The sequence below is a fragment of the Colius striatus genome, chromosome 9 (genome assembly GCF_028858725.1).
Source record: "Colius striatus isolate bColStr4 chromosome 9, bColStr4.1.hap1, whole genome shotgun sequence".
In the NCBI taxonomy this organism is placed as follows: Eukaryota; Metazoa; Chordata; class Aves; order Coliiformes; family Coliidae; genus Colius; species Colius striatus.
In genome coordinates, this window is record NC_084767.1 from 23478230 (window position 1) to 23593426 (window position 115197).

The following is a 115197-nucleotide window of genomic DNA, read 5'->3' on the forward strand; positions in this document are numbered from 1 at the left end:
CCCCCTAGAATCTCTTAGAATAAATAATGCTTGAGCAAGTCAGTGGTCGTTAACTCTTTATCCTCTGAGAGTTAACTAATGCATCCATGTCTAACTTTTTTAAAAAGTCATTCAGAAAGATATTATCTTTCCTGGAATACCTATAACTTGGGGTACATTATTCTGATGTCTGCTTTCCTAACATCTTCCCTTTTCAGTAGAGCTGTGACTGGTATTGTCAGAGGCAAAAGTCTTCAGGAAGTTTATTTTTTCCCTCCTCCTTTATTTGGTTTTCCTTTTTCTGCTTTCTCACTGTCTGCCAGTGCTCTGATTCGTGCTTTACCCAGTGGTGTCTTGGCATACCAAGCCTGGAGAATCAAAAAATGTGTATGTTTTAATAAAACTTTAAAAAAGAAACAAAACCACAAACCAAAACACTCAAACTTTTTACTAGTACCATGGAACATTCTTCAAAAAAAACCCCCAAACTCTTAAAACCCTGGCTGGCTTGTGGAGAAGCAGAAATTAAATCCTCAGATCTCTAGAGAACATTATTATAACAAGAATTGTAGCAATTGCTTGCTTGAACTGTGTCTCATTAACAGGAATACTTAGCTGAGCCATTTGTGTTGCTATAGTTATAAGAATGTTAGAACTTCTATGATCAACCCAATTTCTGAGGTATATATAGCTCTTGTCAAAACTCCTTCTCGTCTGAAGCTTGGCAATAGACAAAGTGTATACTTCTCCTGTTCTGCAAATTAATCCAGACAGGTTTTTTTTATTTCAATGAGAGAGCTTAAGAAGGAAAACAAACCCTGAACATTAAAATCCTGTTCATTGCTTTCAGCTGCCTGCTCACAATCCTGTGACTTGTAAATTATTTTGGTATAGTTGCTCTGCAAACTTGCCAAGCTTCTGGACCATAATGTCAAGAAGCCAGCTCTAGACCATGTGCAAATAATGTAAAGTGAAGGAGAAAGCAATACTTTAAAGTTTGTAATCTGTAGGAATTGGTCTTTCCTCTTATATACATACAGGAACATTTATCAGTGAAGTCCTGCCTACACCAGAGATTAAAATGCAACTAGGTGTTGACATGATAGATAAAATGCCTTCCCTCTGACTGTATTAATCCATGTGCTGCTCCTGGAACGAATGTCTTTCCTCTGACCGCAGATCACTATTTAATGCCACAACCGTGACTCTTCTGCCCTTTGCTTGCGTTCCTGCTATCTTCAATATTCCTACCAAATGCAGCATCCTGTAAAGTCTGCCTTTTCCTTAGGATCCATCCAAAATGCTGCCTCCAGCTTGAGCCTGGTAAGGCTACCCCTAGAGATTTGCCTTGCCTAGTTCCCCAGTATGTGTTATAGACAGGCATCATCAAGAGATGTAGCTGGGAGAAGAGGTATTGGAAGTGTATGAGGAAGAAACCCTTTGATGTTTCTCTCGCAGCCCAGACAGTCCTTCTTTGTGGGACACTGCTTAAAGGCTTCCTCTGAGAAAGGGGCTGATGATAGATCCTGTTTGGATCTCTTGTCTTGTAACTTAAATACTGTAAGCTGGTAAATGAAGTCTGACAGTGTCAGATGCCCAGCTGGCTGCTGAGCAGCCTTTGCACTGAGTTCTCTGTTCTAGCTGCCTGAATTAGTTGAGCACCTTTCCCCCAGGAACCCCTGCTCCCCTGATTAAGATGCCACGTGACCTCTCATGCATCCACGTTTACATGGTGTCATGGGAGGTGTTTGGGTGGGGTCACTGAGCTATCAGGGCAGTGGCACAGGCAGTTGAATTTTGCTGTCCTAAAAATAGTCTCAGGCCAAACTATTCCTGTGTGTGGGAGAACAGACACAACTGGAACAGGATGGGGCAAGAAGAGGTCTGGAAATTACTGTTTCTGGTCTTTCATGAGTGGGATAAGACAGACAAAGCGGCGGTTGTGACTCTTGGCTCAGGGAGGTATTGAGTTCCCCAGCAGCAGTTAGTAATTGAGCAGTGTCTCTGGCTTTGTGTGTGTGATATGCCATGAGGCCATAGAAATTTTATTTTCCTCTTGGGTTTGTTGTCCTGGGTATAAGGTTCTCCAGACTTTAAATGGGAGATAGAAAGAACACCACAACCCTGTTAACAGTTTGCTGGGAGCTTGGTAGGGTGGCAAGCTCTGTTTAGTGGGTGCACCCTGGGGAGGTCATCTCATTTTCCACACTGAGTTGCTGATAAAGGGCTCTGCTGTGTATGGCAGGAGGAGCCAAGCGACTGTGAGGCCTTCTCTTGTTCTATTCCCATTTCTTAAGAAAATTAACCTGCCTATTGGCATGTTATAATGGCTACCTTTGACTCTTAAGCTAGTGGAACTGCTATATGGGATTAATGATTAATCAGGTCCTCAGATGTGGTTAAAATAAAAGTAGATTTATTACTAATGCACGAGCATCTGAACTGGGGATGTAAGTTACAGTGATGGACCGATCAGAGTTAATGTTTGCTTGTTGGAGGAATGATGTCTGTAGTCTCTGGTGTGGGCTTTCTTACGTATAAGTATTTTGCCCTAGTCGCTGCCAGGCAGAACTGGCATGCCAGTCAACCTGCCCTTTGCTCCCTGGGGACTACTGTTATTTCTCTGTAAAGATTTGTATCCATCACACTGGTGCAACAATTTTTAATTTCAAAAATGTGGATGTATAATTGAGGCGGAAATTTGAGTAAATTGAGTGAAGAAATCACATTATCGCAAATTTTGCATTATTTATATTCATTTTGGAATACTGGCAGAATATAAATGTCAAACAGGGAGATTCATGTTTCCAATGAATAGAAATCAAAGATTCATCACAGCGCTAATCTCCACTTTGAATACTGCATTTTAGCAGCCCCCCTTCAAAAAGAGAAGCAGCAGAAAAGGTCCAGCGATGGCAGTGATTAGAGGCTCAGGAAGAAGGGCTTCTGTGCAAGACGAGACTGTGATATCAGAGTTAATTAATGCATGAGGCCATTTTGACAATCTGCTTCCCTTGTGCCATATTACAGGTGCCGGTGCAAGGTTGTATGACATTTAAGGGAAACAAATTTAAAACAGATAAAAGGAAACGCTTTCTTAAGGGCTGTAATCAAATGTAAAGAAATGATAGCCATGGGATGCTGAGGACAGTATCATTTGAGCTGTGTTCAGAATGAAGTGTTGCCTGCACACTTTGTGCTGTACAAAACAGGCACATTATGGTAAGTGGAATAAGATTCTGAGGTTAAACTTGCAGTAAGTACCAGCTCTCATGTTTTGGGGTACAAATGGATTACTACTTGGAAATGACAGAGGCTTTTTTTCTTTCCTGCAACACTGAATCATTAGTCTTTCCCTGAGGAAAGATAGTGGTTTAGATAGGAAGCATGAGGAGAAAAAAAGAGTAATTTGCCAAATATCACAAATGCTGCCTATGCTGAATGAGCCAACTGGCTCTAAATGGAGAATAATTGGAGAATATTCAACAAGACTGGGAAATATATATATTTATCATTAGATTAGCAGTGGAAGAAGACTTGGACAAAGTTGTTGGAAGCTGCATCCTGTTTTCTGTGGGAGCCAGTGTGGAGGTTCAAAACCAGAAGGGATTCAAAGAGCAGAGTGAAAAGGAAACCTTTCAGTCAGGAGAATGCTATGGGTAGAAGTTGAAGGAGATATGGCACTGAGCTCTTTTGGGGTCTCTTGGCTTTGGTACAGAGGCCCTATCCCATTTGGTGGCCCTGGCATGGGCTGCCTGCAGTTCCTTGGCACACAGCAGGATTTTCCTGTTCAGTATCTGAGGATTTTACCAGTCTTTAGTGGGCTGGAAGTGCCTTAGTCAAGTGGTTTGCCATTTTTTCTGGGATGTCAGTGCTGCTAAGCAGCTATTGCATTCTGTTAATTAGTTCAAGTCCAGTTCATCTGTCTCTAAGCTACACCAAAGCCACTTCAGCATATAAATAGTAGACCTGTACTTAAGCCTGATAAACTTCCTATCAATAGGAAAACCAAAAGCAATACAGTGAAGGCAGAATTAACTGCCACATAAAGGTAACCCTAGCCTAGGGAAATAAAGAGTAATTATTACCAAGACATGATGATGATGATTTCAAACATGAATTCTCTTATAAAATCAAGCTAGGTTTGCTGAACACCTCAGCCCTGAAAGAAAAAGGACCAATGTATTGTACTAATGGCATCTGCATAATTTATCCATGTGTGTGAAAGCCCCTGTGTTCAACATGAGCTGGGTGCAGGCAGTAGGTTCAGCATGACATTGTGCTTGGAGTGCTGCCTGTGCAGAGCTGCTGCCTGTAATAATGCCCAGCAGTCTGGGCTGCCAAACATCCCAAAATAGGGAAGATGGGTGTTTGATGCCGTTGAGCCATATATCATCATTCAAATAGTGATGTGCCAACCCATCAGCAGAATTAGCAGGACTTGGTCAAATGTTCCTGAGCAAGGACATGGCAGGGGACAACAGACAGTTAACACAGTTCTTAATGTCACCTTAAATGTTTCTTCCTCCTCTTTGTACACTGGTTCCTGTCTGGCCAGTGAGGTCATGAACTCAGCAGTCCTCAGTGGTTTCCTGGTCATCTGCAGGAGGCGTAGCTCACTCAGGACAGTTTGCACTACTTGGATGATGTGTCCCTGGGTGAAACCATCAGACATCTTTGCTAGGCAGCTTATGCTTAGCAAGTTAGTGATTGCTCCACCATTCTGCTGGATGATGTGTTTCCATAACACTGTTCATCAGGACCCAGAAAGAGAGTGATGAAGACATGCATTAAGGAGAGCAGGAGAAATGTTTTTGCATTTAGAAACTGAAACAGGAAAATAAGGGATATCGGTCAGGAAAGCCAAGATTCAAATTTTTCTTCTTTGCTGTTCTTCACCTACAGATTTGTAGCAGAGGGGCCTTCAGGCACATCTGTTCTTAAACTGTTAGTGATTATTTGTTGGCTACCAGTCAGTACTTTTCAGAAAGACATTGAGGGCACATAATGTGTGTAAAAATATACAGGACTACTTAAACATGACTATGTGTATACACAGAAAGAGAACCTGTTCAGAATGTTCCCATTTGGGTATGTAGAGTTAAGTACCTACCAGAGCAGTCTGTTGTGATTTCTGTGATCCTGTTTGCCGGTTATCCCTGCTAAACTGAGGGCTTCTATGGAGACTCAATGTCTGGTATGGAAGCTAAGGGCTTCCAGCTATTCTAAAGGTTATTCCAGGTTCTAAAGGTCAGATGTAAATTTCCACACGTGGCATTTTGCTTGTTATTTAATTGGTGAACCTGGTTGTATCTTTTAGCTAGGCACCTCTGTGTCATGAAGGTTTGTGAAATGCCTGAGATTTTGCTTCCAAAAATAAACATCCTTTGTTTTATCCTATGTAAAGTAACAGTCTGTCTCAGAGAAACTTGGTAAAACTTTCATGCCACCTCATCATGCTTTCCTTTAAAGCCTTACATGAATGCATTTGGAAAAAAATAAATATTATGCATAGAGACTTTAAAAGTTCTTGAATGAAACAGCTCGTGATTTGACTATCATGTGCCTTGAATGTTTATATGTAATATGAAATTGTTGGGTGGGAAATTAATGGCATTGGATTATGGGGCAGTCATGCAATGAAGAAAACCTGCCTTATTTTTTCTTCAGTTGCAATGTCTATCCTATGGACTTGTGCCCATAGCTATTGACAACTCTGTACTACATTTTTCACTCGGCAAATTGTGGTCTTCCACTTGAATTATATCTATGCTCAATAATTATTGGCTGAATCACTAATTCATAAAAGAGGAATTGATGCACACAACAGTAAGCACTACTTCTGTGCAACCATATATTGTGTGCTGTAGCTTCTGTTGCAGGTAGGTTTGTGCATAATAGGAGGTACTGACTTGGTGGATGATTAATGGGAAGAAAACCAGTATAGGATCATGAATCTTCCAGTTTAATGATTTCCATTGTGTGCTTACTGTTTTCAACATGTATAGATTGGAATATTCTGGTTTGTAACAAGAGGAAGGTAAAGAAATTCCTCCTAACATCCAGCCTGAAGCTCCCCTAGCACAACTTGAGGCCATTTCCTCTTGTTTTATTGCTTGTCACTAGGGAGAACAGAGACTGTCTGTCACTTCTTTACTGAAGGAATTTCTCTTCTGAAAGGACTGTCAGGCACTGGGATGATCTGCCCAGGAAGGTGGTGGAGTCACCATCCCTGGAGGTGTTGCATATTGCATATAGGGGCTGGGACAAAGGCTGGACTTGCTCTTAAAGGTCTCTTATAGCTGAAACTATTGTATGGTTCTATGTCCCAGAATATTATAGTAAAGGAAGACACATTCAATTCAGGGACCTCACTACACATAGTCACCTTATAAGGTCTGCCCTGAGCCACCTTTTCTCCAGGCTAAACAGTCCCAGGTACCTCAGTCATTCCTCACATGAGACGTGCTCCAAATCCTTTACTAGCTTGGTAGCCCACTTTTGTATCCTCTCCAGCACCTCAATGTCCTTCTTTTAGAGAGGGTCCTAGAACTGGGCACAGTATTCGAGGTACAGCCTCACCAAAGCCAAGTACAGGGGAATGATCACCTCCCTCCTCCTGCTGACAACACTGCTCCTGATCCAGGCCAGGATGCCATTGGCTTTCTTGGCCACCTGGGCACACTGCTGGGCATGCTTGCTCATGTTCAGGTGCTCTCAATCAACACTCCTGGGTCCCTCTCTGCCTGGCAGCTTTCCAGTCACTCCTCCTTGAGTCTGTAGCACTGCTGGGGGTTGCTGTGGCCCAAGTGCAGAACCTGGCACTTCGCCTTATTGAAACTCACGGCATTGGCCTTGGCCCAGCCATCCAGCCTATCTAGATCTCTCTGTAAAGCTTCCCTACCCTCAAGCAGCTCTACACTTCCACCCAGCTTGATTTCATTTGCAAACTTACTAAGGGTGCACTCTGTCCCCTCATCCAGATTATTAATAAAGATATTAAACAGGAATGGCCCCAGTACTGAGCCCTGGGGAACACCACTTGTGACCATCCACCAACTGCATTTAACTCCATTGACATCGACTCTTTGGACCTGACCATCTAACCAGTTTTTCACCCAGGAAAGTGTATACCCATCCGAGCCAAAAGCAGTCTTTAAGAGAATGCTGCGGGAAACAGTAAAATAATAGAATCATAGAATGGTGCGGTTGGAAGGGATCTTTAAAATAGTCCAACTCCCCTGCAGAAGCAGGTTCACCTAGATCAAGTTGCATAGGAACATCTCCAGGTGGGTCTTGAAGACCTCCAAGGAAGGAGCCTCCACAACCCCTCTGGGCAGCCTGTTCCGCTGCTCTGTCCACAGCCTTTCCTTCATCCAACAAGTGGGTCACCCTGTCACAGAAGGAGATGAGGTTTGTTAAACAGGACCTGCCCTTTATAAGCGCTGCTGACTGGGCCTGATCACCTGGTTGTCCTGCATGTGCTGCATAATAGAACTTGGGTTGATCTGCTCCATCAGCTTCCCAGGCACTGAAGGCAAACTGACAGGCCTGTAATGTCCCAGATCATCCTTCTGTCCTTTCTTATATGTGGGTGCTATATTGGCTGACTTCCAATCATATGGGACCTCCAAAGTCATTCAGGACTGTTGATAAATGGTGTACAGTGGCTTGGCGAGCACCCCTGCTAGTTCTCTCAGCACTCTAGGATGTACCCCATCTGGCCCCATAGATTTGTACACATCAATGTGGAGCAGCTGGTCATTGACCATCTCTTCCTGAAATGTAGGGGGGACATTTTGCGCCCTTGTCCCTTGGCTTGAGGGGCTGACTTTCCCCAGTGGAAATGCTCCTGTTACTAAAGACTGAGGCAAAGAAGGCATTAAGCACCTCAGCCTTATCCTCGTCTTTTATAACAAATTTCCTTCTGGATCTAATAGGGGATGGAGGATCTCCCTGGTCTGTCTTCTATTGCTAATGTATTTATAGAAACTTTTCTTATTACCCTTTACCTGTAAAGCCAGTTTGACTTCTAGCTGGAGACATGATCTCTCAGAGATCAGTGGCATGAAGGCTGTCTGTTTTTCCTTGATGTGGTTGGTCATCAATAAGGACATTCAGGCCAGGAGCACGTGGTAGCACACCATTGAGAATCCTAACTCAAATGTGTTTGGTGCTGTTCTGAATAGCCCAACCTCTTTTCAATATTATTTTTAAACTGAATCTAACCAGCACTTCTGCTCATAACTCACTGCATCCAGACTCCTCAGTACCCAGAAAAGTATATTAAAGCACATGATATCTGTGATGAAAAAACAACAAGAAAAAATTGTATTTCTGGGAACAGAAGCCATTCTAATCCCACCTACCACTTCTGAAGGATGTGGATATTTTTCTTAATTGATTCACATTATTAAGCTTAATTTAGCACATTTCTTGCTAGTTAATGCCAAGCTACTGCAGACTACAAGGTGATTTAAATCTGAAAAAAAACTTGCAGTCCTGGAAGTTTGTCTTTTTCTGTTTGTGTAAAGTTGTCTGATAAAAGACACTGTTTTTCTCGCAAGCTCTGGCTCTCAGCATATGGGATAGTCAATGACTTTGTCAGACTTTGGGAGCACCTGTCTATCACTGTAAACATTTGATAGACTAGACATGAAAAATATTGGATGCCTCTACAATTTCTCTAAAGATGCAGAAGTACAAAAGCGGACCTTAGTAGTGACAAAACTCAGTCCTTCAAACATGGTTCTGTTTATGGAAAGGCCTTGAAGTATATTGTTTAGAGTATGGAAATTGGACAGGAATGACAGAAATTCAGAATACCTGTGCAAAATTTAAAAAAGCTGAAAATAGAACATGTGCACAAAAATAGAACCTTATCCTTCATACAGGGAAAACAAACAGTTTGGGCTGAACTTGGTGCACACTAAACAGCTTGTGAAAAAATGATAATCACTGCTAAAGAGTATTTTGAACTCTAGCTTCCACTTTTATTAATTGATCTTTGGGATCTTTATATCAGTATTTACCTAAATTGTCAGGAATTCAGATGTTCTTGGAGTTTGAATTAAGTTTAAAGTCAGTTCTGTAGATAGTCAGATATTAAACATGGATTTTAAACAGTAGCCATCATCAGGATGGCTTGAAATACTTGCCAAATCTTGAAGCGTAGTCAGGCCTTGGAATTAGAATGATTTTTTGGTAAACTTTGCAGAGAGGCTTAAGATTAGCATCGAAAGGACGGTTGGTGGTTCCCACTAGCAGCACTCTGTCCTGTGCTTTCAAAGCCTTTAGAACTTTGGGGAGGATCTTTCCAAGTTGTTTTGGATTCTCCTTCAGCATGTACATGTAAATACAAGGAGGAAAGAGTTGTTATCCATGCTGGCAGTTTAGAGTTAATAATATCAAGTTGTAAACATACTATATATGACAGGATCTTGTGCTCTTTTAGTAATCTAGTTGCATTTAGTATAAGCTGACTAGATGCTCAACCTAAGTAGAAGGTGTCTGTCTCCTGAAAGTCAGGTAAACATGAGATTTCTGCTTACCTATTTGTGGATTTGTGCTAGTGCCTTTCCCTACTGAATTTGCTGGTCCTACTGTTGAAAAACAGGACAGAAGCAACTAATTTAAAGAGGGAAATCCTTGTTTCCATTTCAAGGAGAAACATTGCTTGGACCTGCATACCTGATGAACCTTATCAGATAGAAAAATTCCCAGGGTACATAATCTGCTGTGGAATCCTCCCAGCTCTTGGAAGTTATGATCTACCAGCTCCTGTTCGTGGTTTAAATGTGAAAAATAAACTCACTGATTTTTGCAGTAATTTCTAGCTTGCCAACACTTTAACCCAAGAACACAGCTCTTTGAATTCAGGATTAATTTCTTTGCAATAATTTACTATTTGACTTGATATATTATTTAAGTATTTCACTACTATTTACAGAAGAGATGAGTATTGAGCAAAACCTGTTATTGGATAGTTATGTTTGATAATGTTCAAGTTAATATTGGTTGGAGGAGCTTAATCAAATTGCTGTGGTGTCACTATTGTTAATAAGGATGTGTCAACTGGGTTTGGGTAGTGTATCAGAGGTCTAATGACTTGGAAGCCTCTTTGCAGAAATGATTGAAACAGCACTGTTAACACAAGTTGCCAACACTCACTTGAAGGCTTTGCTCTCTAGATATCTTTCTATTTTTTTTTTTTTGTGCTATATAGTTGGCAGCTCCCTGAGAGACTTGAGCTTTAATTTCAGATCAACTTTTGTAAAATGTCAATAAGGAAGAAACAAGGTCCTGCAAACCTTCTCAGGCAATAATAAACACCTGTGAATCTACATTGCATGCACAATCTTTGTGATCCATTTTTTCTTGTCTGCAGTAGCAGACAGCTGACAGAAAGGAGACAAAGCTCTGGTTATTTTTTTGGAGTGAAAGCTGTGGAGGAGGGGAAATTGGGAAATCCCAAGAGTCTTGGGGTAGAGTCACACAGTTAATTGCTAGCTAAACTTATCTTAATTATGTCTATGTTCTCATTCCTTTTTATTCTCATGGTCATACCATGCATCTTCCTAAATTTGCCAATTGCTCAATCATGATGAATTAAACGTGTTATAGCACTGAGGCTTAGATCTTCCTTTGGATGATGGACATGTTGCTTGCCAGGATGATACATCCAGCTCATGTTTTTGCTCTTGGATGAACTATTCCTGTGGCCATCACTCAATGCCATCTGACATCTTTTCCTCTCCTCCTTGTGGTGCCTGTTCACGCAAGACTCTCCGGAGAGTGGAATGCCTGCACTTGCTCCCAAAATGTCTTGTAAGCACAGTAGATCTGCCTTGGAGCAAAGGAGAAGTCTTGGCTGTTCTCTTGCTCAGAAAGAAGGAATGCTGCTCTGTTCACACCCAGACAGTATGTTTTCTGTCCAAGGGCATGGATTCAAACCACAGGCTCTTATCCAAACTTTGCCATTTCCCTGTTGGGAAATTAATTTTTGGTAATGAACTTTGTTCTCTGACGGTTAAAATAACCCACTGTGATATAACTGCCTTGGACGTTTTAGCCAACCTTGCCAGCTTTGGTCTGCCAGAGAGATCTGTTCACAGCAGTGACTGAAATGTGGATTTACTTTGTTTTTAACACATTTTATTCTAGCTAAATTACTCTTGTGATTTAGATGCCTGTTGCTATTTATAGACCTTATGCTTTCCTCTTATTCATGTGTATTGGAAGGAAGTACGAATGTTTACCAAGATTTTTTGAGACATCAACATTGCTAGAAAAGTGAGAATTATAAAATTATTTTAGTTTTGGAGAGGAGTGGGTAGAGGAATTCCGTCTCACTGAAATGACTGATAGAACAGTTCCTTCAAGTGAGAAAAAGTGTCTTCTGGGTTTGCAGTACGCTTTCTGCTGGGAAAAAAAATTATCAGGAGATGAGAAGAATCTTTCAAACAACTGTCTGACTCCCATTTCATCTCCCGTGAAAATAAATCCTAACTTATCCCCACCAAATTATATTAATGGATTCCCACTAATTTAGCATTGTTTACAGGGATTCATTGCTCAGCTTGTAGGAATATTAATTTTAGAACTTTAAATGACGGAACCAGTATCAGAGACAAAGCTTAAACACCCCACTCCTGTTAAGCCTACTAAGATAGACAAGCATTTATGTATTGGCAGCTCCTGTTATGCTTGTGAAACTAATGTGAGTCCATAGCACACACATTTCAAGGATATGTCATGAAAGCTAATAATATCTCCACCACTTTGAAAGAAATGTGTAGGTAGCAAGAAGGGCTGTTGAAGAGGCAAGCTATGATTTCAGTCATGTGCACCTGAGCTGAAGAGAAATGGGATGAATTTTGAAAGTGACCCATCTTTAACCATGAGTGGCTGAACTGCTTGCACACCCTCCTTGGCCAGCTAGGTTACCATGAAATATTTGACTATGTATTCTCTAGGGAGGACTGGAGACACTAGTTTTCTAGTGGGCATTTGAAAAATTTAATGCTTCTTTCAACCAGGTTCTCAGTCACGCCAGAAATGTCACACTGAGAGGAATGAAGTGGCTTCCATTCACTTTGACTTCTTCAGAGGGCTAAACTTAGCTCATGTTCTCTGAAACCCAGCTGTCTTGAAGTGTTCCTAAGGAAGACTCCCCAAACTGCCATTTACCACTGTCTGTCCCTCCTGATTCTTTCTGGCTCCAAATATTGGTGACGCTATGAGCTATATTGGGACATGAATGATTTCAAGCCTGGAGCCATCCACTCCCACCAAGAACACAAGAGACCTTTTGTTAAATGCCTGTAGGGCTCAGGATATGATAGCAGGGGCAGAAGTGATACCCCGGACTCCGAGGTGGGCAGGACAAGACATTTTTCAATACTAGTGGCTATCAAAGCAGGCAAAGATCATGGATATTTTGGCCCTTGGTCTTAATTGTAATTTCCATCTGCACTTGCTGTTAAGGTTTGAGCCCAAGAGAAAGGTTCCCTTTTGCTGTAGGGACCACTAGAGGGCATTGGCCACTGAGTGTCCATCAGCTTATACACCCCTCCCGAAGAAACTGCCTCGTTGGAAGGATGTTTCAGCCTCTAAAATACAGTCTTGTGCTCATCTTGTAGTCGACCTGCATAAGACTCACCTTAAGGGAAGAGGTTTAATTTTTTCACATGAAAAAATAAAATACTTTGCAAGCAGAATGAATCCAGTCAGGATTTCACTCTACTGCAGTGGTTGAGTTGCTGTGCCTATTGGGCAGTGTTTTAATTCTCTTTCTAGTGGGGAAGCTACATGAGAGAGGAAAGAAGGGAAGCAATAGCAATAGGACTCCTGGGAGCCTAAAGAAAATAATCTGTAAGCATAACTATTTAACATAGTCTCTTTGTTTTCACAGTGGAAATTTATCCCTGTTACTTTATTGTTCACTTTGGCTCCATCCAATTTCTCAAATTAATAGAGCTGAACAACTTAAGCTTGTCTTAACTTCTAGTTTCTTGCCTCCTGTTTTGAAATTCTCCATTATTCTCTTCTACTTTTCAGTGTACTGATGAGCAGTGACTGGACAATTTTCAAATAAAGCCGGTGTAGGAGAGAAACGTGACCTCTTAAGGGTTTTTAAGAAGTCACAAGTCTCTTAAAATAAAAATGTTAGTGAGACAGGCTATTATCAAGAAAACTTTGGCAGGTCTGGTCATACTGGTATGTGTTAAGCTAAGAAATACACTTGTTCCTTTGTGTCAATTGTAATGCAACAGGAGAAATTATCTGCACCAAAAAAGAGAGCAACTCACATCTTTTTCAGCCTTCAGCACTGCTTTAGAAAATATTTTTTCTGTATCTCCAATCCACACGACTGAAGGCTGCAATTGCTTAGCCACCTAAGAGAAAATCGGGCAGAGAAGGCAAGAAGTTGATTAAAATGGCTACAATTTCATACTTGGATGCCTATAATTATGTTTGAAACCATATTTCAGCAGTTAAAATTAGCTTGGTTTATTTTTTTACAGGAATGCTCAGCACTCATGGATTTCATGAGCTTTGCTCAGTAGCCCTGGCAAATCAAACCGTTTCTAGTTAAGAATCTAACATTAAAAACCCAACCCAAATTGGGTCATTTTGATTGCTATGCTTATTTTTCATTTCTCAACCCAAATTCAGTTGCAGTTCTTCAAAATGAAGCCTGGGCTCAGGGTTCAATGGCAAGGGATAATTACTGAATGACATGGTTTAGTGATGGGCTTGGCAGTATTAGTAATGAGACTTGATGATCTTAAAGGTCTTTTCCCAGCCCTTATGATTTATGATTCTATGACAGACCACCAGCAGCTTTAGACTGTGTAGGATTCTTCCCTGGTTTTCTGGGGATGATACAGATGGGACAGGCAAGACATGGCTGTTGTGTGAGAAGTAAGGGTACTAATCCTTAAGTAAAACAGACTGATTTGCAATCTTCTGGCTTTAGAAAATAGCATTTATTTTGCAGTTAGCTCAGCAATTAAAACCTGCTCAATTTGAAGGGGAGGGACACGATTCTGTACAAATGGGCTTTCTGGCTCCAACGTCAGAGGCACTATACCTCTGGTTCACAGCAGGATGGCAGCAATGTTACAGGGTTTTTCACATCTTGCACTCTTCCCCCTATTGCTATAGAAACGCCAGTGGTTTAGACATTCTGCTGCCAAATTTTAATCACTTTCCAGTGGCTCTGAGTTGTGCTAGTTTGCTCAGCAACAAAAATGATGGCTCAGGGAGTCAATGGGTAATGAGAGAGAGACAGCATTCTTCTCCCTCTTCTTTCCCCCCGCCCCTTCCCCTGAGTTGAAACTGCTGCTTTCAGGAAGGAAGCTTGAAGCTTACAAAATCAATAGGTTGTATACATCATAAGCTCAGTTTCTGATTGACAGCCAGCACAGGAAGAATTAAGTCATGAACATATTTCTTCAAAGCACCGCAGTTCATTTTTATGGATACATTTCAAAAGCACCAAACGTGTGTCTGTGTGTCCATACAGTAAAAATATATTGAAGACAGGGGAAAAGAATAACAAATGAGAGCTGTTAAACTTGTTTGCTCTGCTGTGCTCATGATGGGGTGAAGTGGAAACAATGCTGTCTTTGGCATGTGACATGTTATTTGTGGTAACTTGTCAGCCATAGAACACGTGAATTGGTACCTCCAAGTTCAGGCCAGTTTAAGTGAGGAAAAGTAAGCTTTTTCCTTTGGAAGGCAGCAACTCGAACATTTAGCATTAATAGAGGGGATTTAAAAAAGAAAAACATTGTATCATAAAAATAGGAAAACCCTGCAGAAACCGATGTGTGGACCTAGGAAATTACGTGAATGTTTATCTCCATGTGCAACTTCAGGGGTAACATTGCAATCCAACAGTGGATTGAGTGTACAAACTGGAATGAAATGACAGGTTAAAATTGTACAGCAATACTATCTGCCATTGAGGTCAGATGCTTTTTTAATCTATCTCTTATCTATTTTTGGAGGTATGTTTGGTGTATTCTTAAGCCTGTACACACACTGCAAGGTACAAGCTTTAAAGGGCAAGCTTGTGGCTTTCACTGAACTGAGTTGTGCAGCAGCCTTAAACTCAGGGGTTTTCTGCTGATTATCCTGCTAGTCAAGGGCTCAGACACCTGCAGGAAATGCAAGTCAGTCCTACTGATTTGCACTTGTAGGTGAATTCAGTTAGCTCCTGGATGTCTGTAAACAGGCTTGGAGACAAGTGGTGAAAGAAGAATAATATGGTAGAGTGGTCATGGAGCAGTGGTGGGACAATGGACATTCTTTTGTATCGTTAAGATTTGGAAAGAAAAACGTAGGGTGTAGTTTAAATCACTAATGGAAACCTGCAGTTTCTTAAAGAACTACATTTCTATTTCCTGTACCCACTATGAAATCTACTGTGAAACTCTGATTCAGAGATTCTTATGGAACTCAGGACTGCTAATGAATGGATTATCAGCTGGGGCTTTCTGAAGTTTCTGGTGGTGACTTTTACCTTCTGATGCATAAGATAACAACCACTTTTCACCGTGGCTATGTGCATGCCTAGAAAGGGTACGACGAGGGAGATGAGACAGTGGGAGCCTGTTCTCCTTGAAGCATGCTTTTCCCTCAACTGAAAACTGAGCAGGTGGCATGCTGTCCACTCAAGTTTATGGGCTGTATGTGCATGCATTACCACCCTGATAGACTGCTACTGTAGTATCTGTTGCTATTGTACTTTGTCCCTACTTCACTTGTGTTTACAACCAAAGAGCTGCTGTGCATTTGCTTTGTAAGGAGAATAGACTACTTCTGGTATTTCTGCTTTGCAAGGGAATGCAGCTGTATAAAGTCTGAGGAGCTGTGTAGTTGTTCTGGAATACGTTCTCCATACCTATGTGTCTGCTGCAGTAGGATGTTACAGGGGGAGTAAGGGTGAGAGAGGTTACAGAGGCTGTAAAAACTGTTGGCTATGGTTGAGCTCTGTTTACGTACTTCAAAGGTAACCATGTTGTCCCAGCCAGGGAGCTGCAGGTCTTCCCCATTTGTTTCAGAGATTACTTCTGTGGTTAGAAGCCCTCTGAAATGGAGCTTTAAGCCTTCAGCCTACACTTTCATTTTAACTCTTAAGAATGCTCACTGTTGTTATACTTGCCATCTTTTTTTTGTCCCCTTTATTTCCCCACCAAGTAAGTGGAAATCCAACGTATAACCTCAATGTTGTTTCTTTCTTAGAGACACTTTCCTGTGCTTTATGTTTGAGGCAATGATCTAAATGTATGAAGTGGTCTGCATATATTTTTCTGGTGTTGATACATATCAATACAACAAAACTCAACACACTGTCTCCTCTTTTTAAAGACAGTTCAGACACCAGAATCTGTCGGCATCTAATTTAAATTGTTGGCAGATATGTAGCAGACTGCATAACTGCTGTGAAAGTGTGCTTCATTTGAATTATCCATGGATAGTTTGAATCCATGGATAATTAAATGCCCTGTACATAATTAATTTGTAATTGAAATGTTATTAGGTTTCCTGCCTTCCTTGATTTGTGGGAGCTGCCAGCAGATGGCTCCTTAACCCTTCTAATGCCTGTGAACTGCACTCTGATGGGTCACCCAGGCTTGAGGTACTCTCCAGGAAAATAATTCTGAAAAAAAAGCCTTCTTGTCCTTCTGCCCCGATCATCAAAGATAAAACAGTATTTCTGAAAGCGTGGGGTAAAACTTTTCCAACTACAGGATAAATTGCTGCACTCAAAAAATTGAGCAACTTGTTTCTTGCAGGGCACACATGCACACACTCCTCCAAACTTGAAGGCTTCAATGGAATTGTTTTTGTAATGTCCCACACTAAGCTTTTCTGGAAGCTCAAGTTGTTGCAGAAAACTGCTCAATACTCTGGAGTTTGTGCTCAGAGAAATGCTTCAGAGTAGCTAAAGGGATGAGGGTTTAGTGCTGGACGTTATAGTGCTGGGTTATGGTTGGACTTGACGATCTTTTCCAACCTAAACGATTCTGTGGTAAAATATATGATTAGACTTCATCTGTGGGAGCCTCACCAGGCAAATATTCTAGGGCTGCAGTGATAATGCCACTGTATTCTGGTTTGTTAGACAGAACCATAAATGCTGTCTTCTAACAGGACATGTTCAATTTTTTACACTAGAGTAACACAGAGTAAAGGTGCTTTGTCTCAAAGGTAACGCTGTATTTGAGCATTGGTGATATTTAACCTTGATGAGGCCAGGCCTCTAGCAGGATGAACCACGAGAAAATAATTGCTCTGGGACATCTGGAAGAAAGGATGACTGTACTGTTTCCAAATTTCAACTGTAATGGAAAAGTGTAGTGTGGAAATGCTAAATAGGCAACATACTAGGGTAAACTGTACCTGGCTCTTCAGACTGCCAGAAAAAATGATCTGTCTGGAAGGACATTACAGTAGTGATTATGAATAAATGAACCTGATTTGGTGGAAAAAAACCCCAATTACTGACAGACTTCAAAATGTTGTTGCCTCTGAATACTGGGACTGTATCATTTAATCATAAAGAGACTCCATCATATTCTCTTTTTTGGTGTAACACTTTTATAGCCACCTCTGATTTGGTAAATACCATGATAACAGAGTCCCCTAACAGTGATTCAAGGCGCTGAAATATTTCTGCAGCTTCCTGTAAAACTCCTTGTTCAGTGAAGACAGCTACACAGCGCACACTTGAGCTGTTGATAAACACAGACGACTTCTCTGCTGGTATTTCCTCCTGGCCACCTCCTTCTCAACCTTTTAGCCTAGACAGTGTTGCACTAATAACATTTTCCCATGTGTGGCTTTTCATACAATGTGCTTTCTGTGTGTGGTTGTGACTGTGGTAAAGGACCTGAGAGGGGCTGTCTGACTCTGGTAGTGATTAACCTGATGGCTGCCTTATGGTTGCTAATAGAAGGCCAGGGCTTGTCATTTTTATTGCCTTGGAGTTAAGCCTTATGAACTACCTGCATTTTTACACTTCCGTGTCACAAGAGTCATGCATTCTACCTTCTCTCCTCAATTCTTTCTGGGGTTTTGTTTCTGTGCATCCTTCACTCTCCTTCTTTGCATCTTTTATGTAAGCTGTTGCACTGCAGCAATGTTTTGTGACTTGAGGGGAACATGGGAGACCCAAGCCATTGGTTGGTACAAGCTGGCAGAGAGCTCCACTGAGTTCAGGCTGCCTCAATTCATGGAAAATGGAATTAATTAAAATACTCCAGCATGTTATGGTTCATGCTTGAAGTTTGGATGACTTTTGTTTGGGGGATTTTTGGGAAGTGCTTCTACTGGGGAGAGACTGTTCACTCTGAAGCAGAGCTGACCTGGCAGACATTGTTTGCTGTGGCTTTATATACAAGTCCTTGGGCTTGGTGTTTGCAGCTTCTTTCAATAGTTTTCCTATTCACTATTAATTTTCCTTACGTTTCCTTTGAATAGGCAGACTGCAATGTTATTTTCCTGTTCTGGTATGAGAAGTCATTTCCTCTGTATGACATTTAAAATGCCTGCTTTGAGTAGCCTTTCTTTTGGATCAAGGCTGGTATGTCTCTTGCAAATCTCCTCCCTGAAATGAGGGAGGGGAAAAAACAGAATTTGGCTCTTGCATCTGAAACAAATTAAAGTTTCATTTTTTTCCAATGCTGTTCACTTGTTTAGGGTGTCTCCCACGAAGCAACTGCCAGCAGCCAACACTCAGTTACTGACAGAAAGTTTCTTAATGGTCATTTTATGCTCTCCAGAGTTTCCTTTCATTACAGAAACTCTGTTTGCAGATGTGATAAGTAATCAGAAGTGCAAGGTTACTTCATCTTTATCACAGAACACCATTAATTCTTATTTGTTAAATCTTGATGTTTAGTGATAGTTACAAGGATTGTAAGATAACAGAACAAGAACTGTCATGTTTCCTGCTATTCGCTTACAATGCTAAGTGGAAGGTCTGTATTCTGTATTCCTTATAAAAAGGAAATTCTGGTGGCATAGAAAGCTTTGCTTGATAATGGTCACAGTTGCTGTTTGCAGAAAACATGACAAGGTTATGAAGACGTGGTGAATCCTTCAGTGATCATCTGCATGCAAGGCACTTTAACAAGGTATGCTATGTTGTGTCAGAGTAGAATGAGAGCTCTGAATATTAAATATCAGCTGCAAGATAGCATTTGCTCTTGTGGCTCGTCTTTACATGTGTTGCTGTATATTGTAGCTGTACAATAATCCAAATACATTTACACCAGGCTTTCTTAAAAAATAAACTTTTTTGGCAAATACCAGTGTTCAGCTTCCTTTTGTCAACGAATTTGTTTTCAGTGTGTGTTGCCCTTGTGCTTGCTTCAGCCTGGGTAACAGTAGCTTGCTGCAAATCAGGATAGAAAATATTTTACTACCCTTTGATTCCCTGTGAAACTTTTTCCCTAACAAACAACTGCCCTTGCTGCAATTTGTGTCCATTGCATCATGTCCTATTGCTGTCCATGTCTGGGTTCTGTTCTCTACATTATCCCATGAAGCTCCTGAAAACAGGAGTTTGGCTTTCTCTTAGGACAAAACAATTGGTTTTGTTCAGCTTCTCTCATGCACTCTAGCCCCCTTATCTTCCTGGCTTTCCACTGGACCTGCTTGCTTGTTGATTGCCTATCTTGTAACAGTGTCCAGTTGCTTCTAGTGCCATGTAGCAGTGAATAATTAATTGCTATTAAGAGTTTGGCTATACTCTTGCTGATATAGGCCAATATTCAGCAGACTTTTTGCTGCATGGACATGCTGTTGACTTGTGTTCAACTTAAGAACCTGCAGTCCTTTCCTGCAAAGCTGCTGTCTAGTTGGTGGGCTACAGCCTGGACCTCTTTGGGCTGTCACATGGAGTTACTCTGTGCCAGGTGCAAGACTTTGATACTGGATGGGAGCATTCAATGTAAAGCAGCAGCAACCTATGGCAGGACAAATGGGGTGGATGGCTGTGGCAGGGATTTTAGTGTTCCTAGAGACACATTTGTCACTGTTGGGACCAAAAAAAGATGGACTATGAGTGCAGAGGTGAAAGTCTTTGTGGATGGAGGATTGCTTCTATCCTGGCTCTGAGCAACTCCAGAATCTGAGGCAAAATAATCACCAGATTGGATAAATCAGTGATTCTGCCATGGGAAAAGAAGGTGGCAGGGAGCAGTGGAATGACCAAAGAAAGCAGAAATGAAAAATAAATATAGTTGACTTGAATGATGCTAAAACAGGCCAGTGCCTTGTCAAGTATGAGTTTGCATAGAAAAGAACATACATGACGTATCCCTTGGAAAGAGGCAGTCTGCTGTGCCCTTATAAAGCAGCAGAGTTTGAAGCAGTACTGCTGTTGCAGTTGGAACAAGTCATCTTTTGATAAGTAAGTGCCTGGACAGCTCTTATTCCATGTGATTGACTACGAAGAACTTCCCTCCCAGTGACTTGCTGAGGTTCACCAAGGTGTCATTGCTTCTTCTGTAAGAGCTACAGTAAAAAAATAAGCTTGGACTACTCTCCATAGTTCTGGGGGAGGTGTTGGATAATATTTCCATTTGTTCTTAAGTAATGTGGGAAAATACAAGTATTTTCATATACCTATATCTAGATTTCTGTGCATATACACAGAATGTGTGTACTTCATGTGTGTATACATAATGAGTGTGCTTACATACGTAATGTGTATAGATATATATGCACATTTTGTATATGTTCCAGTTATATATTTTATATGTATCTGCATGTATAAAAAGCCTTAATATCTTTAGCTGGAACCTTCTATAGGAGTAAAAGGCTGCCCTCTTTTCTCCTGTGTTTAATGGCCTTGTGCTCTAGCAGCAACTAAATAATGGAAAGGCGATGGTGTGTGTGCGCTGTGCCTGCAGCCAGACATGCTTTGCTATTGATGAGGCCAGAGAAACTAAGTGGAAAGGGTGAAATGTGCAGAGTAGAGGGAGGAGAGGGAGTATTAGATCACTCTAATGGCACTAGCTTGTGTCAGCAAGTGCTAGACCCAGTGTTAGTGTTATGGCATCAAAAGTGCAGGATCACAGCACTGTCAATTTTCCTTAGGCACTGCTCTGAGCGGCAAGAAATGGGGTCCTTTGGGATTGTTTTGCTTTTAACTATGAAACCTGTCTTTTCTGGGGATGGAGGCACCTGCCACAAAACCTGCTCTAATAGTGGATTTAATAAAATACATCTGATAAATCCCAGGGAAAACCAATTTGAATTCAGTCCTTGGGCAGATCTCTGGCACTGGAAAAGTATTGTATTCAACTCTGTCTAGGATATGCTGTGCTTTTTCTTTTTAAAAGTATTTTGTCTGGAAATGTTTACCAGCTTCCTTCCTTAGCAGAAACACTGAGCACTTAGAATGTGGAAGAAATCCCACCAGGATAGTGTCCTTTTTCTGAAGAGGATTTGAGATGTGTTCTTCACAGTTCCTATGTCTTCTTTCATTTCCAGACTTCTCATATATTTCTGTTAATGTAATCCTGAACTAGGATTCCCTCTTTTGAAAACCTTGCTGATAGGTAAACAGACAGCACTATAGGGGAGAGCTGTTTTATAGCAACAGTCCCAGAGAGGAAAATTTTTGACCACCCCCAGTCTAGTATTTGATTAAATACTGCATGGCAAGAATTCCTGACTGATGTGCATATAAACAGAGAACAGATTTTTCTCCATCTATGATGCTTTTCATATTTAAGGTAACACAAAGCTTGCCCAAATGTTAATATGAAAAACATGGCTACTACAAATGATTTCTCAGGGGCATTAAATCCTCTACAGAGGTTCACACACTGACTGTCAACAAATAGTTGTGAAAACCTGAGAGGAGGGAGGGAATTTTAAATGGACTTGGCAGTTCTTTTGACCCTGGGCAGATTTACCCTTGTATGACTGGTGTATATGTTCCTCAGTATGGAGGAACTACAATTCAATTCCCTATTGGTTCCACAACAGATGTGATGAACGGAGCCAATTTTGTGGAGAAGGACACAGAATGCTACCTTGAGAACCATGTGAAGCATCATTTGCAGGCCATTCTTGCCTGGGTATTTCCCAGCAATGTTGGAAGGAGATAAGTTGAAGAGGTTGGCTCCTGTTTCTGTGCAGATGGCATGGACCAACATTTTCTTTCCAACGCCAGCAGGTCCAGCTAGTAACAAGGCTTTCACCAAAGGAGCCTTCTCATGAACTGTTTGGGAACCTGTAAAAAGTCATATGGCACTATTATTGCTCTCATTTAAGTCTGCCATAAAGATAATAGAAAAAAAAAGGAAGAATCATTCTTCACCGTCAATAATTTATCACGTGAATTCACTGTTTCCTTAATATGGCACAGGTGCTCTTCAGTTCAATTCTGTATAAGCAGAGCTGTAACTGTGGCACGTTTCTGTTAAGATCTCTGTTTATAGCAAAACTCAACCACTCTTATTTGTACCTTCTATGAGCAAACTTCATCTCTAAATCTATGTGAGCTAAAATAACAGTAATCGGTAAACTTTTGAGGATGGACACAAGGGCATTGAAATGGAACTACTGCCAGTGGCTAGGTGTGCAGACAAGCCTAGTGCTCTGCACAGGGACAACCCCGTCTTCCCTTAGCTGTCAGACAGAGGCAGAATTAGAGATGATCCTGTGGCTTTAAGCTTGCATTTGTTGTCAGAGCAGGTCCTCACTTCCTGCAACTGGACAAGGGCATAGACTCATGTTGCATGTAGGACTTAGAATTCCTTCCACTGTCATCTGAAACTACAATGTCCAGCTTCCCTATCTCTAAAGAAAACAAACTAGTGGGACTATCTGTTGGAGCAGTATTTGTCAATGACTTTGAAAACAGATGTTCCCATGCTTATTTTCTCTACTTCTGCATGTTGTTGCTGTTCAGTGAGAATTAGAGACTCAGACTGTTTGTCATTTTAGGCTAGCTCTGCTCCCACATCCTTTACTGCTGTCGACTCGTCTATGTGTGGCTGTGGAGTGCAGTGTTAACTTATCTGCAGAGGAGCCAGTGTTATCTCCCAGTCTGGAACACAGCAGTTGCGTGTTGCAGAGCAGGTATGACGTATCTGCTAGGAAAGGAGGATCCTTTCCTGTTCCCTTCGTTTAATCCAGCTGAGCAAATGCCAGGATTGCTATGCTTCACTTGCTCTGCTGGCAGCAATGACTGCTCAGCATTTTGAAATCAATCTCTATGGATGCTTCAAGTAAATTCGTTCTGGGCTGTAAGTAATATGTTCCGTCATTTGGGAAAGTCTAGCAGAAATGCCTGTGCTGAGAAAATAGAACCAAAGAGATTTAGGTGGTTGATGTTGACAGAACTTGTTTTCCCTGCAGCTTTGTCACTGTATTGAATTTGGTACAGGTTTATCCATGCCTACTGTTTCGACACCTAAAAATGCCCTGTGTCAATACTGATGGTAGTTACTAACTCAGGTTTGGAAAATCTGTGTTAGCATCCACTACTTCTGAAGGTCTTTGAGCCTGGTGTCTATCAGACCACGGGACTAGTTGGGGAACTGGCCCCAAGGATGAGGAAAATCTCTCTGGGTTATGGGGGAAAGCTAGGAAAGAATAGTATTTAAAACGAAATCCAATCAGGCTGCCTCTGTGTCCTAATGCTTTAACGTTCTAAATAAATGACAGTGGACTGAGTGCTAAGATGAATGTCATTTTTTTCAGCACTATGCAGGATATAGTGAAGATGTCAGCCACCCAGGCTTTATTAATATTCGGTCACTCCATACCAATCTATTACAACTATACATAGATTTATTAGAAGAGGAGCATCAGGCTCCTCTGTGGTTAAAGATGAAGTATATTTTCTACTATTATTCCTCCTTTCAGCTCCTTATCATTTTCTCAATGCCATTTAAGCTGGAGCTTTCCTTGCCATCAGGTGACTATTTAGAGAAAAACTTTCAGCCTACACATACACAATTATACAATGATTAACATTCTGAGAAGACCAATTAAGTAAAATGTCATCTATAACAAATCACCCAAGAGGTGAAGCCATTCCTGTGCCTTTTTTTGGCTCATGTAGTATCTTTTTTTTTTAATTCAAAGGTAGTTTTCAAACTGCTAATTGCATATACTTTTTGTTTGTTTATCTAGTTCAGAGTCTCTTCTCCCTAGGACTTTTGCCAATTGTATAAATGGCAGAAAATTAATGGGTTCTCTTTCCTCCTCCCCCAGGGGATGTCTTGGGGCTTGATTTCACTAGATTAGATAGTGTTAAAACATAACCTTGTAGGAGTTATCTGGTATGTGAAATACTACAGTGTAGTCAGTGCAAGCAGGGATAACTGTTGAGCTCTCTCAGCTGACTGTGGTCAAACTTGTAGCCAACCCTAGCCCCAAACCAGCCAAGAGTGTTTTAGATGGGAAGAGACCCATCTAGGTTGAAGGCTGGGGTGCTGCCAGCATTCTGTTTGTCACCCTGACTTTTCAGATTGAGTTGTAGAGCAGAAACCTAAATGAAGCAGTATTGTAATGGGCTCTCTAAGGCACATCCAGCCTGCTTTGCGACTAGGAGGAGCAGGGAAAAGCCTGAAGAGACCATAGGATGTATGAACAGAATGGCCTGAGCACTGGTCTTTCTGGGAGGTGTGCAAAGGGGAGGGAAAAGCAGATCTGTGTTATCTTTGCCCTCCTAATGGAAGGCAGAGATATGTCAGCTATTTTGCGCTGTGAAGGGGATCAGCAGTGACAGAGACTGGTGGATGATATACCTAGTTAAAATCTTCCCAAAATCCAATCACGAATGGAAAAGGATGCAAGCAAACTATGCCCTTGAGACAGGCACTTCTTGCAATCACTTCAGTTTGGCTTAATGCCATTCCCATGTAAAATATGGGAAAGACTTTACATTAAAAGCAAACAACCTGACCCAGTAAAGCCTTGTTAGGTATTGGCTAAGTCTGGCATCAAAAATGCAAGGACATTTTAAAGGGTTCTCTCTGATGCACAAAATGTATCCAAGCCTAATTTCTTAAATGATTGCATTGTTTAGTACTGAGTAACATTAGCCACCTTGTAAAAGGTAAATTGCAACCTTAGCCCTTCCCTTAACTTGATTAATTTTGATCACTAGAGCTTGTTTTAGCTATTATCTTTCCCAAGTGATTTCCTTTTATATGCTGCCATTCACAAACTGTTAACATGCAAACAGAGATGATATGGAAATGCAATACCTGACAATAGCATGTGCAAGCTCCTTTATGCACTATTAAAATGATATGGTCTTCACTCAGAAGGTTTAATTGAAAAACAATTATACTGCAAAATGCTTTAGATTACGACTAATCAAGCCCTGTCAAAGCCAGTAAAAATGCATGATACTGACAGGAAGCAAAGCCATTGTGTTCTGCCCTCTAGTAATTTTTGCCGTGCTCTTACCTAATGGCAATATTCCATACAGGGCTATTAGCTGTCTGACATCTGCAAGAGAGGGCATTGGCTCTATATCTGCCTGACGAAGTGTGGTCCCCAGATAGTTGTACTCGCCTGTAGGGAGGAAGCATGGGCTTAATAAATGTGACACTGTGTTGTTATAAAATGCATAACTCAAGTAATGAAAAACTACTATAGAATACCAATATAACATGCTCTTGGCAAACCCAGTACTGTCAAGGGACAGGGACTCAAACAGGGCAATATTGTTGTGGAATGTGGCCCTGAGAAATTTGAAAGGTGAACTGCAAAGGAAAATGAAGTTAAACACATTGTGGACATTCCCTTCCAGACTGCGGAAGGCGTTCAGCAGAGCACTCGGTCTTGAGTAACCTTTTAAAGAAACTTTGTGGAGAAGAAACATTAGTAGCATCATAAATCACACTGCTGGCCAAGGATTTCTAGATTTGGGATTTTTCAGGGCTGGAATCCCAGTGAACCACACTCTATCAAAAGGATATCAAAAGTGGGAAAAAGTATTTTTTAACAAGGTTTCCCTTGTTTGCGTCACACCTCAGATTCTCACTGTTAGAGATTTAAACACTTCCCCTAATTTGGTGGGGTTCTTTGCTTTGCAGTTCACCTTTTTTGTTCAAAAAACCCTCCACAAAACAAACCAAGAAAACTAAAAATCGCCAACATGAACTGAAATAATCTAATCTTGCTTCAGCTCTTGTAACAGAGCCATAATTGTACTGCTTGCCATGTCAAAGTCCATATACAAGACATGTTAGAGAAAAAGATCCAGAAGGATGGGCCACAAGCATGAAAACTAGTTGTGAGGATGTAGTCAATGATTATTTTTTAGCATAAATTACATGTTATGGTGAATATTATTGAAAAATAATAGTACATTATGTTTTACTGGAGATAAAAAGGGAGAGCACTAGAGGTCTCTGGAGCAGAGGTAAATTAGCAATGGTTAAGAGAGAAAGTGGAGTTGTATTCTGGGGGCAAAAAGCCAGACAAGCCCTGGTGCAACTGCCTCCTCCCCTCTGAAGAATAAAATTCATTTCAGGTTTTATCTTTTATTTAAGGAGAAATTAAAAAAAAAGGAGATAGGAATTAATCTTCACAGATTTAATTAGAAGGCATCAAAGGGTTTAATTGCAACTGAACATAAATCACAGTGGATATTCTCTAACTAATTTAGATAAGGTCACCAAGAAAATTAGTTCAGTGATGCCAGTTTGGCATAGAGGGGGGACATTGCAGTGCCTTTACTCATTGTAAAGCACAATTCTTTGTCCTTTTTCCAGGAACTGAGGCCTTCCACAGCCTTCAGCAGAGCTGAGCAGCTGAAGAGTTACTGTTCTGCAGGCTTTGCCTCCTTGGACCCTTAAAGGGATGGCTTTTGGATTAAAAAAAAAACCAAAACAGCAGACTAGATTCAGATGTGAGGTGATCTTTAAACACCTTCTGTATCTTGTTCTGGCAGCATAAGAAGCATGACAGAGTTCAGAGTGGGAAAGAGCTGGCTGTGGCAGTCTGGGTCACCTCATTCCTGCCAGGCCTGCATGGGCTACCATCTGTGCTGGAACATGGGTAGAACCCAGCATGGGTGAAGACAGCCAGGTGAATATTGCTGGGGCCTGCACTTCTGTGTCCCATATCTTCTACTGTTGGGAAGTGAATAGTGTTAACTGGGAGCAGCCCTTCTGTTGCTCTAGGCTGCAGAGGAGCCAAGGCTTCAAACTTCATAGTCAAGGGAAGGTGGCCCAAAGCCAACTCAGCCTGTTTCCAAATTTGATGTTATCACCTGTTAATTATGATACATTGGCTAAGATGTATTTTAAAAACATCTGTGGTAGGGAATATTTGGACAAAATTAACCTTGATAGTACTGGTTGAGTGAATGAAAGAATAATGAAAACCTTCTATTCGTTTACGTCACGATCTTTAATGAGCATAAAATGGACAGAATAACTGTTAATTCCACCTTCAACAGTGTGGATAAGGACTCTGAAAGCAATAATTGGTGCTTCTAAGGGTTTATATAAACATGGCATTTAGAGGTGAAGGTAGTGGAATCTAGCTTTTCTGGCTTGGATACATAGTGTACCACCAGCAAGTGGCATTTTGGCCTCTGGTGTCTGTAAATTCAAAAGATTACAATTGAATCTTGGGTGTTGAGCAGCTCAGGTTACTGACATTTTAGTGTATGTTACCAATGCTTTTGAAGATAGTATCAGATCCCTGTTCAGCCTGCAAGTGTTTGGGTTTATTTCTCACACTCTGTATAGAGCACAGGAAAGCATGTCTGACTGTAGCTGCAGGTGAACAGAAAACGGAAAAGAGGACTATGAAACACAGACCTAGGCAGAGACACATCTTACTCAAAGCATTGCTCAAAGTTCATGTGTAGCCAGGAGGTGGACGTAAGGGGAGGTCAATCTTTTCTGCAGAATGAACAAATGCTGGAAGTATCATTTTTGCTGTTCTTTGGGAAGTATTCTTAAAGGATTATGATCCCCAGTCTGACAGACTTGCACTGCCTTGCTAATGCTCCTTAAAGAATGTCCTGGTTCTACCTCATTTGGCTTATGACACCCAAAACTGTTCAGAGCTTCCAGGTGTTAGTGCTTGGAGCTAATCGCCAGCTTTACAAACAGGTCCTGGTTTCAGTAGCAGAAGTGAAAGTTACTAACCATCTTGTAGAAAGAGACTTGATTTGCATACATGACTTTAGATTTTCAAGTTTGAAACCCCTGAAAGTGTAATTACTCTTGAACTTACTCTTGACTGGAAATAGGGGTCAGTGAACACTGAATGGCTGGAGGTTTAGTTAGACAAAATGTTATATTAGGTGTAAAATGTGTACTTTACCAACATAATCGGAGAGATTGACGATCTTGGCTTTTATTAGTAATCCTTCTTCCACTAGTTCTCTGTACAGAGAATCGATGGTCCTATGGACAAGAGATTTCACTCAGAAATTCTAGGGCACTGTAAGTAAAAGCTCAGTCCTTCAATAACTGAACAGCTTAAGAGTTGTTTCCACAGCTTTGTAGCTCAGAGGCAAACGTGATTAGTGTCATCAGTGTGAAATCAATAAGTATCGTTTTCTGGGTTATGGCAAGGAATCTCTTCTATTACATCACACATCACATGGCTTCCTCTCACAACTGATTCCATTACCCACTTTCAGGTGATGCAAGATCAGTTATGACTTGTATAATAGACTCATTCATTAATATCAATTACTGGGAAATTATTTCTAAATTATACAATAATAGCAATCCTAATGCTACTATACCTATTCATTTAGTTCCCCAATTAGTAGTAATTCATTAATTCTTCTTGGAATTCATTCTGTTTGCAGTAGACAGCCTCATCTTGTCAAGAACATACTGGGAATGACTTGATCAGAGCAACCAGTGGTCCACCTATGGCAGTGTTAAGGTCATACTGGCCAACAGAGGGTTGGGGGGGAAATATACAGTGGAAATGGGCTGAACTCCTCCAGAGGAATAGATTCCTATCTTCATTACTACCTAGCTATATCTCCTAGTAACTGACGATGTAATATACTTACATTTGTATCTGCCTTTTTAATCAGTGTGGATGTTCTCCACATTCTCTCTTTTGGAGTTCTGTGTAAGTATTAATTTCAGTGACTTTCTTGGCATGAGGTTCTACAGATTGATACTGCTTCCAGGATTACACAAAATGATTAAGCCTGTTCAAATTTCTTGTTATATTGTTAGTGTAAACAATACTGATTTGAACCTTTTTAGGTATTTCACTGTTTGTGCACTTCTCATAGCCTTTTCCTTCAATATCTGAGCTTTTTTTGTCTTTGTCACGTATCTTAACTGGGATGTTCTAGTATGGCTACAATAAAAATATTTAATAGCAGCTCTCAGCTGGCTAATAAAACTACATGTATAATGTGTGATCTGCAGCCTTTTTCCATTTCAGCTGGGAAGTTTTACGTTTATGCAGTGTTAGCAACACAATTAATACAGAAGTAGTAACAAGCAAATACCAAATTTCATGTCCCTTCAACAATACTGACTTTGCCACTGACTTTTGCTTCATTTTCAGTGATTTTATGTTGAGTATGCATCATAAAACAAGCAGAAAGAGAATGGACCTAACCTGACAGTTAGGGAACATGATTTCTACTATTCCTGTCATTATTTTTACTGTGCAAGCTTAATGATGCGTGCCCTGTGTCTCCTTCAAGTAAATGTGATGTGGTTAAGTCTTTGTTGACTAAAGTCTCCTGTGCCTCCTCTACCAAGGCAAAACAGAGATGAACATGAGTTTCTCTTGGTTGTTCCTGAGATGCTTCCTCCTTCTCTGCTCAGCAGGGAAGAGCAAAACAAGGAGCCAGCATACCACATAAACTGATTGAAATCCAGCTACTAAAAGGCTTACGTTCTTAAATGGCTGTATGTTTTATTAAGCTTATATATACAGAAGCAGGTATGTGTAAGAGTAATTTTAAAAGCACAATATATTTGCATCCTTGTTAGACTTTGGCACTGTTCTTGAAATGTTCTGTTCATGCTCTCTTATTGTTCCATGACACATTTATTTTAAATATTTGCTCATAGAGTTTGTTTTTTTTTAAAGCAGGTAACGAGATCAATGACTGATTGTGTAGTGCTAGCACTCAAATGATCTAGTCCAAGTCTTGCTGTACAAATGGATTTGTGGGGTGAATTCTGCATGCTTCTTTCTCCAGTGACTCAGTAAGGAGTGGCTGAGGGAGCTGGAGCTCTTTAGTCTGGAGAAAAGTATGCTAAGAGGAGACTTGATCACTCTCTACAACTACTTGAAAGGAAGTTGTAGTGAGGTGGGGTCAATCTCTTCTCTCCAGGAATGAATGACAGGACAAGAGGAAATGGGTTCAAGTTGTGCCGGGGAGGTTTATATTGGACATTAGGAAGAACTTTTTCCCAAGAGAGTTATTAAGCACTGGAACAGATTGCCCAGGGAGGTGGTAGAGTCACCATCCCTGGAGATATTTCAAAGACACATAGATGAGGTGCTGAGAGATTTGGTTTAGTTTAGTGATGGATCTGGCAGCGTGAGGTTATTGGTTGGACTTGATGACCTTAAGGTCTTTTCCAACCATAGAAATTCTATGATTCTCAACTCTGTTCTCCAGCCCCGCTCACTTGGGAGCTAGGTCTGCTCCTGGGTTACAGCTCTCAGCGGTGATACCTTTGTGTAGGTGTGTGTGTTGTCTGTATAGGTGAAAAATGGCCAGATTGTCAGTGAAGACATTTTAGAGTAATTTTGGTTGGAAAAGACCTTTAAGATCATGTCTAACCACTAAGCTAACACTGTAAAGCCCATCACTAAACCATGTCCCTCAGCACTTCATCTACACGGCTTTTCAAAATCTCCAGGGATGGCGACTCCAGCATCTCCCTGGGCAGCTTGGGACAGTGTCTAACAACCCTCTCAGGGAAAAAGTTCTAATCTCCAATCTAAACTTCCCCTTGCACAACTTCAGGCCGTTTCCTCTTGTCCTAGAATTTGTGACTTGGGCAAAGAGACCAACCTGCCAAGTAGTTGTAGAGAGTGATCACGTCTCCCCTCAGTCTCCTCTTCTCCAGCATAAGTAACCGCAGCTCCATCAGCTGCTCCTCATCTGACTTGTGCTCCAGATCCTTTACCAGCTTCGTTGCCCATCTCTGGACAGGCTCCAGCACCTCAATGTCTTTCTTGTACTGAGGGGCCCAGAACTGAACACAGTATTCAAGGTGCAGCCTCAGCACTGAGTATAGGGGGACAATCACTTCCCTGGTCCTGCTAGTTACTATTTCTGATACAAGCCAGGATACCATTAGCCTTGGCCACCTGGGCACACTGCTGGCTCATATTCAGCCTTTTGTTGATTAACTCCCCCAGGTCCTTTTTTATCTGACAGCTTTCCAGTCACTCTGCCCCAAGCCTGTTGCATTTCCTGGAGTTCTTGTGGCTCAAGTGCAACACCCAGCACTTAGCCTTGTTGAACCTCATAGAATCAGCCTCAGCCCATTTATCCAGCCTGTCCAGGTCTCTCTGAAGAGCCTTCCTGCCCTCAAGCAGATCTACACACCCACACAGCTTGGTGTCATCAGCAAACTTACTGAGGGTGCACTCAATCCCCTCATCCAGATAACTGATGTTAAACAAAACTGCCCCCAACACTTAGCCCTGGGGAACACCACTAGTGATGAGTTGCCAACTGGATCATGAGCTCACTGGATATGTAATGTAAAAAGAAGAAAACCCTCAGATAAAATAAGGGTGCTTAAAAGAGCAACGGTACACAAGAAATTGCCAGATCAGCCAGAACTCTTATTGATAAATAAGACTGATTTATGACATGTACACTATGCCTCAGATAAGAAAGGTGATTTATAGAGTACAAGGACCTGTCTGCAGCCTCCCTTATCAGGCTTCAGCTGGGATGGAAAAGCTGACAGTTAACAAAACTGCCAGGTGCTTCTGCACCCATGGAGGGCATGGGAAAGAGACAAATGGAGCTAATATCCTGCCTGTATGTTGCATGTGCTTAGCTTTGCATACAAGAATTAACCTGGCTGAAGTTAATGGAGATTGGATCTTATGGTGTGTTGTTGCAGAATAGGGCTCTTCATTTGTATATGTTGAAGATGGGGACAAACAAGGTCTGGGTAGCATTAAAGCAGCAATTTCTTGTCCTGGAATTTGTGGTGCTGTGAAGCCGTCAGGGAGCGGCAGTGGGAAGGTTGTATTGTTCACTGGGAATGCAAAAGCGTTTTGGCTAATGATTATGTCCTTCAAGTTTGTAAAATATTTTTTTTCATCATCTAGGCTTTTTATGGATATTTACGGATGTTAATAAAGAGGTTTTTAATATTGTAAGGTTCCTGATGCTGGTAAGTGTTGCAGTGCTGAGATGCTCCTTGTGTAGTTAAAAACTGAAAGGGTTGATAGCATATCTAATGCAAAGAGGATGCAGTCTCATTGCTTGAATCTCGGGTAAATATGTCCTCTCTTTACCTGTCAGGAGTTAGATCTTCTTCCATCTTGGGTATCTTTTTCTTCATGGTCATCTTTTTTTTCTGAGGACCACAAAAACAGGCAGAAATTAGTGACCTGAGTAGAGATATATGTTTCAATATATTGAAGCAAAGTGAGGGCCAGAACAGCAAAAGTTTCAGTGTTGGAATATGGCTCTTGTTACTGAAAGAATCCAAAGGGAAAAAAATCATGTCCTTGAAGAGTCTGAGGGACAAGAACTCACATCCCCATTTACAAAAGCACACGAGATGTTCTCATTTATAAGTGTCGTACCAAGACATGGGAGAGGCAAAGCAGCCCTGGGCTGAGAAGTTGGGCCCAGCCTACAACTTTAACATGGATCCTGTGGCAAGTGTTCTTGAACTGTACTCTACATGAAGTAATCATGTGACTGCTGCTTCCTTCTAGAATACAGCTGCCCAGGGAGCTTGTATACCTGCCTTTCAGCTGTTACCTTCCCAGTGAGTGTCCGAGACTATCATACTTCAGAATGATCAGTCACAGAATCACAGAATGGTAGCGGTTGGAAGGGACCTCTAGAGAACACCCAGTCCAACTCCCATGCTAAAGCAAGTCCCCCTAGATCAGGTCACACAGGAATGCATCCACGTAGGTTTTGAAAACCTCCAGAAAAGGAGAGTCCTACTCCTCCCAGAAGAGGTTGCATACAAAAGAATCCCACGGTCATTTGGTCCCAGAGACCTCTTGGGGTCCCTCTTATCCAAGAGAGAAGTAGGAAGGAAAAGGGTGTGGGTTCCAAGTAGCTGCTTCAGTGGCCGTTCATGTTTTTTTTCACATTGAAGTAAAACATATAAGCAGCATCCCAGCAGGGTGCTGATAGCTGGCCCAGGATCTGAAAACAACCCTACTGTGTCTCCTGCTATCCTTCTAACCATCAGACATCCTTCTGCCTTCTTGTTCCTAAGCCCCAGTGAAGAAGCCTGAAGAGGTCAGGAAAACATGAGCTTCTCTTCACCTGATATTTTCACCACACTTTCACTATGTGAAGATTTTGACTTGTGGGACTAATTTTTTTTTAAATACTGAAAAAAAGCCCTAGAAAACATAAATAAGAAACTTGTGAAACACTAATATCAAGCACCTCCATTAATTACAGCTCCCAGGCTATAAATACTATTAGGATAATTAGTAGTGGAGGCATCATTAGTCCCTGTTAGTGCCCACCACTGGTGTCTATATGTAAGTTCTGCAAAGCACTTTAGAACTATTTCAATGGAACTATTTACACAGTGACATTTGTGCACCATGGGATTTCTTCAATGGCTTAAATTTAAGCATGTGCTTAAATGCTTAGTTGATCAAGACAGATTATTCTTTCCAAAAGTTTATGTTCGCTTTCCTGAGAATACAGTTCATAGACTCATAGAATGGTAGGGGTTTGAAGGGACCTTTAGAGATCATCTAGTCCAACTCCCCTGCAGAAGCAGGGTCACCTAGATCAGGTCGCATAGGAACATGTCCAGATGGGTCTTGAAGACCTCCAAAGAAGGAGACTCCACAACCCCTCTGGGCAGCCTGTGCCAGGGCTCCCTCACCTCAACAGTGAAATAGTTTTTTCTTATGTTTAAGTGGAACTTTTTGTGTTCCAGCTTCATCCCATTACCCCTTGTCCTGTTACTATCTACTATAGAAAAGAGGGATGCCCCAACCTCCTGACACTCACCCTTTAGATATTTATAAATGTTAATAAGATCCCCCCTCAATCTCCTCTTCTCCAGACTAAACAGCCCCAGTTCCCGCAGCCTTTCCTTGTATGAAACATGTTCCATTCCCCTGATCATTTTGGTGGCCCTGTGCTGGACTCTCTCCAGAAGTTCTCTGTCCCTCTTGAGCTGAGGAGCCCAGAACTGGACACAGGACTCCAGATGAGGCCTCACCAGGGCAGAGTAGAGAGTGAGAAGAACCTCCTTTGACCTGCTGGCCACACTCTTCTTGATGCATCCCAGGATGCCATTGGCCTTCTTGGCCATGAGGGCACATTGCTGGCTTATGGTTAGTTTATTATCAATCAGGACTCCCAGGTCTCTCTCTGCAGAGTTGCTCTTCAGCAGTTCGAGCCCCAGCCTGTACTGGTGCAGGGGGTTGTTTCTTCCCAGATGCAGGAATACTTTATTAGTGAATACTTCTGCAGAGCTCTAGAGGCTATGTTGTTGATTTTAAAAAATCCTATCAAATTATCTGGAAAACATTGTTTTTTTCTAGAATGGATCAGCAATGTTCAGAAATGTATCAACTGTAAGTTTTCAAGGACAGTCTCAATGTAAATAACCCAAGGTTCAATTGCATGTTACTGTTTGCAGTGCAAAAAGGAAAATCTAGATAAAAATGTAGATTAAACACAGAAGTATAAGGATAAGGTAACCGGGAAAAGGTGATGTTTTAAGTTTTGGATTAGAATAATGCAAACTCTGTATCTGCAGAACTATACCTCGAATTTCTTTACAATAAATAAGCCTGGCAGCAAGCGTCCACTAGAAAATGCCAGTTGGGTTTTCTCTTAAAGAAAAGGAATGAGAAGAACAAAGCATATGACATGCTATTTTAACAACTGAGGAAATACTGAGGCTGTCAGCAGTTAATTTCTGGTATTCCTCCAGGTTTGTCTCTTTAATCTTTCTTCCCACAAGCTAGAAATTACATATCACAGAGTCTGACTGGGAAGAAAACCTCTTTTCTACCCATGCAAAGACACTAGGCATATGTTGAATTTATTGGCCAACTGGTATTGTCCTCAAGGCAGCTTCACCGATAAAGTAGCTCTAGAGCAAAACAAAAATGAACTGTGAAGGGGAAAAATGTGGTTTCCTAATTAACATCAACATTTATGGGAAGTCTGGCAAACACTGAGATGTGATAAGGGAAAATATGAACTGTAGACAATGGCTTTCCTCCAGAATGTCTTATTGGGAGCTGCTTTTATTTAGAAAATGATAATGTTTAATGAATGTGAACACACTCATCACCTAAAATGGAAATCTCCTTGTTTCTCTCTCTGAAACGTCAGTCTAGCTTCTGCGTAGCCATCCATTTACTTGGTTATTTTCTGCTTAGATAAGTCACATTAACTATTAGCTGGCAGATGACAGTAGGTATCTTGCTCAGTGTGGTATCTTGTCTTACTCTTTGTGTTCATGAAAGTGTTTTGAGTATCTCAGATGTTGCTATGAGCAAATGTGGACCTGATTTCAACCTAGATTCCAGAACAGAGTGTCCCTGGCACCTGAAGAGAAAGGGTAGCCAAAATGTCTCATTGAGGGAACTGTTGAACTGTTCACCTTTTGCTATGATCACACAAATCTTGCTGCTATCAGCTGTCCACAGCTACTGCCACTGAGCATGGGGAACATAATGAGGGGAAAACACTCCTGTGGCTTAAGGGAAATGTCAGTGTATAAGCAACAGTCTATGAAGTGTTTGGGTGGATTGCTTGGATCATGTGCGATACTTGGATGGAAGGCTGAGGAAGTGCGGATTTGCACTGTGTGAGCATCTGCTCTGAGTTGAGAAGTCTTTTCTGGCAATGCTGAGATATAGAGAGCAGCTTCTGATACTTGTACAAAAATATACTGGACAAAGATGTTCCCACTGATGATTAAGCTCTTCCTAAATGAGAGGCTCTGATCTGTGTAATGACTGGTGGATTTAGCTACAGCTGGCTGAAAGCTCTGGGTGCTAATCTCTATCAGCTACAGAAAATTCAATAGGGATTGTGAATCACTGTGCTCAAATCAAGCCTTTCCTCAATTCTGACCCAGACTGTCTGGCTTTATTCACTATGGCTTTGCTTTTATCAAGTCTTTAGGCTATGTCCATATTCTTCTTATAGCCATTGCTACAGTTAACCTCTTGTGGTTCACTTGCTTCTGCCTGGCTGCATCAAAAAGGGTCATCCAAAGCTGTATTGAGATGCTAGCAAGGCCTATTTCAGAAGCAATTTTTACACACTTTGGTTTCCCATGTCCTCTTTTTCTGTGTGTTTTTTTGTTTGTTTATTTTTCCTTTTTCTGAATTCTGGCCATGCCTCTGTGTATTTGTGGGTGTGTTCACTCACAATGAGTTGCTTTACCTGCAGCTGGAACCAAAACAAATCCTTGAGGGGGGATGGGAGGCCGTGCAGGAAAAGTAGCACAATGGGCTTGTTAAAAAGCACCTTGAAAAGCACTCAAATGTAACTTCCAGGTCAGTAATTCCAGACAGCTCATCTATTTAGCTCTTATGTTGGGTGGAAAGCCAGTTTAAAGAAGTGAGGTGTATGGTGATTTACTTGACTGCAGTTTCCCATGAGATATATCCTTGACTGGAGCCCCTCTGGGAACCATGGTTGGGTACATGGCATCCATCTAGAATACTGGCAGAGCTGCTGGGTTGTATTGAGCCACAGAAATCAGAAGCTTGGGCTGTCAGCAGAAAGACGTGGACTCAGAACCACATTTCACTAAAAGATTTGAGCTGACACAAGGATTCCACTAAATTTTTAAAAATAGAATACTTTGGAAAGTAGACCTTTGTCTCTTTCACTTCAGGTGCTTTAAACAGGCTCCTCTAGGCTAGGTGGGAACTCAGACCTTCTGACATCTCTTTGACAGTCATCCTTGTTTTCTTTTTTTCCCAGATAAAATCCTTAGGAAAGTTGGATTATTTAATTAGTACTCCTTTCATCCCTTCCCCTCCTCATTCTCTCAGGCTACTGGCACAACAAAAGTTAAACAATCTCCCTCTACCCAAAACCATTTCAACACTATATTGAAGGGAACTGTCTTCCCCCATCCAACACCCAATATAAACCTTTATAACATCAGTGTGACATTTTGAAGCAGTTTTGACCATCTGATCTAACTTAATCTGCCACTGACAACTTTGGGAAGATTGTTGCAATATTTTGTTTGTATGTCTTAAGCCTCTCTATTTTTAAAACAAGTTTAGCAATCCAACTGGTATCAGCTTTCAGTCAGTCTGGTCTTGCATTAAATTGCCCCTGCACATTTGTCTGGTGTAAGAACATTTTTAAAAGATAATTTGAGTAGAAGTACAGCAACAGCAAGTATTTGCATGTTAAATGTATTACAGAAATGAAATACAATGTGAGATTAGAGTTGGCTGTTTGCCCTGGGGATTTAAAGTGGATCTGCTGATTAAATGGTAGAGTCTGTAAGATCTTAGTTATTTTTCACCAAACACGATCTATAAATGCAGGGAACTACAAGCTGTGGAATTCTGCGTGTGGTAATGCTGTGAAACAAGATGTGAACACGTGTTTCTGTGGGTAACACACATGAAAAATAAGGTATGTCTTTAACCTATTTGATATGTTTAAATAAACTTGGCGTAATTGTGAGTTTCCAAACTTTTCCATAGTAAATAGTAACACAATTAATGCATATCTGGCTGTGTGTGATCTATGTGCTAATTTTTCTGGTGAACACTTTTTAAACAACTTAGTCGTCATTTAAGAGAACGACAGTCAGCAGCTGGAAAACTTACTCATACCTAGATCCTTGTCTTCCTTGGACAGCTATATTAAACTGAACCTGCTGCCTCAAAGAGAGAGATTGCTTGGATTTTCCTGTTTGACTGGATCAGAGGATTTCAAAAGGGTGTGGAACCCTCTTGAAAATCTGATCCATCTTGTAACGATTTACCTCTGGAATAGTTCAACTTGTCCTAAGCAATATTTATAAAGGTTAAGGAGTAATAATAGCTAAAGGAAAAGCTTCCCCCCATCCCCCACCCCAAATGTTGCTTCTGAGTTGAGATTCAGTGAATGTTTAGGGTGGACATTTTGCTACTGATATCTGTGAGACTAGATTTTTCACTCTATTTTGCCCACAGTATCTAGGCAGAGAATTGCGATTTACCCTGAATTCTCCCAACTTGCTGCTACTACCTTTTCACTTTTTCTTCCTTTTTTCTTTTGGCCACTCTTCTCTCCATCCACAGCTAGTTTGAGATTCTCCAGTTTCTGTTGCATCAATTCATCGACCTATCCAGACAAACACAGTTGAATCTTTCCAAGTCTTCGGCCACAACAGCTCAGAAAAATGTTCAGCTAAACACTCATTAAAGCAAAGAACAGATAGTAGGGACTCTGAAAGGAGGTAAGGTCTATGCCAGGGCAAGTTCTTACAGCTGTAGAGAAACAGACACCGGCAATGCACGTTGTTAGTGTCCTCTTACTATTGTAAGCACACCTGCACTCTGATCTCTTCCTCTACTACTTCTCGTTTCTCTTCTTTTATCAGCTCTGGGTCATGATCCTGGAGAAAATCCCATCCCTCGTCTCTGTTCTGCCAAACAACTGTTATCCAAAAGAAAGAAAAAAGGGGAAAAAAGTTACAGAAGCCATTGGTTTTCCCAACTGCTTCTGCAGGTAAAAAATAGGTAGTTGTAGGCAGCTTTTATTGAATTATTAGTTGTAAGGCTCTAGGGACCCTTTCTAAGTTCAGAGCCCTGTTGTGTTAAGATCTGTAAATCTTGAGGTTAACTTTTTCTGCCTTGGGCTGTAAACTGGTATTGGATTTCAGGAGGATAACGGAATACGGAGCTTGTCATTTTCTGGTTGTAAAGCTGAATGCCTAGAGTGTTGTTTATCTTCAAGAGCAGGTAGTATAGTACTAGCTCAACCATACCACATCTCTGGTAGGCATTCTTTTTCTCTTTGTTTAACAGCATAGTGCTTAAATCTTTACCCTGAAGAAATCACAAAGATGGCTCCTGTCCTGAGGCGTGTGCTCTCTGTGTTTTTTTGGCTGGCATAATGCAGGCTTGGTGACCAAAGGAACATGTTTAAGTTAAATCAGGAAGTTTCCTTGTTCTCTTGGCCTCAGCCATCTAATACTAAGTTGCTGCAACCTTCCAAGTTAGCCTTTGTAGTTATTCCCAGGAGGCTGAAATATGGCCTAGGAGCACTAGAATAGGCATAGCAGCCTGCACTGAGAGCATTGAAATTGGAGTGAGAGGAGACAGTGAGTCTGACAGAGCAATAACCTGTATCTGACCCACAAGTGATGTACGGCCACACAGAGTTTCAACTTTGCCTGGGGAGTTTTAAGCTTGATTCAGTAATTGAGAAGCAAAGTCTTTTCCAAAAACAGACAAGGCCCACCTGATACAGCACCTCTACTTCTTACTGTGCAAAAGATAAATAATAAGAAGACATAACTCCAGGAACAAAGCAAGCTTGTGCAAACTGATGATCAAACTCCCCACTCCCCCAGTTTATGATAAAGTAGCTAATGATCCTGAGGTGCAATTTTAATGTTTGCTGACAAACTGCAATTTGCTCTTTAGAAAGAAAACTAAATGAAGGCTGGCAAGCTCAGTGCATATCTGAATTGTCTGCTATTAGCAAAAGGTACTGTTATAATGGAAAGGCCTCTCTTTCTACATTTTTAAGCTAATTTGAAGGAAGATAATTAATAAATTGCATATCAAGTCCTGATAGTATCCTTATATATGATATCTAATCTCCAGTAGTATGTGCTAATTTAATTTCCAGATGATTTAAAATGACAGCTTTTCCCTTCAAGATATATGCTCCTTTATGAATCTGTTTTGTACATGGTCCTCTTTCCTGTACCATCTGCCACTTCTAAGGCACTATAAATTCAAGAAGGTTTTTACAGTAGCCCTAGGAATTTGTTCAAGTTTTAGTCCAGTTAATAAGCCACTAGGTTAGAGGTCCCTAATTTTAGAAGAGAGATCAATAACTCATAGGTGTTAGTTGCTATTTGGTTCTTTTATAGATCAACACCATGTTTCAAAGTTATTTTTAAAGTAAGGTCAGGAGGCTAAGGATGTTATGTTTTCACTGGCTGGTTAAAAGAGTCTGGAATTTTGTTACAGACAGGGCATCCAGCTAAGGGAACTATTTTCGTGAGAGTGTATGCAGTGTAATTTTTATCACCTCTTCTAAATATTACATGCTTATTTTTGGATTATTTTATATGCATACCTCTCTAGCTCAGGACTCAACAGACAGCCTAGTCCACTAATATGACTGCAAACATCACCATCACAGCAGTGTTTTCACTCTGCAGACTAGTAGATACTCTGCGATATCCCTGAGAACAGCTTGTGACTAATAATTGAAATATATTTATCTGAAGCATAAAGTTTTTCTTAAAATGACTACTTTCAAACTCCTTAAATATTTTGATGCTTGGTTAAAAATACGTAATATCTTCACACCTTAAAGTTAGGGCCATGGAGGATTTGGGTTGAACTCAAATATACTCTGCAACATGAGCAAGTCATAAATATCAACTGGCTGTCAGCACAATGTGGGGAAAGAGCCCATTGCTGCCTCACAGCACAGGGTACTGCGAAAATAAAACATAAGAAGATGGAGGTAATGATTCAGATTGCTTTCATTTGCTCCACATAGACTTCTGCTATTCCAGCCTAAAAGTAGATGTTACACAGAAACTAGCTGTTTCCAACAACAGTATATAAAATAAGTGTTTTAGATAGAGCTTTGCAGATAGAATTTAGCAGCTTGCAAAACTGCCAAATAAAATTCAAGGACATTAAAAGTCTTCATGAATTCCATTGGAGCTTAGGTAACAGTTCTAGCTTGATAGAGGAGAAAAAGAAATAGGGGTGGAAAAGTCTGAAGCTGTAAGAAAGAATTGAAGCAATTTTTTTAAAACTTGCAAGAGAGGCTTTTCCACTCTAAGGATTTTGAGTCGTGCTCTGTGCAGAATATGGTTCAACGTGAGCTGTCAATGTGTGCTTGCAGCCCATAGAGCCGGTATTATCCTGGATCACATCAAAAGCAGTGTGACCAGTATGTCACGAGATGTTTTTCTGCTGCTCTACCCTGTTCTCATGAGACTCCACCCGCAGTGCTGCATCCAGTTCTGGGGCTCCTGGAAGGACATGAGGCTGTTGGAGCAAGTCCAGAGGAGGCCATGAAGATGATTAGAGCTGGAGCTCATCTGCTGCGAAGACAGACTGAGAGAGTTGGGTTGTTCAGTCTGAAGAAGACTCTTGGGAGACCTTAGAGCAGCCTTCTAGTCCCTGAAGGGACTGACAAAAAAAGCAGAGTGGGACTTTAGAAATTGATACCAGGCTGGCTTTTCACAGTGCTCACACAGTGCCATCAGCTGGAGCTGGGCACCTCAAACCCTTAAAATATTCTAATTAATTTAAGTTCATTGTGAAGGACTTCTAGTTCTGCAGTTCTCTATTGCTTGTGATCATGATGATCAGAGGGCTGGAGCACCTCTGCTAAGAAAACAGGCTGAAAGAGTTGGGTTATTCAGCCTGGACAAGGCTTCAGGGAGACCTTAGAGCAGCCTCTCAGTCCCTGAAGGGGCTGACAAGAAAGCCAGTGAGGGACTTTTTACAAGAGTGTGTAGTGGCAGGACAATGGGAAATGGCTTTAAACTGAAAGAGGGGAGATTTAGATGAGATGTTGACAAGTTCTTCCCTGTGAGGGTGGTGAGGCACTGATACAGGTTGGTCAGAGAAGTTGTGGCTGCACCATCTGTGGAAGTGTTCAAGGTGAGGTTGGGTGAGGCTTTGACCTGGTCTATTGGAAGGTCTCCCAGCCCATGGCCAGGACATTGGAACAAGATGATCTTTAAGGGTTCCTTCCAACCCAAATAATTCTGTGGAGCTATAGGAGTAGCTGTCAGGTAGCAGGATGGGGTGGAGGTGAGCAACGATGTTTAATTCTGAATGACAGGCTGGAGTCTAACAGAAAAAGATACTGCCCATGCCTGGCCAACCTGAGCACCTTATTGCAGTGTTCCTGCAAGTGCTATCAGTATAAAATGGGGAGAGGGAGGTACTGACACTGACTGGCTTTAGGTATCCACTTCAGGTGCCTGAGTAGCTACAGAGTCTCCACAGCTAGTTAATAGGCTGCTGAGTTGCCCTTGGGAGGCCTTGTGTGATATGCAGGAACACAACACCTGCAGTCTTTTACATCTTCATGCAAAAAGTTAGCATCAGTAACCCTAAAATGTTACCTGCTTTGAGCTTTCCAAGTATGTATCTTGTTAGGAATGGTAGCACTTTTTTTTAGATAGTCTGGGTGACAAATGTGTCCCCCATCCTCTCATGAACCCCTTGACTTGAGATAGTTGTGAAATTTGAGTTCCTGTTACACTAACATATTGACCTCTGTGGTGTTTTTATTCCTATCAGTGGCACCCACTGTCATGTTGGGAAGCAGAGTTTAGGCCTCTGGGTGAGGTTACACCCAAACATGATTCCTACAACTTTGAGAAGAGTTATTTGCACAAATACAATGAATTTGTGAATTGACAGTTCAGCATTGCACTGAAGACTGGAAAGCCTCAGCAGGTGATCCAGGCAGCACTGTGGGAGGACTGGAATGCATGGCTACTACCTCACTACTCAGTAGGAGAGTTCTGACTAAGCATATTGCCAAGCCTGTGCAGCAATATGAAACCCTCCTGCTTTCTTGTTGCTCTTTTGTAATGCCTCTGCACTACTCCTTTGCTGCTCTTGGGACTTACTGTATGGGAACACTAGTCTTGCTATTACTATCTCAAGTTGCAAGGTGCCACTTTGTCCTGACCGCATGGAAAACAAGTAATGTTCTTGGTCAGTTAAGGAAAGGAGTATAGGTGAATTTGATGCTTACCTAAAACTTCTGCTGACTTCAGTGGGGTTCTGATGAGACACTCAAGAGTACAGTCTAGGACAAAGAGCTCCTCTTTAGCCATGAAACTGCTTTATTATTTATAAAGTCTAAGAAAATTCTAATAGTTAGAAGTCAGAGGTCAGGCAAAACTCTGCTGGTGTATATATAGAAAGTAAGTTGTACACTTCTTTCTTTCCAGCCAAGCCAAATCAATCTGAAAACTTGATGCCTATACTTTGTCAGCAGGAGGGAATAATGGAGATTTTTCATTCAAGGAATTTTAGCAAGCCCCTAACACTGCAGGGGAGAAGAAAAAATATGTTTAATAATGTAGAAAAAAATATGCATGAAACAAAGAAAAAACTCCCCCACAAAACCTCAAAACCTACACTGAAAGCTTTGATCAGGCACACTTGGTAAAGACAGAAGGCTTCAACTTGGCTCGTGTGACCTGTGGAGTCCTATGGTGCTGTTCACTTACACTTTGAGACAGGTGCTCCTTTTCATTTCAAATGAGTGCAGGATTTCTAGGCCTAGCACGGGTGATTGCTAACTCACTGGTATATGTAGGGCGCACACTGAAGAGAAGCAGTTAGGAGACAGACAAAGGCATCAAGTGTAGAGGAGAGAGTAGAAGGGAGATGGAAAAGGGCAAGATTATCATTTTGTGAAAAATATTTTTAAAATCTGAACCCCTTTGTTTTGGGATGGTTTCTAAAAGTGAAAATGCGGCTAGTCTCCTGGCTGTAAGTCTGAGTTATATTTGTCAAGCTGGACATACTTGAATGCAGCAAGTATATTCATAGTCCAGCAACATTCTTGTGCCTTTGCTTGAAGAGATGATCTTTCTATTAAAATATGTAACCAAAAATCCTTTGACTAGCTGTAGATTGCATAGGTGAATGAATGCATGGACGCTTTCCATGAATGAGAGGAAGACAGGATAAAGAGTTATTAGAGCATGAAAACATTGATGCTGAAGTCTGATCTACAGAATAGTGCTTTAAATTATTTGTTAGTCAGCTGTCACCTTGTTGCCCTCCAAAAATCCAAGAAACCTCCTGCATGAAAACTAAAGCACTTTGGTTATAGATTGGTCACTTTCACTCATACAGAGCTGCACCTTTGTGTATGATTAGTTTGATGATTTTGAGAGACTCCTAAGAAGACCGGAGGTACTGAGAGACTCCCTTTCTAAATACCATTTGTATCTAATGTTCTCATTTTTATAATGTTTCATAGTTTGGGCAGCTGCACGGTTTGACCTTATAGGAATGACATTCAGATTAAGCTGAATTAGAAGAACATTCCAGCTGTAATTGTTATCTTTTTCCCCTGACCTTTGTATTGACTGCTTCCTTCCTCCATTATTGAAAGGAAATTACTGGGAGCCATTTTCCAGCCTTCCTCTTCTTCCTAGATTGAGGGAGGTGGGGTGGGAAGAAAAATTGGAATATTAACATATAGGCACTTTAAAAGTCTGAAAAAATGTTGTAACTTTCATTAGATTTGTAAAGATTTGTTTTAATTTTAGGAATAAGATGCTGTTGTGTCGTCAACCTAAGTCTTCCCAGGGGACTATAGTGAAATTTTATCTCATTGAGAGGCGATATCTGGTCATCAGTTGACCTACTGAGGTCAGAAGAATTAAACTTAGGCTTCTTTGAACATGTAATATAGGTAGGAGACTTGGAACGTGTAAGTGACATTATCTTACTATTTTTTCCCTTAATCGTATTGTAGGGCTACTCCCCTACATGACTCACCACCCCCACCCCCCCCCCCAGCAATTTCCAACTTCTAGGTAATTCAAAACTGTTGAAATCTCATTTTAATCTGTAATAAGAAACAAAAATAGGGATCTCTGTGCTTCTTTCAAAACAAATATTTTGTTTCAACTTTATCAAAACATTTTGACATTTTCTTCTCTAAAGTAAACGACGCTGACATATTCCTGAAATAGTTTTATTTAACTGAAACAGTATTTCTGATGGAAAAAGCTGTCAGAAAATGACGAAAGTTTCTTCATGTTGTATGAGTTGTAAGTCCTCAAAATGTTATAAGGTAATAGTTACCAGTGGGAAACTGCATCACTGGAGAGAAGGTGAATGCGAATTTATGCAAGACAAAAGTTGTCTCAGACTTTGCTAACCAATGTGTAATCTGTAACCTGATGATTATCAGTAAGATATAAAGTGTAGTTCTGGGAATATGTAAAAAGAAGCAATGTCCCTATATTCGCCTCTGTAATTAAGTGCCATTTTGTACCGGTTAGCAGCAGCCAGGTCATGTGAATTCTTACATATCTGTTTTTAACTAATGTGTTATTACAGTAACTAAAGTTTGGGCCCAGAAGGACATGCAAAACCTAATGCATGTATTACTTCTACCCTAAGCTCTACAGATTTATTTGAAAGAGATGAAGGAGTTTCTTCACTAAACATCAAAAACCATTCAGGTAAAATATAAGCAAGATTTTGAGGGTGTGACAGCCAGAGCTCAGATTCTCAGTTACCCTAACATATTCTCAATTTTTGCAAGGTATGGCATTTTGAGATTAATCCTTAATCTTTTGCAGTAGGGAAAACTCATTCTTTTAACATTTTTCCATTGTATTTTATGGAAGATTATTAAACTATGATGTTCTAAGAGGAAACGTTGGTAACTATTAAAAAAACCCCTCCCCCCTCAAAACAACTTAAAAATGGGTTATTCATTTTTAGCCTCTTAATAATATAGGACATATTAATGTTTCTTTTATTGTTACAAATAACCCAATAAATCATTTTAATTACTAGCTTCAATGATTTTATACACTGATGTAAAATAATAGTGTTGTGTCAGTTTCATTGATTTTAATCAAAACCACTGTGTGTCTAAAGAATGGCTGCAGAATGCTGTTCTGCATTCTTCCTTCCCTGTATTAACAACTATTTATTAACAATAAAAAACTGTCTCTATATTACAATGACTCTTCCTTTGAAGTCAGTTGATGTACTTGTCTATGTTGACTCATTCCATACTTGTTCTGTGTTAAGAAGCAACATTTCAATCTAAGCTCAGATATGGAAATAACAGTTTGAATACATTTCTGAAGCTTTTGAAAGGCTATCCCACACTAGGCGATTCTCATTCAAGGAAAGATGTTGAACTGACTCCATTACGCACTTTTGCAACAGGGATTTCACTAATGCATTTCACTAAGGACAAAATGTCTCTCACTGCTAAACACTTCAGGATGAAATCTAGGGATGCTCAGCATTGCTCGTGTTTGGCCAGATACAGGTTGTAGTATGTTACTGGGCAAAGCAGCAACAAGCTGACACGTGTTCTGCTAGGGAAAAGAGGGATCGTATTGTGCTGAAGGTGGTTTGTATTTTTAACTTAGATGCTCAAATGGAAATCAAATCAGCACCTTACAGAGAAAAGAAAACAAAGTTATTTTCATATCATATACAACTTTTTAAAGATTGCTATCAAGCTTTTCAGAAATATTTACATTTCCTTCTGGGATCAAACTTTTGTTTTCTTTAAGAATTGAAGTTAGAAGCAGAGCTTTTTTCTGCCTGTATCACTATGACTTACAGCCTATACTTATTTTAATAAGAGTCCTGCTGTTAGAACTTTTCCAAATACTTCTCAACTGGTCTTAGATACTGTTTTTTTTCCCCTGTCAGTGTTATAACCTTGGAGAGAATGTTCCCTTTGTTCTTTCTCAATGAACCATAGAGGATCTGACATAATGGCTCAGAATTTTACTTGACAGGACTTGTAATGGCTGAAAAGATGAGAATGATGTGAACTTATAAAGGCCCAGAACCCTATATTGTTATTTCACCCCACTTCAAAACAACCTTGAAAAGCCTGTGGGGGGATTGAGACTGATTTTTAATATTGTTGGTTCTTATCTAGTGAAATGTGCAAAACCAACAAGGAGTAAAATTTTTGTTGTGAAAGTCAGGTTTTGAAGTAGATGAGTGAGTTACTCATCCAGTTTCAGAAGCCAACTGGGTTTGGCATTTTTAGTGTGGCTGAACATGAACGTCTGACTTAGATTGGAGTGTCTGGAACAGCCTTTTTCCTTGCCTGTGTGAGACCAGAGGAATCAGAGTGCTTTGCTCTGGGACAGCTGAGTAGGGAAGGAGCAAGGACAAGGTCAAAGCCATTAGAGGACAACCTCATGAATTCTCCCAAAAGGAACTGGCCTCTCTGAGATCCTACAGGGTTCTATGATCGTGAATGACAAGGCTCTCTAAAGTCTCTAATTTCAAAAGCTTTTCTAAGCCATTGCGTTCGTACATGTACTTTTATCTGATCTTTCCCACAGAGTTCTTCACTTCATGTGCAGATTTAAGGGACACAGCATGAAGTAGTCCCACAGAGCTGAACTCAGCACTAATAGAAGTCATCAGAAGTCTTATGGACAACAAAAAACTTTGTATTTGGCTGAGGTCTGTAGGCACTACATGCCTTTCTCCTCTGTTGCTCCCTCAGGATGGGTTTGCTCTGCCACTAAGATGCAATAAAGTGTTACCAGTAATCACCTTCCATTGCTTGCAGCGTGATGCCTTCACTAACGCTGACAGTGTACCCTGTGATAGTAAACAACTATCTGAAGACACATGTGACCAGAATTTAAAGCTTCCTGTAAGCACAGGTGCAGATACTACAAAGGTGAAGGAAATGGAAGATTGCAATGTTGGCAATGGAAGATCAGGTTTCAAGAACTTGGAAAACACACTTCCATATGCTGTTCCTTCGGCCTGCTGTGCATCTTCATTTACAAAGGGGGGAGAAAGCCCACCAACTTCAAAATCCCAGACTTTGCTCTGATTGACCCAAATAGTGTTTTCATGCTGCAAAGATGTTATGCAAGTTACAAGTTAACACTTAAGATATCTACCTCCAAATTTGACAGACTGATGCTTTCTAAGTTCATGTAGCTTAGGTTCCTGGCTAGCTGTTACAAGAACTTTGGCCAGATTAATGGATGTTGTCCAAGAAAAGCATCTTTTTATTATATGGTTGGTCCAGGCTTAGGATTTAAAATTAATTTATTTAAAACTTCAATGAGCTTTGTCGCAGAAAAAACAACCTTCTCCTTCACATACTTAGTGAGAGATTAATAACCCTTATTTAAAGAAAAAAAATCACAGAATCACAGAATGGTGGTGGTTGGAAGAGACCTGCTAAAGCTGGTTCAACTCAATCAGGTCATGTGGGAACATGTCCAGGCAGATTTGGAAACCTCCAGAGAGGAGACTCCACACCCTCCCTGGGCAGCCTGTTACCTGAACAGTACAGAAGTTTCTCCTTATGTTTAAGTGGAACTTTTTGTGTTACAGCTTATGTCCATTACCCCTAGTCTTGCTACTTGAGGAAACAGAAAAAAGTGCCACCCATCCTTCTGACATGCACTTTTAAAATACTTGTAAATATTAATGAGATCCCCCCTTAGTCTCCTCTTCTCCAGGCTGAACAGCCCCAGTTCCTGCAGCCTTTCCTCATATGGAAAATGCTCCTGTGCTGGACTCTCTCCAGAAGTTCTCTGTCCCTCTTGAGCTGAGGAGCCCAGAACTGGACACAGGACTCCAGATTAGGCCTCACCAGGGAAGAGTAGATGGGGAGGAGAACTTCCCTTGACCTGTGGGCAACACTTAAAGTGTATTGTTTCAACTTGGTTTATACTATAAATGCAAAATAAAAGTTGCTGCTTCTGCCTACATTTTTTTTTGCATAGTTTGCTTTTGAAGATGCTTTTTGGTCACTGCATCTTTTCACAGGTGTTAGCCTCAGTGAAGTCGCTCCTGAAGCAATTTGGAAACATACCTTCTGTGAAACCATCCCTTAGCGTATAGAATCATAGAATGGTAGGGGTTGGAAGGAGTGTATCATATTAAGTGGTGTCCACTGTGATTTGAAGCAAAAAATATTCATATCCTTAGAATGTGAATTGCTATTTACAGGCTTATAAAATATTGGCTTGCAGTACAAAAGTAAGTTAGTCTGAAATCCATAGAAGCTCTGAAGTGGGTATCTGAGTGACACCAAGGTTCTTGTTTCTTAGTTCTTCTGTGAAGCGATGGCAGCAATTAACTTCTCTGTACCCTACATTAAAGTGGAAATATTGGGCTAGATAGCTGGGCATCATTTTGTTATCTGCACAAAAAAAGTGCATCAGTGCTTTGAAGAGTGTGTGCATGCTGTCTTAGCAATGATATCAAAGCCCTGAAGTGTATTTTTCCTCTCACCTATGTTTCTGGTAGTCTGCACCTATGTCAGCTCTTCCAATGAGCTGAGTCATAGCCATTCAAGTGGCCATTCCTAAAATGAAAGGTAAAATTTAGTACCTCAGAATCTTCAAGGTAATGGAAAAACTAAGAGGGATAGGCCTCACCTAGTTCTTCTGTCTTGTGAACCCAAATCTGTAGCCTTGGTGGCCAGTCTAATGTAAATTAATAGCATCTGCCCACACATGGCTGAATAGGCTAGACTTTGGCTGTTTCCATAAACTAACTGGTTTTACTCAAGGATGCCTTACCTTCGTTCCAGTTTTCTGTGGGTTTTTTCCTTTCATTTTTTCCTTTACGTCTTCTTTTTCTTTTTTCCCCTTTTGGGCCTTCTCCTGTAAAGGCATATCCATTTTGACAGCCAGTTCTGCAGCAATCTGAAAGAGACAGAAAGATATGTGAAGAGCTGGTCAAAAATTTCCACGTGCAAAGTGGATTAGACCTGTGCTGTTAGTGTGTATTTTTCCTCTGTTGCCTTCAGTTTTCCAGCATTGGGGAAACAATATCCAACCTGTTGCTTGGTTGCCCTCCATGACCTTCAGAGTGGCTGACCATTACAGAGAAGTCCTTTAAATTTATGCTGAGGGCACTCTCACCTGCAGACTTAGCAAAGATGCTGACTATCCCACCATGTCACTGGGAAAGAGGCAATTTCTGAGGCCTGTACAACGAGGGCTTTTATGGAGCAAGGATAATTCCTGAAACCACCAGAAGCACAATATTCTAATGATATACAACTTAAATTTCCCTCTTGGTTTTGGACTCAGAATATGAATTTGTCTTAGTGTTTCTAAGGCAGATGGAATTTATAGAGATGGGTTTTGAGAGATTGCCCTGAGGCACGTCTAATTTCAATATGAGTCTAAAGACTGAAATTGTTCTAGTGGGTGAGAGTGACTCAACAGTGATACTGTGACAAACTCTGACAGATATTCACAGACAGCCCAGCATTGTTACCCCTCCAAGCTAGTAGCAGCTGATAACTGGGTACAGACACATCACGTTTCATAACTTTAGTTCCTGGCCATTTCTATTTCATTGCCTGAAAAAGGCAGAGAGTGAAATTTGTTTTTTCTACCATTATATGGTTCCCAGGCACCTTTCATTGTGTTCTCTTGTCCCCAAGAGGAATTCTAAGACCATTTACTGACGAGTATAAATCAGAAAATCTGCAGCAACTGAAGTTTATTGATGGACCAATAATATGGTCAGTATCATGAAAGAGTAAAAAAAATATAAAATATTTCCAATTGTAAGACCTGTTTCCTGTAACTGTAAAAATATTTGTTTTCTGAAAAATGCCTTTTAAGGCATTGAAGATTGGACAGTAGAAAGGGACAATGACAAGGGCTATGCTTTGCAGCCAGTGAAATTTCATTAGTGAATTTCCCCAAGCATTTCAGTATCTTACATTTAATTAAATATGGTAATTGAAACCCCAAGCAGCATTCAGTCATATCTTGCAGTGATAAGCAGTGAAGCATTTCATTCCCTGGGATAGATTAACAGATTGACTAGAGTTCAAAATAGGTTTTCAGTGTCCCAGCAGGCCTGCTGTATCCAAAACCAACAGAGCTACTCAAAGTGTATCTTTTATTGAGCACTAGTACCCTGCCAGAAATTCAACCTTGTCACCTTCACCTCCACTCCCGGCTCTGCCTGCCTACCAAAGGGTAATTGTAACTGTTTCCAGCACCTCAGTGGCAGCTTTATCCAGCAGAATACCTATAAGCACACATGCAATCGACAAAAGGTTTTAATTTTAAGCAGTGTTTTTGGGTTCTAGTGGTGATATTTTAAGTATATCCAGACTTAGGCTGGAATTATTTGCTTTCATGTTTTTATACAGATGAATGATAGTGAAAGGGGTTACACAGAGTTCCTGTTCTCATGGGCCTGAATTGTTGAACTGTCCTTAGCTTTCTGTCTTGTCTTCAACCACTTTGTAAAGTGTCAAGAAAATTCGTTTAGCGTTTTCAGAACTTCAGCATTGCACGAAATATACAGTAACATAAGAAACCACATATAGAAACATGCAGAGTGTCTGTGGGCGGAGGTTATGTGCATCCAAATTACACCCATACAGTCTCCTGGATGCCTGGGCAACACATATGCAGTCTGAGATGCCAAGTAGTTTTGGTGGAATGCTCCAAAGCCATGCAACTGGCGATGCCATCAACATGTATGTGGGGTCTGACTTTTCTGAAGTGGCTCTCTGCTTTCCAAAAGAGAATGACAGAGCAATATAATTTTTCCTTTTCCTTGTCAAATACATTTTCTCTTCCATAGCCCATCAGTGTAGCTTCTCCAAATCTATGTTCACCCCTGCTCTAAGCAGCTCTATAATGATTGGCTTTAGTGGTCGGACTCCATGATCGTAAAGGTCTTTTCCGACCTAAATGATTCTATAATTGCAGAGTACTGCGAGCTGGGGTGAAGCTGGAGGTGCACGTAGCCTCAAATGGTTTGTCTACTCTGTACAGACTAATCTGTCTCTGTACAGACCCTCCAGCTACAAGAAGACACCTGAAAATCTGAGAAAAAGTGGACAAAAGAAAGGGAAGGATAAGCAAAGTTTAGTTTGAGATACTGAGCAATTCACTCACATTATATTACAGTATATTCCCCCTGAAGAAAATTTCATAGTGGAAATAAAAGCAGATGTCTTCCTAAATTATTTCAGACTGCTCTTTTCTTGGCTAGGTTGCCTTTTTTTTTTAAAAATGATGCTGAAATCCCTCCAAAAACTCTTAATATTGAGGAAGAGAATGTGCTTCAGTAAGAGCAGAGGAATTTTAGTAGGCTTCTTTTTTCCCTTAACCTTGATGTAGGATTCCTATCATGCTAGTGATGACATTTCTCCAGTAATGTTTTCTTCCAAGGCTTAAAAGACATTTTCCTCTAAACTGATATCCCCAAAAAGTTAAATTGACTTTTCTATTAATACATCAGTTCAAATGTATATCCAAACTGTTTCAGTACAAATTCCCTTTTTAGGGGGAAGAGAGTGCGAGTGCAGCCTATGAATGGAAATGCCTGGTGTTGGTTTATATGAGTCAGGTATGTGAAAGCCTCTGTCTGCCAGCAGGACTTGCTTATGTTCTACCACCCTCAGTCGCAGAAAGCTTGGTGTTGGTTCAGGCTAGCTGATACTTGAGATAAATGTTCTTCCTCAAGAATATAAGCCCTTTCTTCATACCTTAAAAGAAGACCTTACTTCAACTTGTTGCATTTTAGTATTGTGGGCATAAACAACAAGCAGGGATAAAGTGAGTTTGTGAATTCTAGTTCTCCGGTGTGGTGGGTAAGAGCCTCAAAGCCTTGTTAATTCTATCTCTAACACCATTTTGAACAGAAACAACTTAAATGCACATAACTTCTTGTTCTTGGAGAGAAAATGTATATTCTCTGAGTATTAATTCTACAGGAAGAAGCTATTTTGAAATCTAAGAGAGAAGTTTATTTTAAAAACCAGGGCTTTGAGATGGGAAGAGATGCCATCCCCAGTGCTGAGGCCAATTTTGTTTATCTTTATTAAAGATCTGGGTGAGAGGATCAAGTGCATTCTCAGTAAGCTTGCAGACAGTATGAAACTGGGTGGCAGCAAGGCTCTTCAGTGGGACCTGGATTGATGGGCTGAGGCCAACTGTATGAGGTTCAACAAGACCAAGTGCTGGGTCTTTCACTTGGGCCACAACAACCCCAGGGAATGCTACAGGCTTGGGGCAGAGTGTCTGGAAAGCTGCCTGAGGGGAAAAGACCTGAGTGTGTTAGCCAACAACTGGCTGAATATGAGCCATCTGTGTGCCCAGGTGGCCAAGAAGGCCAATGGCCTCCTGTCTTGTATCAGAAATAGTGTGACCAGAAGGATTAGGGATTGTCCCCCTGTATTTGGCACTCGTAAGGCCACACCTCGAATATTGTGTTCAGTTTTGAACCTTTCACTGAAAGAAAGACACTGAGGTGCTGGAGTGTGTCCAGAAACAGGCAACAAAGCTGGTGAAATGTATGAAGCACAAGTCTGATGAAGAGTGGCTGAGGGAGCTGGGGTTATTTAGCCTGGAGAAAAAGAAGCTGAGGGGAGACACGATTGGTCTCTACAAGTCCCTCACAGGACATTTTAGTGAGGTGGGAGTTGGTTTCTTCTTCCAAGTAACAAGTGATATGACAAGAAGAAATGGCCTCAAGTTGCGCCAGGGGGAGGTTTAGATTGGAGATTAGGAAGAACTTTTTCACTGAGAGGGTTGTTAGACACTGGCACAGGCTGCCCAGGGAGGTGGTGGAGTCACAGTTCCTTGAGATTCTGCAAAGGCATGTGGATAAGGTGCTGAGGGACATGTTTTAGTGGTGGGCTTGGCAGTGTTAGGTTAGTGGTTGGCCTTGATGATCTTAAAAGTCTTTTCCAACCAAAATAATTCTAAGATTCATGTCCCAGAGTAGCATGCCAACCATCAGACTGTCGATTTGCACTGCTTATATGTAATATGTAGTATTCTGTACATGTGCTTTACCGCAACCTGCCCCCCTGGCTTGATGACAGTTGATTACAATTCTTTCTATACGCTGATTATTATTGTAAGGCAATGGTCCTTCTGTCAGAGATGTTATTTTCATCATGGTAGGCCTGGGACTCAGTCTCATCTAGCTAGCTGAGGGCCAGTGTTCTGCATCCATTCCCTCTTACAGACAAATCTATTTGCATAGTTTTTAACAATGAAGTGTTCTCCTGGCAAGGCATTTATTTCTCAGCTTTGTTTACTTTTGGGTGTGCACCTGCAAGCAAAATTTAAGCTGTTAAAAACAACCCCAGTGATCTGTTTCTTGCAGGAATGAATTAAAAATGCTGGGTGGGATTTCATAGATTTATAGGATCTTGCAAAATGTTACGGTTGGCTTTAATAGGCTGTCATGCATTTCAGTGCATGATTGATACATACGTATTTTTTTCCCATCTGCTAGACACTGCCCATATGCAGCTTAACTTACCAGTTAAACTCACTCTTGTGTTCATTTTCTGGCAAACACTTAAAAATTTAAGTCACCACTGAATATGTTTATGAAAAGTTTGTAGAATGCTTGGTGTAGGTGGATTTGTTTGTTTATTTATTTATAGGGAAGAACACTGAGAGGTGAAAAGGCTACCTGGCTTCAGGCACAGAACCTAGGCTACTGACTTCAGGCAACAGAGATCATAGAGCCATAGAATGTTTTGGGTTGGAAAGGACCTGCAAAATGATCACGTTCCAACCTCCTGGCCATGGGCTGGGATATCTTCCAATAGACCAGGTTGATCAAAGCCCCATCCAACCTCGCCTTGAACATTTCCACAGATGGTGCAGCCACAGCTTCTCTGACCAACCTGTATCAGTGCCTTGCCACCCTCACAGGGAAGAACTTGTTGTCAACATCTCATCTAAATCTCCCCTCTTTCAGTTTAAAGCCATTTCCCGTTGTCCTGCCACTACACACTCTTGTAAAAAGTCCCTCACTGGCTTTCTTGTCAGCCCCTTCAGGGACTGAGAGGCTGCTCTAAGGTCTCCCTGAAGCCTTGTCCAGGCTGAATAACCCAACTCTTTCAGCCTGTTTTCTTAGCAGAGGTGCTCCAGCCCTCTGATCATCATGATCACAGGCAGTAGAGAACTGCAGAACTAGGAGTCTACTCGCTGAGTGGCTTCATTGCAGTGAGTAATTTTCTGGAGGTGAACATTTCTGCCCACTGTGTAGCATAACAGACTGAGTACTGTTTCTATCCTCCTTCACAGTGAACTTAAATTAATCAGAATATTTTAAGGGTTTGAGGTGCCCAGCTCCAGCTGATGGCACTGTGTGAGCACTGTGAAAAGCCAGCCTGGTATCAATTTCTAAAGGGCGAATCCGGAATAGTGTGAAACAGAGGAAATAAAGCAAAACTGTAGGCATCTACTTCTATTACTGAAAACTGTGTATGGTGTATTTGCTGTCAGGATAAAAGCATACTTGCAAAATGCTAGTTACAAAAAAGTATAACTCTTCTTGAGTCATTCTCTGACATTTTAAAGCTACTTGTGATACATTCATTTGGTAAAAATGAGTAAAACATATTTGGGGGTGAGTGTGTGAATATTGCAGTACTTGATACATAATAGCATTTTAATGACCCTATCTGAGAAGTAGGGTTGCTAATTAAATCTTAACTAACTACTGGGGATCACTTGCACTGCCAATTACAATCAAACTGATTACTGGGATTCAGGGGATCTTTAGCTGTTAGTAATAATGAATTCTAATTACCAGCACAGAATGCCTAGGGAGGATCAGGAGTATATGTTTGCACAGCAGCTGACACTTTTTCTCACCCCTTTTCTAGATGCTGCTGGATCAGATACTGTGATTAGAGTAATGTGTAAATGACTTTGTCCTCCATGCAGTAACTGAATGTACAACTAAAGTCTTGGTAAGTAAGCATCTTTTTTTCCAGTAAGTTATTGGAAACAAAAGGGAGTTGGGGTTGTGCCTGCTAAATGATAACTCTCTTAGTTTATTTTTGTGGTGATGAGACTTAACAAACTACAGGAAGAGATCATAATTTTGTTGGCAACAGTATAAGGACAAAGCTAAAAACTGTCACATCTGATAATTATCTTTGGAGCAAAACATAGAAAAAACCCATTAGGGATAGACATCTGGAGCAGAAGCAGGGAAATTACACTTATATCTCAGAATCTTATGTTTCTCTTGAAGACTATGTAAAGTTGAGAAAAGCTTCTTTCGAGTCAAGGGACAACACATGCATTTCTGACTAAATCACCAAGTATTCTTTATCAGGATTTCTTTGGCATATCTTTTTGAAAAGTATTTGTAAAATGTCATGAAAGCAGTTTGTACAGAAGGTGAGCTACATTACAAAGTCAAGTAAGGTCAGAGTTGTCAAAGGATCAAGAAATATAGAATGTATAATAATGCAGCAATGGTTCGTGAAGTGATGAATTTGTATTTTATTTTCCCCAAAGTGTCTTTACCTTAGTCTGATAAAATGCTTACTTTTAAAATACAGTTCAGTCTGGATTTTTCATGGAGTTTAACTTAGGAGTAACCAACCCATTCACAGAAGGTAATATATACAAGAGATGAAATCTTGTCTTCCCTGAAGTCAAGGACATAACTCCTATTAACTTCAATAAGGCCACGATTTCATTTGCTATGTTGCCCAGTAGACCAGTGTGGAACAAACCCAGTTGCCTTGGGGAATTTTAGTATGCTGGCTGACTCAGATGAACAAAAAATATTTTAATTGTTTGACATTCAGGTAAAATCATGAATGTCCTAAATATCTGCCAAGTTTATGTGAAATATGTTCTGCTCTTGGTTGTACTGGCTAAAAAATGGGCCCCAACATTTTTGATAATCAAATAATTGCTAGTAAAACTTGCTGAGAAAACACTTTTGTTTTCTAGGTATTCTTATTTCATGCAAGGAAAAACAGACAGTAAAAAAAAATCTCTAGAGTTTTGGTTTCCCCTCTTTTCTTTTTTTTTATGCAAAGAGAAAGTAGATGCTCAGAAAAGGCAGCAGAACAGCTGACGGAGAGGATTCAAAGCTAGAGTAAGACAGGAAGAATATATTACTCCAGAATCTACTACCATCTCCAGTTTTGCTCAGTATAAAGTCTTGTAATATTCTCTTTCTGAATTGTGTTTATGCTTGTTGGTAGCTGGTCTAATTAGAATACTTCCTTGGAGACTTCTCCAGCAATAAGCTGTACTTGCTGGGTGGCTCCCCTGCTGCAACAGAGCAGCCAACAAAGCCTGCTTGACTCTGGCAGGTGTTTCTACTTTAGAAGCTGAAAACTTAATCAAGGGGTTAAGTTCACTTTGTCTGGGACTGAACAACAGAGTGGCTTAGATACAGAGGCTGGTGGGGTTGACCTTAGTGTCCTCTGAACTTGGCTAAAACCAAGAGTATGCCCTCAGCTCAGTTTTAGTGATGCATGAAGAGCTGCTTGTATCAGCTTTCTTGCATGTTTTTTGTAACTAAAGGTACTGTGTTTTACGCTGGGCTAGTCTGCATTTACATGCTCTCACACCACATAGAGACTGCTAGCATGTCTCAGGCTTTTCCCTGTGACTCCAGGAAGGACTGAATCCAAAATACTGTTTTACTGTGTTAGATGATCTGTTGCAGGCAGCTGATGAGCTGTTGAGTCTGTCTCAACAGGAGAGCTTTAAGGACCACAGAGGTCAGTTTTTGACCATTTAGTTTTCTTAGCCCACTAGTAGCAACCACATGTGGTCTGTTGAAGGGCCAAATCCTGCTCCTGTGTGCAGGGCTTCCTGTTTATAAGTTCTTTCAACAGACTCATCATCCTGCTAAGATCATTGTGGTGGGTGGAAATGGCTCTATCTCAACTGGCCTTAATCACTTTCTCTGGTGTGACACCCAATTGGCCAGAGGAAGAGTTATCAACCACTTCTACTAGCCAGAGAAGCTGGAAGAGAGATTTTACCAGGAAAAACAACTGAATTCACTACAAGAATACATAAGATAAACTAAGATGCTTCCTTCATTTTAATGTTCAAGCTCACTTAATGATCCTTGGCAGTAAATCAAGGCTTGGGCCTGCCTGCATAAGGAACAATTCTCTATTTAAACTAAGCTAATTATTGCTGAGCTGTGCTGATGCTGAATGCAAACACACTAGAACCAATCTCAGCCTCCAGTATAGCTTTGAAGGCCTATTTTAAACCAAGGCTTTTTAAGCTGTCCAATAGGTATTTCTACTAGAAGCTAGCACCTCTACATCCAGTCTAACTACATGGATTTTGCAACAGGAGAGCAACTCATAGCTGAGCTCTTTCCTCTTCGCTTCTTCAGACATTTATGTGTCTGTAACTTGCATATCTGAGCACCTTCCACCATGACTAAGCGGCTGTACAAGCTGAAAGGGAACAAATTTTAGTACGTGGCTTTTGTGTTCTACTCTTCAAGAAAACAATCCTTGCAGCAAAAAACTTTCGGACTATAAAGATCCTGGAGTACTACAGGCCATTGTTACAAAACATTTTTACTTACTAAACAAACGTGTTTTGTGGCAATTCTTTCCCCAGTTCCATTAATCTTTTTCATTAGAGATGCAACAGTACCTGCTCTGGAGTTTTCAGAGAAAGAATAGCCATTGAACCTCCAGTCTCTTCAGTAGGATAGTCAGGAAACTTGCCTATGATATGGCTGCATCAGAAACAAAAGCGGAAAAGCAATTACAACCCCTCATTTTTCAACCGGTTGACAAAGATGTTAGATAGCAGGGAAGCATCTCCTCACTTCCTTTAAAAAACAGATGGTTTGCTGCTTCTGCCAGTGGCATTTTGTCCAGTAAATTCACTAAAACAGTTACCAGCCCATGTCCCATAGTGCATCAAACACTGAAAGTTCCTAGGGAATTTATCTGGATGGCACATCACTTTATAGCTGACACACTTAGCTTAAACTGTTGACGTTTATAGCTCTGCTCTCTGTTTTCAACAGCCAGATGTAAAAAAAAAAAATTAAAAATAGTTATTTGAATCAGGTTTTGATCTACAAATTCCATATTGTATTTCTGTGTGAAATCCTCAGAAATTTCCACTCAGAAATTTCCAAAGTACTTACACAGTTAAGTGGTGATGGAAGCTGGTAAGAGGGCAATGAGTGACTTTGTGGAAAGGTTTCAAGGATGGCATGGATAACATAGGGTGCTTCCAGACTTTTCAGAGAGGTATTAAAAGAAAGAAGTAATAACTACAGTCTCAATTCCATTTATATTGTTAGGATTCTTGAAATTCTTTCACTTTTTTAGCTTTTTGGATTGTATCAGTAAGATGTTGTGTTTGTTTGGTAATATCAGGGAGACTTTCTGTTCCAAAGAAAATTCTGACACTTTGGAACAATCCTTGTGCTACTTTCAAATAGAATGGTAATGTTTCTTCTAAATGAAATTTTGCTTGACAAGAAAATAGCTTACAAAGGTCAATGCGATTCATAAAAATCGCTTTCATTTATAAAAAAAGAACTGGTACCTTAAGGGACTTTCCTACTGTCTACTGTTAAGCAGTAGATTCAATTTTAAACCTTTTAAACCTTTTAATCCTTTGCACAGTGCATTGGGTATATTTCTATAGTACTGTGTGTAGAGTTCAGATCTATAGCTAGTACTAATGAAATACCAATTATGAAGGAATAAACAAACATTCATCTGTGACTGTAATCTCTGACTTGTGTGTTCAACAATTACTAGTTCTATATGCAGACTAGTTCTGTTTTGCAGATGCAAAACTTTGGTCACTGCATTGCCAGAAACCAGCCTGCATGAATAAAGGGATGTCATTGTTAGTGTGCTTTTTTTAAAATTAACTAAGACAGGGATTTTGGCCTTAAAAACTTACGTCATTTCATTTATTTAATGTTAGATCATGTTTTGTTTCTTTACAAACAGCCAGAAAACAGCTACATTTTGTGTAAATGAAGTCTTGTTTTAAATGCTGCTACAAATCTGGCTTCTAGCAAGAAATTTCTCAAAATCTAATATTAAGGCTGTTGTCGTTTTACTAATGCCCCCTGGGAGTAAGGAAAGACAATATGCACTGGAGGTGAAAAACCAGTTTAGAGTCCTCTGCTCACTGAATGTGGTATCAGTGTCAGCTTTCAATATTTATTAGCACTGCATTTGGTATTTGTATTGACTTTTCCACTCTTAATCATTTACACCTCTTGGTAACCAAAATATTTCCCCTTTGGGTATGTATGAAGAGAGTAAATCTGAGTGCTCTAGAAATTATATTAAATTCTAAAATTTGAAAGTGGGTTACAGTTTGTTTATAATCTGTCTTTTCTGTGTGATTCTTCTGTTTACAGCTGGTGCAGCTGTTTGTGGCTCATCTCATGTTTTTGTAGCAGCTACAATAAGTGCTTATGTTGAAAAACGAGGTGAGGAGAAGGTAATGCTAAACTTTTTACACAAGTGGAAGAAAAGTGTCAGCCATTTACTAACCAGTCAGCTGCCCAAGAACTGCATCTTTGAAGACAATGCAGAATGTAAGTTCCTGTGGCCATAAGTGACCCTGAGAGCAGACAGCTACCACATGTTTCAGTCATGCTAATCCTTCAGGGACCTCTGTTTCTTCTTTCTGGATTTTATCCTTTCCCATGGACTGTTTAGCACATCAACTGCTGTCTGATGGTCAGGCAGCAGTATTTTTAAGTCTCATTTCCCTATTTGACCTCTTGTGGGTTTCTCACTTTCTTTTAAAAGACTACAACTTCAATCTCTTAATGCCTGGAAAGCATGTGCATGCATGACCCTTATAGAGCAATTCCTCACTTTAAGAAACCCTCTAAGTTCAGAGGTTAAACCAGGGGTTCATTTGGCCTGTAAATTTGCAAAGAAAAATGCAGTAATTTATCTTCCTGGTCAAAAGTCCATTTAAAATGTAATGAATCTCAATTTTCATTCTCCATTCACATTTTGACAGCATTCTACTTAGAATCATCACAAAGGGTTGTCTCATGCATTTGTCATAAGATACTAACTTGGATTCAACTGGGCCTAAAATATTTTGTATAAGCTTGCTTTACAGTTGTTGATAATGACAAAACACCAGGATGAAATGAGCAGCAAGCATGCAGGAACACTCCTGTCTTTGTTCCATCAGAAAAGTTACATGTCATCTTTGGCTCACAAGGTTCCCTCTAGGCATGTCCCATGTTGAATGGTGAACAGCTCTTGAACTAGGAGGATCTCCCAAACATGTAGAATGATGCTGAGTTTACTTTACAATAATAACTCTTCAAATAATTTAAACTGCCTTTCCCTGTTGAAACTTCCTAGTAACAATGAAGTATTCATTATTAGAACCAGTTCTAGGGCAATAATACTGAAAGAAAACTAATCTGGATGGTGTAAGAACTTGCTCCAAACTAGAGCCTAGCACTCTGTTTTCTTTAGCTGGAAGTGTAGAGGAGAGCCTTGTGTTGGAAATCCTTGGTTCCACCTGTGTGACATAAATGGCACAACCATACTGTAAACCAAAACTTACAGAAGGTGCAGCAACAGAGGTTCTTCCCATGGTAAGCAACTAGCATGAACATTTAACTGAGGAGTATAGTAAACTGAAGAGCATTATACCTGCACCTGCATTGTTTGTTGACTCTAGAATTTGAGTTGTAACTAAAGTCACTGTATGGCTTTAGCCCACTGGAGATCATCGAGTGTGAATTTCAGACTAGTGCTTGTTATTTACATTGCTCTCTTGGTTGAATGAAAAAAGAAAATTACTTGCTCTGTCTTTTCCCCTAATCTGCCCAGCATTTATTTTTGGTATTCATACAACCGTGACACTTTCTTTGCATGTCAGTCACCATATGCTGCTGGCAGATTACCCAAAAAGTTCACACATCCTGATGCTTTCTCTGCATGTCACTGAAAAGGGGGAGCACTATGTCTTGTCACATGTTGATGAGGAGAGGAGAAAGTACAAAGCTTAGGCTCTTGATAAGAAGAGTACTGGAGTGTGTAATATATTTGAGAGACATGGTACATGTCAAAAACACCTGGTTCTGGGACAAGTGAATATTTGATGAATCTGTTACTTGTTACTTTCTCAACATTTGCAAAGAATAAAAATTATCCAATTGTGCCCTGCCAGCATCTCATAAAAATGTGCAAATGCCAGAACTGGAAGAAGCAACTCTTATTTTCAACATGATTGCTTCAGTGGGTATGCTGGCAATATGTTAAAGATTGCAAGCAAACGCAGAAACAAATTCTATTGGATTTCATATGTAGGATGCAGTTCTAGTAAACCCATTTGCCTAAATGAACAAATGAAATTTGTAGAGTATGGCTGCTTGGTAGGACTGGATTCATTGGCTACACAGAAATAAATAAGGTGACACAGAAGGGAGAAACCTCCGCCTTGTGAGACAAACTTCAGCAGTAGCCTAGGGATACCCTCCATAGACTAAGGATCCCCAAAGCCTGCTGCTTCCCAGCCTGGAGCAAGGAGCTGAGGGGTGACCTGCTCCCTGCTATATGTTCACAGGCCACTGAACAGAAGCTTGTGTTTGGGAGCTTTTCTTGCACTGCTGCAAATCAAACTGATGAGTACCAGAGCTCATGGTATGCAAAATATCTTTCTTTGGATCAGAGCTACTGCTTTAACAGAACAACAAAATGTTTCTGTGCTGTGGAGGATATGGCTGAAGAAGCAAGCTTTAGAAACTGTGGTGTGCAAGAAATCTATTAATTTTCTGGAAAGCAGTGAAATCCTGTCAAGGGAAGCATAGAATGGGTTTGGTAAACAGCTTTACAGAAAAGTCATCTAGTTGGAAGGAAGGGGAGCTCTAAATCTGAACCAAAACAGCTCAACCTGAAGAGTAAGGAGATGAACAAAGATGGAGGAATGAAAAGAGATGATCTTCCACTCCAAGCTAAAAAAGAAAAGGATCCAATGAGATTTTTGTGCTGTTTCTTGAGTTATAATCTGCTCTCTGGTTCACTGGTACTTCCCTCTCTCTTTCTGAACTTATTGCTCTTACAGTAACTTAGATCAGTCAAGTGTATTTGAAAAAGAATGACCTTTTATGGTCTGCAATGTAGACCCTTTAGTCTCTGATTATGTAGCAGAATTCTGTCTCTTGTGGGCTCAATTTTTGTTTTAGCGCACAATCCACATAACTGGCCAAGTTTTAACTAGGTTCAAATGGTTCTTTAACATCTCCAAATTACCATCAGATTTAGATGATTAGTGAGATTGGTAGCCTCTGCTGAAGTCTCGACTCAGCCCTGAATACTGTAGCACCTCAACTTTGACCTGCCCCATGCTTGTCTCGTGCTGCTTTGTACCCCCATCATTCAGAAACATCACCTTTTTCTTGAGTATTTTCCCTCTATTTCACGTTGTTCAGGGATGGTTATAGTTAAGGCTAAATATGGCTGTTGATTTATGAGAACACATCATTGATTTAAACATTTTGTCTGCTAATAGACTCAACAAGTTACTACTTACTCTGTTTTCTGGCATGGTTTTACATGTGTTATTTTTTCTTTTTGGCTGTAGCTTCTCTAGCTAATTGCATAAAAGGTCTTGTCAGGAAAAATAAAAATTGTTCTTGGGAGGAAAAAGAGCATTTAACTCTTTTCATGGTAAGAAAGCATGTGGACTGTGTGCAGAAGAAAAGGCATAAATGATGTCTGTATGCTTCAGGCAGAGGGACAGCAGAGTGCTCTGTGCAGAAAAGGAACAAAAAGGTGAGGGGAATCCTTTAAAGAAATAAAACCCTTGTTATTTTGTAGTTCTTGCCTTTTTCTGTAATCTCATCTGGAATGGGTTCTCTCAAACCACTTAAAGAACAGCTTTGGATTATTTTAGGTGTCTTTGCCATGGCATTTACTTTCCTTTTTTCTGTGTGCTTTCTTTGGCTCTTTGAAAATCACTTCCAGAAAAAAATAGCCAACACAAATACATGAATGCTTACAAAGCAAGATTAATTTCCACAGGCTTCCAGTCATATTTAATGGTTTTAGACATGGACATATTGCAACTTATGTTTTATTTAAGGTCCTGATCCTCCAAGTGTTTACTTGTATATGTGACTTGTGCATGGGAGCACTTCACTGGAAGGACTTGTAGGGAGAAGTGTTTGGAAGATTGGAAACTTTATTGAATGTTATGGGTAAATATATGGCTTTAAAAAATTAAGATAAGTGTTGTGAGGCCAACAGTGTGCAAGAAACGACATTTCCATGGAGGACTGCATGTGAAAAGTTTGTGGGGAATGGTGATATCCTTTCTTACAGTAACTATTAGAATTAGAACTGGATACTCCTCTGGATACCCAACACCTGCCTTAGGTCTGAAATGGTAGAAACCAGCTTCAAAGCTAATAGTTGAGAACAGTTGTTGGAAGGGATAGACCTATATGTGGCATGTGGTAATTCTCTCTGATAGTTTTATTACATGTAGTGTTATTGGCCAAGAAAGGTAGACTTTTGGCTGACCCAGAACAATTTTCTTAAGCTGCTTGAGTTCTTACAGTAGAATTAGTGTGTTCTGCTTTGTCATAAAGTTATTTACCTTTTCAGGCGTCCTCCTGCTGTTTCAAGGATAGATATAGATAATTAGTGTACTGGAAAAAAGGGAATCTGTTCCCCTTCAGACAGACTTGGGTATGACCTTTATCTGCCAGGACTCCTGGTGATTGCACTTCCTGCTGTAAACCATAGGGGAAAAGGAAGAAAAAGAATTTTTGACATATTGGTACCTCCCAAATTCTGAAAAAATATTCTTGGTTTAAAATGGCAGTAGGATTTTCTCCTTCAGTTGAATCGGAGACATGAGGAGGGAGCACTAAAAAATTACTGCTAAGCTTTTAAATGAAAATAAAAGGCAATATGGGCATGAATAATGCCAAGGAGAAATAAAAATAATGATTTTACAGCTCCAATATTAGCCCAACTTAAAAAATGGAAAAAAACCAGAACAAATAATTGGCAATGTCATCACTTAACAAAATTTTCTGGTGCTCTGATTTTCCATGTCCCTCCTTACCCTTAAAAAATATTGCCAAAAGTTTTGTCAGAGCTCAAATCTGAATTAACTTAGGACTGGGAGAAATCACATCCCCATCTATGTAGTCCTTTGCAGGAACTAATAACACTCAACCTGTACTGAAAGCTTAGAACAACAAAGAAGATGAATATTACATTTACCCATCATAGCACAGAAACTGAAATAAAGGGTCTGGAAGGCAGATTTCTACAAGGTTATTTAGGTTTTTTTTGGCTTGACTCCTGTAATGCAAAACAGTCTTGGTCAGAGCTGCTGATAATCCTAATGTGAGACACTGCAGTAACAGTGAAAGCATTTTCTGGTGGACCTAAGGACACCTGAGTGTCCCATTCATGCACTTGGAGGGAATGGTTTCTGAGCTAGAAGCAGGGCACATCATGGTGTTGCACTGCCATCTCTAGTCTGTAGTATTTCTGCCATGGGCCTTGCCAGGCCTACCAGTAACTGACTGGTTAGTGAGGAATTCATCAATAAAAAGAAAGTCAGAGAGGGACTTTTTACAATGGCATGTGGTGATAGGACACGGGCTAATGGCTTCAGACTGACAAGAGGTGGAATTAGATGATGAGAAAGAAGTTCTTCCCTGTGATGGTGGTGGGGCACTGGCACAGGTTGCCCAGAAAGGCTGTGGCTCCCCACCCCTGGCAGTGTTCAAGGGGAGGTTGGATGGCACTCTTAGCAACCTGATCTAGTAGAAGGTGTCCCTGCCTGTGGCTGAGGGGTCAGAACAAAATGATCTTAAAGGTTGTTTCCAACAAAAACCATTCTACGATTCTGTGACAATCTTGCTCATGAGAAACAGGCCTGAGAGAATCAGAAATCCTGCCTTTTTCCTGCTCTGAAAGTTACAAAACACAGACATTGACATTCAACACTACATTCACGTTTTGTTTTCTAAGTCTATATCTCTTTTAGTGCCTGTCCATACTTTTTGGACTTGTTCACCATCCTGTGTTTACTGGAGACATGAAGTAGACTATCTTCCTTGAGGGCTGTCTCAAAATGTGGCAGGCTGCTCCCCTTCTTTCACAGTCAGTCTCTCCCCAGGCATATTTTCTCAGTCAGCTTCCTTTTGACTGTCTCCTGCCTTTCCAGGAATGCAATACTGTTAACTGGGCTGCAAGAAGTATGGGCTGAGCAATGCTTTCTGTGGAGGAAGAACACCCCTCAGGACCCAGCACCACATCTGGGAGACTTGGCTGATGGAGTAATGAGTACTCTGGAGTGTGCAGCTCTCATTAAACTCTCATCTGTTTTGATTTTCTTTTCTGTCTTTCTACTCTCTTTATAGAGAGGTCAAAAATACAGAAGCTAGTTCAAAGAAACGCCAGGTCAAATTCCCCTTGCATTTACTGAATTCTTTACCTTTGGCCAGCTTATCCTACATTCACAGAATGCTGAATCCAGACTTAAACTGGCAATATTTCCTGTGCTTAGTGTTTAACTTAAAAGATTGAAACAATTATGGCCAGTTTTAAGCAAGATTACTTTAACTCAGACTAGAAGCTTTGTGAGAATAGCTTTCCTGCAGAGTCAGCCAGAGAGAATCAACAGTACTTTATTAACACAATATGAATTCTGTAAAGAGGGAAAATAAAGCATGTGATTTTTGTAGCAAGGCCAGCCAAAAGAAATAACTTGCCCTCCAACATCACAAGGTTCTTTGGGATTTGGAGTGAAATGGAGTACAGAGAGCATTTTACTTATGGGATTTGTTTATGAGAAATTTGAGGAATTGCTTTTTGCTTCTTAGAAGGTGTCAGTGAAACAAGATGCATCTCTACAGAAGGGAAAGGCTATAAACTGGGCATGGCTGCTTGTAATTGTTTTGCCATAGCCCATTACTTGAATGAGAAGACAATGCTTTGGAGAGGATTGAGAAATGGTGACTTGGACCGGTTGCCCACCTGGAAAAGTGCCACTTGCACTCAAGCTCTGTGTCAGTTCTCTGAGGATGTTACCCTCCTCCTTGCCTGACTGTGAAAGGTACTTGAAGTATGTCAAAGGTATTAGCAGTATTAGCTGATTAAAAACTCTGAAATGACTGTGCTCTCCCTGAACCTGTTGCTCATGTGCTGGATGGATAGTTGTGCGCATGCATAATAAATTCAAAGCACTTGGGGCCTGTCAAACTCCCTCTTGCTATGCAGCATATGGACTGTTTAAATCTGCCTGGAAAATTCAGGACTGAGAGCCTGAAAATGAACAGAGAAGCTCTGTGCTTTGATCTACCCTTATTTAAATACGGGAATAAGTGCAGCATGCCACAGAAGAGTAATACACAACCTTTTGTGTAGGTGGTTAGAACAACCCAGCCTGCTTCATGAGACTGTGGCAAAATGATGGGATTTTTATATGTAATTTTATTTAATTTATTGGGATTTTTTTTGTTGTTTTTTTTTTTTTTTTCCCACAACTGCTTGAATCATTTCACATGAGATGAACATGGTTAAATCAGATGTGATATATCCAGGCTCATTTCAGTAGGTAGACCTCAAAGTCTGCCTCATGTCTATGGTACCAATGCAGAAACACAGTCCAGTCTGGCATAATGCTAACTTGCCTCATTTTTTTTCTTCCCTGGATTAAAATGATCTGTATGTGCATATTGTCCTCTTTAACCACTCTATCAAAGCTGTCCCATTCATGGATCACTGTGGCTCTGACCTGCTGCCTGCCTATGATTTGACTTTAAGCGTTTGTAAAGGACAATGTGTAATCAGCATCTGTCAGGCATCATATTACTGCTTGGGAGAGTGCCTTGCTACTTCATTTAAGACTGATATCGCAGTGCTGTGCTAATGGCACTACTTGTAGCTAAGACTGCACTTCTTTGAAAAGCACTTGTAATGCAGAAGAAAAACTTCAGTGAGGAGTTAAAGGCTGAAAAAACATGGTATGTTCCAAAGTTTTAAAGGCAGCAACCAAATATTCTGCTCTGTATTTCACTGCTGCTAACATTCTTGTTCACTTCAAGAGCTATGGTTCTCTGTAGTTTGCATGAATGTTTAAATGAACTATTTAATGATAAATCTGAGGCAATTTCATACATATGAAAGCAGTCATGGTGCTTGATTTTTTGATGTTCATCCCAATTGGCCTGTGCAGCCTTATTTGAATAAATCACGATCAGGTGTACACAGAGTGTAAAATCAGAAAAAAACTCAGACTGATACTGAAGAATGTAGCAGAGAATCTGTATATAAAGTTAGTGACTTTTACAAGCTCCTGGTCAATGCTAATAAAAAAACAGCTCAGGAGCAAGAAAAATAATTTAGTGTCTCTGCTTTGGAAATTGAAAAATGTGTGAGAAAAGACAAGGATCTACATTCTAGAGGAGCTCAGTTAGAAGCCAGTATCAGGCTGGTATTAAGAATATTCTTTTATCAACAGTGTTAACTAAAAATCCCAGTCATCTTTTTAAGTAAAAGAAACACATTGAAATACCTTGAAATGCCAAGTTCTTTAACACTCACCTCTTGGATTTGTGAAAGAGAAATTGTCTTTTTCTTTATTGAGTGCTATATTACTGTACGTGTTTGGTGTGTCTCTGGTGTATGATCTGTCAGCTAAAAACATGGACAATCTTAAAGACCAATAAAGAAGCAAATGCTTTTTGTAAGACTCTGGTATTGCCTCTCTAAATGATTGAATTCTGCGTGTGCTACTCAGTGATATGCACTCAAATGTGTACAATTTGAAACACAAAATGGACCACTCTTTATGATTGTTCATTCACATGATAGCTTAATGTGTTTTTTAAGCATCTCTTTGATAGATGGGGCCAGTTTTGCAGAGAGCTGCTGGCAATGTGGTATGAGGCACACGTCTGGCTGGCATGATGCTCTCTGAGAATTTGGAGCTGAACCTGCAACCCACTCTTTGTAGAAGCAAAGTGCCCAAACATCAGTAATTTCCTTCTGCCATAGTGATGCAACAGGTAAATTGGTGTGGAAAGTGCAACTTGAAGAGTGAGACTTGAAGGGCAGGTTTACTCACTTGCTAAATCTTTCGGCTCTTTTATATTTTTTTCAGTACTGGAGATCTAAATGTATTAGTTCACAGGCCTGCATAGAGGATCAATTGTCTGGAATGGCCTTATAGAATAGTAGCGCTTTCCTGTGCAAAGAATGTAAAGATTAGGTTTGGACAGGAATGAAATACAGGCACATCTGTGGGAGAGGCTATGATCAGCTGCTCCCACCTTCGCTCCCAGTAGTTCACAGGCCTCCCACAAATGCAAACCTTGGATACACAAAGAATAAAACCATGCATTATACATGATTTCCCAGAAGAGGATGAAGGTGAAATGATATTTTAGGCATAGCATTACCCACTATACAGCTGCTGAGAGAGCTGGGCCAATGATGGGAAGCATGTTTATGCAATACAAAAGATGGCAGAGCTCTGGCTCTGGAATTTGTTCCCCCAGAGCAACTGTATTTTGACTTGGAATACTTTGAGGATGCCTGCAGCTACCGAGACTGCAGCTTCTAACTTACAGCCATGCTTTAAACCAGTATCTTCAAAATTGGTTGCTGGATTAGACACTTTCTAGAAAAATCTACAGGAAGTCTCCCTTTGTGATGAGGAATACAAACTAAGAGAGTAAACTTCCTTTCCAAGCCACCAAAGGATTACCAAGTCAGAAAGGTGCTTTGGGAAGAGAGGGGGGAGTACTTGAACAGATTTTAATTAAGGGTAATGCAGTTTCTGGTGTCAAATAAATATCTCAGTAAATGCTCAACCACCTTTTATGGTTACTCTCTTTGCCCAAGTCAAACAATATTGGTATCTTACTGAAATAGTTCTATGCTAATAGAGTTATTTTGTACAAGTAGAGCCTAAGGAGAATGGACAATCCCCTTTAGATGCACTGTTCAATGTGTCTTATTCAGCCTAAGGTGGTAACTCCCAGTACTGCTCTTGCTTAAGTCTTTAGGATGCCTGACAGGGCAGACAAAACAAAGCTAGTTTGTGATACTAATAGCTGGGTGTGTTTAAAGTGAATTACTTTAAATAATTAGATTTTCTGATGTATCTGCACAGGCCTGAAATCCAGCATGACTTAAAAGACCTGGACTCTGACCTGGATAATAAAACCAACCTGCTTGATGGGGTCTGACAAATTCCCCTGTGCTGAAATTCTCAGTAAAACTGAAACATATTGACTCTGGAAGGAACTGATGCGATTCAGGTTTCAGGCAAATTCTTGTTCTGCTCACAGATTCACTATTTTCAAACTCTTTCAGAATTAAGTAGCAATTCAATCCACATATAGGATTTGAATGGACCAACTTTAAAGCTAACTTTGCATTGGGAAGAGTTTACCATGATGCTTACCAATCCAGACAGCATCCAGCAACCTAACAAATGGGTAGGCTGGTGTTCTCAAGTGAAATAATCAACTCAAAGAAAAGAAAATCACTTGAAATTCAGCAATTGAATAACTTTTCTTAAACAAACATGTTGGCACACTAAAGTTGTAATGTCCTGAATCAGCCTTATACTCCATCAGCCACTCTGCTGCCATGGTCTCTGGTATGTAGACTCTGAAAACCCACTGCCAGTGAGGACAGTGAAACAACTGTATTTCAGGATTAAATATATCAATCTTATGAGAAAGAATAACAGGCTCTCATCCACAGCCACATTTCCTGACATAACTTGCATGCCTTCGTCCTCTCCATAGTCAAATCTGACTTCCTGACAATAAAGTCTTTTTTTCATATGCACCTGAACTTACTTGTTGGCATATGTATGTGGGGACTGCTCTTTTGTCTTTTCCTTGGACACACAATATTTTCTATCGATCTTTGGTTGTAACTGTTGTTTTTTTCAAATTGGTAACTTATAAATTGGGTTTTCTCCCCAGTTATACGCTCTTTCATCCCTCCTCTCCTAATTCTGCCTTTCTGGCTTCTTGTGACTGTTTCTGCTATCCCTTTACTCTGCTTGTGTGAGTCAATGCCATTTTTCTTTCTTTACCCCACTTGCCTCCTTTCTTCTTTGCATTCTACAGAGCCAAGGCTGAAAATGTCTTTTCGACCTCCTCTGCTTGCTTCTCCAAAGAGACTGTTCTGTGGAGAAAGGGCTGTAGCTTGGGAGCTACTGCTCTGTGCCTCATGTGCAGTTTTATTCTCCTTACTTCTAAGCTTTTCCTTAGTCTTTCTCTTCCCAGAATATCCCTCAAACACCTCTTCTCTGCCAGCAGCTGGCTCTTCAGTGCCTCTCTGTCCTTCTACCACGTACCAGTGGGACTCCTGATTCTCTTTTTTCTACCTCCTTGTTCCTGTATCCCACCAGATCTTTGTTCACTTTGCCTGTTGGAAATGGGAAGAACGGTTCCCCTCACCTGCTTTGTATTAACTTGCTGGAGAAGATACCTCTCCCTATAACAGTGGAGTGAAAAAAATAGCTGGGCTGGGTCTCTCCCTCTTTCCCTTGAGATTGATTCGGTTTTCCTTTCTCACTGATTAGGACTATGTTATGCTAGTCAAACCAAGAATAGATCAGATGGTAGTGCAGGCCTCTCTGGGACAAGCATAGTAGGTATTGAGCTGGATTACTGGAGCAGAAGCCAGCTCTGAGGTGAAAATCAGGCCCTGGTTATCAGTGTTAAACACCTCGTTTGTCTTTTTCTCCCTTCAGAAATCCTGACTGCTGCATTCGAACTCTGCTTGAGAAAGGAAAGTGCAGTGTGGGAGAACTGCAACCTAACATATCCATTGAATAGGACCCACTACCACAGCATTTTCCAGGAAAAAAAAAAAAAGCACAGAATCATAGAATCTTAAGGGCTGGAAGAATTCCTCTAAAGATTGTCTAGTCCAGCTCCTCTGCCAGAGCAGGACCACCTAGAGGTCACACAGGAACTCATCCAAGTGGGTTTTGCATGTCTCCAGAGAAGGAGATGCCAATCACAGAATCAAGCCTTTAAAACGTTTAGGAGCTGTATTATAATAAGCTGCTGGCAAATGAGATTCACTGAATGCAACTGATGTTTATGTCTATGTGAGTATCTATGATATCAAATAATCTAATGTTTGAGAAGCGTCCTTGAGAATATCAGAGGGGGGTTTGTTGCTTTATGTCAGTAACACTTAGCATGTTAAGGCTTTTAATTCCTAAGTATTCCTGTAGATGTGTATAGGTACTTCAGGAAAATGAAATGCTTAGTTACAAGTTTTTTCTTCTTGTTTGTAAATGAGACCAACTTGGAGTAACACTATTTACTTTAACTGATTCCAAACTTTTAGGCGTATAAAAGAGTGAATATTTTTAGGAGCTAAGCAGGAAGCTTAGACTCAAGGTCAACAGATTGTGGGTTATCTGTGAGCCATTTGAAGAAGGCAGAAAAGGGAATCTAACCTAGATTTGTTGTAGCAGTCAGTGTTGCTTCTGTAGTGCTGCAAATAAAATAATAGGACGCAAACGAAGCCAGAAATTCATCCTACAGAACAGAGCTCAGACTGGGCATATTTGTAAGAACAGGACAAGTGACTAGCAGGATAGGGCACAGCAACTTGGCCTTGTGCTAACTCTATGGTTTTGGTTCTCTAATTTTCTCTTGCTGTACCACCACATACATGTGCTGAGGCTTATGGTTTTGGCCTTACTTGTTGCATCCTTTTTACTCCCATGTCTCATACTGTGCTCTTAAGAAGGTGTGCTTGCCAAGCCACTCTCCATCATCTACCAGCAGTCCTGACTCACTGAGGAGGTCGCAGCAGACTGGAGGTTGGCAAATGTGATACCAATCTACAAGAAGGCCCAGAAAGAGGGTCCTGGGAATTACAAGCCTGTCAGCCTGATCTCAGAGGCAGGAAAGGTTATGGAAGAGGTTATCCTGAGTGCCACTGTGAAGCACATACAGGACAACAAAGGGTTCATGTCCAGTCAACACAGCTTTATGAAAAGCAGGTCCTGTTTGACCAATCTGATCTCTTTCTGTGAGATCATCTGCTTAGTGGATGACAGAAAGGCTGTGGATGTGGTCTTCCTGGACTTTAGTAAGGCCTTCAACACAGCCTCCCACAGAGACTCTCCCCCTTACTGTGTGTGTAGAACTATGCCTGCGGCTGTCTCCTTACCACACTGCCTAACTTGCTGGAAATGGACCTGTAACGGGGAGGCTATGGATCCCTATAAAACATCTGGAAAAGTTAAGCACAAAAAATGAGACTCAGAAAGCTCACTCACTGGTTGATGGGGAAGGTGGTGAAAGACCTGCTTCCTCTCATCTATCTGTGCTTTACCTGGGCCTTTATGGGGGATGCCTCTCTCTGTGCTAAAGTATCTGACTGTTCTCACCAATCTTCACTCTAACATCTGATGATTGACCTTATCTTGGTTCTTATCTTGTGTGAACAGCTGTGCACACACTCTGCAGTGCACTCTAAAGGGATTAACAGCATCAAAACAGCTGCACTAATTTTCCTCTTTTGGTTTTAGCACTTCCTCAGTGTGACCACTTGATACTATTCATTACTCTATCCAAAGCTCTGTTTCTCAGCTGATCACAGATTTGTCAAGCTATTAACCATTTGGAATGAAAGTTGAGATGTTGAGCATTCAATTTAGAATACAGAGGTCTGAAAATACTGTCTGAAATGATTCAGGTTTTTCCAAGATGGGGACTAGTTAAAAGAAACAATTTTGCTTATGCTAACCAAATGAAAATGTTTACTTGGACCCATCCTTTTGCAAGATTTAGAACAAGATCTTTCATCTTGCACTTTGGAACAGAAAAGTCTTTGATGTCCTTGTAAAAATCCTGCCTCCACAGGCTGAGGTAGTAGGCTGTAGACAATTTTTGCCTTTAATCTACAGTCACCAGAGTGTTTACAGTTCAAGACTGCATAGACAGAAACTGTACTGAAATGAGGTGTGGAAAAGGTTAAGTCTTTCCAAGAAAAGTGATTTAGAAGCAAGCAGATTGAGGAGAAAAGTGGAAGAGGAGAGACTGGTCTGAAGAAGAACCATGGTCATTATGGCTTTGCTAATGTGTGACTGTTCAGATCTGAACAAGCTTTTAATGTCACTAATGCATAATTTATACGCAAGCATGGCAAGAGGTGTGCAATGCAAATCATGGCTGATTAAGAGATTAATACGTGCTTGCAGATACTTGAAGTTCTGAACATTCCTGCAAGATGCTGAGGAAAAGCCCAGTCACAGGCAGAAAGCCTATGATTTAGGTGTTCAGCAGAAAAGCCCAAAGTGCCACAGTACTGATCTTGCACTGGTGGTGAACTGCTTGGGAAGGAACAGTACGTGCTTCTGCCTGTCTGAAACACCTTTTAAAAACCCTGATAGTGACAAACTTTCTCAGAAACAAAAGTGTTTTATTCTGTGAATCTCCCTGGAACTCGGTGGGAGTCTGCTTAGTATGAGAACTTAGTTCTGTATAGTAGTATCAGAACCTGACCCTATTTCCAGTAACAAAGTCAGTAAGCAAACTCTCAGGAAAGGAGAGATCCTTCTGGGAAGATCACTAATGACTTTATGATTCAAGATAATGAGAATGTCTATCTCAAAAGGAATAGTAGCATTAGGAAAGCTGGTGCTTATGTGCAGTCTTAGTGCACTCAGTGATTAAATCATAGCTCAGGAGGATGACTTGTTACGCTGAAAACCACTTGGGAAGCTTGATTTGCACCTCTGATATGTTAAGAATCTTCTTTTTTTTCCTTAATTATGTCAAATATTTGATAGTTGAATGAACGAAATTAAGGATCAGCAACAGTGTCTTTTGCACGTGTTTTTAATCATTGTATAGAGGAGGTAATCACAAATTGAAGTATAAATTCAAGGACCCCTACAAAACTGGAAAGGCAACATATTTCAGAGGTCATGGTGATTTAGAAAGGAGAACTAGTGATGTTATCAATACCTCTCTGGAGGCACGACACCGGGGTTCAACTGGTCTTACTGTTTCAGACACCTGCCACCAAGATTTATCTTTATTTCACCAAGTATGAAAAAATATATGAACACAGGGGCTTCCAGCTGATCACCCCCAAAAGCCATCAAGCCACCTCCATTAATGTCAGCACACTCATAAATTTTTAGCATGCACTGAAGTAGGCAACTTCTGCCACTGCACAGAAGCTTCCAGAGGTGTCCCCTGCCTCCTGTAAATCCATGGATACCCAATAAAGTAGATTAACTGCAGATGGGCTTAATAACAGTTGTCCTTCCTTTAGAATTACAGGGGTTCACACCTTTTCAAGATGACATGGTGTTCCCTTAAGAAAGAAAGGAGGACTGAAGGTCTGGGGTTTTTTTTAAATGGCTGTCAAAGCTAGATAGTTGATTCCAATCAATGGGAAAGCAAATTGCAGAACTGTGGGCCCCACTCTCTCCCATCACACATAAACAATCCTCTTGTTTATGGTGACTTGGACTCTTGTTTATGGTTGGACGCTTTGTCCAAAGAAACCCGTTGGGCTATTTGCTCTGGTACTCCTCCATAAGCTAGTGATGCATTTGTATTCCATTTCCTTGCCCCCTCCAGCCCTAAAGACGTCTGCCAAAATTAGTCAATAGATAATTCCACACAGTGGAAGCTTTAAGAATGTGTTAGGAAAGGCTTGAACATTACCCATTAATGTTTACAGCTCTTAATTATGCTAATTAATCAGTCTTAGAGGTTGTCTCACCCAGGAGCCTAAAGGCAGGATTTCAGTTCCCTCAGATGCATTTTAACTCAGCAGCATGGCTGCTTGCAGTGAGGAGCTCAGCATGGTTGTGCTGCCCGAATATTTATGTAGGGTCCTGGACATGTTTTGCTGCCAGAGCTATTGCTGTCACAGCTGTGGTGTTCCTGTTGGGTTTTGAAGCTAACTTTGACTGTCTACATGAGGTGCAGCCAAACGACTGGGAGCAGGCAGAGCCATATTCAGAAAGATTGATGTTAACTGCTTCCTGCAGAACAGCCTTTTGGCATGGGAGAAAGGCATTCAGAGACCACTTTGTACCAGCACTAATTTTTATGATACAGAGGTTATTGCCTTTGCAAAATCTGAAGTTGTTTGTGCTCTCAGAAACAGCAGTGAAACTATTCATAGGGAAAACAGATGTTGTGTCTTCTACTAAAATTTCTGCAGTTTTTCAGAAAAACAAAGTATCTGGGTGAAGAAGGACACCCAAGCCTGTGCCATCCTCTTTCAGAGCTTCATTTCCACAATTCAGAGTCTATCTTCACTCTTCTGAGGAAAATAAGGAGATTTGGAGAAGAGAAGCAACCAAGACTGGCTGCCGAGTGACTCAGAAGGAGCTTCTACTTGTTTTGTGCTATTCCTTAAAGAATTTGGTTTGTGTAGGTCTTTGATGCACACAGTACAAGAGGGTAGGAGAAGATATATTCAACTCCAATGAACAGGTAAGGACAGGAGAAAACTGGTGCAGATCTTTTTTTTATTTAGCTCAGCTCATCTTCATCTGGTAGAATTAGCACACAAACACTTATTTATCCCCATTTGCAGAATATCCTGATTTTTATGTTGAGCTCACAGCTGCTTCTGCCTGGTAATCTTTGCTCCTGAGAGGAATGATCCTAAGTTGCTCATGAGTGTATGAGAATCCTTTAATGATGTCAGGAAAAACAAGTAATGGCACTATGGATTAGGTGAAACAGAGTGGTTCATCACCCTGTGGGCAGTAACTCCTATTTGTGTTGAAGATAAAGTACCAGACACCAGAGAGGAACTTTTTGGTATGTTCCTACAGGAGAAATATCCTCTCAGGGGTGTCAGAGAAAAAGAGAATGCATTTTCTAGAGTAATAAGACATTGTATGCTGAGAGGACTACTAGTGATGGTGGTGTCTCTGGTTGCATTCCAAGGATTTCCAGAGTGAAGCTTGCTCTTTAAGAGAATTGTCTGCCATAGTGGTTCATTGCACTCAAACTGGTTATTAAGCAATTTTCCCATCAGCTGTTTTGTGAACTGTTGCCATACTGCACAGAGACCGCAATCCACACTCCTGGGTTACTTGGAAAGTACTTCTGTCAGGCTGACGGTACATATGATGAGCCAGATAGGGCTGAAAAACAACACGGGTCTGGATGGACTTAGAGCAACAATTCCTGTGAACCAGGGCTGAGGTGGTATGGAGCGGGGATGCCATTGCTCAGCACTGCTGAAGTGTCATATGTCTTTGTTCTGTTGGTAAGACTTCAGTTGCTGATGGATTGCCTGGCAACTTTCATGCATGTTAACGTTGACTTTGTAAAAAGCTGTGTGTACAGAGTGTGAAATACAATATAGGCAGTGCCTGACATAAACGAACACTTTCCCTGTTCTGTGGAGTTTCAGTGTAAAACGTCTCTCTCCATCTGTCTTCCTCCTGCCTCCTCCTTCCCCACCCCCTTCTACCTAGGGAGCCCTGTGAACAGGCATATTGGCAGTAAACTCAGCTCAACAAAATAGTCTTGTGAAAAAGGGAAATATAACATGATCACTTCCTATTTCTTTCTCTTTTCCTCTGCATCAAAGCATGGGCTGGCTGTCAGGAATGTTCCAAATGAATAAATAAGGTGCAGGAACCCTGTGCTTCAGAAAGAGTCTCATTCACTCACCATGAAGCTTGGATAATTCTTTTTCTGACAGTGCTCAAGTCAGCAGGTAGAGCAAGAAGATCATTCAAAGCTAATCAGTAAAGTGTAAACCTATTAATAAAGCACATTTATCCCTCGCCTTCTCCTTCCTCCAGAAAACCAATCCCCAAATCTGTGGGAAAAACTCAAAATGTGCACAAAAGTCTCTACTACTTAGCTCCCCTGTTATTAGGTCAGCAATGCCACTGATGAAGTGTTCCCCAGAGCACTGAGGAGTGGCATATGAATCCTCCAAGAAATTCACAGCATAATTTGTTACAGCTAGAGGGCACAAGACACATTACAGCAGAGCCTGTGTATTAGGCTCTCCTCTGTGATTCTTGAGGCTATCTCTGGTGATAAAAGCCTCATCTTGATTTCTTAGCCTTCATATTTTTTTCTGTCAGAGACGACTTCTTAGACAAAGATACTACGATACCTCTCTGTTTATTAAGGGGATCCTTCTCCCCTCTTCTTATTTGAGGAGTGACTCCAAGGAAGGTTTGTAATTTGGGAACTGTTGGTATGTACAGTGGAGTAAAGAGTGGAGAAGACTACAACGACTGGTTTTGCACACAGAGTGCAAAACCCTAAATGTGAAATTAGAGAAAAATGTTTTTGGTTTGAAATAGTACAGGAAATTGAAGTTAAAGCCCCCAGCTATGAAACATAACCTGAAACTCTGTCATTAATGTAATAGATGGAATCTCTAGGAGTCAATTGTTTAAAATCCAGACTCAGAAATATATAATTTTGGAGCATTTCTACTCTTCCTCTACTAATCATGTAGCTATCTGGAAAAGGAAAAAAAGAGAGTCTTGTAGTTATACTGCATGATGCTTTTGTAAAAAAAGCATTAAAAAAAAAAAATCTTCCTTTTCTAGTTTGGTGCATAGGGTCAAATAGAAATCTAGAAAGCTTTATGTGAATAATTTGCAAGCCAAATAAGAAAAGCTCCATGGAAGTCAATATAGACAAACAAAAGGACAGACAGTAAAGCCGTGAAATGCACAGTGTTATATCAAAAACATTTTGTCTTCTCTGCAGTGGGATTGCTATAAGCAACGAAAATGTTTTCATTTCATGTATTCCATTGGGGTTTGCTTTATTTTGCTCTTTATAAGCTATCTTCATAAGCTGTCTTGGGTCTTGAAATGACTGAAACTATGCCTGTTCCCCTGTGCAAAGAAACTGGTAAATATTTGTAATGCTTCTTACCAAGTGCAGAAATTTAATATGTCCTTATTGCTTTTGTAGTCTAATAGCAGCTCTGATGAAAGATAATACCTGCTAATTGTATTTCCTATCACATCCCTTTCCAGTTGAAGGATAAAATATGGAAGTTTGGCTGTATATTTTTAATACATACAGCAAAATTTATTCAAAAGAATCTTCATTTCCCTTTAGCTACCTATTTCTTTAATAGACTATGGACAATGGTAAACTGTCAAAAAGCCCAGTTAAAGAATAATTTCTAAGCTACATTTAGCTATTGATCTCATAGACTGGCTTAGTGGAGAACCAAACTATATCCTGGCAGGTAATAATTAATGTAAAACTTGACACTCCATATCTGGATGCAGTTCAGGAGGCCAGGCAGGAGCAGGAAACAATTCCCGCTCATTGTGCAGTGTCTCTGTCATGCACCACATGCAAAGTGTGTCTCTGTCATGTACCACATGGAAAATTTGGCTCTGCATGACACACATGTTCCCCATGTGTAGGAATTTGTTGATTTTTTTTTTAACCCATTTTGGATGCAAGTGAATATATCTGTGGGGAAAATTATTTTGGTCACTTAAGTAGAGGCCTCCTGTGAATAGCAGGATGGCAGGCAGCTCACTCTGACTCCTCTCAGTCCCCACAAATCACTGCACCACTCAGCCTGATTCAAATGAACTAAAATATCAGGTGATGTCCAGCCTTTGTTGAAGCTGATGACAGCTCTCCCACTGGCTTCATTGGGAGCAGAATTTTGCCCACCATGCTGTTAAATCACCAGAACATTTTTTTTTTATCAGTGAAATCTGCTAGTCTTGGCTGAAACATAACTTACGATTTTTAGACATCATGTGACAGGCAGTTAATTTAAAAGAAGAGATTAACGGGGAGTATGATCACACTGCTCTGCCTGTAGTCTGTCACTGACCTTCTGCCATCAGAGGCAGCTTTGCACTCGCATCACTGCGCATGCAGCATCTCTTTACCTAAATAAGAGCATCTCGTGTCCTAGCAAAATGGTTGGCTTTAGCTTAAAATTGCTTTTGGATTTTTTTTTTAAATATCATTGTTTCAGAAAGGTGGGTTGAGAAGCAGCTCACTCTTGTTAGACAACAAGTTTGGATGGAAGCTGTTTTCTCAGCCTGTCTCAGCTGTGGCAGGACAAAATATGTGACTAAAGGCTTGTCTATAAGCATTGGTGTCGTTCATTAACTGTGTGTGGGTATATCTTAGTCCAACTTAATACAAACACGTGCTCAGGCAAAGTACACCTATAAAGATATCCAATACTAGTTAATGTAGTGCTTATATTCAAATATCTGCATTAATCTTTGTTAATTTTCAAGTCTAGATGAGATTCAAGACTTCTGAACCTGACTAGGCCAAACCAGCCAACTTAAAGTTTTGCTGAAGAACTCCTTTATAACTTGTTTAATGAAATATTTATATGCTTGAATACTGACTATGTCTGCCTGTAGCCTTGAAGTCTCACCTAAAGTTGGGCCCCTGGGCACATCTGAAATATAAATGTGGTAATGAGGTCCCATTTCACTTGTAAGGGCTCCTGAACAAGAAAGCTCAGCATTTATGCTTCACCTTATATCTTCAGAGTATTCAATAGGCACGTGAGATGGAAGTTGCTTACACATTAGGCAGCAAGGGCTTTGATGAACTGCTCATTCAGCCATTCTTCTGCACATCTCGTGATCAAATGACAGCTTCGGCTTTCTCCAAAGCCGATCCTTTGGATTGGTTAGGTTCTTGGTTGGCTCTGCTGTTAAGTGTCTCCGTAGAATGGATTTTGCTTTTAATAATGTCTCATAGCTGTCTTTAAAGAGGTTTATGGCTCAGCCTTATTCTCTGGGAGATTGACTGCTAATCTCCTGCAGAAACATTGTTATTGGTTCACATAGTGTTTCAGTTAGTTCTCCTCAAGCTCTAGGGTCAAGTTAATTGGACATAATTGACCTATGCTAGAGAATTACTATTAGATGAGTAATACTAGGCAAAGGAAACAAGATCTTTGTGTACCTCTGAACATGCTGGGAGTTGTGGGGAGCAGCAGGAAGTGGCAGCTCAAGAAATATGCCCTATATGACTTGGCCCTAGGAACACGGATGATTTAGGGAACGGGGAAGTGCTTTGTAACAACTGATGTTTGTAAAACTGGAAGTTCTTTCTAAAGAAGAGTTAGATGGGGTTAAAATATACTAGAGTCTTCAGTGTCTATAAGGGGCAAAAGTACAAGACAGAAGAGAAATAGATTGTGGCAGATGTGAGAGTGCTATTTTTGATTGTGTTTTTTTTTTTTTAGCAAACACTCCACTGTCATATGATTATCAAAACCTGATTAAAGTAGTCAAGGAATAAACAGAGCATGATTTCATTTGTGTTTCTAACTGGAAACTGTGTGCTGGAGGCAGGTCCAGTGCACTGAAAAAATGCTGAATGACTAATGGACATGGCATTAGTCCACAAGACAAATGTGAGCTCTGTAACATCACCAAACACATCAAGACAAAAAAAAATCCAGTGTATTTCCAGAGTAGTTTTATGCAGAGCAGCTGAAACCTCGCTGCTGGAATCCTGGAATTTTTTGAGTGCTACTTTCCAATTTTCTTTACATATTAACCCACTGTATGGGGTAATCCTGGGAAAAAAAATTACCTGTATCACAAAACCAGCTTATATTCCTTAGTACAAGGTTTTACAGTATTGCTGTCTTAGAGTTGCCAGTCCCAAAACTTCTTCAGCTAAAGTAAACTTCCTGAGGGAACTTTAAGTCTCAGCACTCAGTTTAAAAATGTCTAAATATGTGCTTAACTCTACTGAGATGCGAAGTTTGACTGAGATCAGCAGCACTGCTTAAGTAAAGCTACATTTAGAAGAGTATCTTGAAGGTCAGGCCTCAAATTCAAAAATACTTCAGATTCATATAGGCTGCTGGATAATGCCAGCAGCATGCACCTGGACTGCAAAACCAGTGATGTGATGTGATTTGCTATGGCAAATCATCATACTTCTGTTTCATGGGAGGCTGTGCATTTTGTCTCTTGAACCTTATTTATCCAGAGAGGAAAAATGTCAGTGTTCCTAAACACTGTGTAAGTATGTTACTTATTATTACAAAGCCAGAGCATAAGATAATATGCAATCTGAACATGTCTCCAGTTTCACATTTCTGAAATCTGTGATGTGATTTTGCAGTCAGTCTTTCCAGATGCACCCCTGATCCCTGTGCAAGGACTGTGCAGAAGTGTGTAAACCACTATTCTGGTTTTCCCAGTTAGGACTCTTGCCACTCAAGAACTTAGTTCTGCTGCTGGGACTGGGATCCCCACCCTAAAACTGGATTTTTCAATTTGTCAGAACCACAAAATCAGGTTCTTTGGGGCACACATGGACTCTGGGGCACACTCTGGCAAGTTTTTATCTCTGCTCACCGGCATTCGATGAAACACTGTCCGATCTGATCCTGGAGAGTTTCCTTGATGTCAAGTCCCTCCATTTCTCTCAGTTTCTCCTCGATGAATACCTCCTCGTGTCTCTCTGGGACCTCATCTTCCATGGCCTTTACTTGCCTAGCATGCATCTGTGAAATACTCGTTGCCTTTAAGTGAGGAGGTAGGCTCTGAAAATGACAGGAGTTAAAAATAAAAAGTATGAATCAAAAGAAAGTTAATATAAACTGGAATGCCAGGTTGACAGTCATTTTGAGCTTAAGCCTTAATTTATTTGCGGGAAGCCAGGAAAAAAAGCCTGTGCTCATAAAAAAGTTCCTGGATGCACACAATGGTCTATTGTTAGTGTTTCAGCATTAACTAACAACATTGCAATGTACAAAAACAACCCTTCCAGCGTGGGATCCTGGGATCTCAATGAGACAGGTGAGAAAGCTGCTGTTCTGCAAATGCCAACTTTATCCATGTCAGAAGGGTGCCAGAGATTTTTTTTTAATTGAATTTTCAAATGTTTGGACTTCCCATTGGTACTTTTTAATTAGGCAGTATTGTTTCTAATTTATTCACTTAAATTTTTATATGCACTGCTTGGTCAGCGGTTTCCTGGTATTTTGTTGCAGCTGGTCATATTCCTTTAGGAAATCAACTTCCCTTGAGGAACAACAACAACAAAAGAATAAACAAACCCCCAAACACTGTAATAAAATTCATAGCTCCCCAAGTTTCCCATGATTTGATAACCTTGGCAAGAAGGGCTTCTAAGCTAGTTGAGAGTCTTACAATAATTTCTGCTTTGTGATTGATTTTACATGTGTACTTTGAGAGAGAAAAAGGAAAGTCTTTCTGGTATGCAAATACAGAAGCATGAAAAATACCACCTGTGTGGGTGGTCTGAAACTTTGCACTTTTTACTTTGCAATGGCTGACAAAGTTAAGATGTTCTCAGTGTTTTATGAGTTATTAATACCTTGTAAGTGTAGACAAATATGTATTTTTAAAATTAACTTGTAAATTAGCTTTGGGTTCTTTTCAGTTCTAGAACAAAACAACTTCCACATATTTGGGAAGTATTAATCTGTTCTCTGATAATGTATGTCAAATTTAAGAATGGAAAAAGAGAAGACTATATTAGAATCTGTTTTTGTAATGCGTTGTACTTGCTCTTCAAAGTGACTGACTGGCATACAGGTGCAGCATATAAGAACAAAAGCCTCAGACTCCTCATTTGCATGAAAAAGACCTATACGATTCTGCTCTGGCCTTCCACCTTCAGAATGTACAGAAATTGTCTCTAATCAGCACAGCTTTGACTAATTTAGTAATACATTTTCCTTGCTCTGGTGATATATTTTATAGTGTGCTCCATGTCCTAATTCTAGAGATCTTCCTGCATGACAAAAAGGCTTCTATCAAAGGTTTGGGCAGCTCATATTTAAGATCTGTTATCTGGTGTTTTCCCATGCTTCAGCCAGGTTCCAAAAACCACTAACAAATGCCAAGCAAATTTGTTTTTGAAAAGTACAGAGCAGGACTGCACACCATGCTAAGTAAGTGCAGAGCCCCAGTTCAGGAAAGCAATTTACTGCCTTGCCTGCATCTGCAGTGTGTGACTCACACTCTGCAAAAGGAATTGGTCAAGGTCACCAGTGAGAAACTATTCAGGTGGAGAAAAGGAGAGATGTATGCTTTGGAAAGGTGGCTGCACATGCTCTTTTCCTGAAATATGACCCAAAGTGGTGTCTCTCACTCCAAGATGCTACCTTCACTCATGTTTTAGTTTCAAAAGAAATCAAATGTTTCTAATCTTTACCTTCCCTAGCATGTATTTTTTAAATATGGCACAACTAATATTAAAACCATCTATTTGTATTTCATCTGGATTTCACCATTTTCTGCCTTACTTATACTAACTAAACCTCAGAATAGACACAAGTGGTGATGCTTTCTCAGGGCTCATGTGGAAACCAGGAGGATCCACTAGGGCTGTTTCTCAGACAGATCTAGAAACAAGATCCACTTCCCTCAGGCAGTTTCCCACTCAAATTTAGCTTCACTACTAATGCTCAAGGGACTGCTTTTCTGAGGAGTTCTCATCAGGGTACTAGCAGTCTGAACTGCATTACACACAGAAGACACCCTACTAGATTTCCTAACTAGATGCTCACCAGGGGAAGCTGGGGAAGGAGTGTTTATTTAGAAATATCTTTTCTAGTTGAAGATATGTGAGAAGAAAAGTGACAAGGGAAAGAAATCTGGGAACACAAGAAATGGGACTGAATACGTAGTAGCTGTGGTGAATGCTGATGATGCCTTGCTGGGTGTGAAGAAGATGCTCCTATCCTGTCTCCTCTGGTAAGTGACAGGATCAAAGTCCAGGCCTAGGCAACTCCGTGGGAGGGACACAAGGATACCTCCAGGCTGATCTGTAGCTGATAGAGGAAACACAGGCTCTTCTACAGCATACATCTGAATGTTTAAGGTTGAAATGTCAGGAGATTGCTTATCAGATGAACATCTCATTGGTGCTGAGAAGGGTCAGTTTCTCCTCCACTCCAGCTCCTGGATGTGTGGTTACTTCTTTATCCTGCACAGGCTCTGGCACTCACCTGACCAGTTCAGCTCTCTTAAGATATGGAAAACAATCTCCTCCTATCTGTTCAGGCTAATTGTGTCCTAGTATAATAAGGTGAATGAGTCAGCCAAGGAAGCAGCTGAGGGTTAGAGACAGAAAGGGAAGTGGTAGGTGAGCACAGGACAAGAACAATGTGGACAGCAGGATGGCCCCTGCAACAGCACAGACATCTTTGAACCTTTCCTCAGTCCCTACTCTGAACTGGTCTCCACTGAGTCCTAAGGGAGCTTTTGATGACCACCTACTTGTCACTGTGTATTTACTATCACTGTATCTTTCATCGGTACCAATGCCAGAGGTAAGAACTGTTGGAACTGGCAAGGATGTGTCCACGTGAGTAAGACCAGAAGCAGGAGATTCTTATCTCTAAGTGAATTAGTACAGACCATATCTACACTTAGGTCCAGAGTCATGAAACTGCTGTAGACACAGCCCAGTTAGCTCTAAACTGACTGGCTCAGGTGCTGATAGCAACAGGGTTATAGAACATGCTCTGCTTGTCAAAATCCAGACAAGCCCAGAGTGCAGCTACCTGTCTGAACACCAGTTATCAATATATCTGCTGATATTAGTTTACAAGCTGCACTCAGAGCCCGAAGGCTGAAGTACACATATAACCTTGTAAAACAGTTTATGAAAAGAAGCTTTGTTGTATTTGCACTTAGTATTTTTTTCATTTTCTTTCCAAAAAAAACCAAGGAAGCAAAAGAAAGACTTCTGTCAACAAGACTCTAGACACCCACCTTCAGTGACACACTACAGAAAGGAATGAAAGGAAACAGGGAAAGCTGATAAGACTGTCATTTTATTCCCCCAATCCTATTGATTTTTTGCTATTAGTATCTTCTAAATTAAGGCATGTGGAAAAGGATTTACATGGAGGAAAAGGCCATTGCTTATGTGAAATGAACTGTTGCTTGATTGCTTCCATCACTGGGGAAGCAGTGCTGGCTCAGACCTAAACAGGTCAGATTAGCTGGGGCAGAGGGTGTTGGAGACACACAGGATAACATGGCAGGTATGAAAATTGTTGAACTGAGTGGGAGACAGCTCTGCCAGGCAAGTTGTTGTGATGAGTAGCAGGGGGATCCGCTAATAACAATTGACATTCTTTGAGTTGGCCAAGCGGTGATCAGACATTGCCAAATGAAGAGCAGAGCTGGCTGTGATAAACGAGTCCTGAGAGATTCATGGCCGTCTAACGTGGAACATACGCAGCATGCCCTGTTTATGAATGACGACCGGGAGGCTGACACATGTCAGGAATGCCAGACTGGCTTCTATTCTGGAGGAGGAGGCAGCAAGCACTGAATGGCAGTGAGGAAATCATGCCATGGTGATTTGATTTTTTATGTAAAAGACTAGAGGTGAATGAATAACAGGTCTGACTTTCTATTCTGTTTCTTTGAAATCAATGCAGTTATATCAACAAAAAAATGAAATGGACTTGAGGAAAACAAGTATGCGGAAACATCAAAAGAACTTACATGTATATGGGCTAACAAGTAAAATGGAGACTGTCTCAAAAACTATGTCCCCGGCCTATAAGATCTTATTCAAGTGTATTTAAGGGTGTGAACACACCCTTAAGGAAAGGAATTGGACGGTAAAATACAGCTAGAGAATAAGAAGATGGTAAGATGATAAGAGCTAAAAGTTGAGTATGGAAGTGAATTTAGTAACATAACCTAAAAATAGACACTTCAGTGGCAGAAGCTGCTGAAGAGATATAACAGGATGTCCAGAGGACGTAATTGTATCATTGTTTTAGTTGTCAGTTCTTTACCATTTGTTGTCCATTTGTGATGCATTTTCACATAAAATACTTTTATTTTGTCAAGTAAAAGACAAAATGAGGAAAGAAAACAGAGTCCTCAGGCACCTAATGGATGGTATTAAATGTTTTAGACTATTATAACACCTTAAGAAAAAAAGAAAAAAAGTTTATGATAGCATAGGTGATATGAATTAGAGAACACAGCTTACAGCTTCCTGCTTTGCAAGAAGGAAAAACTTCTTCACTGTGAGGGTGATGGAGCACTGGAACAGGCTGCCCAGATGGGTTGTGGAGTTTCCTCTGCAGACATTCAAAATCCACCTGGATGAGTTCCTATGTGACCTACTCTAGGTGGTCCTGCTCTGGCAGGGGGGTTGGACTAGATGATCTTTTGAGGTCCCTTCCAACCCTTAAGATTCTGTGATTCTGTGAAGAAAGCTTAGATGTTAAACTTGTGTTTTGGTTTTTTTTCTGCAGTGTTCTTGTCTTAATCAAAAAAGTACATGTCATTGTAAACCTCAACAGATTCACAGTTTAACAGGTTCCTAAACCTGCTTCAATAATGAGTAGATAGCTGCAAAACCTGGGACCTTATATTCATCTTCAAGCACTCCTGGGACTTCAAACAGAGATAAGAGTCTATATGATGGCCCTGGTGGAGTTTGTGTTCTCCTGTTAAGATGAAGGCTTCCAAAGAAAGTATGTTTGAAAAAGTTTTGGCCATCTGAGAATGCAAGAGGAAACAGGCAGTGAAATGGCAGGAGGAGGCCAAGACAGGTAAACAGTGTGAGAAGATGGTTTCAAGTAGCTCCATCAGGAACACCTTCCTGCTAGTCAGTCTTTGCCTCGTACCTTCCAGTGTTGTGGATTAGCTTTCTGAGAGTCCATATGCTTCTTCTAGAGCTCTAAAGAGTTATATTGAGACAATATGATGAGTGGTGTTTTTATAGCCCTCTACACTTAATGTGCATGTTAAGGAAGACAAAAGACAATTTATTTCTAACATCACTTCTCAGTGCCTCTGATGTTCCTGCTTCTGAATCAAAGGGAGGCATTCTATAGCAAGACACTAATAAATAGCTTTTCCTTGGGGGAAGAAGCATTTTCCCATCTTTAAGAAATTTCTTTGGCCATGTGAAATTCAAATTTGTTAACTTGCCCTACAAACAGCAACTCATTTGGAAACAAATTACAAATATTAGATGCAGACAGTGAACTTGATAATGCAATGCTGCTACATCAGTTGTAGCATAATGCATCTTAATGAAGGCTTCCCATGTGAAGAAACCATTATATTTACAAGCTTTTCACAGTTAATGACCCAGAACTGGATAACGAAACTCGCATTTTTAGTGTAGTCCTCTGTCAGCAAAAGTATACACATTAATAATTGATGTTGCTGGAAAAACAGGACATAAAATGAAGATTTCGGAGTTTGTGGGAAAATAGGACTATATGGTTCATTAACTTAAAATGCTTATCTAATGTTTGATGGGCTTTGTCTTTAAAACCCTTGTTTAAATTAATAAGGCAAAATGGACATTTGTCTAAAAGAGTTTTATTCCAACTCATCAGTCACAAGTATGCTGATGACAGCACTGTTAGATTCTTCCATTCTTTACTCCTCCTTCCCTCTACCCTCCCCAAAGAGACTTTAGGTTTTATGGAAGCGAAAGACACACCAGTAGAAAGGAGGAAGGAAGGAAGGAAGGAAGGAAGGAAGGAAGGAAGGAAGGAAGGAAGGAAGGAAGGAAGGAAGGAAGGAAGGAAGGAAGGTAGTTCCCTACACCTCCCAGGTAAGCCAATGTGACAAAAGTCTCCATACATTTTACCTTTTCGACTTAGGACCTCAGGTGTACAGATCACTCTTTCCTAGCTTGAAAGTCTGCCTTTCCGCTTAGTCAGCTCAACAGCCCTTTCCAACACAGACTGCTTTATTGTTCATTATAAAACACTTAAGAGGTGTGCAGGCTGGCTGAACATGCTTAAGGCTACAGTTCTACATATAGGACGCCCCATGCTGTGGAACTAACTGCTCTTCGATTGTTCCATTATGCCTACGCTTACAAGGAAAGATAGTCTTCATTTCAATGAAATAAATACATTTCATTTTACTTCATGTTTTAAGGCCTGAAAGGTAGATTTACTGCAGCTTTTATTACTGGGCACTTAATTTAGGACAGCTTCTTTTCTGAAACAGCACAGCTGAAACTCACACTGTATGGTTTTAAGGGACTTCTTCGGTAAATGTTCTGCTAGACAGTATTGTCCATAAATGTAATCGTTTGAAAGACCTACTAGTTGTGCAGCATTTTGGTATAGATTGCATATTTTCTGTACTAGTATAGATTGCTTATTTGGAGGACTTTATTTCCTAAGCAACTGGAATATTTTAAAAGTACATAGTTTTAATGGTCTCTTATTTTTACCAGTAGCAAAGTGAGAGTATTTTTTTTTACATTTGGACTCTAGAGGCAAGAAAGTACTTACTAGTAGACTATAGGAATTTACCACCAAAGAAATTGGGGTTCTGTTCTTTACTTATGACTGTTATTACACTGAATTTCAAAGTATGATCCAAATAATTTTTAAGAGTTTAATACAGGAGTTAGCTATATTTTTGCTTTCTTGTCTCCTCAGTGTATTTTGTCTCCTCAATCTATTTTGTCTGCCTGTGGGATGAATGCATTTTAAAGAGGTCTCTTGTCTTACAAATATTGGATTCATATAGGTTCCTTGGTACACAAATGGCAATAGCCACATCAATTATATGGTTGAATTCCTAAATTGGGCACAAAACCGGAACAACTAAGCAAAATACATTGCATTCATTAAAGCTCCCCTACTATATGATTCACTTCAACAGCTTTGCCAATTAAAGCAATTTTCATATGCGTTCAAATGAAGTATTTAAAGTAAGAGGCCTTGTTAGAAAAATATTGAAACTAGCTGTTTTGTAGATTCATATAATATATACTTATAAAAATATTGTCATATATCACTTTTAAATAAGATTAAAAAAAGAAAATTTGCAGTGGAGAAAACATTTATATTCATGACCTTACAAGTTTGTATCAGTGTGGTGATGTGTATTTCTGAAACTATACTTGGGCACGCTGTTAAACTTCCACTAAAAATGGCAAGTATGTTTTGGACTTGCAAGGCAGTGATTTCATTGCTAGTGTGACTCCAGCCAACAAAAGCCAAATTATTTAGTGCGCTTCTTGCTTCCCAGAGTCTTTCTATTTCCAAAATAAGCAGGTTTAAAATTTTGATTGAAAACAGGACAGATTAGGTATCACAGTTTAGAGATGCATGTATGTCTGGTGGAATAACATATAACTTTGTGCTGACATCTAAACATCATCTAGCTTGCAAGTGAAACAAAAGTAATTTTAATCTCATGCTTGATAAAAACAGGCCTGGTGTGTACCACTACTGCAACTTTCAAGAGCTGAAGAAATATTTTAGATTACATTTACTTAGGGAATTTGCAGTTTGTTAAATCCCATAAAAAATTTATGTAGTCAGAGTCTATAATGTTTACACAGAAGGCTATTCTGGGAAATGCTCTTTTTTTCTTTCTGACTGGATGAAATGAATTATATTTATCAGGAATTCAAAGAAGGAATGTTTGGCAGACTGTTTTCTCAGATATAAATAAAAACATTATCCAAGACAACATGCCTAAATTAGGGTATGTTTAAAAGACGTAAGAAGAAGAGAACTGTTTTTATTTAAGACCACATAGACCATTTCGTATGAACATGATATAGAGGAAGGAAGAACAGTAGAAATATGATGTGAGAAAATTATGTATCAGCAGGTATTGTGCCACTAACTCTTTGGTAGGGGCTGAAATTATGGAATAGAGGAGTGTAAGACCTGTGTAACTGTAAATCAATAGCTGTATCTACGAGACAAGAAGGTGTTTATGTATGTGCATGTCCAAAGCATGCAGGGCTCACTCAGTCACTCAGTCCTATGAATTGTTTAAGCATGCAGAGCGCTTGGCTCCAATGGGATTGATTACTTGTGCTCATTAAGTGAAAACATGAGAAATGAGACGTCCAGGCAGGAGGATCCTGCCTCAAGCTTGTAACAGAAGGCTGAGCCCCTAAATCGGGATGGATTTTGTCTTGTCTTTCTGTATTCCTTGTTCCTAGGCTGCTCCTCCTCTTCCATACAGCAATCTGATTGCAAACTGTTTATCCTAATATTTTATGTTCAAATCAGCTTTTCCTCTTTGCAGTAGCCTGTTTTCTGAGATTAAAACTTCCTGCAGGGTCTACTCTGTTAGGAGAGTCTGACAAGGAAAGTTCTGAGCATGGCTCCTTTATTAGCCTTGGGCTGTTCTGCACCACTGAGACAATGCAGTTGCCAAAAACCAGTTCACACATCCAGTCACACCAGGCTGATAGCTAGTTTGCACTGCAGCACAATGAAACAATCACAGCAACCTCTAATGGAGGTGTTTAATGACAGGGAATTTATAAATGCCAGAAACAGGCAAGTGGAAGTACGCACCAGCTTAAAAACTGCAAAAAAGTTATAATTGAGCTGTAACAGTAAAACAGAGCAAAGAAATACAGGTTTGGACCACACATGTATGTTTTAAAGACAATTAAACACATTTTCTTGCTATGTCAGCGTAGTTGGTGTGGCTTAAAAACAGACAATGCCTGGAACATTGGTTATGGTGGTCATGCTGGAGCTGGTAGCAAACAGCATTGTGGCAGCAATGGCAGGAAGATAAGGTAACAGGTCAGGATACTGTTATCAAGATATATGTGCTCTTAGTGAGGCTTGCTTCTCCGTACAAATGAAACTGGTATTACAAATTGTGATTTATCAGAGATTTAGAAAAACATGTGCTAAGGGAATCATGCTGTTTCTGCAATAAAGATTTAATAAATAATAATAATAATAATAATAATAATAATAATAATAATGAGGCTTTACTTTTGAGCCAAGAAAAATGTCTGGAACATGGGCTTCTACTCTTGTCATCAAGCAAAAGATGAAATAAAATTGAATTCCAGAAAATTCCACATTTTTTCCGATTTTTTCTGAAGCAAGTAGACAGTAAAGAAAACAATACTGAACTAAGACTGGACTATTCTTCATCTTCGCATGTATTTCTGCAATTTTTAGGCCAACACAATTGAATTTTTCCAAAAGTCATTGTTCAGAACTTCAAATGGACTAGCTATTTTTGTAAAGCAGTCTTTCTATGAAAGTAACATGGACATTTTAAAAACAGCTATAATTACAACAGAAATTATATTTATTGCAGTAAAATTCAAAGTCTCCTTTGGGATGGACTTGGAGTAATGGATGGCTAGGTCTTCTTATTTATCTAAATCGTGCAGCATTAGAAAAGAAAATTCAACATATTTACACATGACAATCTGTGGTCATTTTTTAGAGGGCTGATGTGACCATACATCAAAGGGACTTGACCTTTGGAGCTCCCTGCCCATTTATCAGTGTGAACCAATGTCTGCTTGCCACCCACTTCCTTTGGAGACCACAGAAGGGAATCAAGTGAAAAGTAAAAGTGAAGTAAAGAGGAAACACAAACGGGGAACATGAAAACACTAGAAAGATTAACAGATTTCTTTTTATTTAGAGGTATGATTTTTTTCCTCTACATCCTTTGATTATATTCTTTGCTCAAAAAGTAATGACTCTGACTGCAGAGTTAAAAAAACCAATTCTCTTGCTCCTACTTGGAGGTCAGGAAATGAATACGTTATGTGTGTTTGGATTTAATTCCCTTCATCCCTATAATCATATAGATTCCCCCCCCCCTTGCCCATAAACTAGGCTATTTACATCCTAGTTATCAGTTATTCTTACCATCAGCCACCATGAGAAGACTGCTTGGCTGTGAATCCTCGAATAACTGAAACCAGACATAGATTTCCTTCCTCTCTAGCTTAAGACTTGACAGAAAGTCTCATGGGATTTGATAGGAAACAATCCCTTGTTTTGCAAAAGGTATATTTTCTAATTCATTTTCAGTACATCTCAAACATTCACCATTTTAGGTCTCCACTAGTTAAAACCTCTGGGAATTTTCTTTGTCTTAAACAGAGACAGAATTGGCACTCAAAGCTCTGTTTAGCTATGCTGGCCACATTAATGACCAGCAGATTATTGCCTTTAATAATCTCTAAGATGTTATCTGTATTTAACATAGCAAATGTACATGTTACTTCCTAAAGATAAGACTTTAAGGTCATTCTTAATTGACGATACATGTTTGTGAGGTGTATGCTATTAGGCACAATTAGTTTTCATAAATGTAGCTAAAGGCAACTCCATTGATGGGCAAGAAAATTACCCAGATTGTCTGAGAGGAGTGGAAAGCATGTTTTAATTCAAAATTCAATGACTGGTTTATAAATTAATCATTTAACAACTGTAGAACACAGAGGTATAAATAAACCTACCAAACACAGAGCAGTGACAATTGTCTCTGTAATGTGGTGCCGTGAAGCAACTTTTCTAGAACTTGACCCAAGGACTGTGGTACTGTAGGTGGAGCTGGAGAGAGCTGTGTGGGTTGACAGCCATTAGTGCCTCATGAAGGCACCCAAAGAACAGGTGAGGACCTTCTGGGGAAGGAAGATAGTGGGAGGAGATGTACCTTCTGATATTGATGTATTAATAGGGCAGTTCTAATGTCCCTTTTCCCTACTCTTGACATGTGTATGCAGTGGCTTGCAAAGGGGCAGATGAAAAAGATTTTGCTGCTTTCATTCCAATATAGGAATAAGGCAGCTCAAGTGTCTTGGAATTATGAATTAAAAATTGATTAGTAAAATTCCCTTGCTTTGTTATGCTGGGTCAAATTCCCTAGAACCTGGTGCAAATTCTATACTGCCTGTTTCCACATCTGTCGTATGCATTGGGCTATGTATATATAGCACACAAGCATGCAGCAAAAGTCAAATTGTGCTACTTCTGTGCCATCTGTCATTTTAGTTTAGTTCTGTATTCCTCAGAGATGCTTTTTAAATAGGAAAAATCTTAGAAATCGATCTTTTATCTTCTGCTAAATTACAAAAGTCTAGAGAACAAACAGACTGTGCATTTTATATTCTCTAGGCAGCACTACTTACCATTTCCAGAAATATCATTTCCTCTTCTCTCATTTTCTCTGTTTTCTTGCGCTGGATATATCCACGCCAAACCTGAATTGTAAACAAAACTCTAATGAGATAAGTGGGCCTTGTTACAGCTTCCTTTACTGTGGCAGACAAAAAAACAAATAGAGGAAGGAAAGACACAATATACAATTGAAACTATTACTCTTTAACACGTTCCCATCTGCTATTTTTTTAAAAAACAAATTCTGAGGTTTGTTGTCCCCTCACACTTGTATATCCAGCTTCTCAATACAAACATAACATTATCAGCATTCAGTGTTATACTGAGCTGCTGTTCTCACCAGGCTGAATTGTCTGAACTAATCATGTGTAATGACTCTTTCTGGAATTCAACAGTGATCTTCCTTAGTCATCTTTTCAAGATATGGAATGAATTACTTCCCTTGAGATCACAGGAAAAAGCATGAATTCTCCAAGATGCACTGGATTCCAAGGGGATGCCAGAAAGAGCAAGTGAGGTAATAAAAATCAGAATGGAAAAATAATAGATAGGATATAAAGTCAACCTGCATTGCCAGTGCAGGACTGTTTCCATTGATCTCACATCAAAGGTCCTGTCTCATTTTAAGTGGTTTAAATGATGGATTTTACCTTGCTAGACACCTTTCAGAAAGCTTCCCATCCTATGAGCTGTGCTTCTGTCTACTGTTGTTCTTTTGAACAAACTATTGTAAGTTTTTTTCTGCCAGAATTGTTTTTAAATCAGAGATTTCACCTTTTGAATGCAAGTGGCAGCATCAGCTGGACTTGGACCCATCTGGACCTGAAGTTTAGTTTGTCTTTCTCTCTTCTCCTCTAGGTAAACTCGCTTCATGAGTGCTGCTCGACAACGGCCTTGGCGAGCCCGTTCTGCAACCTGGATCATTTGAATGGCTTCTTCAAATGTCATGGTCTTGACAGGTTTCTTCTACAGCACAGCCAAAAAAAGAGTAGACAGAGCAAAGTATTAAGTTATGCGTTTTGTTAATTGCCTACTTCAGCAAATCAAACAACAAATGAACTTGCAAAAACTTTCCCAGAAAAAAATCCCTGTCAGTCAAACAGCAGAGACTCCTGTGTCAGTACTGTCTTGCAATATCTTGGAAGTTTGATATCTTGAGAGATGTGTTTTTTCTGAGAACATTTACGAGAAAGTGAATCTGTTGTGTTGATGTGTGACAAGGAAAGCCCGATGCTACAGTGGGAAGCAAGAATGGTTCTATATGGTTTATGCTTCCTGCTGAACTTCCATTTGAGAAAAAAGACATAACCATAGGGCTTTGTCCTATTAAAATGAGAATTTAAGAGGCTGTGGAATATCCTCTTTATACTTTTCTGAAGGGATGGGTTTCTGGATATGCTGCTGAGATCCCAGCTCTTTGGCTGAATGGAAGGACAAGCTGTTCTGAGCCAGCCCAGGCCTGATTAGCCCAGCCCAAGTACTTGGGAAAAACACATCAGAACTGTGCAGGTGGAGAGAGGGACTCCCCCTTCTCACTCCTGAGAACTCATGTTAACCCCTCATGCTCCATGGAAAATCTGAATTATTGTCCTTTCTTGATGTTAATCCCCCAATTGGAGACAGTTCACATTTAAAGCTTATATAGATATATATATACACACACATAAATAAAAGAGCTCACTATATACTATACTTTCAGCGAGGCTTTCTATAATAGAAGCTGAAACAATTCAATAATTCAATGATTCCATGATCTGCAGAGCAGGCTTCTCTGATGAACTCCACTGTTTTGTTTTTTTTTTTGTTTTGTTTATGTTAGGCTGCTTATAACAGTACTGCCATGGACACTAAAGAATACATTGTTCTGTTACACAGCAGTTAGGATTTCCTGAGCGTACATGGCTTGCTACGATGCATGTAGAAGTGTTGACAACCCTCTAGCAATCTAGCAGTGATTGAACTGGACTCACACTGTGTGAGATTATTTAATCCATGTTTATTAAATCCCGTGCCTCTCTTGTGGCATCCTGGCAAGAGAGGCCTGGACCCTGCCAGAGCCTGAAGTGTGCAAGAGCCTGATGCTCTTTTGTGAGCTGGCTGCAACACCACATAGCTTCATCTGTAATGCCAAAGGGATGAGAACAGAACTCTGAGAAACAAAGAAAACCTTAAGATGTAATGTGCTGAAACAGAGGATCTCCACAGACCAACATCAGACTACAAGGAGGGTGGAGAATTTACCCAGAGACTTACTGTGGAGGCTGAGGAGTTCAGCTTCCCGTGAAGTAATCTAGCAGAGTTTGTGCTCTGGCTCTGATGACTGCCTCTGTCTGACTGGTGCTGTTTCCCTGGGATCCTTCCCTCCATTGCTTTGTGGTATCAATATGCAGATTTCACCCACAGAAAAATTACTGGTGGAAAATCAACAGCTGGGGCAGTGCAGCAGTTTGACTAAGTGGTCTGATCAGGACTATCTTTTATGGCTATAACATCTCTGAATAACATCATCCACACATTTAGGCACAGTTGTTTATTTCAAGGAGTTAGCAATGAATGCTTCTAGGCAATTTGCCATTTCCATAAGGTCAAAAGTATATCAAATCCAGAACAGTCTTCACTGGAGCACCCATGTCCTTCTGTGTAATGACTTCTGCTCTGCCAAAATTAAATTTTCTACTCCTCCCAGCAGCTGCAGCTCTATAGCTGTACAGAAGAGACTGCAGTCGTTGTTCAGAGGTTATAAACAACTGAATGCTAACAGCTGTGCTGACCTGAACTCTTGAGTGTCGCCCGTTCCAGTGAGGAATCCTGGTTCAGTAAAATTTAAGCCCAATTTGATTTCAGTAGGACCAATTAGGTGATAAGAGTTAGCTAGACAAATAAAACACCTACTAAACTTGGTCAAAGTGCTGCTCTTTCTCTGACACACACACACACAAAGCAGAGACAATTAATTTCAGTCTTAACCAGGCTCAAGATATAACTAGATACTGTTAGGAACATTTAATGTCACTTCCTTATTTGTGTCTTATCTATGAACACTTTTACTTCCCAACTGCTGTAAAAGTACTTTTCACTTCAGTGGCTCACGTGCTCAGATATGTGTGGCTATTAACTAAAAAAGTTAAGCGTGTTATTATGTAGATCTGTGATATGCTTACCTGTGTTTGCAATCCAGCATTAAGCAAAATCTGATCAAGGGTTTTCTCCCTCTGCTGCAAGACTTCCAGCTTTTCTTTAATGAAATACTTTGGGATGGGTACTTCTATGTCTTCCTAGAGGAAGAATGAGTCAAGAGATGCTTTATTAATTGAACACCTTTAAAAAGCAATTAAATTGGACTGAAGATTGTTGCCTATTTTTGAGTATTGGAGAATCTGACCTCTGCAACAGCTGCTGAGGTGTCACTTTGCAGCTACTTAGGGCCTTGTTGTGGTTTAACCCCAAACAGCAAATAAGCACCACACAGCCGCTCACTCACTCCCCCTGCCAGTGGGAGCAGGGAGAGAAATGGGGAAAAAATTGAAAACTTGTGGGTTGAGATAAAGACAGTTTAACAGGAAGGGAAAATATTAACAGAATATACAAACCAATGCACAATACAATTGCTGACTATTTGCTGACTGATGCCCAACTAATCCCAAAGCTGCAGTGTTCCCCAGCCATTTCCCTTCCCAGTTTATATACTAGGCATGGCATCATATGGTGTGGAATATCCCTTTGGATTGTTGGGGTCAGCTGTTCTGGCTATGTCCATCCCAGCTTCTTGAGCATCCTCAGTCTATTTGCTGGGAGGGCAGTGTGTGAGAAGCTGAAAATGCTTTGAATTAATATAGACACTGATAAGCAACAACTAAACTATCAGTGTGTTATTAAATCCAAATCAAAGCATAGTACCGGCTACTAGGTAGAAAATTAATTTTACTCTAATTGAAACCAGAACAGGCCTCATTCAACAAAAATAAACCAACCCAGTTTCTGAACTATGTAAGTCCCAAAATCTGTATTTTTATAACGTCTCAATTATGTTATCAAACTGTTAAAATATATGGCAGAGTTGCCAGAAATTTAAACACGATTTCCACTGATCTGAATACCTCTGACTGTAAGATCATGCTACTTCTTTTTTAATCAATAAGAAAAAAAAAGTTCTCTTGCATTGTTTTAAGCAAAGCAGAATTCTGTTTGTTTACAGGTATTTCTACCTGTAGACAAAGTGTTACTGTCTGTGACTGTGACATCTCAGTCACTTCTCAAAACCAGACATGATTAGAAGTGGCTATCTTTAATCATTTCCATTATTAAAAAGGTGTAACTGATGCATATTTCTACTGATTTTTCTCTTGTAGGGTTTCACTCTTGTTGAGAAATGAAAAAAAGACCAAAAACTATCCCAGAAGTTAAGATGCTGCAGAGTAGCACCACCTGTTCTTTGTATTGCACTAAAGACTGGAGACAGTTCCTCAAGAATAATTACTGGCAAGTGTATTTCTTTGGCACGGGGCAGGAGTATGTCTGCATAGGCATAGTTCATTCTGATGCTGTGTTCCCTATAGAGTCTTTCAGGAAAATCTAGAATATCTCCTCAAGCAAGTGATTTACTCAGAAGGATATAAAGAGGGATGGGGAAAATAGGCAGCAGTTACCCTGTTGTGCTACTTATGAGGAGTTGCACAGTCAACTTACATACTATTTTGTCCTCAGGTATATGTGGGCACTTGGTCGTTTGCCCAAGGAGCCTAAGACAGATATGTGACTTGATGCTGTGCTATCAGTGCTCTGCTGTGTCAGCTATGGATACTGGCGGGCTTTGACATGCTCTGTAAGACCTCTGACTTCTGCTGGTGCAGCCATAATGCCACCTCTAGTGTGAACAGATACAGAGGTGAAAAGCACCGTCTGTAAAGAACAAGCACTGCTTCTGTCCTGACACAGGAACATGGTAAATGTGCTGTTTGTGAGCTGTAAGGCCTTCAAATTTCCAGAGCAAGAATTTGCATGGAAGGCCCTGTGGCCATTGTGGACTGTCAACTTTAAGATTTCATGACTAATTCCCTTAGACCAGGGACATTTCTATTATGGCATAAGAAAGTTTTCCAGTAGGATGATGTTTATCCCTCTTGATTTTATCAATGCAGAGGTCTAGTCTGCTACATTTTCTAAATACTTGTCTTGTTAAGCTTCTTGTTTGCCCCTTCCAGCATCCTTGAACTTTGATGGAAATGACTATACGTTGTACTTTAAGAGTCTGAATTATTCTAGGATGGATTGCAAATCTATCTTTCTTTAGGTATAAGAAATCAAGTGATTTGTGTAGGGACACTCACCTTTGCATAAGATGAGAGGGCTTTTATGCTGTCAGGCAGCAGTGTGAGTCAGCATAGGGGTGATGAGTATCTCTAATGTCTAACCTGGCCTTTAATTACAAGTGGTCCTGGACTGTGGCTTTGACTGACTGAAAAGATGAGATCAAAGCCATAATCCTGGGTCAAGAGGCATGGGGAATAAGGAGACTGCTTGTCTTCATAATCTCTTCCTGGAGCCCACCATTGAAAAGTTATGCTTGTGACGTTTATCCTTAAGTCAAGGTTGCAACTTTTTAGCCACTCCCAGCTCCATATGTATTACCCCAGGAAATGGAGTGATCAAGAGTTGGAAGGCAACTGTATAAAAACATGAGGCACAGAACTAAAAAGAATGCTGAAGCTTGGCCTTACAGACATAGTAAAAAATACGCAATATCATTGCATAAGATATAAAATGAGACTGCTCTGTTGTGTCCTCTGCCTGCAATCATGCTGGATTTTAGCCCATGATAATAAAGTGAAAGAAAGGACTAGAGATATCCTTTCTTAGTGGATTCTTTAGGAAACAGAAATTATTTGTCAGTTACTGGCCAGTAATTTTGATTTGGAACCAAGAATATGTGCTTATTTTATTTAAAAAAATGATAAATCTGTATTCTTATCTAGTAAAGAAAATAATGTTTCTTTTGAAAGAACATGGAGTTTCTTTAGTCACTTTTTTGATAGTAGGTAGGTATGTCATGCCTCCTTAAAATTAAGGTGTGGTGCAGGAATTTGAATTTATACTTTTTTTTTAATAGATGTCAAGCATGACTTTTCAGACTTGCCAGCCTTCTGCTGCAGGTGGATTTACTGATCAGTCATGAAAAAAACAGTGCTTAATTATTTTAAAATGTTATTTGAAGGATTACTTTCTCTCAAGATGTGTTTATACTCTCTAGTATGCTTTCTCATAGTTTAAAATAGTTCTCTGTCTCAATTAACATAGATGATAAAGAGGCAGTGAAATTCACAGCAATTAGTATCCTGAATTTGCCGAGTGAAATAAACATGCTATTCCAAACAGCAACATGTTTGTGAATCTCAAAATAATGCTATAACGATATGACACAATTTATCACACAGTATAACTGGCATTCTGACAAAAAGTGCTAAATTGAAGCTCCAATGCTTTTTCCTTCAAAAAAGCAGCCGTACCTGAATTTGACAATAGGTGGAGCTGTCTGCGAGAGAAGTAACCGCTTTTTTTTTTTTAGCCATCTTTCATACTGCTTGTAGAGCACAGCTTTGAGACTTTGCCGTATTGTCATATTCGTGTGGTTTAGCGGGCTGTCTGTCAGGGGGGCTGCTTTTTCACCAGGTAGTCCTGAACCCCAACCGTTGAACATGCTTCCAGCTCCTGCCTCCTTCACAATGTGGGACTTCTCTCACATTTCTCATTTTAGTAGTTTGTTGTACTACAAACTAATAGAGCATACTATGCAACTTTTAACATTACCTGTAACCTCTGGAACAGGCCTGGGGCCAGTGTGATTCACAGTGATTCAAAGGGCAGACTGAAGTGGACCGTACCTTGGTTACGAGTTGCCCATCTTCTCATGAATCCCACATTAAAATCAGGCAGTGCCAAGCTTCTGACATTAATAGTAAAGCTAAGTTAACAGGGCTTCATGTTAGGACATGTGCAAGAGGACGATCCCCAGAGCCTGTGCTGCTACAGAAAGGTGACATATTGATCAAGCAGAAGAGCTTTTAGAAACTTGTTTCAGTATTTGACACTCATCATAGATCAAATATACTCTGATCTTTAAAAAAATGCCATGATTACCAATCACCCAGTAGACTGGTGAATGTGCGGGAAACTGAATCTTTATGTGGATCTTCACAGACAAATAAATGTGACCGTCCTTAAAACACAAGACAGGCAAAGTTCCTACAAATTTGCTCGTATAGAGGCAGACCTACCGGGAGAAGCTTTAGCTCTTCCAGGATACTATCAATGTAATGAAACTCTGAGTTCTCCAGCTCTACCATCTCTTTTTTCATCTCCAGGATGCGGCCAATCACACCATCCAGCACTTGCCGAATCACTGTCCGTTTCTGCTTGTGAAGGAGTTGGTCATGGGCTGTCTCCAAGTTACGAAAGATTTGCATATATTTGATGTAGGAAGTGGCTAACATCTTGAATACTTTTATGCGGTCCTTCTGTGGCTGGAGGAACTCTTCTCTTTCTCTCTGGAGCTGGATGTCAAGGTCTTTCTGGGCATCTCTCCACATCTTATTGTAAGTGCTAATTGAAAAGACAAGACTATATTAACTCAACATGAAAGTAAGAGTTAGCACACAATAATGCTCTATGTGTGTGGGTTTCTCAAAAAAGCCAGCCTGGAAATGTGAGCTATTATACTTCAGAGAGACTTTAACTCCAATGTAGTTAATCTGATGTGAGCACGGACTGGCTGTCAGTGGCTTTTCACAGTAATAGATCAGTGCAGAATATTACCAGAAATCATCCTAAAGAAGCAAGAAACGGACTTTGGGCAATGAGATTTTTAGTCAGAAAGGAGCTCCAACTGCAAGTTTGTCACTGAAAGGGGCTAACATTTGTGATACTGAAAGATCCTTTTAGGTCCTGTTCTACTTTGTAACCTCTACTTGCCAAGTAGAGGCAGGCCTCAAAAAATCCTGTATATTTGAAAATGCTTGTCTATGAGCAGGGTTAGGAATTATTTTCTGCCCCGCAACTCAGTTATGCTGGGAGAAAAATTATTCACTTTGCCAGGTTTGCAGGAGGAAGGGAAAAAATGGACTAGATTTACATGGAAAGCTGACTTTTGCTTCTTAGACCTAGAAATAACAAAGGGCATTGGCCTCAATGGTGAAATCTAGACCTATCCATGTGGTTAACCAAGCTACTGCTTGCTGTTCCTAGAGCCTCTCAAAGAAGGATGAAGACAGTAAAAGGCCTCATCTCCATTAGGCAAGCTTTCAGAGCAGACCTTTCGCTGGCCTGAGCAGCATCGAGGGAGTGCTGACAAGAAAGCTGGGCAGCTGTTAACATTGCTCGTGCTTGATAATAAACACCAAGGCTGGAGCCTTGTCACCTGATCTTATCATTCCCAGTCTTTGGAGCACAGAATAACCGCAAGGCTTGTGGTGTAAGGAAGACCAGTGGGGTGGACAGGACAAACTTCAGTCCACAATTGTCCCAGGCGTGAAGGACAAACCCAGGATGCTGAGGGGGCCACTGGGACTCCCTGGAGCACCCAGCCAAACCACCAACAATCTGATCCCTGCTATTGAATTTTCACCACTAACTTTTTAAAGTGCGTATTATACTTTTCAGCTGACCTGGGTTTCTGCAGGATGCAGCTGGCCTAGCTTTTCCTAACGCCTCTGCAGCCCACCCAGGTCTTTCCCCTTCCTTTTTCTTCGACTTCATTTACATTCCATTGCACCACCCCAATCACTCAATTGCAGCAATTAACCCAGGTGCAAGAGATAAACAAAGTAAACCCAGCAGAGTGGAGAAGACTGGCACAAACAAGACCAGTGCTGGCTTTGACTGAGTAGCTCTGTGTTTGATCAATGGGAGTTTTGTACTCTTCCTCTGAAGTTGGGATAGGGAAGGATGTATACTGGTGTGAGGTTCATGGGGTTTTCCAACATGGAAGGAAACAATGCGGTATTGTACTTAACTATCTGTGTCTCCTCCCAGACCATTTGATAGTAGGGAGGTTATAAATCTTTGAGGAATTGTAGCCCTGTAGGTTGTCCCCACAACCATACCACTGACTTATGAACAGTGGGTAGCCTCGGGGTAGAGCATTTTGAATGCACGGAGACAACAGATTGTACCACAATGAGAACTGACTCCATGATTGTCCACTCCAATTTACAATAATGTCCCTTTCTGCCTGCTCTGACTGAGGAATGTCAAGTGGTTCTTCCTGCTAGGTCAGCTCATATCAGGTTTTGGTTTATATTTTGAATGACTTTTTGAGGGAGGAAAGGGATGAAGAGCTCTAGCCCTCCAGAGTACATTAACATAAGGCAATATATGGAACATAATTGCTTCCATAAAGCATTAGTTTCTGAAATAAGCATTACGATGACTGCAAACATGTTGCTTGGGTTAGATGTTAAGACTATAGATATTATGGTATGTTCTTAGCTTTACAGCAGCAATGCTTAGTGTAAATGAGGGCAAAAGAAGGGACTAGCACACTGGAAAATGAAGTATTACAGGAAAAGACTAATGTGGAACTGATAATTTTCAGCTGTGATAAGCTGACAGCTCCTCTGTGCCTGTTGTGGCCAGGGTGACTGGCAGCTCAGGGGAAGCTGGCCTTAGTGCTTCTGTTTGTTAGGCATGTGATGGGGTACAGTGGATACTTCACAACAGGGCACTGCAAACAGATATGTCATTTGAGTGTTGTTTCAATCTGATTAAAAACTAGAGGACATATGAACAGCCATTTGTTTCCCCAATCAAAACAGCATTAAAATAATTATTTCAGGTTTTATTAGTGTCCAAAAGGATCTGGATTAGTTTTAAGGCTCAGATGTACTTGGTGTTTATAGCCCTTTTTTTGAGGGACTTGGAAGAGCTGCTGTAATCCTGAAGAGCCCTTCTTGGAGACCAATGTGTTCAGGGTGGGTTAGAAGGAGTAAGGTTACCCATTAAAAGCAAAGGACAGGACTGACTTTCTTCACCTGTTCATGAGGCACCAGATGACCCCTAAGTCCCTATTTGAATTTTAGCTTATTTGTTCAGTATCCCTTTGCATTAAGCTGTAAACTTCAACATTGCTTCCAAACTCAGAAGGAGGAGAGCACAATGCAGCTTTGAGCGCCCTGACTTTTTTATTTACTGGTACTGCATCCTCTTGTAGGCTTGTGCCTGTTCTGAAATAGGTAGGCTGTGAGCTGAATCCATGCCTGAGGACGATACTGCATCAGGGTTAGATTAGATTAGATTAGATTAGAGGATTTGAGGTTTGTTTCTTGATTGCTGCTTTTGCCCTGCAGTATAAGTAATGCTGCAAATCGTCATAGCAACTACAAAATAGGAGTGTTATGGGGAAAATAAGCAATGCTGTAATGGGATGAGGAAAAAACACATAAAGTGACTTAACTCCAGAGCCCCCAGAGTGCTTTCTGGCAGATTCTAGGTTAGAGGGAAGGTTAAGGCTTTACCTCCTAACTGGTATGTCATCTCTTCACTTACACAAAGTAGAAATGGAGTCTAAAACATGGGCTTAAAATTACTCTTTTGCCATAGCATGATTTCTAGTTTGAATCTCACTTTTATTGCTCAAATTAAAGCCCAATCTGCTTATTTAGTGTGAAGCTTAGAAATGTTTTCCTGCTCAAGTTATAGAGATGTTTAAAATCCTGCCAAATTATTCATTTTCTCATTTTAATATTCCAGCACCCTCCAAGTCTGCATGTTTGCTTGACTGATTTCTTCTTTCACTTAGAAAAATGTGTTGGTTTTCAGTACAGCTGAGGTAGCCTGCTTATCTGTGCTGAACTAGTTTTGAGACTTGAGCATGCCCTTCTCGGAAGGATTTGTGCTGAGCATGCAAACTGTCCCTCAGACCACTCTTGCCAGTGGAATCTGGCATTGGTGGCGTTACCTTTGTGTGTGTAGTTTTTCTTTTCCCCCCCAAAGTGTCTTGGTGTTTTTACTTAGCTGCCAAAGGGAACACTTTCTGTTGTTCCAAGACACGGTAGAGCTTGCACTCTAAGCCTGTGTCTGTCTCTGGATTTGCATATGGGTTGAACTCTGGCTGTTTTGATGCCTGGTTTTCCTGGGCTGTTCTCTGAAGACAGAAATATCTCACTTTCCAATGCCAACCACGTAAATAGTACTGCATGGGCTCTACTGGTTTTTTTTCTGATGGAAGTGAAAACATTTGACTCTGACTTGGCCCAGCTCTCTTTACCTAATATAGAATCTCCTGTTTAATAAATGGAGCGCTAATTTTTGTTTCTTTTAAAACATTTCTGAAGCATCTATGCTGCCACTGCAAACTACTTGCATCTCTTTTTTTCTCAGAAGAGGAGGCTGGGCTGTGTTGGGCCATCTAACAGGGAAGGGAAAAAGCAACAGCTGAGCTTCTGAGAGCAGGGGATGTGGAGCTGGTCTGCAACAGAGCTCCTGTGGGCACAGGGAGACCACCATGTATTCACCGCCACGTAGATCAGGTCAATTGTCACAGAGCAGACGAGAAGAGACTGGGATGTGGGTCTAGCAACCAGGAAGTGTGTGCAGGGGCCAGTCCTCAGGCTCTCCTCCAGATACTTGGGGCTTGACAGGTCAGCCATTGTGCTAGGCTCTGGGCAAACACGAGGGAGGGAAACCCAGCCCTGCAGCCTCAGTAAAATAAAGAAACAAGAGACAAAGGCTGGGACGGGAAAGTGATGCCCCAAGAGGAAAAGGTGCTGGGGGCTTGCATAAATGCTGCTGCTTTTCTTTTTTCTTCTCTCTAAAAATCACCAGACTTAAACTGACTGATGGCTCATTTGGGTCAGCAGCTACCTGTTACCCCCCTGCAACCTGCTCAGGTATTGCATGCAGATTGCTGGGCTAAATATATTATAGGAATAGCCCTCTCCTTTCTTCTTTTGCCTTATTACAGTCAAAACTATTTCTAGGTTTGAGAAGTGCAGACAGAGATCAGTCTGGCCTCATGACACAACCAAACTGACTGACAGGTTGTCTGAATCAATTCCTATTTTAGAAACCTTTAGACTGCTGGCTGGAGCAATGCAGACTCACAGTTCTGAGCTTGGTCAGGCCCACCTTGCTTTAGCCATGATGTTTTACAGAGTTTGAAGCATTGGTGGAAATAAGGGATAAACCTCAATAGGCTTTGGTTGTGACAGAGGATGAAAACATACAGCCTGATGATACTGTTAATGTGACAGCTCTATGCTTCTGTCATTTCCACTTTCAGTCTTTGGTACTATGACAGAAAGTAAATAGGGAACAAAAGATTTCTGTGGCATAAACGGAGAAATGCAGGGAAGGTGAGGAAACCTGCTTCACTAGGCAGTGGTGGCACACCACACCTCAGCAGGTCTCAAGCACCTTTCTGGCTGAACTCACAAGGCTGACTGGAAAAATGGCTATTTTCTTAGAGGAGACAATGTAAAGCGATTAAGGTGATGTTATTCAAGGCTGAACTTTGCTGTAGGACATTCCAAGGACCATCCTGTCAGGCTGGAGGCTGTCCTCCCCTATGAGGTACGGAGGAGAATAGCAGCTTTCCCTCCTTTGCAAGCAGTATTCCTCTTGGCCAAGGAAACATGAAAAAATGGGAAAGGAGAGCTTAGGTAACTACCTCTGCTAGCATCAAGAGGCTTTAAGTGTAAAGTTAAAATGGTCTGCACAGTTTCTTGAAAACTGTAGCCCCTTTTTTCTAGCACAAGTGTTGTTGGGATACTTCCACTAACAATGCTTTTTCCCAAAGGAGACAACAGTCATGGTTTTGTGTGGAGCCGTTTCTGGTAATGGGGAAGGGGCTGTAAAAATGGCTCCTGTAAGAAGTTCCTCAAAACTCTCCCCAGCTCTGAATCAGACCCACTTCTGGGGCTGAGCCAATTGGTTGTCTCCACAATCACTTTTTAAGAAGCAGCAGCCAGAAGAGGAGGGTTCTTCCTGTTCCTTCTTGTTTTGTTCTTCCTTCTTTTCTGTCTGGTGGTGATACAAGGAGTTGGAAGGAAAGAGAAGCAACCATGCAGACCCCAAGGTCAGCAAGGGAAGAAAGGAGGAGGTGTGCGGGAGCAGAGACCCCCTGTATCCCGTGGAGAGGATTGGTGAAGCTGAAATTTGTTTGCTGTTTGTAAAAGACCCCATGCCAGGGGCAGTGACTATACCCAGAGGAAGCCGTGTCCTGTGTGAGGGACCCCGTATTTATAGAAGCCATAGTTGTTGGGAACAACCCACACCAGAGAAGTTCATTAAGGACTGTGTCCCATGGACACACATATTGGAGCAGAGGAAGAATGAGCAGTTGTCCTCCTCTGAGAAGAGAGAAGAGGCAGAGCCCATCTGTGAGACTGACCACATACCCCATTCCCTGCCTCCCCGAGCCGTTGAGAGGGGAGGAGGTAGAGATATCGGGAGCAGTGAGCTGGGCCGGGGAAGAAAGGAGGGATGGGGGAGGGAGATCTGAAAGTGCTGGTTGTATTTTTCTCATCATCCTGCTCTATTTTTGTTTTTTGTTCTGTTCTGTTTCTCGTAGGTAGTAGAATAAACTTTCCTATTTTCCTCTTTAAGTAGAGTATTGGAGTCTGTTTTGCCCAGAACCATATTTGGCAGTGAGCCCTCCCTGCCCTTGTTTCAATCCACAGCATCCCTGGTTATCTTTTTTCCTCCCATCTCGCTGGGGCCTCCGCCATTCCAAGGAGGATGGGGGTGGATGGGGGGCAGTAAGCAAGAGACTGTCGTGGTGCTTCATTGCTGGTTGGGCAAAACCATGACAAAAGTTAACACGGTGTATATAGTTTCTTTAAAACTGTAGCCTCTTCTTTTACTCTTTTCTAGCACAAGTGCTGCTGGGAAATTTCCTCTAACAATGCTTTTTCCCAAAGGAGACAACGTACAGGCAAGGCACAAGATTTTTCCCTACCTGCTCATTAAGGACGAAGGGAGGCACAGGAGGGAGTTGCAGTCTTAGTTGTGATCATTTGGATTCTGTCTCCGTTTCTTGCTTTAACATAAGCAGGATGACACGCTAATGCTCACCAGGGGTGCAAAGAGGGGCAAAGATGAATCTGTAAATGCTTGAGGGACGTATGAACATGCTAGGAATGCCCAGGAGGAAGCTAATAATTGTGGCGTTTGGATGGAATTTGAAGAATATGGCCTGGGGCCACATACTGAATAAGGGGATAAGAAGAAATATTCAACAATGGCCCAATCACTGCATGAAGCTGAGGCCCTGTGGGAAGAAAATAGGATATGATCACAACATAAGCAACTGCATCGTATGCAGCCACGAAAAATGGGGGAGAGAAGAGGGGATTAAAAGTTGCACTGATATTTTCTTTCATTTTGGTTTTGGAACCTTAATTTTCTTTAACACAGCTTTGGGGATGTAATATGAAACACATAGCTGTCCTTTGGCTGTTTCTGCCAGAAGCCGAAGGGGAGATGCTAAATATCTTGTCTTGGATCAGTACTTAACCACTCATTATAACTTTATTTATTTGTGACAAGATTAAATGTTAAAGCTTTTTTATTGTTTCAAGCTCTTTGGTGGCAGTGGTAAATGTCTTGTAGCTGATTAAAACCTGGTAGAAATAGTAGCAGTGCCAAGACTCACCTATGAATAGATCTGGACTAGGACTGTTAGGATAAGGTTAGAAATTACTAGTCAAGATCCTGCAGGTCAAGTAAATAGTAAATAAACTCATGGAAGAGGAGAGAACACAGCAGGAAAACAGAAATGCAAAACCATCTATGTAAATCTCCTGTTCAATGTCTGGAACAGAATGTACATCTGTATGCAAATGCTGGGGTTTGAGTACTTTAGGAAGTATGCTATGTCCAGCACTTCTTAATCAACTCTACAGCAAATGTAATGGGTATGCCCTCTCCTGAGCCTACAACTGTCCTTTAAAAATGCTGAGCATGTCTGGGCGTGCTGACTTTCCTTTTGGCTGACTGCTGGAGCTTACCGGCCCTAAGAGAAGACAGCTAAGTGTTGAGTGTCTTATCTCCTGGTAAAAAGCCTACTAAAGAGTGGAGTAACACACTTCTGTGAGCTTTAGACCACACCTCTGTTAAAAATACAGAATGGTGAATGTGCCTCATACACTGCTTGGAAATACTGAAATCCCTGACACGTAAATTGTGTGCAGTATGACTCTGGGCTGCAAAAACTGTCCACTTGGATTTGCATTGCTTGCAAGAACTGCCCTGTGTGCACACCTGGTTCATCCAGCACATCCAAGTGGCTCTGTGAGACTCATGCAATTTCTCTGTGTGTAGCAACTGTTCTTCCAGATAGCTAAAAAGCTGCTGCTTACCTCAGCTCAGAAAATCCTATGTGCTATGTGGCATTTCTATACAGTACACAGGATGTGACTCTACGGTACTGAAAAATCAATCTTAACGACTCAGCTGTGACTTACTGATGTGATGGAGTTTGTCTTCCATGTGACATGGCAAGACAGGCAGCCATCCCTATTCCCAGGCAAATAAGGTGCTGTCCCCTAAAATAGTTTTGCCCAAAGCACCAAAGTTCGTTCTCATAAACCCCATGCATTATTAGGATTTTGCTTCACTGCCTTCAAGTAAGGCAGTATGAGACATTTTTGTCATGTGGTTTTTCAAATACTTTTAATTCAGCATGATTTATGGTACATAGCCAGGATAACTCCTAACACACAATCAGGTAATAGTAGCCTCAGTAACTTACTTGAGAACAAACTCAGCTGTACCCTGCAAAACAAGATAGCTTACGGCAAGAGGAAAGCATGCTATTTCATAACTACTGGCAGTGATTGCAACTTGTCCCTGTGCTGGGGAGGAATGTACAAGGCTGTGGACAAATAAGATAATTTTTTAATGCCAGCACTGTCAGCTGCAACCATTAAAAAATCATAAAATGAAACCTTTAAGGCCACGGATGTTTAGGTAAGAGTTTAGTGCTTTTTATTTTCCTGGTGCTCTGGGAGCATTCTGATTTATATTTTTGTCAGAGTTTTAAAAAAATCTTGTTTGGGTTTCTTTAAGGAACAATGAGATTCCCAGGTGTTAACCTGAATCCTGTTGCTAGGACACTACAGCACAAACTGCCCAGAAAACCTGGTACATTGACTGAAGTGTAGAATGCACGAAAATAAAATTATTCAGCCTGTTGCTTAACTCAAGTTCTATAGACACAGCGGCTGATGACTACATTCAGACATGCGTTTATGGATTAGCCCAGCTATAAATGCCGAGCTGTGCACAGCTATAGAGTGATGATACTTAAGTGAGCCAAGTAGCATCAGCGTCAAACTGGAGTCTCTTACCAGCACGACTACCTCATTTGGAAACAGAATTGTATATATTTCTGTCGTGGGGTGTGGAGACGTGTATCATGTTTATATGTATTTGATGTTCAATGCTGGCAATGCTATAGGAAATGCTTAAGAACCCTGTCACTATTAAAATTCAATTGAGTTAAGCCAAACATTTGAAGCACAAGTATTTTCCAACTACACTCAACTTAATTCCTTTGGTGTTAATCTAGCTCAAATAACAGCAGCCATGATTCAAACATTTGGTAGGAATAACAGATTCTGAGAGATCTCTCTTGAGAGACGTTCAAACACTACTTTCAAGGGGATTTATTTTGGGTGGGGTTTTTTTGTGGGTTTTTTTTTGGAGGGGGGGTTGTTTCATTTGGGTGGTTTTTTTTTGGGGGGGGGGGAGGGGATGTGGGTTGAGGGTTTTTTGCTTCTTTCCTTTTAAATGACATGATTTACGGAGTCACCATGCCAGTACAAGGAACAATCACTGCTGTTACGAGCCAAGCACTGTACCGACTTAGCCAGGGACCTAACCAAGCCTTCCTCAAACTGCTGGCGTTGGAGGCTGTGCTTGGACAGAGTCCCTGACAGTCTCTGCTGTGCTCTTGATGATATTTGTCTTTATTTCTCTCAGCTCACCCTTTTCTCCTGAGCCAAGGAGCAAGGAAAAGGAAGCTGTCTGGCTAGAAAGCAGTGGAGTTGGTGGTGGTGTCTGGCTGAGACTGCAAATGCATGGAGGCTGGGCTAGGGGCAACCCAATGTGGAGGTGCCAAGGAGAGCTGCTCTAGTTCTGAGGATGTTTTAGAGCCCTGAGGGTTTTTACTGGCAAAGAGCTGGAGGCTTTGGGGCTGCTGCCATTGATGCAGAGGAGAAGTCCATGGATATGAAGCCAGCAGAGGCAGCGCTCACAGCCTGCTGTGGGAGCAGTTTGGATATGGTCAGGTTTGACTGTGTCAGAGCATGCACATGGAGGTGAGGAACAGCAAATACTGCTTGACAAGGTTTTTTTTAATATTTTTTCCTCCTAATATATATATTGAACTTGAGCAAGCCACATCCAGCTCAGAACTGGGAACAAGGGCTGCCTCAAACTGGGCTGTCTCTAGAATTTTGTACTGCTGGACCTGGAGGCAGTAAACAGCAAAATACTGAGGGATAATGTGAAAGATGTTAACTGATAGGTTCCCAGCATTTTAACGCAGCAGTAATGCTGCTTTAGTATGGAGATTGATATCTTAGAACTACTTCTAGAGAAATAAGTATGGCTCCTTGCCGGTGCTTTGATCCAATGCCATCATCACTGTATGGTTACTGCAAATAAACTTTTGAAGCTTTGTACTGTGCTGAAAGCATGAGGAGTTCATTACACAATAAAATACTATGTGCAAATTTTGGTCTGTAAGAGAAGAAAAAATATTTTTGCAAGCAGAAAACAGCCTATAGTATGAGTAGGCATAATATTAATATTGGCCTGAACACTACTAAAGTGATTCGATTACTTCACAGGGCTGAATCCCACCCTTACCGAAGCAGTCCTTCGGCTGCACCCGCTGCTGCCTCGGGGTAGATCACGGGGCCGGGCCCGGCGGGACAGGCTACGCGACCCTCGCACCAGCAGACAAGGCGCCGCGGAACCGGTTATCCCGCCTTTGTACCGGCAGGTGTTTTCCCCTACGGGTATGTGGAGAGGGGTGGTGCATTCCCGTCCCTGTTTAAACAGGGCTTTCTCCCTGCGGACCCTCGCCCCGCCAGGCGCCCGCGCCCCGCGCTACTCACGCCTGAGACATGGTGAGCAATGCTCCTGTGCCGCGGGGCTGCCCCGCCAGGCTGCGTATCCTGACCTGACGCCGGGCCCGAGGCGGCGGCGGAGCCGCCCCGCTCCGACCTGCCCTGTCCCGGCTGGCGGCGGCGTCTCCGCGGCCTGGGCAACCGCGCCGCCCGTGCTGGCCCCGCCGTTACCGCGGAGACGGGGAGGGGGGGGACGGGGGGGACGGGAGGGGGAAAGAGGGAGACTGGTGGGCGAGGGGACTACCCCCTCCCCGGTGCTGCCTCAGGGCTAGTCCTGGGAAGGACTTCTTTATTTCCCTTTTCCTCCTAAGGGAGACTGTTCCAGTTGCATTCACATTTTTTCTCAATTCTCTCCCATCCCCTCGTGAGTATCAATCGAGGCAACTTTATACTGGTTTTCATTCCCTTACCACTGAAAAGCCCTTTTATTTACTATTTTTCCCCTTGCAACAGCTGGAAAAGTGCTTTGTGTGTTTTATTTCCTCAGCCTATTGCATCCTGAAACCAAGCACATGAAGTGACTGATGAGGCTGAGGACATCTGTCTCCATCTCACCTATTGCTGCTTCATCACTTGTAGCAGGATTTATGCTCTTTTTTATAGTGCTGGTAGTGGGAACGTGTTGCAATGCAGCTTCTAAAATCACACAATCTAGCCATTTCTGAGACATGCTTCAGTAAGTGGCTGGCTTTGAGGATGATAGAACTGTTTTGCCTCCTTGTAAATGATATCAAACTGATAGTGAAGCTGGAGTTGTTTAAAAATAATTGCTTTAATTTATTGCCTATGTGCAAGGTGAGAAGCATCCACTGCAGAAGATAACAGTCTTTCTTTAAAAGGGCAGAAATCAAAGCTAGCAAGACAGGGTTACAATACATCACTTTTTTGGGGGATTGGGGGGGGGGGGGGGGGGGGAATACACCGCTCCACAGAGCAGGTAAGGAAGGGAAAAAAGCAAGAAGTTTGTGACAATGGTGTTTCACTAGCAATTGCAATTTTTACTGTCAACCTCTGGGTGTCTGTGTTCCTTACTTTTTTATATTTTTCCCCCTTTGAAGCCTCATGTCCTACAATTAGGTGAGACTCTTGGCTATTGAGTTTTCGAAATAAAGTTCCCATCCTTCCTAGTTTTGGAGAAAAAGCTTGAAAATGTGAACCTTGAAGGATCAGTACAATAATAAAAAACATCTAAAGTATATTATTTCTCAATGGCTCTTCCCATCACATAATTTGGTGTGTTGGATTGGCGTGTATGAACTATACAAGTAAATGAGTAAAAAGATGTTGCTTTTTGTTTGGAGAGGTTGAAATATGGTGTAAAATCAGCTTGCAATGAGCTGTGTTAATCAAAGTAGTTCTTAGTGCTGATGCAATTTACCTTAGAAATTTGTCTACTTCCTTTCAGTGCCTGATTCTCATCCATCTGCATGTCAGAAAGTCTCAAAAGCAGTAACTAACCTGTGTTTTGTTCCTGTTTAATACTTTAAACAAGTCTTTGCAGCCCACATGGGAACCTCACGTTTTTCTTGCCGGTAATGCGGGCATTCGTACACCATTTTTTTTGACAAGCTGTTTTTTTTCAGCCAAGAGTTTTAACTGCACAGTCCCACGAATACTGTCTCCATCAGTGTGTGGTTTAAAGGACTGATTTGTCTGTAACCCTTAAGCAATATACCTTTTCCCATAGACCTCAAGATACCCTTCTGAAATCTATAGGAGACAGAGAGCAATGCTTGCAATTCAGTAAGTAAATGCAGGAATTGGAGTTGGAATAGAAAATTAGGGGTTTTTTTTCTGCAATACTTTGCTCAAAAATAGCTTCCAAAGTTAGTAGCTAAGTAACCTACTGCATATATTTGAGACAAAAAGGCTTGGAGCTTTTTGAAGCAATTGAAATGAGAGCAACAAGATTGTGGAAGTTAATTATTAATCTAAATTTATTGCCCTGTGTTAGCACCTCAGTATCACAAGGCAGAGGATGGTCTTTATTGTGCTGAAAACTGTATTAAAGATGAAGTAATGCCCGTTGCTCAGTTTTCCCCCACCTTCTCCACCCCCCGAGAAACAGTTGGAGGAAAGCAAACATCTTCCTTTTAAAAATGGGGAATTAAGCTACAAACAAGTGATATGCATGAGAGCATGTAGAGAGCTTGTGCTGAGGGGTTCAGCTCAGGGGCTTTCTATTTTCACCAGTTTGTAGGGAACTTGTGAAAAAAAAAGTGTTGCTGGGAAAAGTCATGCAGTAAAATTCATTATGAAATAAGCAGAGTTCATTTTTTTTTTTCTGGGAAAGGAGCCTACTTTGTAGCTGAAATGGGAGTAGTGTATGACTGAGAATAAGTAATTGATATAGCCTAAGAAAATAGCCATTTATAAACACAGAATCTAGGGAGCATGAGATGTTCTGATTTGCTGTAGGTTTCAGTTGAATCACTGAGCATTCAAGTCATTTGAAGTGAGAGGATGCAGGTCTGCCTGGGCTGTTTGAACAGTGTTATCCTCAAAGGACTGCCTCGTGATGTATTTTCTTCTGTGGCTGCATCTCCACTTCAGCTTTGGTACAGTTGCTCTTCATACCTATCTCAAACTTTCTTCTCCTTTTCTTTCCTTTATCTCCCTTCTTGTCTCATCCCTTGGAGCACCACAGCCTGAATTGCAGCAGAGCCTCATTGATGGTCAGTCAACACCATGAAGTATATTAGTCTTTCCAGTCCAGGATCATGTGTCTCTGATAATCCCTGCAGGCACCAAACCATCTGATAACAAGAAGGGGTTTTTCAGGTACATCAACAACAAAAGGAAGATTAGGGGAATGTAGGCCTGCTGCTGAACACAGAGGGTACTCTGGTGACAGAGGATGCGGAGAAAGATGAACTACTGAATGTCTTCTTAGCTTCAGTCTTTACAGCCAAGGCCGGCCCTCAGGAAGCCCAGTCCAGCAAGGATAGTAGGATGGCCTGGACAACAGAAGACTTGCCCTGGGTGGATGTATTGGGTCTGGAGTCGTGGTTATTTTCCACAGCAGCCCTTGTAGTGCTGTGCCTTCTGTTGGTGACTGAAAACGTGTATTGATAGCACATGAATGTTTTGGCTACTGCTTGCACAGCATCAAGGCTGTTCCTCCAGCATTCTTTCACCCACCTTCACCAGTAGCTGTGGGTGGGCAGGATCTTGGGAGGGGCCACAGCCAGGACAGCTGACCCTGGCTGATCAACGTGATATTCCAAACCATATGATGTCAGCTCAGCAATA

At 40.8% G+C, this 115197-nt stretch overlaps 1 protein-coding gene across 1 annotated transcript; it reads right to left on the reverse strand.

Annotated features, from left to right (window-relative positions):
• Positions 1–242: 242 nt before the first annotated feature.
• IQCA1 (IQ motif containing with AAA domain 1) lies at positions 243–107844 on the reverse strand. The gene is given in 20 exon segments (XM_062002651.1): positions 243–347; positions 4490–4728; positions 9138–9315; positions 13290–13376; positions 22044–22243; positions 25438–25545; positions 28318–28400; positions 32479–32540; positions 38405–38500; positions 38709–38815; positions 44476–44551; positions 49662–49760; positions 52803–52833; positions 58540–58629; positions 82272–82459; positions 93829–93900; positions 94592–94783; positions 96979–97092; positions 101089–101413; positions 107766–107844. Coding segments are annotated over 20 exon segments (2460 nt in total). The 5' UTR covers positions 107774–107844.
• Positions 107845–115197: the final 7353 nt, after the last annotated feature.